General features: G+C 43.6%; 4 protein-coding genes across 4 annotated transcripts; 3 read left to right on the forward strand and 1 right to left on the reverse strand.

Moving 5' to 3' along the window:
- Positions 1 to 24,473: 24,473 nt before the first annotated feature.
- Positions 24,474 to 45,203, forward strand: PAPOLG (poly(A) polymerase gamma; the record flags this gene model as incomplete). The annotated part of the gene is made up of 23 exons (XM_084202144.1): positions 24,474 to 24,532; positions 26,731 to 26,889; positions 27,005 to 27,071; positions 27,711 to 27,792; positions 27,876 to 27,985; positions 28,561 to 28,614; positions 29,702 to 29,813; positions 30,689 to 30,778; positions 31,368 to 31,506; positions 31,639 to 31,711; positions 31,794 to 31,914; positions 32,240 to 32,324; positions 32,616 to 32,669; positions 34,207 to 34,326; positions 34,586 to 34,695; positions 36,521 to 36,642; positions 36,730 to 36,899; positions 37,806 to 37,894; positions 37,972 to 38,210; positions 39,075 to 39,146; positions 39,740 to 39,793; positions 40,564 to 40,658; positions 45,122 to 45,203. 23 exons carry the CDS (start codon positions 24,474 to 24,476, stop codon positions 45,201 to 45,203), a joined length of 2,358 nt encoding a protein of 785 aa, XP_084058270.1.
- Positions 45,204 to 58,102: 12,899 nt separating this feature from the next.
- REL (REL proto-oncogene, NF-kB subunit) lies at positions 58,103 to 85,542 on the forward strand. Its single transcript, XM_084202055.1, has 10 exons — positions 58,103 to 58,199; positions 62,991 to 63,133; positions 65,724 to 65,872; positions 69,785 to 69,876; positions 79,764 to 79,904; positions 82,754 to 82,858; positions 83,091 to 83,303; positions 83,630 to 83,698; positions 83,798 to 83,872; positions 84,211 to 85,542. Exons 1-10 carry the CDS (start codon positions 58,193 to 58,195, stop codon positions 84,867 to 84,869), a joined length of 1,653 nt encoding a protein of 550 aa, XP_084058181.1. The 5' UTR covers positions 58,103 to 58,192; the 3' UTR covers positions 84,870 to 85,542.
- Positions 85,543 to 85,680: 138 nt separating this feature from the next.
- PUS10 (pseudouridine synthase 10) lies at positions 85,681 to 110,276 on the reverse strand. The gene is made up of 17 exons (XM_084203200.1): positions 110,146 to 110,276; positions 108,939 to 109,205; positions 107,790 to 107,876; positions 103,597 to 103,631; positions 103,044 to 103,155; positions 101,704 to 101,765; positions 99,191 to 99,236; positions 96,966 to 97,030; positions 96,456 to 96,541; positions 94,237 to 94,362; positions 93,373 to 93,429; positions 92,388 to 92,464; positions 92,254 to 92,309; positions 92,010 to 92,127; positions 90,771 to 90,913; positions 89,424 to 89,523; positions 85,681 to 89,174 (listed from the first exon to the last, which is right to left on the reverse strand). The coding sequence occupies exons 1-17, from the start codon at positions 110,269 to 110,271 to the stop codon at positions 89,136 to 89,138; spliced, it is 1,602 nt and encodes a 533-aa protein (XP_084059326.1). The 5' UTR covers positions 110,272 to 110,276; the 3' UTR covers positions 85,681 to 89,135.
- A 1,587-nt stretch (positions 110,277 to 111,863) lies between these two features.
- Positions 111,864 to 118,594, forward strand: PEX13 (peroxisomal biogenesis factor 13). Its single transcript, XM_084201721.1, has 4 exons — positions 111,864 to 112,007; positions 113,955 to 114,652; positions 115,098 to 115,223; positions 115,461 to 118,594. Exons 1-4 carry the CDS (start codon positions 111,940 to 111,942, stop codon positions 115,757 to 115,759), a joined length of 1,191 nt encoding a protein of 396 aa, XP_084057847.1. The 5' UTR covers positions 111,864 to 111,939; the 3' UTR covers positions 115,760 to 118,594.
- The last annotated feature ends 5,151 nt before the right edge of the window (positions 118,595 to 123,745 follow it).

The raw sequence follows: 123,745 nt of genomic DNA on the forward strand, positions 1-123,745 counted from the left end.
AGCAACACAAAACCCAGCAGTAGATTTCTTGTGAGGTTGGATTGGGTGCCAGGGAAAGTAGGGCAAAATATTCCATTAGATTTCACTTTCACAATTCCAGGGCTATTTATCTTTGAGAAATGTAATAATTTACACAAATGTATGAAGATGTCCACCTGTTTGTTTTAGAACTCCCTTACCTAAATATTTCAACTACATATACAAACAAATGCTATGTGGGGTTACAGGATCTTCAGACCCACAAGGAGAAGGACAGTAGTCAAAGTGTTTACATGAATTGAACAAAGGGTCAAAAAAAAAAAAAAGGCAATTTCATTTCAAATACATCTAGGGCTTTCTCATTAGGCCATGAAACTCACAGGTATTAATCATGAAAATAAATGTTCCTTGCCCCTAGGTGCAACACAGTTCTTACACAAGAGAAATGACCAATACAACTCTTTCTCTGATCAAATTACTGAAGATGAAATGAATTTTAAAACAATATCCCGGGTGGATTATGCACTTAGCTACTTAAGAAGAGACTTTGTAAGGACCCCCATTTATTACTTTGAAAAGCCAAGCTAGTTGCTGCCAATAATTAAGGCACAGTCTTGTTCACATCTCACCTTAAAGGCTTTGGAGCTGAAGAGCCTATGGATAACAGCCAGCTGCCCTACTGTACCTCACAATTTGGTTTGCAAAGTTTTGAAACAGAAGAAAAACCAGATAAAGTAGATGGTGTTATTCATCAGCACTTTATTATGGGGACCTGTCACAGGAAAACACCTAATATTTCATATACTGCCTTTAAAAAAAAAATGATGAACAAATCCTATACATGTGTACTCACCTATACATTATATGTAATCTCACAAAAATAATAATAGAAAAATCACTGAAAGGCAGATGTTCAAAGAGCACTAGACCCACAATTTAATAGGATTTCACTTAGGCTGGGCTTCTCACGAGTATTAAATGGAGGGTGTGATGTATGTTTGCAGGATTAGGGCTCATGGGCTGATTGCCAGACCTACACCACAGCTCCTCTAGGGTGCATGCAGGCAGTGCCCCACACACTGCACCCAGCCCCAGCAGCTCCTGCACCCAGACAAGGCTTTTGTGCTGCTCAGCTACCTCTGGGGCCGTTCCCTTTACTCCACTTTGCCAGCCCAGCACACTGAAAAAAATCCAACAACCACAACTCACATTCTAGAAATGTCAGGGATTTGGTTATAAACCTTGACAGGGGCAGCCAGTTAAGAAAAAAGGGTATCTTCTCTATTTGAGCTCTTCAAGTCTTAGTCAATGGAACCTCATTTTGTTTAGGACAGGTTTTCAAGCTTTCCTTCACAAAACAAGAGGTAGAAAGTGTAGAACAAAAGCTCTGATTTTCAGAAAACTCACTGAACTTCAGTATGAAAAAAACCCAGACCAACAAAAACCCCACGCATGGCTGGAAATAAGATCATGAGCAAAAGCACTACTGTTCTTTAACTCAGAGTTCAGCTCTATGCCATTTCCAGCCCCTCCCAGCACTGCTCCTGGCCTGCCTTTCTCCTCACCGTGTTGTACATCCCTGACCTCCTCCCTGCACTTAGACTGGCAGTTGTCAAATCCCACAGTAAGGCATCCTAGGATGAGTTCAGCTGTCAATAGGAAAGCTTTTCTGCAGGCTGAGGTTCCTTAATCTGCTTACCTTAGCATGAGACAAACTCCTGTGCCAGAGTACAGGAGGCAGGGGGGAACTTCAACAGCACAAACTAGAGGGGCTTCAACTGGTCTAGAATCACAATTGCATTTAGCTACAGCCCAGCAAATCCAAAGCCACCAGAACTCAGGTGTCCAGCAGAGTAATTATCCACCTAGAATAATTTTTTTCAGTTTCTGAGGGGTGTAGAGCCAAGCTCCTCTTTCAGACATGCCAGTGTAAATCAACAGCAGAGTCCATGACAGCAGCAATCTGTTCAGATCTACCTCAGAGTAATTGACAATAGCTTTTGGCACGGCTGACAAATTCAAGTGGGACAGGGTTTAAAACCACAGCTGAAGTTCCTACTGCAAGTGTTGCTACATGAACTTCTGAGTAATTACATCACCTCAGTAATTACAACAACTTATGTTTTAATTCAAGCCCATCTCAATTAAGTGGCAATTCTGTGGTAACATCATTAATACCCAACAACCAAGTCAATAGTTCCCCACTGTCCACATAGCAAAGCCACAAGCTAAGCAGCGTTGGGTGAGCGCAGAGCTTTGACAGAAGATTTTCAGGGCACTGAGAACCTGATCCGTTTTTCCCAGAAATCTTCAATCTATTCTTTTAGAACCCTGACCCAGGCAAAGCACTGCAGGAGCCATAACCAAGTTCAGTAGGTGGCTCTTCCCTGGACAGAAGTGGCAGCATGACACCAAGAAACTCTCAGAGCAAGAGGTATCGCTGGGGATATTCAGCTGGGCTTCCAAGTGGTATCAAAGCTTCATAAGTAACAGCAATACAAAAACTATAGAAATTCACAGGGCATTTCAGAGTTGGATAATTCAGGCAAGTTCCAGTTTGAGGAATTAAGATTGTACTGATTGCAATAACCCCTAACTAAATGTGTTTCACCCTGGTCTGAAGCATGGTAGAGCCTCACAGCATCACTAACCAGCTGCATGTTTGACTGTTGGGTGATATAATCAATCTACCCCATTTTTAGACTGTTACAAGATTAAAAAGCATTGTATTAATGAAGAAGTTCTCACTTAGAAGGAGCAGTGGTGACAGCACAGAGGGGAATGTTTGTGTGTGGTCTTCTCATCAACTTTTCCTCAACATTTAAAACAAGGCAAGCTTAAAATTAAAAGAGTAAAGAGGAAAGGACGGGGGAGCTACAACACTGAAGCGTTCCAAATAAAAGGAAAAAATGGAAAATGGTGCCAAAAGGAGTACATGAAATTAAACAGTGAACTACTATAGACAATCTGTAAGAGAAACTATATGACGATCTACAGAATAATTAGTTCCAAAGTTAATTCATATGCTTATACAGCACTAAAATATAAAGTGGCTATTCCTGAGGGTTTTCCATTTTTGTTAACTTTTTAACTAAGGACAGAAATTTTAAAGGCACATTAAAATTATCATCTATCACTAAATTACATATTATACAAATGTAAATGTGATCACACCACACTTACATTCTTATAACAATAAACTATTCTGTTTTCTTCCCCCTGACATTTACAAAATTCATTTGGAGGAGTAGGATATACCTTACAGAGATTAGTGATAAATCATGTATTTTTAATGAATATCAATAGGAGAAACCCCAGGACATAACCCACCATCTAATTTGATTAAACTGTGCTTAAGGCAACACCACCTCTCTGGCTGGGGAATAGCACTATAATGACTTTGTGAGCATTATTGCAGGCTGTTTTAATGATTTAATGAACTGACTCTATATTTAGTTCAATAGCCTTAAAATGATTAGTGTTTAAGAAAAATTAGCTCACTTTGATCTGATTCTATTTGATAGTAAGTTTAAATAACCTAACCCTTCAAAACACAGTGGAGAAAAATTCCTAGAATCACAGCCAGCTAACTGCTAGAAAACATTATGGCAATCATTAATAACAGTTCATTTATGTTTAGCTACAGCATATGGAATGACACGCTCATCCCCCAAGATGGGACACAGCAGCATATATTAAGTTGTATTATATTATTTTTTGCTGGTTTTTAATGTGAAAAATAAACCAAGGAAAAAAAATCCCCTCCTGTATGCTCATGTCATGCAAAAAATTTTTCCTTCATCAATGGTACCACTTAAGAATTTTAGCTTGTGGGTCCAGAGTATGGGTCTGAGTCATCTAGAGACTGGAAAACTGTGTTGGGATTCTGGAGGCACAAGCTATGCTTGATGGCATTAGTCAGTGCTGGCAAGTGACTTGAAATGCTCAAGCCATGAATGCAACACAGTCACGCTGCTGAGAAAGGGAAACAGAAATGTGCCATCGTGCTAAAAATAACACTTCCAATAGGAAGTTCACAAAATATGGAACCAAATTGGAGCTGATTTTCTGCGAGGCTGAAGGCAGAAACATCCACTCTGCTGGGTTATCTCTGCACTTCACCTGTGCAGACACTGAGATCCTTTTGTGATGCCAGCCATCCCAGGTGCATCACATCAGCCCACTCCCTACACCAAACTGCTAGAAGCAACTCCACAGACGCCCAAAATTATAACCCACTGGGCAAATCCAAAAGCAGGCACCCAATTCAACCAAGAATCAAACCTAGAAATGGAATTTTTTTCAAGAGACAGCCCTAGCAAGGAGATCTTTTGTTACTGGTAACAAACACCAAAGGGGAAATGCCAAGTACAAGCCAAAACTAGAGACTGGTGTAAGATACCCTCAGAGCTCCTGCCACGTTTTTCCACTTTCCTCTTCTAACACTCTAAACATGAACTGGTCCTTGGGTTTTTAGCCTTAAACAGTTCACCTACCCTTTAAAGGGAGTTCCAAATTGACAGGCAGCAAACACCTTCCTCTCCCCAGCAAAGAGGTGCAAATGAATTTGTTGCCAATCCACCCAGTGTAGGAGCCAGCAAGTTGCAACAGAAGCCCAGGAGCTGATCCCATCACCCCAATGAACATTTTCCCCATGTCCCTTCACAACTTGCCTGATCGTGTCCCTTGCAAAGTACAAGAGTTCGATTTGCTCAAAAGCAATTTCTTGGTGGCATTTATCTACATAAAAAAATGTTTGGGTACATCTAGAATGTTCATACTGCTTTTGCTTAAGGTTATTCCTTTGTGTCTCCATCAGGCCAGGCTCCCCTGAGGTTGGCTTTCCAAATTATTTCCTATAATCTGTGCTCCTACAGTATTTTTTCCCAGACCTCTGATTTTTACTGTGTGGGTCACCCTTTATGTTCAGTGAGTACTTTCCAGTGTTTTATGTTTCCTATAGAAAAATCTGAGACCACCATTTTCATTCCAGACTCACAAAACTGGTAAATATCTTTATCACCAATAGAGTTGATTTATAGCAAGACTTGTTTTTTTTTATTCTGCCAACTCTTCCTCAAGCAGAGGACAACTTCTATTTTCCAAGAAATTCCAGCATTTGTAAATTTTTATTACATTCTAATCTAGAACCTAATTTTTATTTTATTGGAATAAAATAATAAATAACATTCTGTGGCAGTGACACTCAGTAGAAGTTTTGTGTCTACCCACATGTTCTACTTTAATATGATTTACCATCAATAAATTATTGTGTAGAAGATAATAGTTATCATTTATGGAAAGTGGTATCTTGGTAAGAGTACAATTACTCGAATTCTGCTTTGAGTTCCAACATGAAACATGTCAAATAGTTCAATAAGGCACACATTGTCCAAATGACACACTCATATTACTAAAGCACTGACAAATTGAGTTAATTTTCCCTTTCTGTCAAAAGCTACGATCAGATTGACACAGTCCCACGGAACACTCCAATTTCCACTAAACTGCATTTTCTAACAGAAAACTGTTCCATTAGAAAAAAAAAAAAAATATCAGCCAGCTCTAATGTGCCTGAAGTCTATGCAATTAAAAAAGTTTCTAAATATAGCTTTAATCATGGCCGACCCCAATCTTCTCAGAAGTCCTTGCCCTCCAGGCCATCCCAAAGGGATGGGAACATCCAGTAACAAGCCAAAAGTCTCATGACAGTGTATTGACCCCATTTGATATTTATCTCTAGCCATTTGTGAGAGCTTCCCATGAGCTTAATTAAGCTCATTCATTTCCACAAATTGTGGCATCCTAGAAAATATCAGACTTTCCTTTGATAGATGAGATTCAGATGTGGAAGTCTTATGGGAGGCAAGGTGTCTCTCAGGCTATTTGACAGAGCAGCTCACGAAACAACTGATCCAATCCCTCCCCTCCACACGGTGGAAGTGGAATGCACATAGGATTGTGCCCTGTCCAATGCAGACCCCAGCAAAGAGCCACTTGCTACAAGCTGGAAAAAACTCCCCACACTGTGGAGAAACAGAACCCTTTAACTAGAGGCAGAATTGCAAAGCCACAAAACAATTTCTGTCCTTCAAGGCAGTATGTAGAAGGAAAAACTCTTGCATCAAGAAGCAAAGATTTGAGGAGCAAACAGGGTGAGTGTTTCTGCACTTGGCATTTGGGTATGGCTTTGAGTGTCACCCTTGTCTTTCCTACATTATATTTTTCCATTTGTGCTATATTTGACTGCCCTCGGGGAATTTGTTTTGTGTAACAAAGCCCATTTGAGGGGACACTGTAACAGCCTTCCACTGTGCAAAAGGCTGCAGCAAAACCTCACTACTTATTCTACACAGATAAGGCAAAATACCAGGTAAAGATAATCAAACATGAACAGAGGAAAGCAGGAAGACTCACTCTTTATCATAATGGTCTTCAAGTGAAGCCAGACAAATTTCTGTCTTGAATAACAGGTAAAATTGATCCCACCTCAGGGCAAAATAATAAGCTAGCAAATCCCTCAGAGTTGCTTCAAGTTGGGATTTTTTTGTTGTTTGGTTGTGAGTTTCTTTAATTTAAGAAAATCCATGATAACTGCAGGCTGGAAAAACTGTACCTTAGTCTCCTGCAAAAACCATTTCTTAATATCAAACCTAAGTAGAAAAAAAATATTTCCCTAACGTAGAAAAACATTTTTTCAAAATGTTTTCATTTATTTCACACTAAAACATTAAATCACGAGGTATAAGCTTAAACTTTGTTGATTATATACTTCTCTCCCACAAGTGTTTTCCTTTACAAAGCTGCTTCAATCAATGTGGTCAGCTGAAGACCAGTGCTAATATAACAGTATTTTCCTTTCCCAAGTGTATTTAAGCCCTTTGTTTACTTTGGAATTTTGGTTCATAATTCCTCTGCTATCCTAATTGCTCCATTTACCTATAACATATGCACACAGAGTCCACAGCAAGGAGTTCAGGCACTCCATGCAAAGGAAGAGCATTTGGTCACCACACTGGTTCCATCATTGCTAATTTTTCCAGCTCATTTAACACCTTTTCTATGGGTTTATGCATACTGAGCACCAGTCTCACCTCAGCTGTGCTGCCACCTTTGCACTACATGCAACGTGAAAAACACATTTTCATCTTGGGGTCCTTCAGTTCATCCAACACCTCAAAGAAAAGCTTTTTTCATATCTGGGTCATGAACCATCTTCTTACTGTAGCACAAATACAGATCTGTTCTCCCCAGTACATGCAAGTTCAGGATTTCCAGTGATTTTGTTCTTCTGAGGTTACAGTGAAATCAATTTACCAAGTTGTATCCCTGAAACAGGACATCACAACAGTGGCACCAAAACCAAAATGATAGCTATGTGAAGTCTCTTTCCCTAAAAGAGTTAAAATTCATTTGTAGCCAAAACAACCTTTTTTCTTTAATGTTTCTTTTTGGACATAACTTACCTGGAAAAGTGTGATGGATGTAAAGCATCCTGGTTGTATACTTTGTTTTTTTATTATTTCACTTGGACAAACTCCAAGTGGCAAGACAACACATTCATGCAGATGAAGGTACTTGAGGAAGCTGCCTAAAAATAGTGTTTAATACATATGGTGGCTAAAAATAGCCACAGAGTCAGCAGGTATTGAACAGCTACAGAAAAGCTCAGCCATAAGGATCTGTTTACACAGATACTTCTGTCCCAAGAATATTAAAAAAAAAAAAAAACAATCACCACACAAAACACATCTGGTTGAGGGGTTTTGGGTTTTTTTTGTTTTTCCAGCTACTAATATATCAAGACACAACATGGGTGTGACAGATAAAACCACTACTGAAGGGGAGGGTGTGAGAAGTAGAGCAAGAGAAGCAAATTTGCTGCTCCATATCTTGGCCCTATACCTACAAAAATAAATGGCTTGTGGACAGCTCACCTCAGGTCAGCAAAGCTTCCTCTATTAAGTAGTTCCAGCTGGTAGGGATTTCCCAATTCCCCACTTACAGGAGTCTCTCAAATTACTTGTTCAAATTCATGCAGATATGGGATTCCAGATAGAGATTTTAGAACAGCAACCAAAACAATATTGTACCACAACACCAAAAAAATCCTAACTTGAGCTGTAGGTGAAATTCCAACAGCAAGATCTCCAGAAAACTACATGCTTCCCACATGAAGCTTTCAGGTATGAGATGCACACAAAGCATAGTCAGAATCTGAAGAAAAGTGAGAGCCAACCTTATTCTGTCAGCACTGACCTATTTTGTTCAGGTCTAACAGCTCAAAAAGCTACAAATTTGGAGAAACCTGGATTGTAAAACCGTAACACTCCTCAATTACTTTTCGCTGGCCAGACAGGCAAACCTGTCATTTGACAACACATCATGATCCAAGACAGCAAACTTTATCACTAGGGGTCATGAGAAAATGGCCACAGGTACAGCTTGCTAACCTTCCCTAGGTAATTTTTCACAGTTATCATCCAAAGAGCGTAGAAGCATAAAAGCCACGTTATCTTGGAGCTGAGATTATTGCAACGTGGGTGAGAGTCCCTATAAAACCACTTACTAAGTAACTGTTGTGTGCTCTTCAACACAGTCAAATCAGTAAAACATCTTCTTGACAGCGTGTCAGGAACAAGACACCTCTCCTCCCAGAGACCAACACATTATTTATCATTCTGCTCTGACTTACCTTTGCTTCCCACCCAGCACTAGCTCCAAAAGCGCTTCCCTGCCTGGTTTCTTAGTACAACATTTGAAGACAAAGCTAAGCCAAGAGTCCCAGAACTTGGTTCACATTTTCCCAAGAATCCATTGGAGTTTTGCTCTTACCTGTAAGTAGATCCTTGATCACAAAATTTTCACTTATGTTTATCTTCTGAAATCAATTGAGCAGTTTCTGTGGGGGAGTTTGAAAAACAAATCAATTTAATTTCTCAATTCCTTTAATAAAGGGTTGTCTTCATAAAGATTTGTGCTACATTCATTGCAGGGACAAACTCAAAGACTGATTTCAGGGCTCCCTGGATTATCCTCTCAAGGATTTTGGTTTTTTCCATCCTCTTTAAATGAAATCAAAGTCTACAGCACAATGGTTTCAAATGAAGGATGTCCAGCAGCCCACGTGGAAATTCCCAGCCAAATTAACATGCAAATCTCGACACTTCTGATGCCAAATTTGAACTCTGTGCAGAATGAAGTTCTAATTTAGTATTGAAACCTCTCATGCTGATTCTTACTTAAACTGAAGTCCATTGTATGGCTGAGAAAAGTTAACCCTTGTATTTCAAAGAGGTATTAAAGAACCAGGCATCTGATGCTTCTTTTGGAAGCGTTTAAAAGCTGAAAAGACCCTTAACCAGTTCATCACTGGCTGAAGTTAAAACAGGAAAGTGTTGGAGTGGTCTGCATTCAGTCTCTTCTAGAACTGGACAGACACAGGACTCATTAATATTATTAAAGGAATCATAATTGTGCCCCTCCTGTGGATCAGCCAGAGCAGTGTTAACATGGGGAACAACTGTCATCCTGACACAGCCTCACCTGCAGTCATTTGAAGAGTGAGTGGCCATGTGCAACACCAAGTTCTCACAAATCCATTTTTTAAACATGAGCTGGGCAGGCTTGGCTTCTAATTGAACCATTTGAGTGGATCAAGCCAGAGCATTACAAAATCCTTTGATTATTTATTTCACGTCCACCCCAGTTGGTTCCCCTCCAGAATTTCAATCCCTGCATTTATGCAACACCTCGTTGCTGTTACACCCTTTTTAGTGCATTGAACTAGCAGAACTTTTAGTTCATTTTCAGGTGCCTGATCAGTTTTCTGCTGGGATTTTGTTTGGTTGGATTTCTCTTCCCCAGCAATTTGAGGAATTTTAGGAAGAATATAAATATTTTGCTGTGTAGTAGTAGTACAATCAAAATAACTTTGATTGCTTGAATTGATCATTGTTAGCAGAACTCCAGGATTTAGAACTCACTCCATGCTATTCCACAAATGATTATTCCAGGCTGATGTATGGCCCTTTACCCTCACAGCCTGTGGCCTTCTTTACTTGATACCTCCCTGCAGTCCCTGCAAACTCCTTCCCTCCTCTGCATTTTGGAATCACGTCTGACTTGCAATTGCAAGTCTTTTGTTTGAGAATATTATTTATTCTCACAAACACATTTTTGGGGTAGCCTACAAGTAATCCATCACCTGATTGCTACTTCATGGCATGTGAAGATCATTTATAGTTGTTTCAGGATTTTTAATAGCTACATATCTTACACTCCCTCACACCTGCGCAAACATACTAATAAACAAAACCACGGCACTTTGTCTTCCAAAAGGACACTAATAATAGATTGCTAATAAAAAATCATAGTAATAACATATCATTTATCTTAGGAGACCTAACTTGCAGTGGAGTAAAACCATGCCCAAAGCACACAACTGGGCATTATGTGAGCCAAAGCAGAATGGCAATCTGCATTTTAAAATCCTGCTGTAGTCAACCCTCAGGAGCTGCGATTGGTGCAAAGTAGTACAAAACAGGTGAAACAGAAGAGCTACACACACACACACAAACAAACAAACACACACACAAACACACACAAACACACACACACAGAGCAATCCTAAAACTGGTCACAGTACATGTAGGGAAAGAATCTCTTTGCAGGCACAATCTCAGAAAACATATTCAGTCACTTAATCAAGGTGCAGATTGACCATCTTGCCAGTTTTCTGTTCACCTTTTAACCTTTTCATTTGCAGAGTGCATTAATGGAAATTCTTTGCTCACTTTTTTTTTTTTTGAGTTGATGATAAGACCAGATAACACTTGGGTTCCTTCCTTACACCTACAACTGCTTTTCTGTCAGAGCTTTGTTCTGTACCTCCAGCTCATTTCAACTTAATCTTTTCCAAATACGCGGGTCCCTGTGAGAGGATGTCTACATTAGCAGTTTAAAGCAGTTTAAAGCGTAACAAACTGGAGTATTTCGTGCACTTAACTCCAAATTAACCTCCCACCCTGGCTAAGCAGAGATATGAGGAGCTCAGAATCAAGTGCTTGGGGCCAGTGTTTTTCTTCCATTGCCAGGAGAAAACTGTCCGTGTAAACACTGGCTGCTCCTGTGCAGCTCAGTGATTGCTTACAAACCTGAGCCAGGAGTATCTGGTAGTGCCTTGCACCCTCTTCCCTCAAGTACAAATGACTGCAGGAGGTGAAAGGTAGCACAGAGAGATCACTGAAGTTTTCTGTTTGTTTAAAAACTGAACTATTTTACAGCTCTCTCTTCAGACACATACTTTTAACCTCCTTGGGGTGCTGGCGCTTTCTGATTCTACCTCTTAGCATGAAAAACATCTTTGTCCCAATCCTAACGCTCCACTACATTTAAATTAGATGCTGAGGTGTGAAAAACAGAATCTTGGTGGAAAAGTAGCTTCTTTTTTAAATACAGTGACTAAAATGTTCTAAAAACTTAGGGCAGAAATAATTTTTATTTGTATTAGCTAGATAAACTGAATTACAAAGAAAATTATTCCTTAGGAAAGAGGGGGAAAAAAGATATCTTCAGATGTGACTTTTTTAATGCAGGTTGTATATTTGCTTTCTTCTAGTTGATTTAGAATATTAAAGGCACAGCATATTAATTGCCATTTACATGAAGACTCTACCTAATCATAAGGATCATAACACTAGAGCAAATAAAGCCACAAGAAATACCTAAGAGGAGAGCAAAATTTGGTTACAAACAGGAATTATCAGTACCAGTTTGAACCTGTTTATTAACAGGTTTAATCCATAAATGCTCAGGCAAACTTCGAAGTAAATATCTTTGATAACATCTCTGAAGCTTAAAACCAAAACCATTCTCTGTTTGCACGGTCAGTCCTGGATTTGCTTTTGTTTCCATGAGCAAGGGCTTCCCAGGCCATCAGTAACTTCTCAGATTCCAGAGCTACTCCCAGAAAGGTTATCCATTAGGATTTGCCCTTTCAAGAGATTTTTAGAAGAATACACAATTTGTTCAACTCTTGCTTGGCAACTCTAGGCATGCCAGAGCACAGATATAGAGAATTATTCTCTGAGAGTTAAATGACAATGGGAGGGGATTTGTATTTCTGGATACAGACAGTGCATGTGTAACTGCAGTGGGCATTTTCCTCAATTAACAAAAGCTTTGGGTAAACCTTAGGTGAAATAGATAAAACCTCTGTCCACAAAGTAAGGGATTAAATTAGTCTGCAAATCACTTCTGATATTTAATATTCCATCTGTTATATTTGCTATGGCTAAAGACTTTCAGCTTGAGCAATTTCTACTATTCCTAAATGACAGGTCTAACTACACACTTATTTGATGACTTATTTTTCATTTGTCTGAAAAAGCAAGAATGCCCCCTTTTGACAATTCCATATATTTCCCCTTTGAGGCCAGGAGAGGGAGCAGTAGCTTGTATTTTTCCCCAGGAAAATCAACACTCTGGACACCAAGTATTGTATTCAGTTCCCTGCAGACAACGATCCCTTGTCTTTGTTCATTATTTTTATAAAAATCACAAAGAAATTTTTTGGGGGGGGGGGGGGGGGGGAGGTGGGTGAGGCAGACAAAACACACTTTGAGAGAAGAACACCTGCCAGAAGGAAGTTTCAGATGAGACCTACACCCTCTGTAAAAGCTAAATCTCTTACACTTTGATGGATGGAAAGCTCTGCAGGTGTCTGCACAGGTTAATCTGGGCAAGCTCTGAGCTCGCTTGCCCTGCTGAAGGTACAGCACAAATCCAGATCACCTGCCATCATGTAACTGAGCAGAGGCTGGCCAAAACGTGATATTAAGGTCAATTAAAAATAGATCCTGATATTCTTCTGCCTCTAGTTATTCAAATTCTAATAAAAAACACAAAATACATATTTCTCTAGATTCCCACCAAAAATCTCAAGGCTTTTGTACTGATGCTGACAGAAAGCAAAGAGTGTTTGAAAGCACTTTAGCTTCAAGTTCATCTGCAATGAAACCTGAAACACGAATTGAAATTCTTCCAAGATCCTGAAAAATTCACCACCTGATCTTAAACAATTTAAATTCCTGTGTTGGGAAGTCAGTCTGAGCTCTCTAGACAGACAGTGGCAAATGACGTGGTCTTCCAAAAGGTGACTCAGAGGAGGAAGAAAAAACCCACAAAACAAAAAACTTACTTGTGTATTTTCCAGCTCTTCCAGAGGACCCTTATTTCAGCCTGAAAAACAAAAGGGAAAAAGTCCACAAATGAAATCATACAATGTATCAAGCAAGGCATTTCCAAGAGAAACACATAACAGGGTAGGAGGCACCAGGCAGGTCCCAGTTTAGGGTTTCCCTCGGCCACATCCCGGGCAGCAGAGCTGGAAGCAGCACAGCTGCTCTGCCTTGCACCAGGGACTGTCTCCCCTGACCTCGGGGACTGCCTGAGGGACGGACAGGCTTAGAGAGAGATCAGACAGACACCTGCAGAGAGCAGTGCCAGCCTCAGCCTCTCACCGAGAGGCAGCGCTGACTTAAGGGTGCTGCATTTGCACTCTTGGGGGATATCAGATTGTTTTGTTGGTGCTCAAGCAAGAGGCACATCCCTGCACCTGTGTGATCCTGGAAAACTGAGCTGAGCACACTTTTCTTGATCTTCACTCCATACAATAATCATGAACTGAAGCTGCAGCCTGTTTCAGAGACAGATGCTCTTAAGGTATTTAATTAACAATACACAACAGTCCTGACAACTGCAAGATGTCTTATTCAGCTGAAAAAGCACAAGAGCTAAGCCAGCAGCATGGAATGACATGGGGAGAAATCTCAGGTCAAATCTGGGAGAAAAATTTTTACCTGACCCAATAAGAAGTTAAAAAAAAATTAAAACAAAATTAACTCACAGCTGTCAAAGCATGAATATCAAAAAGCTTGCTGTACTCCTGAAAAATAGAAATATCTCTCTCTCTCTCTCTCTCATGAAAGAATGAATCTTTCTGCATCAGTGAAAAATAATTGGACTGATTTCAAATTCCAGGTTTCACACCATTGGTTAATTTTCCTCTAATAGCACTGAGCTACTGGGTTTAAAGTGCTTACTGGGGTCACTATGGCTTGTCACAGTCCAGCAACCATATTTTCCAATATTTCCATATTGCATGGATATGTAGCCACATATCTCCTATTAAAGCTAAATCATCTTAAATAAAAGAATCCTTGTGTGTCTAACTACCCCTGCAGCTCCTTGAGAAATTTTAAGAAACTCCATTCATGTTTATATTCTCTCTTTGGTGAAGTAGTAGAGAGAGGAGTCATCATTCTCAAGCAATATTGCTTACAAGCTAAGTTTGGATCAGATTTGCCATTGGATCAGCGGCATTCACCAACAGCAGGGGCCTTACCCATGTAAAAATTGCAGTTTTCACACAAGTGCTTGAGGTGGCTGCAATTAAACCATGCAAGTTTGGTTATGCATGCAGATATTCTCCAGCCCATCCTTTTCCAGTAAAAAGATCTACAAAACCAGCAACGTGAAAATAAGAAAATGTTTGTAAAGCATGGTATTGAATATACTGTTTAGGAACAGCCACTCTGAACACCTTGTGCCTTGTCACTCTATTTACTTCAGTGTGATACAACTTAGCACATATTAAAGTTTTTAAACTCCCTTTTGCTCCGTGGATTCCTTCACAAACATTCTGAAGCATGTTACCTACAAGAGGGAGTGTTCAAAAATAAAGATCCCCTTACAACAAAAGCACCACCAAGGAAGTCTTTCTCATTGCTCCATCTGTTGCTTTTCCTTGCCATTTAACAAAAACTAAAAGGACAGCAACAAGTTTTCTATCAGAATTGGAAGAATTCTGGTAGTTCAGGTTCAGGATGTACTCCTTCCACCTGATTTTGGCTCCATATCAAATTCTGTTCAAATCTAAGAAGGATGCTCACTTTCTTAGTGACTTGCACACTTACCTTTAAAGTTACAGATTTAAAGTGGCTTTTCCTCTTCCTGTATTATACAAATTTTTTTAGTTGTCTCCATAGCAGTAAGTATTGTTTCCACTGCTGTTAAGTGTTACCAAAAGTTTTGTGTTCTTTAAGTGGAAAAGAAATGCAGTTGGGTTTTATTCCAATTTTATAAAACAGGGCAAAGAAAATAATTCTCTGGAAGATTCAGAAAATTGTTTTACATTGCTTCAGCCTTTTCTTCTCAACTCCAAGGACATTCACCACTACACTCCTCTGACCACCTTTTTCATTATTAAGCAGCCTCATAAGGATATTACTCTGATTTAGAGAATGTTTTACTGGAAGCAAGTTCCAAAGAGCCTCTTTCCTCCTACATTCAATGTGTTAAGCATTCACTATCAGCTCTGGGATTTACTGAGAACTCAGCAAAGTCTGTTCTCATTCTCCATCAAAGATTAGAAAATTTAGGTGTTTCTATAGTTACAAAGAACTAGTTTCTGGAAAGCCCTTTATCAGGAATGAACTCTGCCTCACTGAAATGAGATTCTCCTTACTGTTATTTTAAAAATTCTCAAGATCACCTAGCCAGTATTAAAGGGATTCCACTAGTGGCTATGCAACCAGCTTTTGCTATGCTCTGGTTCTCTCCCAGGAAACTGAAGGCTTTTATCTGTTGCCAGCTAAGAAATATCCACTAGACTGAAAATCCACTGTATACTTTTTGGGAAGCGGCAGGGCTGAAGGTAAAAGCTGAACAGCACTGAGGTTTCTTTTCTAATCTGTTTCAAGTTCTGCACTCTTGGATGCTGTTAATTATAGTACAGTATGAAACTAGCAATATTAAAACCTATTTATTCTCAGTCTAAGTAGTTGAAGGTAATTAATACTTTTATCTTCCTACGTGCTTCATTGATGGGGCACATGAAAGGATAAATGAAATGAATCCACATATAGTTTAAAGAAAAAAAAAATCAATTTACAAAGTTACAGTCCCAGGAAAGAGGCAGGGCAGTCTATGCATGTGTCTTGCTTAGTGAAAAACACAGATTTCTGAATGAGTAAAAAAAACCATCAAGATGCTGAGCTGCAGGGTAACAGTTCCAGATCTGTGTCTGCTACTGCTTTAGAGCCAGCTTTAAGCAGAGACCTTCACCCAGAATTTACATTCTGCCTCACACTATTACAAGATAACAAGATTTACACAGTGTAGTTACAAATCAAGTATTTGGCAAGTAGCTCCTTCCACAGCCATGACTAACTAGGGGTGGAGAACACGTACCATAAACACCTGAACACTTCAACACTTTATTTATGCCTCAAAAAACTAATTTTACTTCCTGATTTTTGCCTCAGGAATTTGTGGGCATTGAAGGAAATCCTAAAGCAAAACCAGACAACTCAGACACAGTTGCACTCATGAGGATGCCACGTTGAGGATGATTCTCACACAGCAAGATTGCTGTGATTTCATTGCTAGGCACTCTGAGCTTCAGAGCTCAGCCCTTCCCTTATCATGCTCCTCACTCACAGCAGAGTCCACTTCACACACTATGAAACATGCAGAAGGGTCATACACTAAATAAAAACCCCTGCAGAATCCTTAATTTTCTACTTAAGTATTAAGATGATGACTCCAAAAAGGGCAGCTTTAACAGCAGCTCACTGCTTTCTAGAAACATTGCAACTAATTGTACTTATCCAGGCACAGAGCATATCCAGTGCTCTTATCCACATGCATTACACAACAGCACACAGAAATATTAAGAACCTGCTGGTCATCTGTTGGGGAAGGAATCAGCAGCTTAACAAAAAAAAGATACTTGCACAGATGTGAACTACCTGGAAAATTCACAAAATTCACATGAAACCACTTGTTCCCTCCACTTTTCCAAAGGCTGTTATGGAACATTTCTTCCCCCTGCCAAGTTTTCAGCAATCGACATGGCACACTGTTTTTGTGGCTATGTTGATGCGACCAAAATGGTTTTATTTATCAAGATGTGTCTTGCACAAGTTAGCATTATTTCTTAAATACCTGGAATAATTAAATACTCCTGTGCAAAATAGCAAAGAACACCTAGAGACTTCTACTTAAAGAGTGAACTCTGCCATCCCAGAAAGGAGTTACTGTACCTGGCTAGCATCTATTAAATAAGGGCTCCCCAGGGAAAACACAGTGCTTCAAAGATGGAAAACTACTCTGGCAACAAACTTCTAGCGAATCAATTTTCAATAATCTCAGAAAACAATAATCCCATGTATTGGAAGTCTTTACAGCATTCTTCCCCATGAACAATTCTTCTTTATTCCACTGCTTCAAACAGCAAGCAAAAAAAAAAAGGAAACTTTCAGACTAAAATGAAATTTGTCAATAGAAAAAGGACCAAACATACATTATTTAGGAGAAACCAGGCAGATGAAAGTACAATAAAGACAGTGGGGGGGCTTATTTGGACAATTGCCATTTTGTTCTTTGCATACAGCATAAAGAAAACCAAAACCAGGAGTGATTTTTATTTATCCCAAGTAGGAACCCTTTGTATTTCAGTAGAATCAATGCACCCAAGAATGAACCCTGGATTCAGGAGCAACGTCTCAGCATCTCACCCACACACTGGAATGCCCATCCCAGCACTGTATTCCTGAGGCAGACTTTGGACTGCCTCATTTAAAAGCAGCTGTCATGAACATCACACACATCTAATCCGCTGTTCACTTGCTTTTCTCTTGCTTTCTATTCTCTCACTCATTTTTTACCTGTAGCTAAGACAATACATAATATATTAAAAAATTAAAATTTTAAAATTTTAAAATTCGTTAATTTTTAAAAATGTGTTAACAAATAGAACTTCTCAGGAAACACTTGCATATTTGTATGTAGTATTGATTTTGTTCTATGTCTGTTTGCCAGTCATCAAGGCAGAAGTAATTGAATATGCATATCCAGTTGCACACACACGCAGATAGGTAAGAAGTCCTAATGGATACTCACATAAACTACATAATTGCAGCAACTTTGCTCTGTAATGTTCCTCTTGCTTTTTCCTAATTTTTTCAGCCCATTACTTGTCACTCTCCTCTGCTTCATCTCCTCTTCTTTTTCAGTTAACTTTCGTTTATTTAAAGACTTATAAGAAAGCATCGCTTCCATGCTTAGCTTGCACATAAATTCCCTGACTAAACAACTGTTCCAAAAGAAACTATTATCAATTATCTATGGTTTACTTCATCAACTACAACAAAGAAAGCCTGTGAACAATGCACCAGACGGGATACGAGTGCCAAAATCACAAAATCCTCTAAAAGAAGCTGAGCCCTACTTATGCCTTCTTTTCCTGTTTCTGCATGAAGTTGAACAGAACACCATCAGATATAAAAAGGTGAGGGGAAAAAAACCTTTCAACAGAGTTTTACTGCAAGGTTAATGGATATGAAAATTTCTCCCCACTCGCACATACAATTGAGGTGTTACTGTAATTATCAGTATCCATTCCCCTCTTTAAAGTTTCCCTGCAAGCAGCAATCAGAATTATATACGATCTCTGCATGAAACTAATGAATTCATGACAAAGAAGACTCCTCAACATGATAAGAGATGGTGTGTCAGGGGTATTAGCACCAGGCTTTAATGCTCAAAAACAGGCTCACAGCCACGCTCACACTATAATGGAACTGGAACAGCACCAGTGTCACACACCAGCAGCTGCCCAAGGACTTGTGTCCCCATCAGAGGAGTAAAGAAAAATGCAAAGATTAAACAGGTTTGTTCTCTTCCTAGATCAAGAAAATTAAAAAAAAACCACTTGTCTGCTCTCCATGTAAAGCTTTTCATATTCATCTGTAGAAACTTCTGTTCATGTCAGAGAAAATACTTTTTCAACAATAACAAGTTACACCTCTTCAGTACCCCATAAAACAAATATTACCCGCAAAATGAAGGCAGTTTGCTGAAGGAAAAACTACAAGAGCCATACCCTGTTATATTTGGGCAATACCTTCCTGGCAACTATTTCTGACCCAGGAGATTTTCTGAACCCATACCACCACCTCAGATTTTTTGTTATAAAGGGTAATCTTAAATTACCTTTGCACTCAAATTACCTTTTCACTCAATTTTCCTCCCCAAATGGAAGCACATTAAAGGAAAACTGAAAGGGCAAGAAATTTTATGGACATAATAGCTTTGGAGGGTACCAGAGCTCAAATCAAATCTTTACAGAACCACAACACCCAGGCTCTCTGTAGGACATCCAAACACTTCACCACACAAGGTTTCCCCTAAGAGTGAAACCCCAAGGAACAGAAGAAACCTACAATCCCCTGTGCCAAATGCCATCATCCCTAGACCTTGTTAAGCAGATTTTGCTCATACTTAGGCATCACAGGTTCCATCCACACTCCCCCATAAATGGGTATCCCAAACACACAGTCCCCACAAGTGATGCATGCTGCTGGAATTAAAAAATTACTGTTCCATGGGCAAAAGTGAGTGAAGAAGAAAGGGAGATGGTGGATTTGGACTTGGTTGTAACAAAAACACAGCTTAGGAAACAGCTGGAAAAGCAAAAAATCCTGAACACCCTCTGCTATCATCCTACCAGTTCCCAGACATTTAAAGCCTTACCCCACTATCAGATGGCAGAACAGCAGCATCCTTTGGATGACTGGCTCAGGTAATCAAAGCAGAAAACAGCCAGAAATGCTACTGCCAAGTGATTAGAAGAGAGCTGGTTGTAAATTTAAACACCCCTTTGATTCATTAATCTCCAGCAGCTAAAGACAAACCTAAAGCGAAATTACCGTGATTGTAAACCGAGCACTCCTGTCCTGTGGCTATTTTTCGGCCTGCTGAGAGAGAATGAGCTGATCAAAGACAGACACTTCAGTGAGATTAGCGCTGCTTCAGCGAGCTCACAGTTAGCTCCCATTAACTAACCTGTTTAGGAGCGGCTAACACCGGCATTAATCTCGGCTTCAATTGGGAGCCAGACCGGGAGTGACCCGTCCATCTCCTGGTGACAATGGCACCTGCCCTGCCAGCCTCTGCAGGTCCAGCCAGCCTCCTGCTCCTGATGGACAGAGAAGGGCGCCGGGAATTCCACATCAAAACTTCCCTGGGAAAGCAAAGCAGAGGTTCCATTTTGCTGGCTGATCACCAGGGGCAGGTGGAAATCCCACCGAGTGACTGCAGTGAAGCGAAGGCTCCCTGGGGATGGCCCGTGTGAGGAGCTCACAACCATTAGGGAAAGCCAGCCTGGAACAGTACAGTCCAAAAAGGATGCCCTCCAAGGCAAGCTTGGTGTTTCAGCAGCACCCAGGACTGCCTTCAAATAGAAAATGCTCTGTGCATTTACAATTCTCAGCAGCTTGTAAGGTTACAACTCTACAGAATTACAGCCCCTCGGTAAATTGATGAAATTGAAAAAATAAAGAAAAAATCCTTCAGCCATCACTTATTTAAATCCATCCAAAATCTGTCTTCAGCAACCCCACCTTCTGCTGTTCCAGTGTTATCCCTCAACATAGATCTTCCACGTGATAGATTAGTGAATCCTGGGAACATTTATTACAAAATGCAGCTTTCTAGAATTGAATTTCATATTTTAGCTGATATTCATCAGAGCCTAAATGTATATATACAAATTATTGCTGATAAAAATCTCTCTAGTGAAATATCGCACATTACACAGATAAGATCCTCTGCACAAATACAGAGTTTGAATAAACTATTTTTTTTCTGATAAATTTCTGTGATGTGGACAATATTTTAATACCACACAAATATTTTCTCTGCAGCAGTCTCCCTCTCAGGCATATTTCACATGTTGAAGCAGAGAGTCAGGTGCAGTAGCTAGTACATAACTTCTCATGCATAAACCCCAAATTTCTTCAAAGCTGCCTTAAAAAAATAAATCTGTTTAGGCTCATTCATTTTTAATCATTAAAATTTTATAGTGTTTAAATGCGATAATCACAAAGCACTTTATCAAATAAAATAGCAATGGGCAATTAGATCACTTGGGATAGAGAAAAACAGTTTTTAAAGAGGGAAAAATGGACAAAGTTGCCACTTCCCACAGAAAAGGGACAGGCACTTACAAGCAAAATTCCCTGTGGAACACAGGGTGGCAACTGAACAGACCCAAGTGGAAAAGGGGTAAGAAACAACAGCAGCAAGATCATAAGGAATATACAGACAATTTCTTTTATCCAGGAACAAGTAGGCTGTCAAACTTCACAAGTCTATCAAACACATGGTCTCCCACGAGTGCTTTATAAACCACATCACACTAACATCATTAACTCCACAGATTAGACTAAAATCATGTGTACAGACTCTGACATGTGAAATGCAAAGCCTAGGTGTTTACAAAGCACCTTTCCATAACTCAGGAATAGCCTCTAACAGATTGAAAGTACTCAGCTCTCACCTCATTTTTACCACAGAGAAGGAAGGATATTGACTCCTTGACAACACAGCAGCAATTCAAAAACTAAAACAAACCCAAACATCCCCCCCCACACTTCACATCAGTCTCAAGCTAATGCTATATGCATGACACTAAGAAAGAACCCCAGCTACAATATTTAATTAGTTTTTAGCCATTTCTATAACCCAGGCCCTTCACAAGAGTTAACACATCCAGCAAAGGGAAGCACTACCTTGAAACAACCTGTCCTCAAACTCTACACGCACTGGAACACGACATGGTTCAGTCACTGCCACAGATAAAACTGTGGCAGTTTTGAGGGCAGAATACACAGAATACAGTGCAAACAAATAACTAAGAGTAACTAACGCTAGACTAAATTAATGGCAGACAACAGGAGACTCTTATTTCCTGTTAAAAAAAACCAAACCCAAACGACTCGCAGAAGAGCTAACCCCGTCACCTCACATAACACAACTTTTAGTAAACTAATTTTACTAAACACAAATTTTAGTAAATGAAAATTCATAAACTCCCTAACAATAAAAACCCAATTTTCATCATTTTTCTCAGCACTGCCCCTTTTCCAGAAAAATCATTTTATGTGTGAAGCCAAGCTCTAGCCACCCTAAGAGCTCACCTGACTATTGTGCTCCAACTTTAACACTTTCTGCTTCTCAAACACCTCCTGCCTTTCTGTTTATTAGCTGAGCATCGAAGATGGTTAAGCTTGATTAGTTTTCACTTCCATTTAACATTAGTTGTGCCTGAAGAAAAACTTTTGTGCTTGATGAGCTGCTATTTTTTTTTTCCTAAATGTTCCGGGTGATTTAAAAGAAAGTATCACTTCTCCATTAAAATCCTCCCATCACATCGGTGGGCAAGCAAAGCTCCTATTGAGGTACTGCAGCACGCAGCAGAAACAGGTTTCAGGTTTAAAAAAATTAAACTTGGGTAATTGGCCTTGTAAATCAGGAAAAATAAAGGCAGGTGTTTTCCTCACACTAAGTAGGGATATGAAACTGAGAGAAAAGGAAACAAAAAAAGCAGCAAACAAGTTTTCCTGACTGTGGAATCACAGTGTTGTTGTGAGGACCATAAAATATTAAAGAATACCCTAATGGATTTCTGAGAATAAAAAGTTCTTGGCTAGAGGTTCAACAAAAGCTCTCAATAAATTTGCTTGGTTTTTTTTTTTTTTTTTCACCAGTATAACTCCTTGCAGAAGCATCAATCCTATCAGAATGAAATTTTAGCACAAACACTACCATGCAAATGTTCAGTAGATAAAATAATTTTCAACTCCCCAGTAAGTTATTTGAGTAGGGTAGGTAAGACAATCCGGCTAAAGGTACATTTGTTTTGCTAATTCATTAAAATTTCAGGACAAAAGTTAAGTTTGTGTTTCTTCAAAGCATCTTGCAAGACAATGTGTACTTTACCTCAAAAAAGATGTTACAGACAACTCAGAAAAGTACAGAAATAATGTACTTTTCTGATAATATGAAAAAAGGCTGTGACGTGACCGAACATTGGGGCAGCAGGAAGCAAAAGTTTTTCCAAAGATCTTTTCAACTGAAACATTATGCTTTTGTTTTTTTGACTTTTTGCAGACTTGATTGTGAGTGGGGAATTGTCATCTAAATGCCGTATTCTCAGCGTAGTTTGGCTGATTTAATGCTCACTTTGTAACACGCTGCATTGGCCCAGAATTATTAGAGAAAAGATGGGGCAGGGCTATTCACAAGACCTTGTAGTGACAGAAGGGGGAATGGGTTCTGGCTGGAAGAGGGTAGGTTTTGATTAAATACCAGGGAAAAAATCTTCCCTGTGAGGGTGGTGTGGCTGCCCCTGGATCCCTGGAAGTACCCAAGGCCAGGATGGACATGGGCTGGGAGCAGCCGGGGATAATGGGAAGTGCGGAATTGGATGATCTTCGAGGTGCTTTCCAACCCAAACCACTCCGTGTTTCTGTGACCATTATATATGGTGCTGACGTTGTGGTGGGCACTGTTTGCTGACATTGGCAACGTGTGTTAAACCCTACCGATACCAGCCTGTGTCAAGGGACGCCGGGCTTGCACTTACTGGGTGAGAATAAACTCCTACAAGAGCGATCCTTGAGGTTTTTTTTCACCCGTCCTCTCTAGAAGGGGACGCCAGGAGCCTAATTCGAGAGAGATTCCCCTTCTTTTTTCACCCCCTCTTTCTTGAAGGGGATGGCAGGAGCAGGAGCATCCTGAGGGAGGGAGGGTGCGATGCCGCGCTGCCTCATGCGGGGGACTAGGCCGGCCTCGGCGGGTCTGTCAGTGCCGCAGGGCAGGAATATCCTGCTCGGGGCAGGAATATCCTGCTCGGGGCAGGAATATCCTCCTCGGGGCAGGAATATCCTCCTCGGGGCAGGAATAATCTGCTCGGGGCAGGAATATCCTCCTCGGGGCAGGAATATCCTCCTCGGGGCAGGAATATCCTCCTCGGGGCAGGCCCACGGTGGCCCAGCAGCGCTCAGGGACCCGGCCGCGGCCCGCAGGGACGGCGGGGGCGCCGTGAGGGGACGCGGCCCGCGGCAGCCGCCAGGGGGCGCCGCGCGGGCGGGCGGGCGGGCGGCGCGGGGGCCGCCGGGAAGGGGGCGGCGGTGCAGAAGGGCGGGAAGCGCGGGCGGCGGCGCGGGCTGTGCGCGCGCGCCATGAAGGAGACGCGCGGGTGAGGCGGCGGCGCCTTCCCGCCCTGCCCTGAGGGGACAGCGCCGGGCCGGGGGAGGGGGGACACCCGCCGGAGCCGCCCCGCGAAGGGGCCCCGGCGGGCCGCGGGGGCCTCGCCCGAGGGGAGGAATTCCCGGTTGAAATAAATGGTGGAGTGCGGGTGGCGGGGCTGCCTCGCCCGGGTCTCACCGCGTGTGGCGGCGACGCCGTCGCCAAGCAACGGCAATGGCCGGCGAGGAACGGCGGTAACGGGGCTGCGCCGTGCTCTGGGGCTGCGCGTCCTGCGGAGCCCTGCGGAGGAGAGGAGTGGCTGCCCGAGCCGCGGGGACGGGCACGGGCACGGGCAGAGCTGAGCCGGCAGCAGCCGCCCGCGGGCTCCGCGCAGCATGAGCTGGTGCGGCAGCGGTGAAGGGTGGAGTTGGGCTCCCTTCGATGAAGGTCCCAGGTGGTGGGGATTTTCCTCCTTCCTTGTTTTCCCTGGGCTCTGCTGGTGGTTCTGGTGGCTCAGGAGCCGGGCTCTGGTGGTTCTGCCCCGCGGCGGTGGCTGAAGGCCTGTGCCACAGAGTGCGACCCTACCCCGGACCCTGGGCGTGTGGGGAGACACGCCCGGCGGCTCGGGGAGCTGTAAATAAGGGACAAAACCCGGAATAAATCCCTTTAGGATGGTTGTTTTTTTGTGTAAAAGTGTGGTTTACCAGAACAGACACGCATTGGAGGTTTTTGCTGTGGTGCACAGGTTGTTACAAGGTTTGGCAAAATATTAAAGTGCAGCAGGATTCTGGTTTAAAGAGGAGGCTGGTGGGTGAATGGGTAGTGTGCCGTGGGTGTTAGGATCCCCAAGATCCCTTAATTATGTGCTTATATGCTTGAGAGAGCAAGGTAGGACTTCATTTATTTCTTATTCCAAAAGGGGCAACAAATTCTTTAAAGTTTCACTCAGTGAAACTTTCCAGGTGCTGCTTCCCTCACCTCTTAAGTTGTGAGGTCAAACTATCAGTAATATCTGTAAGCAACTGAGAAATATCTGCTGTTGACTGGAGGAATTTTATATGAATAATATTTAATTAAAAGTAAACATATTTGATGCTAATAATATTAGGTTTATCTAATTGATACTGTGCTTTACGTCAATCTCCAATTGCATTATCTGCAGGCAGAATGAGGCAATGAAAGGCAGGTGGTGCCTTTTTGTACCTTGGAAACATCTTAAATGCTGGTGTAGTCTAAATCCTGTTCTTGTTCTGTGCAAACTTTATGAAGTGCGAGTTATACAATGCAAGCAATGCATAAAACATGGGAGCAGTTGCTGCTGTAGGTGTTTTAATTTAGTTGTAATGCACAGCAATTAAGTACAGGCTTTCCTCCTGTATTTGTTATGAAAATGATATCATAGGAAGGAAAATATTCATTATGAATATTTTTATTTATGAAGTGGAAATTGTCAATGTCTATAAACAAGGTAAATTAGGTCAAGACCTAGTTAGGCTTGTAAATAAACAGCTTTTCTGACTGGGGACACCAGTTGATAGCATGATAGCACTACTCCTAATACCTGCCCCCCCCCAGCTTTTTGGAAAGCACAGAGGAGAAAGTTTGAAAGACAGGCTTAGAGAGGGAGGTGGGGGGGGGGGAGGGAAAAACCCTATGTGACTAGAAGCTCTGTGTGTAATTGCATAAAGATACTTAAAGAGAGGGAAATCTCTTCAAGAGAGGGAGTAAAGGCAAGAATTAGAAATAGGGATCTGGGCAATAACCTGTCTCTTTAAAAATCAAGTGGTGAGGCTTGCCTTTGAGCATCCCCTAATCTTGTTCCAGCCAGAATGGGCTCAGGTACCTTAAATAGGTATCAATATCTCTTGCCTAACCAGCTGATCTTTGAAGGTGTACATATGTGAAGGAGGGAAATATCCTGCTTAAATAATGGCACAATTAATCCATTGAACCTTAGGGTCTGGACCCTGAGGAGCATGATGAGACCTTTTGGGGTGTCTCCCCTTTTGGTGCTGGTGTTTCTGTAGAGATGCACTAAGCACCATTTTTACCTCCAGTCCCACTCCTTTCTCTCTTCCTGGTTTCAGCTAGCAGTGCAAAATAAGGTGCTTTTTCTCCATTTCTCCCTTTCTAAAGCAAGGGGTAGTAATACACCAAATTTATTGCATCAACTCTGTTTAACAGACGTCTATGCTTTTCCAATCATCTATAATGCCCTTCCTGAATCAGTAGAAGCCTTACAAAAACGTTCAATTAAAAGATGTTGAATTGTCTTGTTTGGTGATAGCAGGAAACCATTTGGAATATCCTGAAATTGAAACTGAAGTGTCCAAAACTTGTGCTGTCCATAGGGTTGTCCTTGGTGGGTTTCAGACCTTTTCCCAGTGATCAGTTCTATGGGCTGGAGCAATGCAAATAAATTGTGTTAAGATGGCAGCATCTTGGATGGTTTCTTACATCCATAAATGCCTTCTTTGTAAAGTAGTTGTGACTTCTGTGTGAAGTCAAGTGTTCTAAAAATGATAAGCAAGAATTTTTCCTCCTTTCAACATTGGGTGAAAGGGCAGAAATGGATTTGTAAAGTGTAAGCTTAAGGGTGTTTTCCAATAAGATTTTCTTCTTCTATGTGCTCATTCCCGTATTTTCTCTCAGTACTTCCAGGCAGCAGAACCAGCCTCAAGGGCACTATGGACTTACCTCTCCAATTAGCTTGGCCCCTCCTAGTGACAAAGACCACATCCATACTCAGAAGCTGATTGAAGCAATGAAGCCATTTGGGGTGTTTGAGGATCAGGAAGAACTCTATCACAGGTACAACAAGGCTAAAATTTGTTAACCTCTTGGGGTTTTTTTTGGTTTGTTGGTTTTGATTTTTTAAATTCTTGAAATTTTTCTTAAGAAAACTTAGCATGAGTTTTCTTTACAGGACAACTGTTCTTGGAAAACTGAACAATTTTGTCAGAGAATGGATTTCAGAGCTTGCTGAAAGCAAGGTAAGAATTTTTTTGTTTTGTTTTTGTCAAAACAGCTGAAGCCTTTTAATTTAAAGGCTAGGCTACTGGGATCTGTGTTAAAGTTCAGCTTTTAACTTCTTAAATATCAAGTAGAGCTGTAGTAACTGCCACTGAAATAAGTTGTGAAAGATATTTCAAGATCAAAATCTCACAGTCTTTGGGGGACTGAATGAATTCCTGCATTGGCTCAATCAGTTGACTCGTAGCTGTTAACAAAGCCAAACAAGGCATTGTGGAGGAGAAAGATGCTAGAATTGGCACTAATCTTGCCCCAGAGAGCCTACAGCACTCAGTCTAGCTTGAAATTATGATTCTAGACATGCCCTTTGAATGGCTCTTAGGTTGTCTTAATTTATGTGCCTCTGCTGCAGGGAAGTCTAATAATAGGTCTTAATTTGTGTAATTAATAGAAGTCTGCTACATCACCTATAATCTTTTTTTGGAGTTGCAAGCTCAACTTATTTCAGGAAAACAGAATCAAAACCTAGTAAACTAAAATGTAAGGGAGTGAGAAGACATTGCTCATACAGGCTGTTACAGTTTTTCTGAATAACTTACATGCAAGTTAAACTGGCACAGAGGATAATGTGCATCTTAAACTTTGTCTTCTACCCACAGAATCTTCCCCCTTCAATAACAGAACAAGTTGGTGGCAAAATATTTACATTTGGCTCCTACAGACTTGGAGTACACACCAAAGGTAGGACTTTCAGTGCCTGGCCATAGCTCTGATGTTGGAAAGTGGCTTCCAACAGTAACAGGAGCAATGGAATCTCTCTGCAGGTTCGGACATCGACGCCCTTTGTGTTGCTCCCAGTCATGTGGAAAGATCAGATTTTTTTCAGTCGTTCTTTGAAAAGCTGAAGAATCAAGAGGAAGTAAAAAACCTGAGAGTGAGTAAACTCTCTGCTTGATAGGTTGTGTAAATTTTACAGTAAGAATATTAGTGTTAAAGACTTGCCTTGGTAGTGAATCTCTTACAAGCCAAAATTAAATCAGTTTTGAGTACCCTCCAATATACTGCTTTATGCAGCATGAAAATGTTGCTGTGCAGCCCTTGGCTCCTTTCCCCAGTGAGCACATCACAAAAGAGTTTTTGTGCTCCCTCTCCTTTCCCTGTGTTTTGGGAATGAGTCAGCTGTATCAAAAAGCAAGGCTGTCCCTGGAAGCTGTGTTTTCACCTTGGCTGTAGGAAGGGCTTACAGCCACTGATACTGATGGCTTGTTGTGCACTGTTTGTTACAGTACGTGATCAGTCTCTCAATCTCTTGCCTAAATAAGAACTTTTAATAAAATCTAGTGTTGGTACCCTAAGAGTGCTAAGAGAGAGTTATTAGCACTTTGTGTTTGGAAGGAACTCAGTCTTTGTACTGAGTAGTTCAGTGTAAATTCTGTATTTTATCATAGCATAGGAAAAACTTTAAAGTAGCAAAAGGATGTCTTATTAGAAATATCCTCTCCTTCACAGGCCATTGAGGATGCATATGTACCCGTTATCAAATTTGAGTTTGATGGCATTGAGGTAAGAATTTTAATTTTTATTTGGGTTTTTTTCACCTTTAAGTGAGATTTGTTTTTCTTGCTTTGGAGTGGGATAACTTTTTCAGGGTTTTATGATCCTGCTGGTTTATGAGTTTATCGGTACATTGCAGCATATTTAGGGAACAGTAATTAAACAGCCAGACCACAACCTATCCCAGAAAAGTAAAATGGGATCTTCTAGGAAAATAAACCTTTAGCTCGCCTGGCAAGCGTGGGAACATGAGTGACATCTTTTTTTACAGCCGTGGTGCAGACCAGGGTAGCCTGCTTGTGTGGCATTTATCTCCCAAGGATGTGCGGAGTGGGAGTAGAGGCAGTGTCCTTGCTGACTCCCCTGAGCTCTGACAAGAACTCCTTTTCTGCAGGGAGTGTTTCTGTTGTGCTTCCCTGCACAAATCTCCTGATGTTCTGCTGCAAATCAAAAATGAAGTCCCTGTGAGACAAACAACGTGGAAAATGAAAAGCAAAGCTACTCACTGGACTCCTGCCTCTGTTTGTCAGCTGCAGGAATCCTTCTATCTGGAATACATTTCATGTAGAGAATAAATACCCACTTGCTGTAATACCTAAGCAAGTTACTGCTTGGTAATTACTATCATGAAGATACTTATTCAAGGACCTCTTTGTGGCCTTTGTCTGGTACAGACATTCACAGAATAATTTCCTTGCCTCAGGTTATACTAAAAAACAGATGCTTAAGGCCTTATAGCATTAAGAAAATGCTTTCTCGTTTGTTGGAGTATAGTTGAGGTGATTTTAATTTGTCTTAATTTTATGGTTAATTAAAAATTTCCTTTTTAGTAGGAGTTCTAAGTTTAGAGTAATCTTTCCAGCTTTCAAAAATAAAAAAATTTCCTTTCCTGAGCTTAAAAAAAAAGACGTGATTTTGTAAACAAATAGGGAACTTAGAGCAATTTTCTTGTTTTCTGGCAAATAAATATTTATCTGTGGTCACCTAATTGTAAATATAAACGTTAACCACGTGAATGACCAAGTGTCCCTCACTAGTGTCCTGTTTGCAAGCAGTGCTGCATTCTAAGTCATGTTTGACCCTTTTTCTCTTGAAGATTGACCTCGTGTTTGCAAAGCTCTCTTTGCCAACGGTTTCTGACGATCTTGATCTCAGGGATGACTCGTGCCTCAAAAGCCTGGATATAAGATGCATCCGGAGCCTGAATGGTGAGCATGTTCTGCACACCTTTGTAAAGACATTTAAATTGGCATAGAGTGCACATTGCACAACCCACGTTTCTGTACAAGATGCAGAAACTGATCTCCAGGGTGCTTGAGTTCTGAGGAGGTGACCAGTGAGCCTAAATTTAGGTATTTCAAGGAGTTGTGTGTTTACATAGACTTGTCTCATGTTTGTTTGATTGGTTTGTGAGCAGGTGCTCCAGCTTGCCCCAGAAATTCAGATGACTAAGTAGGGCACTTGATAAGAATGTATGAAGGATCAACAAGGTCGTTCATAAAAAAAAAAAAGTAATTAAAATACCTGAAGTCTGACTTGCTCGATGTTTAGCACCAATGGTTTAATGGTTGCTGGCTGTCAAAAGAAACCTAGCTTCTGGAATCACAGAATATTTAGGGTTGGAAGGGACCTCTGGAGATCATCCAGTCCAACCCCCCAGCTAAGGCACGGTCACCTGGAGCAGCTGACCCAGGAATGTGTCCAGGTGAGTTTTGAATCCCTCCAGACAGGGACATTTCACAATCTCCCGTGGCAACCCATTCCAGTGCTCTGCCAACCTGTGATATAAAGTTCTTCTTCAGGCTGAGGTGGAGCTTCCTGGATTGTAGTTTGTGGCCAAAACTTCCTGTGGAGAGGCTTTATTTAAAATTTGGTACTTGTAGTGTAAACAAAGCTGCTGAGGGCACCGGTTACCTAAAGTGATGCTGAAGGTTATGTGCAATCGATAATTTAATACAAAGCGAGTAATCCAGACCTGTTTTCCTAGACTTGAACCATAAGCTGTAAGCTGTTGATCCCGTGTAGGAACACCTGACTTGTGCCTGTTGCTGGGAACTCCTGTGCTTCACCTTTTGTCTCGCAGGCAGCAGGGTTACAGATGAAATACTGCGCCTGGTGCCCAACCTGGAGAACTTCCGCCTCACGCTCCGTGCAGTTAAACTGTGGGCAAAACGTGAGTGCCAGGGTGGCTTGTGACCTTTAAACCTTTCAGAGGCACCTCATGCTCGCTGTTGGATGTACCTCAGCTTTGGATTGCTGTGTAAATGACTGTTGTTGTATTAAAATCCTTTCAGTTTAGGTTCATGGTCTGTCCATGTGGTAAATTCCATGTGTTTTTTTAGTGGAGGTGGTGTTCAGAGAAGAGGGGAATGCTTACCAGACACTGCTGCATGGCTTATCAGGCACCTGATAAGAATTGCTAAAAAAATGATAAAAATTCCTAATTAAGTGTAAAAGGAAAAGAAAGTCCCATTTGCCCACGTGGCTAGAGCAAGTACTAGAAGAATGGCAGCACCTTTCTCTTAAGGGGAATTGAAGTGAAGCAGTAGGTGTTAGCAGCACAAGCAAGTTTCACAGTAGCGATATTTTGGGATGTGGTGTTGTACTGATTCTTTTTCTCATCCCTGGACCAGCAATTTGGCCTCGCTGCACTGCAAAAATAAATGACACGGAGGCTGAAATGTATTAAGTAACCTATAGATTGTGCAGCTGGTGCTGCAAATTTGAAAGACCACAGACTAACTGTGTGGTATCCGTTCCAGGACGTGGTGTTTACTCCAACATCATGGGATTTCTTGGTGGAGTCTCCTGGGCCATGCTGGTAGCAAGAATATGTCAACTCTACCCAAATGCTTTGGCCTCTACTCTCGTTAACAAGTTCTTCTTGATTTTTTCAAAATGGTAAAAGCTGTTTATTTTAATTTGCATAAAGAAGTAGCACTTATAATTATTTATGTCAAGATGTACATTGACAGCATCCCATGCGGAATTGCAGGGTTTAAAATGGACACTTCACTGTTTTTTCTTCTACAGGGATTGGCCGAAGCCAGTATTGCTGAAACGACTTGAAGAGAGCTTTCTTAATTTACCAGTCTGGGACCCTAGGGTAGGTGGCCATTGCAATCAGAAGCATTAGAAGTTTGTTCTGCCCTAAGCTGGTGCTGAACAGAGCTGCTGTACCCTCGCAGGTGAACCCATCGGACCGGTACCACGTGATGCCCATCATCACCCCGGCCTACCCACAGCAGAATTCCACCTACAACGTGTCTGTGTCAACACGAGCAGTCATGGTGGAGGAGTTCCAACGTGGTAAAGTACATTCTGTGCTTGTTCAAGTCTCATTCTTGCTCCCTGTGTCAGCTGAATTAGTTTTGTTCAGTGAGGTGTTCTAGGTTTAAGATTTCTCTGGGAAATACTGCCCATTGCAGGCAATAAGGGACCAGTTTTCCAATAAGCTGTTGTGGGACCTGCATTTTGTCAGGGGAATTCCTGCTTTTTTTCCTTCTGTCAGTTACTGTTACAATTTCCTAAACTTTGTCACAGTAATCTTTAAAAAATAGTCATAAGATTTTTTAAAGATTTTTTCCAAGAGATTTTTAAAAAATAGTGATAAGATTTTCAACCATATTTGTAGGTCTTGAAGTTACAGATGAGATTCTCAAAGGAAAATCAGACTGGTCAAAGCTCTTTGAACCACTGAACTTCTTTCAGAAGTACAAGTATGTATGAAATCTGTTGTCTGAACTTGAAGTTATTTACTTAGTGGTTAGCATGATGAGTTTTAACTTGGGGTCTAAATAGAAAATTGGATTGATGTGTTTCAGTTTAGGGCTTTTTAAAGAAACTGGAAGTAGTCATAGAAATTTTGGTCCGTATAAGCATAGGGAAGATAGGAGAATCTGTCTTATGCCACTCACAGCATTTTTCCTACCAAGAAGAAAAATCATCTGATGTTTAGAATGTAGAATAAAATCTCAAGCTAGTGTACTCATTTGCCTTTCTTCTTCTAGACATTACATTGTGCTGACAGCCAGTGCCTTTACAGAAGAGCATCACCTAAACTGGTAAGTGCTGCTTCAAATGTGGGTCTAGTGCAAATCTGAAACTCAATTCGATGTTGCACCATATATTTGTAAATTGTATTAACAAATAAAGTTGGTAACTATGTATCTAGGCATGGAATACACCCCCTTCCCACCCTGCTTTGAAGACCACTGTTCCAGAGCCTTACACTTCTTTTCATAGAGAGTTTTACTGTAATATGTAAGGACTAGATTGCACTGGTGTGTAGTCAGCCTGTTCCAGACCTACTTTTCCTCAATGAGAGGAGATTTGCCAATAATTACTTATTTAACCCATGTGAATGTGCTGAGTCACTGTGAATTTTGAAATAAGGGGAAATGGTGTGGAATTAAGACACTGTAATGTGTGTTTATTGACTTTCCAGTGGGTTTCTTTGTTAAGAAATTAGTGCTTTGCTTGCTTTGCTCAAGTAAGGAAGCAAAACACCTCTGTAAGACACCCATTCTGAGGGCACTTACTTTGAAATAAAAGTTTGGCTTGTGCCTTAAGTCAAATAATTCTTGTGCCATCTCTAAAAGATAGCTTAATGTTTAAAAAGAGTTTTAATAGGTAATACCTTTTATCTGAGCTTTCTGAAACAGTCACCTAAAAATCTTATCAGCTGCAGCTTGGTATCAGTCACAGTTGTGTGCAACAAAGGTGTATGGGCAGAGGGTCAAATCATTTTTAATATGAAAGGTTCTTGAGTGAACAAAGCTTATTGTACCTCACAATAAAGACAAGGGAAATTCTGGCTGTGGTAAGAGCTGATTTTTTTTTTTTTTTTCAGTGACAGAAATAGAGGCAAATTTTCCAGTTTTGCAGCTTGGGGAAAATGATAAGCAGAAGAAAACTTGCTTCAGTCAATTATAAGGAACAGTTTAGTTCACCAATTCTTGAGTGGATTTGGAAATAGATAACATATCTGTTATCCATCAACATAAGATGTTTTTGAAGAACATGCATATTTGTGACTGCTTTTAAAGTTAACAGAGTTTTAGGCAGAAGGATGAAATGCAAGTACTTTATTGAAATTAAAGCCCTTGTGGTCATGATTCATTTCCTAGGGAAGTGTTGACTAGATGATTTGTTTATTACAAAAACTATTTTTGCATTTTCACTGATCAATCTGCAAGAAGAATTGCATCTTTACTTGGGTATAACTGAACAGCTGTGCTTGAGCCTTTTCAAAACCACTGTTCTCCTTGATCCCTGTGGCAAAAAGGAGTTTTGCTGCACCCCAGAGGTGCTGGGATCTGCTCCTTGTTATTTTCATCATAGGATACAGGTGGGAGTGTTGGATCTGAACTGTTCAGAGTACATCTGAAACTTACTTGTCTCTGTGTTTAGAAACAAAAGCACAAATGTCACTGGGAACATCTCAAATTCCAGTGCGTGTATGTGATATAAAGATCTAGTGCCTGCTCGGCTGTATGAAACTTGGTCCTTGTTGATTGGTCAACACTGTGTTACAAAAAGGCATCTAACTGATGAGCTGGAAACAGTTAAAAATGAATAAAATACCTCTTGTTTTATTAGGATTGGCCTCGTCGAGTCTAAAATCCGTGTGCTGGTTGGAAACTTGGAAAGGAATGAATTTATAACTATTGCACACGTGCAGCCACAGTCTTTCCCTGGCAATGAAGTTCTCTATAAACAGTGAGTTGTTTTACTTTTCTGAAGTACACATTGGCCAAATTGTATTTTCATTCCCCTCAGTTCATTAATGAGAGAGGGTCAGTATGTCTCTGGCAGGGTCCTGAGCACATAAATCTTTTTAAAGAAGGGAGCAGCTCATGGAGAAGTGCTCTGAGATATTAAGTCTGGGCTGGCTCTAAACTGAACAACTGAAATGTACCAGAATCCAAACGACTGGTATCTGTGCCCAACTCAGGTTTGTGAATCTGTCTCTTTTTAGGAGTGGATATGTATCAATGTGGTTTCTTGGGCTTGTGTTTAAGAAAGCAGAAAGTGCAGTTAAGACTAACGTTGATCTAACGCATGGGATACAGTCATTCACAGATACAGGTAAGGCTCTCTTGTTGCTTTACACTTGTAGAGTGTCATTCTTTTTATTCCAGGAGAAGTTGCTTCACAAAGTACTTCCTTTTGTTATTAGATATCCCTGTAGATAGCAACATATCAAAGATTAGCTTCAAAAACTCATTGTGTTGACACTTTGTCCAAGTAAGGCCATCTTAAAGCAGAAGTGTGTTACAGTCATACACCGTGTACCGTGTGTGAAATAAGTCCTCACAGAAATGCATTTCTTGTAGGGGGCAGTCAGCTGTGAAGCCCAGGGATGCCCATTTGCTGGGGTAGCTAGACTTGTCAAACAGTAGTGAGCTGCTGAGCTTTGGAAGTGGGAAGTGACTGTGTTAGGCTCTGAAATGAGTTGTTGATGCCTGTTGATGGTATTTTTCCAAGACAGTTTGTGTATAATATGATCCTAGAACTGTGGAAGTTGCTGGGTTGTCACATAGTAATTACCTGCAGTCTTGCATATCAATTTTCATGTTCATAGTCTTTTAGTCCTTTTGATAGGTGTAGAAAGAAATTGATTTTGGAAGTGTTGTTAGATAATGCTAGAATAATAAGGAAATTAGGCTAATCTTCTGAATGATGGGTGTTTGGACAAAGAGTTCTAAACAGTGAAATCCTGTAAATGTTCGTTGGAGTTTATGCATAGCACCAGCATGACTTCTGTGTTGTTTTGCTCAGATGACATGAGTAAAAGCAGCAAAACCCGACCTCCTTCACAGCTTGTGCTTGGGATGTGAGAGAAGCGCAGAAAAATGCATCAAAACTCTCATCTGAGTTACAAGCCAGACAGGGTGATTTCCTCAGACTTGCACTGTTATCTGTATTTGCATGTTACATCCAGTGGCTCTACATTTCAGTGGCAAATATGAATTTTGTTAATGAGATTTATGTGCTGCTGAGAGGCCAGAACTAATGGTAAATCCGCTGTCCACAAACGTTGTTGGTGTGGCTGTGTGCTTTTACTTTAGTGAAGCACAGCCTGTGGTATGTGCTGGGTGTGGGGTGTGAATCCAGAGAGAACTGAACAGAAAAGCTGTTCCTTGAGAGGTGGGAAATCCTTTGGCACATGTGGGGAGGACCAGTAGTTCTGTGCTAGAGAGCTGTTACCATGTACCTTGACTTTGAGAGAATAATTTTAGAGGGCAAAGATTAGTTTCAAGTTGAGGAGCTGAAGAATAGAAGGCTCAGTTTGGAGGGCTTTTGTTCAGTGAACTTTATTTCCCTTTTACATACAAACTATTGAATTTCATTTGAAGGAACTGCCCATCCTGGTGTGTGTGCTCATCTCTGTGCTTTTATTTTGCTTCTGGTCTCCTGTGGAAGGCCTTTGGATTGCATATCCTTGCTTTGATTCCCACTCTGTGTATCTGTAAGCTGACTTTCCAGTTATGCTCCAGTGATAGGCCAGTTAGATAAGCTTATCTAAATGTGACTTAACTCTGTAATAACTGTTGTGCTGCTATAAGCTTTGCCAGTTGCATAAAAGGCTGTGTTTGCAGGCAGTTGAGAAAAACCTGTTTAAATTGTAGTGAGTCTCTTAAGTCAGATGTCCCTAAAATCCAGTCTGGCTTTCTCGGACAGATAGAATTTAAAAATGCAAATTTGAACTTACACAGCTGTTGTGGCTGGGCTGTAGTGAATGTGGAATGGGCATCACAGGTCACAGTCACCTTCTTGTGATGATGGGAGTGCTTGGGCAGTGTTCTGTGTTAACTTAAGCTGGGAACTCTTCATTTGGGCTGGCAGACGTGTTTCTAAAGAAACCAAATATAACTGACCCACTGAGCTCCAATGCTGTTTTTGATGTCAGTTTACAGGCAGGCCAGTGCCCTCAACATCCTAAAGGAAGGTATGAAGATTGAGGCAACTTATGTGAAGAGAAAGCAACTCCATTATTTTTTGCCAGCAGGAACCTTACAGAAAAGAAAGAAGGTATAATAAAAATTCAGCGCTTCTGGTAATTTTTAATAAAAGCTTTAATGATTACTTGAAGACTTTATTTTTTAACTGTCGTTTCAGCAAAGGGTGTCAGATATTAGTCAAAATAATAGTGGACTTCAGTGCAAAAGGTCTTCTTTAGGTGAAAGCTGTTCGGATGGTTCCAAAGACAGAGATTCCAGAACACCCTCTAATTCCTCTTCGTTAAATAAGATATCTAAGTTGGACATCTCTACAGCAGAGACAGAAAGGTTAGTGCCGTAACCTTGGAACTGTGGAGAAGCTGCTTTTGACTGACTCACACTGTAAATGAGTCTAGGATTTCTAGTTTGGATCTATGTGGATCATAAGCATTTGGAGGGCTCTAAGAGCTTCAGGAACAAAGCTGGAATCTCCATTGGGCATATGGTAGGAGACCAGGTTAAAAGGAATCCTTGAAAAAATCTAAATAATATCCATGAACATGTAGGAATGGAGAACATGACACCAGGGAAATTATTTAGTCTTGAATGTAAATCTTCACAGGTTAGTGGGTAACTTGAAGCTGGAGTATTTTATGTGTGAGTGTTCTTTCTAACAAAAAGTACTGTTAATGCCAAGTAGATTGAGTTCTAATGACATACTGATTTTGGTGTCAGAAACACCAGAGCTGCTGCTGACTTAGTGGAGTGGTATGAGAACTCAGGCAGTAAAGTGTCTGTCACTTCCTGGGAACTCTGTTTATCCCTAAGCACAGGAAGAATATGTAATCTTGAGAGTAATTGCCCAATCCTACCAAATGTGTGATACCTGCTCTGTTCAGAATGTTTGATACTGTAGGAGTCACATGAAAAAAAAAACCAACCAAAAAATTGTGTGGACATACAGGTAGAACAGAACAGTGGTTCAAAGCAGCACAGTGTGCTGGGTGGACTGATCTGGGAAAATATATCAGCACATAAAGACTCAGTAAAGAAAATGCTTGAGTTTAACTCTGCAGTCTGAAATCCAGCAAAATGATGGTCTGTTGCTACATTGCCTGGGAGGTTGTGTTGTTTAACAGAGCTCTGACAAGGGGCTAAGGAGGTCGATGTTTGTCTTGCATGCACTTTCTGGAAATGACATATACAGTATCTTACAAACTAGCATTTTATAACTCAAGTGTTTGACTTTTATAGAAATGTTGAATGTCAGAGTTGTAGTGGTGCCAACAGTGTAGCTGAGCCATCCACGTCTAAGGGACTTTGCATTCCTGTGACTGACCCAAGTATGTATTTGAAGTGGTAGGTGGAATGTAGTTTTTAATTTCGTGGCCAAACTCTAAAAGCCAGGTGTCTCCTACAGAAATGGAGGCTACAGTTGCACTAAGAACATCGGGACCTCCCATTGGTTGCACCATTCCAGGATATAACACGGTTTGTCAACTCAGAACGTGTTTTGTGCAAGAGCAGCATAAATTAAGTGGGACTCTAATCACGGATCCTAAGAGTGCTTCACCTAAGCAGCATTATTCACCAAGCTCTAAAGTATCTCGTCCACCTACAGCGGGAGAATGCCCCCAAAAAGCCATAGATGGAGAAAAGGCAAGAAGGGGGGGCTAGCCCGAGGAGGGTTGAAAGCAGTATTGATTACTGATGTAGAACAAGCTAAATAACTGGAAACAAATGCATTTGTACATCCCCAAAGGATTTGGGAATCTGAATTTACATTCTAGTTGTACTGCAATGTAAGCATAATGAGTATGATGTATAACTATTAAGATATTTTCAAGATCTGGCACTTAATGACTGCTTCTCATCAGGTTCCAAGGTGTCTAAATACTGCTGTACTTACTGTAGTGACCAATTGCTGAATGAACTGTCTCATCTGGAAGCAGTTCTTAATTCAGAAAAAACTATCTCCAAATGAAGAAGATATGAATCTTATGACTGTAAAAGTATGAGCTAATCTGTTTCTGGCAGATGCTTTTTGAGTGCCTGTTGATAGTTCTGCTGCTTTAGAAATCAGCAGCCTACTTGATAGTCATTACTTCTGAAATGATAGTGTGGAGTTTCTTGTTAAATCTTGGGTTGTGGAACTTCTAGATTAGTATTTATTTGTTTTATTCCTATGTGTAAATATCCTTAAGTAGCTGTTCTTGGAGCTCGACCTCTGATTTGAGGCACAAGCAAAGAACAACCAGAGAAAGAACCCTCAGCTTTGACACTTAAAAAGAATCATCTTGTAGAACTGTAATCTAGTACTGAATATTGCAAGTACAGGCTTCAAGGCTTGGGTAGTAGGGCTTTTTCAGGGGCTTGAAATTCCTCTGGGGTAATGGTGGACTTGTATAAATATTCTTTTAGGAATGGCCCCTAATACATTTAATGTGTTGACTGGAAGCTGTACCCAAATGAGAAAATTTTAGCACAGCAATTATTTTGAGTCTGTGTATTTTGTTCCCCCAGCTAAACGTGTGGGACTCGGATTTCACAGAAAGTGGATACCCTCAAGATGGGAGGAAGAGAGCTACAAAAAATGTAATTTTTAAGTGATTTTACTCAGTGGACTAACTGAAAAGCTCAATAGTTTAGTGATTAGACTGCCTCACATAAATTCTCTGCATGTTTACTGATGGAAACAAAAATACACTTTTTAGTTTAGCTTATTTCAGTCCTCATTCCCCAAATATTACACTTGTATGTCTTGTCTTTTAAATGTTACTGTTAGTTGATTTGGTAGTGTCTAAATCATTTCCGTGTTTGAAATAATATTGGATTTTCTTTTTAAAACTATTTGATTCACTGATGTAAATTAAAACTGCTGTAAAGACTAAATCCTTTGGCCTGTCAGAGGGAAGATAAAGAGCTTTGCTACTCATGGTGCTTGTTACTGAGGCATAAACTCTTGAGGGCACACCCTCAAATAAAGATGAGATCTTGTTGGTGAGGGTTGAAATACCTGAACCACTGTCTGTGTGGTTTTAGGGCTTCAGGATACCTAAACCCACACCCCATGGGGTGGAGGTTGTTAATGCATGTATGATTTTAAGGTATCCTCGCTGCCAGAACTTGCTGCCTCTCAGTCAGGAAACTGGCAATACTGCCTAACAAATCCCTTCTGGCTTTTTTAGGGTGTCCTTGATGGAAAATCCATGCAGATTCCAGTGATCACATCAAGATCACAGGTATTTATTGTGCATTTGTGTTCATAGGTAAAGCAGAGCCAGTGTTTCCATTACATGTACAAAGATTTATGTGCCATTAAACTCAGTGGTTTGAAGATTAGTAGGGTTTTGCCTGTTGTGCTTCCAACAAATTAAGTTAACTGAGCAATGACCTTCACAAAAGCCAAAGTTTCCAAGTTTTGAACTTGGCAAACCACATTTCCGTGCCCTCAGACACTGAGTTTGTGTCCTGGTTTGGTTTTCTTGTACTGTTATCTGTACTGTATACTGATTTCTGTGATGAGACTGGGAAGCTTTGAAGTCTGTAGGTGACTAACTGCTCTGTGTCATGTAGAATGTTGTGAAATTGAGGGCTGTAAGACTGGAAGTGATCCAGACAGTAGAGACTCTGTTTTCCTGATCCATGGATCTGAGGAAAATCTTCCTTTACTGTGCTGTTGAGCAACTCACAGCTAATTTCCCCCCATCAGGGATATACTGCCCTCAGCTCATGCAAGAAAAGAATTGTGCAGAGGGGAAAATGCTCTTCCTCTGGATATGGTGGTAATTAAATAAGTGGTGTGGTTAAAAAAAAAAGCTTCTCTGAAAATGGGTTTGGGCCATACAGGTTTGGTATATAAGCAATCTTACACAAAGAATGTTGTATTCAGCTAGGAAGGGGTTTATCTGCTGCTACTTCTGAATTCATGAATTTAAAATTAATTCAATAATTAATTAAAAATTCCTTCTTTCCTTTTTTTTTTCCTGTGGCATCTGTTTGTGTGTTACAGAGGCTTTCCAGTAAAGAACTGCCAGATTCTTCATCTCCTGTTCCAACAAATAGCATTCGTATTATTAAAAGATCCATCAAACTTACCCTTAATGGGTAAGTGGTTGATCTTCAGGTGAAGAGGATAATCACTTGTTACCAGTCCTTATTCTGAATGTGTGTTGTAGTTACTAACATAGAAGGTTACTGTGGCCCTCCTGTAACTGACCAGCTAAAATCATGGTCTGATTTTTATACTGCTGTTAGATGCTTGCTTCCTTTTGAACTACTCTTTGCATGTGCTTGTAACAATTATCTTTAGGAGTTTTTAAAAAGTGTAAATTGTCACCAGCTGAAACAGCTACAAAAGCCAACCAGTCCTGTGCCTTGGATTCAGAATGTATATATACCACCAGGGTTAATTAGTTGCTGCAACCACATTCTGGTTTTGAGTGTGTACGAGCGTGCTTGTATTCCTTTGTGCTTGCCTAATTCATGTGCATGCATTGTTCTTCTCTCCAATTATTTTCCCATTTGGCACACCATGCACTCCTGTGCTTCTCTCACAATGGTGCTCAGCTTCCTTGGCTCGCAGCTTCCCCCTGCCTTGCACAGCCATGCACTGCACAGGTACTGCCTCCCATGGAGGCCCCTAAATGAGTTCAGGATTGAAGGAAATGCAGCAGAGGATGCTACCAGGGTATGGAGATTAGACAGACGTGTCCCGTGCTGTGTTATCTGATACTTTTCTTTGTCTCAAGGCTGCTCCAGCATGAGACTTGAGAGGTTTTTTTGTGTCACTGGGTAGTAAAGCCCGGCTCTGAACACACAGCCAAGATGCGCTGAAACATTGCAACAGCTGTGGCTGTCCTGACACTACTGCCCACCTGCAAGCAGAAAGAGGTTTCAGATAAACCCTGAAAGCTGTTCTACATGCTTACATGAAAACCTGTTGTAGTCTTGAGTCTGGTTCTGTAAACTGATAACACTGCTTACCCAGATAAGGGCATTAGGGGTTTTGGGGGGTGGGGAGAAATTCTGATTATATGAAACAAGTATTATGCTATTTCTCTATTGTAATTTCTTTATCATTTGGTGGTTTCATAAGTGAACTTGTAAGTTGTTTTTCCAGAGTATTTTTGTATGTACTGTAAAAAACTATCTTCAAAGTGAAATTTAAAATCTTTAGTCTCTCTTTTCTTTATTTTTTTTTTAGTGCAGATGGGATCTGTTTAAAAAAATCTAAACAACTAAACCAACTGTAAAGGGATGGGAGGAAGGCAGTGCCAGAAAAAAGCGTTCTACAAAATTTTAATGTCATAGAATCATTTAGGTTGGAAAAATCCTTTAGGTTAGAGTCCAGTGTAAACCTAACACTGCCAAATCTGCCACTAAACTGCCATGCCAGAGTAAATCTGAAGAGACCAGGAACACTGCTTTGCTTTCCTGCTTCTTGTAGATCTGGAGTTTGACTTAATGCCCTCTGCATTGTGCAGTTTGCAAACTGCATGACTCACCCCAAGTCCCAGTTTGATACGTGGACAAAGATAGCCCTGAATTGTTTTAAAATGAGTTGCTTGTCTTAAAGAGGAAATCTGAGCTCTAAACATCTTAAGTGTCCACCTTAGTGATGAGACTGAAGTACTGTGAGGAAATAAGAGGTGGTATCTATCTTGTCGTGTCTTAACTCCTTAGCAGTCCCTCTGCTGCCAGTATCCCAGACCCTTGGAGAAAGCATGGCTACATTTATCACAATCTACTTGTTTTTTTTCCTTATTCTCTGGTTTCCAGCTTGTTTCAAGTGCAATTTATTCCTTAGAAATCGACTTTAGTGGGTTTGAGGCCTTGTTCTTCCTTCTACCCTCCAAAACCCCCAAAACTTAGACTGCAAGGCTTTGATTTGGGTTAAAGTTAAGAAACAGTACCCTTATTACTTAAGTAGCTTTTAGCAGAACTACACCTTTGGTTTATAAAATGGTTGCCTCCTTTTTGTGACCTGTTCTAAAACAGTGGCACTCAAACATTGTCACTTCTGTGTACCAGTTACAGTAGGTATACAACTTCAGCACCTGTGTAAATACAAATCTATCATGAATCTGAAAGAAACCAAAGCTGAAGTAGGTGATAAGATAAACAGCAAAAGGAATATGGGAAGTGTTTTGTAGTAGACTACAGTCCTGTAATATTCCCATGCTTTTATATTCTTCCACATGAGTGTTCCAAGACTGTTTAAGGGATGATTTTCTCATAGGCTCTATGTCAGCACATGCACTTATGCAACTATTCTCAAACTAAAGTAAGCTAGCTATGGATATACCTTTACACAGACCATTTTATTTTGCTCTTGCTTTGTGCTTATCTTCTAATTGCTCTTTATAAATTATTTTTTTATTTTCTTCCTCACTCTTAGGGTTTTAAGAAGAATGTTCAGGGTTTTGAGAAGAGCATTCAGGAAGAATTTAGGTTACTAGTTTCTCAGACTTGATCCATTGGTGAATTACACGTCTTATCTTAATGCGTCTTGACATATAACGATGTCAAGTAAGATGTTAAGTGACGTCAGTGTTCTGGAGTTTCCCTGGAAGCTGCAGAAGTTTGATGCTGCCCCAGGACTCTGCAGATTAGAATTCAGCTGTTTGTAAATAAAGTTCAAACTTACTCAACTTCGGTGTTCTCCTCTGTTAAAGTGATTGGAAGGGAAGTTACTCCTGTGTGAGGGAAGCTCTTTGGTATCAGACTTCCTCCAAACGTTGTTCTTTTCTCTCTGCTTTCTTAGCTGGTTGCTGGGTGTCTGGATTGAGCATGGGTCCCTCATCTCAGTCTCTTCCAAGAGGAGCAGCTTGGCATTGAAATTGTGTCTGGTCAGTAACTGAGCAAGAAGTTTCCTTGCAGGAGTTAACATCTGTGGTTTTACTCATTAGGTACAAGCAAAGAAGCACTTAATGTGAAGTCACCTACATTTTGGCTGTAGCAATTTTCCTGTAGGAAGTGAGAGAAAGTACTTACTTTTTGCCTTAAGGAGGAAAAGCAAAGAGGAAAAAAGGTATCTTGAAATTTATTAAACTTGGTTGTGGGAGAGAGGGGGCTTACTAACCCTGTCTTATGTTACACCGAGTGACATAAGCTGTTGAGCCTAAAAAGACCAGCAAAAACTCCTGGCTGTATTTTAGCAATTACCTCATCACACTTCTTATAAAGAGTGTGATCCTCTGCGTTATTCCAGTAAGTGAAGAGCCGTGCTCGGCGGCTGCAGGCGAAGGGCTCATGCCCAGCCCAGCCGGCTGCTGCCTTCTCCCTCGCTCCCTGCACGTTCCGCGGGCTGCTGCGGGGGCTGCCCGCCCGGTGTGTCCTTTCCCGGGTTCGCAGGGGAGCCGTGTTTCCTGCCCCGGGGGCGGGCGGGGTCCGGGCTGCGTGTGCGGTGACAGTGCCGCGTGTGGCCGCCGCGCAGCGTCACTGCTGCCGCCTGCGGGGACGCTGCAGCCCCCTGCTCTGCCTGCCCTGCGGGCTAGGTAGTGCCCGGGGGCGGTGGTGGGTGCTCCTTGCTGCCTGCATCGCGTTGGTCACCGTGGGCTGTCCCATGCATCAGGGCTTCTCCATCCATCATCTACCCTGGGGTACCGCACCCTGAGCGTGGCCCAATCACCTTGGGTGATTGTGGGAGGATCTTGACAAAGCAGTAGCCTGGGAACTGATTTTCTCTTATTCTGGAAAATACAGCCGGTTAAACTCTCAGCTCTCTGATCTTCAAAAAATTCGTATGGACTGCTCCTCCTTGGGCAGTTCCGCTTTCCTGGAAAGATACTGTCTGAATCCTCCTGCTGTCTTTTCCCAACCTTGTTTCTTATTCTCACCTCATCTTTTTTTTTATTCCTTCTGATCTCAGACTCTTGCCTGTTTTCCTTTTCTCTCTCGATGATTCCCATTTCCCTCTTGCACCTGAGTCCCTCTTTCTGAAATTGACCTGGGTAATGCATTATTCGGTAGTAATAAGTAAAACTCCCATGAGTCCTGAAACTAGAGGAGAGAACCTGCCCTGTTTCAGTTTCAGCCTGGCAATCAGCTGCCTACTGTGGGCACCATCCACCTCACTCTCTGCATGTCTGTGCTGAAAATTTTGGCAACTAAAAGCAAGTCTGGCAAACATATGCTAGGTCAATCTTTTCCAAGGAAGAGCAAAAAATCCCAGTAGTGACACCAGCACGGCCTCCTTTCTAAATTTCATGTCCTTGTTTCTGAAATGCAAAGGAGTTTCTTAAAAGTTTAAGAATTCTTTGAATATAGTTAAAGCATTTGTTCCCCATGGTCGTTCGTAGAAAAATGACTGAGTCATATTTGTTCTGTTTTTCCTAAAAGATCGTGTCAAGGGGCACTGTATGCAGTCATGTGAAGAAAAGGTGTTGGCAAACTGGGAGTGACTGAAAATGTGGCCTTAAAATAGGAAGTATTGACTAGCCATAACCAACAATGTGTGTTGATGATAATATGATAAAAATAAAAGGTTGTAGCAAGTAGGTACTAAAGCTAGAACATGCTAGAAGTTCTTTTATCCCTGCAGTTTTAATTCTGCTCTGTTTTTCCAGTGTGGTCACTTGGCCAGAACAGAAGGTTTTGCCACCTACTCTGAGTGCATGCATGCAAGGAAGAAAAGCTGAGGTTTTGTGAATCACTTGATGTGTAATTCTTGGCTAAATGCCTTCAGCACTGCTCTGGAACGATGTTTGTTGTGATTTTTGTTAGATTGTTTTTCTTCTTTTTATTTATTTGACACTGAATTTTCATTTTATTATGTACAGCCTTAAGCAGAAAGGCAGAAACCTATCATAATGAGCAATCCAACAGAGATTTCTAATAACTAAGCTAAAGAAATACCAGCTATTTTACACTTCTGCATTTTCTGCTCTCTCAAATGAAACGGGCATTAGGCTGTCAGGAAACTGAAAGCTGGTGCTGGTTCTGAATTGTATTTCTGAAAGTAAAGTCTTTGTTTCTTGCATGACTTGGAACTGGTCATTACATTCACTTTTGGTTTTGTCTAGATGGTACAGCATATGTTAATTTTCTCCACTCATTTTGAATGTTTTTACAGGTCTTTAATTCTGTATGTTTTTTGCTATGCAGGATAACATGTTGGGAGGGTCTGTAAAGAAACCTGGCATAGCTTTTGTTCAAAGCATTTACCAAATTTGCCAAATTATAAACAACTGGAAAGTCATGGAAACAGTATCTTCTGTAGAGTGATTGCTTGCAGTAATTTAGTTACAACCAAATGAGACAAAAATATGCCTCTGGGAATCGTATTTTGAGGAAAATGACCGTGCTGCAAGCAGTGAAGTACTAGCAATGAGAAGGCCAGGGAATCCCCTGTTTCTGTTCCTCTGCTCACCCACTAAATAAATCCTGCCTTACACCAAATGGTAAATTGTGCAAGTACAGAGATGTTCACTCTTCTGTAATTCAGGGTAAATGTTTGGTACGTGCCTGTAAAATTATCAATCAGTTTGCTAAATACTATTCCTCTTCCAGAAATGAGTCATCCAGCAGCATGTTAATTTTCTCTCCCATTCATACACGTTGCGACTTCAAATGGGGAAAATTCAGTAAAGGTAATATCTCACTTTTCCCTAGACTCTGGCTATTTAAAGTTGGTTTGAGCTCACCTTTCAGTAACAAGTAAGCTGAGGTGGATTGTCCAGCAGCCCAGCTGTGGAGCTCCAGCAGAGGTTTGTATGTTCAAACTCAAATCTTGTGTTCAACCTTAAAGGTCACCCCAGGCTGTGATGTCAGTGGGGAAACCCTACTGCACTTTTGTTTGTCCTCGTGCAAAGGTCTAAAAACGTCAAACAAAAGCAAAGCCATTACTCAGAAAAGTTTAAGGCTAGAGAATAGAAACTAACCACAGCAACACCACATTATTTCATCAGCTCCTTCTTGTATGAGAACTTCAATCTGTTCTCAGTCACTGTTCCTTTAGCTTAGATTGTTTTGGTTTTCAACTACTTCTTAAGATGTTTTGTTGACAAACATGGGATAATCCATTTGTTAAGCAATGGATACCACTAGCACCAATGTTTAAGATGACTTCTTATCCAAAATAATTGGACAGAGTGCTCACCAGAAGCTCCTTATTTGTATTGTTTTGGAATTAAGTATCGTGTATTTTTTTCCAAGGCTTTCCTTCTGCTTTAACAGACCAACCTAAGGTGTAGAGATTAACCATTTATCAAGGGCCAGATAGAAATTTTGTGGCTAAGACTGGAAACTGAAGCCAAGTTCCTGAATGTGAGACCCTTTTTCTTTAGTCAGGTTGTCTGTGCCCACAGTGGGGATTCCCAGTACACAACTTACTGGATCTGCCTGAGGTCTCTTTTAAAGGTTCTGTATTTCTAGAGACTACTGACACCAGCTATTGAATTTTAACCCACTCTTTACATGATAGCCCGCTTTTATTTCTTGTGCTTTTTTTATAAGCTTGCAAATTAAACAACTTTTCCTTTCAGACTATCTTCCTAACAACAACAATTTAAAAAATCACAAATTTGTTTCCTGCTTATTTTAGTTTCTCCGTAAAAAAAGTCTCACTAAGAATTTTAGCACAACCCACAGTGCCACAGGACTGCCAGATGCAAATTAACACCTTATTAAATACTCATAGGTAAGTTCTTATGTCCTAATATTGTGGGGGTGAGTGAGAGTGGTGAGGAGAAATCCAAATACTTCTTGATAGTAAAAGTGTAAAAATAAAATAGTGTGACTTATTTTCTAAGGAGCATCTCCAGAAAAGGAATGGATGCTAAGTGTACATATTTATTTAAAAACAGTATTAATGTTGCATGTGTGAACAGGTATATTGCTATGTGTTTCTGAAAGACTGGCAGACTTTAAGCAAGTTTCTGGAATCACATCTCCCTTACAATACTTCAATACTTACATGAATGTTCTGTTTTTAGGGCCATGGACTTTTATCACTCAAAATTCCAGTCAAGTCAAGTGGAATCATTTTCTGAAAGTGAGGTGTGTGTTTGCGTTCTTGACTCTTAACTGTTGTGTTTTGCTGTGAATGTGTTGTTGCCTGACCCCAAATTTAATAAACTTATTCCTGGAATCAAAACTTGTCCAGTGCAGTGAACGTGCACAATGAGCACCAAGACTGTGCTATTGTTTCATGAGTTTCTTAAAGCCCCCCAAATAAAGCTGGAAAAGCGCTCAGTTGAGAGAAGCTGACGTACCCCTTCCCTCTTCCAGCTTTAAGAGTGTGAATTTTCTGAAATTCCCAAATAATGCTGTTGGGCAGTCTCTGCTTGAGCATGTTATGAGCCAAGATGGAGCTTCTCTTGTAAAGGGAACCACAGAGAGCTGTGGCTCCCCTCCATCTTCCTGAGCGCAGGCCAGGAGTTTATGAAGATACCAAACATCTGTTCCCAGAGCAGTGCTGTGCATGTGGTGGTGGTGGGGAGCTCTGGGTTGGAAGACAGCCAATAACTTTTGCAAAAGTTGAAAGAATGGTGGGTTAGAGGCTTGTGAAGGGGAGGATATTGCAAAAGAGAAGTGGACAGGGTTGGTAGAGCATAAAATGGCTGTTAAGGAGAGGAAAAACACCCTTTAGTAACTATAATTAAGCAGCAGCTACTTTGCTATGTATTGTTTTTATAAATCACAATCAGTTGGGGTTTTATAATTATAGGAGGTTCTTGCTGCCACCTTTCTGCCCAGCACACTTGAGTCCCTCTCTTCTTTCCTGGCTGGAGAGTTCTGCTTCATCAGCTGCAGTGAATGGACTGCCTGTATAGGTAAGGAGCCAAACACTGGTAAAGGGAGCAAAAAGAACACCATGTTTATTTATCCCTGGTTTTTGTTATTTCAAATTAATTACAGGGGTGTTTATGAGGCAGGGTTGTTGACCACACAAATATAGGCTGTTCATAATGCATATAGTCTGGGAAAGACTGTAATTGTTTTGCTAAATGTAATTTATTCTGTGGTTCCATTCAGCTATAGATTTAATTTTATTTTTCCATTCTTCTTCTAGGGGCATTGGTAAACATTCTTCTAAGCAGGGATGGTAATGATGAGACAGTAATTGTCTGAGTAAATTATCCAAGTGGCCACCTTTCTTTTTTTTTAACTTCCTACATTTCTGGTGTCCTCTGGCATCAGAACAGAAGTATATGCTAGTCCTAGGCTATGTAAATTAAAAGTTCTGTCTGCAGTGCAATTAAAAACATGTCAGGTCACATGGTTTCCACTTGACCAGTTACAGCAGTGCTGTTTTGCAAATAAGGTTTTAACCGTGTTGCAAGTGTGAAGTCCTGAACTGACCAAGTCTGTAGTAACTGGGTCACCTGCCAGAGTTTTTTGTGATGTAGGTCATGGGAATATTTGCAGAAGCAAAAGTGCTGTAATTGCATAGCTGTACCAGTATTTATGTTGACATTGAAACTTAAAGATGCATATTCAGGAGGCAGAAACAGTACCATGTGTAATTAAGATATGTAAAAGAAAGAGAAATTCTAATTTAAAAAAAAAAATCCAGCGGCTAAACATGGATTTTTGAATTAATGTCATTATTTCAGATCTGTTTCCTAATGGGGTTTTTGCACCCCAAGAGCACAGACATTGCCCACTGTAGGGCAAAGAGAATTAGGAGCAGTAACATAAGAGAGCTCAGGAGCCCCAAAAATAAATCAGTGCATCACATTTGAGGGGTGGGTTTCTGTGGAGCTGAGGAGCTGTAGCCTTAGACCACCCTGCTGTGCTGTGGAGACAGGATGAAAGATCTCCCCCCAGATTGTCCCAAAGCCCTGGCAGTTTCAAAATAACCAAGTGAAAATGGTGAAAAAGGGTAGCACCAGTAATTGCCAAGACAGCATCTGTCATGGAATGGAATGCTGTCTTGGAAAGGAACATCAAGATCATCCAGTTCAACCCTTCTTGGCAAAAGCACAATCTAGACAAGATGGCCCAGTGCCCTTTCCAGCTGAATCTCAGAAGTGTTTAGCACTGGGGAAAAGAAAGCTGGAATGAAAGAAGTTAAGGAAAGGTGGAATTTAAGCTTTACTTGAAGCAGCAGCAGCTTTTTCCTGGGCGGGTAGTCTCACTTGGTGGGGCTGGTAAGTTTGAAAGACTTGGGGCAGTGAAAGTACCCATATGTGAATCAGGTCTCCCTACCAATCTCACAATTGCACCAGTCTCTCTGCAGGCTGTTTATAGGGGGTGTGGAGCATAATGAATACTAATTAAGTGTGGTAGCCAGTTTTACTTTAGGCAAGTGTCTCTGCTATTACCATGTCTGAATCTCCTGGAATCAGCCAGCTACAGAATTCACTTCTCTACAGCATCCATGCCTTTGGGAACAGATTTGGTTTCTCTCTTACTGAACTATGAGTCTCTACTATCTCTAAAACTTTGATGTGGTATTAAATCTGGATTAGTTAACTCTCAGGATTTTGCTTTTACAGGATAAGAGAAGGTGGTAAGAAAAACTGAAATAGCTGTTTTCTTTTTAAAAAGTAACAAACTTCTTTAGACCTATAGATTTGGCTTTTTATCTGTTTTTTTTTTAAGCAAATGATTATGTAGATGGAAAGAACAGCTTTTCAAATTCAGTGGGAACGTTGGTCTCAGTTGAATTTCAGTTACCCAGATGGTTATTTATGCAGGTTTCCTTTTAATGGGAACTCAGGAAAAGGCACAGTCAGCTCTCTTTGGCTCCTTTTCTTGGAGATGAGATCTGAAGATAGTGCACAGAGGCTAAAGCTCTGCACTTTGCACATGTAAATCTTGACCCTGTTGTCTGGGAGAAGCAGTAAGCCAGGAGTACAGGAGCAGTGGGGGAAGCAGGGTTCTTGTGCCCAGTGAGGAAATGGCATTTGTCACCACGAGGGGACATTTTATGGAGCCACCACAAAGCCGAGGGTGTTACTCACATCACTGAGACAATGGCATCAAGCCCTGGAGGGACAAGCTGCTGGACAAGCAGGAGTCAAGCTAGTGGGGCAGTAATCAGAGACTTTATTCCAAACGCCCTCCATTCCTTACTTTCTACTCTTTTGGGACTGGAGGAGGCCATAATGCTTACCTTAGAATCCCTGGGGCTGGTGCAGTGGAGGTTTAGGTGGCAGGTACCTGTCTCAGCCTGTGGGAACAGAGAACTGAGCAGGCTGACTTTCAGCACTGCTGACTTGACTTGCAGCCCAGGGTCTCGTTGGAGACTGATCAGAAGTGGAGCTGGGACATCTGTGACTTCAATAATTTGGGTTTTTTACATCTGCCTGTTGAGAAACCTTTCCATGAAGCAGTTGCCTTTTCTTTATATTCAGCTTTATATATGACATTAACCTTCATTAAACTCTGGCCCTTGTCCTAGTTAATCATTCTGGCCACTGGCTGCTCTCTGTCAGCTCTTTCTTGGGTTAGTCCTTCTCCTTCCTCTGGTTCCTGCATGTACTTGCCAAAAGCAGCTTGTGGTGTCTGTTGTGTTTCCATTCATCAGGCTGTGTCTAGAGCTGTTATTTCCACTGCACAGAGCAAAAAAATCAGTTCAGTTCCTTTTAAATTTTTTTTATTTGTATTGCACAAGAGATCTCTTGAAGAAGTAGTCTTCTTCTTGGCTTGTTCTTTTTAATTAAAAAAAATTCAGATTGATATGTGTATTCTTTACCTGCACACAGTGAGTAAGGTACATGGAGTATTTTTTTCAGGCATCTGAAAATATTCTGAGTCTCATGGTGCCTGACACATTTACTATACCTAAGGCTCAGTATTTCAGATTGAAAACACAGAGGCTGTTGTTTGGATTTCATCTGTTTTCAACAATATTAAGGCTCACAAGTGAAAATCCTGTGCAGGTGAATGAGTATTTATAAAACTCGTTGTATGAGAGGTTAACCACAACATTGATTACAAAAGCGACGTCACACTTTCCCCAAATGTCCTTAAAGCAAAATTGACAAGTCATGTAGCAACTGCCAAATGAACAAGACAATTAAACAGCAGAACTCATCACTGTTCTGGGTGAGAAATCAAGGGCTTTCAACCCTGTCATTCAGAAAGCCCGGACTAATAATGGTAGCTTTACTAAGATACAAGCCTCGTGAGTAATTCTACATTATTTTGTTGCAGGATGGCAGCAGGCTGGATGCACAGGCACAGACAGCAGCAGGGTGAGCAGCCTGCTTGTGGCTTACTCCGAGTTTATTGTGGCCAACTCCTGCCAGTAAGGCTTTGCATGCTGAGGTGGCACCTGTGACACACAGCCCCGGGCAATCTGTAAGAAAGGGCTCATGCAGGGCCAGATAAGGCGTGTAGTGGCTAATTTACCAACGGCAGGCTTGCTTTGCATATGTAGGAGGACTTGATGTGTCAACTTGTCCCAGAAGGTGTTATGTGTTTACCTTTGGCCTGAAGAATGGTGTCACTTTCTGTCGTTCCTGGGTGTAATCCTTTAACTGCTCAAATCAGACCTGCAGGAGTCATTGGGCTAGAGGGTGAGAATTAAGGTGATTAAGAGGAGCTGTATCTGGTGGGGCTGTACTGAAACGAGGCACCTTCTTCATCTCTTTAAGGTGGCCTTGTCACTCTCTGCAGCCCCCTGAAAGCAGGTTGTGGCTGGGTGGGGGTCGGGCTCTTCTCCCAAGCAAGCAGCGATAGGACAGGAGGACACAGTTTTAGCAGCACCAGGGGATGTTTGTGTTGGGCATTATGAAGAATTTCTTCACTGGAAGGGTGATTAGATACTGAATTCGGCTTCTGAGGGAAGTGGTGGTGGGTTCACCAACCCTGGAGGTGTTCAAGGAAAGACTGCATGTGGCACTCACTGCTGGTGTCTGCTTGATGACCTAACGTTCAGTCAAAGATTGGATTCTGATCTCAAAGGTCTTTTCCAGCCTAATTCATTCTGATTACTGGCTGAGGATGCAGTCTTCTGAGATTCCTGAAGCTCAAGGTGATGTTAAGTAGCTTAAACTCCTTGTGAGCCCTGAGGAAAAAGGGAAGTCCTGTATTAAAAACCTGGATGAATGATTGTTATCCTCTCTCGTGGATCCAGTGCATGATAACTGGCTGGTGTGTGCTGGAGTTCTGGGGAGCAGCAGAATTACTTTAGGCATACATTGCCTGCATATTTTTATGCAGTTTTCATTAAAAACTAAGGTACTCTAACAGCTTGAGCTCATCTCTTCCTTAGAAGTCCTCTCCCACTGCATCAGTGAATCCTGACTGTGGCACAAGGAAGGAGTTTGCACTTTTAGTGACTACTTCAGAGGTCACTAATCAGCTTCACTGTAATGGGAAGCTTTTGTGTAGCACAGTGGAAAATGAAAACACTCCTCCATCTTTTTCTTTGCCTGCCAACAAACATTTAAATTTTTCTCTGTTAAATAACCCAACTCCCAAACTGTGGTATGTGTTTATAGCACTGGGATGAGTAGAAGGGAATAGGAAATGCTTGAGAGGGCTGGGGGAGAGAGTGCCTGAGGAGTTCTGCTCTGAGTGCTAACTCTGGAAAGGAAGAGTGTGAATTAGACATTTCAGGGAGGTTTATCAATTTCTCAGGCTAAAAATACAGTGTTGTGCTACAGTTCCATGACGTTAGCACTCTGTCAGGAAGCAGGCACCTCTGCCCAAATTTGTCTTCCAGAAACTTGTTCTGGCCTTGGTGCTACCACATTCCTTCCTGCTGGCAGCATCATTTCTGTGATTGTACATGGAACTGGCTCCAGCAGAAAAACTGAGCCAGCAGAAAAAAACCCAATAATCTTGTTTCCTCCAGGTTACTGTTATGCATGCTCCTGTGTCTCCAAAGGAGTGCTTGGAACAGTGTAGGAATGCACAGGAGTGAGTTACCTGGATAGATGGAGACAGAGGGAACACTCTGACAAAAGAATCTGTCAAGGGGACGCTTTTTCTGGCACTACCCCAGCGTTCATTTAACTATCATTGTTTTGTGCTTGGCACTTTCATGTATTGAGCTGTTCATCCCCTGAAGAAGTTGCATCATGAGTGAATAAGGCAGAAGTGTGGGAGCAAGGAAGTATCTTCTCTGATTTTTATTGGGGAAATTGAGGCTTAGAGAATTAAACAACTTGCCTAAGAGTAGAAAGGCGGACTTGCCAAGAGCCAAATTCCAGTCTCCTGAATCACAGCCTTGTGCCTTATCCACAAGACCTACCTTTCTCTATTAGCATTTCCTTCTCTCCACCCTATTTTGAGGGAGGCACAGTAGCATTGTTCTAATGTCAAACAAACTCGAAGTGTGGTACGGGAACACTTCCAGCAGAGTGACTTGAACAACCTTTGAGTTTATCATTAATCTGGAAGCCGTGAGTTTTTTGAGACCGGCTTCTGCATTGGAGCGTTCCTCAGGACCTGTAACCACAAAAGCTTTAACCACCAAAAGGTCTGACAGTGTTTAAGTAAGATGCCTTTGAGATTAAAAAACATACTTCTAACAGCAAAAAGTTTCTTAAGGCACAGAGGAGTGGAAATTTCTAATCTGGCTGTAGGTGAGGCTTGAGATAGAGTGGACAAGAAAACAGGACTTAACTTTGTTCCTTGAGGAGAGAAGAGAATGATTTTATTAATACTATTCTTGCTCCTAGCAATGTACCTTATTAGGAGAGCCATATGCTGAAAGTACCGTAGTGTCTGCTTAACCAGGCCAGTGACAAGGGTCTTATCTTTGATCGAAGTCAGATAGCTGGGAACAGGAAATAAAGACTTAATGGTTTGCCTGTGCTGCTCTCCTGTCACAGCCAGCTGCATTGGGCAATGCCTGTGCTAAGCACCACTGAAGAGCCATCGTCCTAGGCTTGACAAATACCATGTCAAACACTCAGTCCTTTGCTGTAGGAGGTTTTAGTGCTGGCTTTTTATCCCTCCACTCCAGCCTTGCTTGCCCCATGATGCTCCCTGCCAGAACAGGGAGCTTTACTCTTTGTAGCAATGTAGGCGTTAACCGTGCTAGAGCAGCAGCCAGTGAAAAGCAGGAGGGTAGGACTTGTCTTTGGACTTGATAACTGGAGAGAAATGGAATCTTAAAACACTTGCTTTAACTGGAAGACAGGAAGTGTAGCACTGGATCAGACTGGCCTAAGAATTCTGGTATCTCGCCTCTGGCTATAGCCAAAGTCAGCTGACAAAAATAATAGTGAAGCACCTGGCTTTTGTTATGCAATGCTGCAGGAGGGGAATTCCGTCCTGTTTTTTGCGGAGATCTGCATATACCCAAAGCTATGACATGTTCTTACACTTCGTGGCAGCTGCTGACGAGGTTTCTGTGATTGCCAAAGCGGTACTGCAGTCCTCTAGTTCACCTCACTCTCCCGGGATAATCCCTGGGCCAGGGATTCCGATGGCAGCAGAGCAGAGTTGTATACAGGGCAGTCAGGAATAGAGGAATATCCTCATGCTTGCACAGCTTTGAGTGAGGCCTCTTCATTTCCTTAGGTTTTTGCCTGTTTCTTGGGAAGGCTTCTTGGTTTTCACAGAATGTTTTATAAAAACAGCAATACTGGTCTTAGACTAAAAGTTCCTTTTGTCCCACTGTTGTGCTTTCCCCTGGCCATTGGCTTATGGCTACTGCTAGGGAAAAACCATTAAGAAAACATCTCCTTTTCATGCTGTCCCTCGTCCAATCACTTTGTTCAGGACCCTCCTGAGCCAGATCTAGTCTGTGTATTCTGATGATGGGAGCTCATGGATTTTACACAGTGCAACTCTTCACATGGTTGGTTGTTTACCACAAGTCGTTTTCTTTTGAAGGAAGAGAGAAAAAGCTTTTGGGATGCTATAAGAAGTGCAATCCATTAGTATTTTTTCTTTAAAATAATATCAAGGAGCAGCTTGTACCAAAGACCCTGCTGTGTATGTGAGATACCACCCCAATTTCAAACGTGCAATCTTAAGGATTATCTTTGAGCAGCCTGTTCCTGCAAGCCCTAAGAGGTAGAGTTCAAAAGAGCTGGGGAAAAGTAGGGAATGTTTACTATGTTTTAGTCATAACACAGTATTTGTATTGCCTGGAATACTGCCCTTAATTTCACATCAATTTAGATTGTGTACCCTACAGTAACACTTTCCTTCTGAAGAAATCAGTGGATACTTCTGTTTTGAGCCACAGTCTCCCTGGCCTGTGCTTACTCAGTACTGTCATGAGCTGGAGAAATAGGTGGGAACAGGGATATAAACTGTATTTAGGGAAGCAACTAAATTAATTCTTTCTGAGATGTTACAGTTTTTACTATCAGAGATTTGGAAAACCAGCCTGAACATAAGTAAGGGAAAGTATTTAGTTTACCTTTACATCCAAATTCAAAGCTCACATCTACAGCTTCGGCTATCCCTCAGGAATTGCTCCCCTTTCCTTTTAAAAATCCTGTCCTGTGATCTGCAGGGATGCCCTCAAAATGGGAGCGTTTCTCTGGCTGTTCAGCCCTGTGAATAAAGATTTGTACTAAACTTTCCCCACCAGGTGATCAGTTTAAAGACTGAAGTATCTTCTAGTACGAGGTGTTGATGAGCTGATGGTTTGGATGGGGCATTTAGCAGAGGGAATTCAGGTTGTGCACTGTTCCTGTTTGCTGCGTTTGTTTTAGAGCAGCACAATTTCATTTGTGGTCTCTTTGTCAGTTTGTGCTTTGTGTGTTTGTGTAGGTAAAGTCTAAGTTTGATTTAAAATATTAGACCTGCTTTACTGTACGTTATCAATCAGAGGGGATCCAAGAAATCCCTGAAGATGTAAAAGTCTAGTCTGAATGTCTTATGCTTTTAAGGCATTGCTGGTTTATATCTTTTGTGTTGTTTTGTTTTGCTTTTTTGTGGGAAAGAAAATAAGAAATTACATTCTTCTGGCAAGAAACTAACCCACAGCAATAGAATTATTTTATTATAGCATCTGAATAATGTAGTTTTTCTTCTCTTCAATCATCTAAGGCTAATGTCACATAAATTTTGATTATCCTGTGTTCTCCCTAGGATTTTTCTACTCCAATTTCAGTTATAAGTTTGACAGGGGTGCAACAATCCTACCATGTGACAAACCATGAATCTTTAATAAAGAAAATTTGGCTTGTGGGGTGGAGAAAGATAATTTTTCTTTATAGGAAATATAAGGATAGTTGAGCCAAAACTAAGGTTATAAAGAAAAGTCTTGTTGAGGTGGACTACAGGGCAGGAAGAATAATAAGCATTTGGCAGCCTCTTCTGCTTAGTTACATGGATTGGTGTATGAATTTGCAGATTTTAGAACAGTATTTTCAGCTGTGCTTTATTTCTGTACATCCCAATAACCTTAGCTTTAGAAATAGGATAGTGGGGGGAAAAAAGCAAAAACCTGTCAGTTTTGTACCTCACTTGAGTGTTCTTTCAGGCTTTTCTTGTTGTTTTGTTAATCTTTCTTTTTCAGGGATACTAATTGATTTAACTGCATTTTCACACAGGACACTTTATTCCCCTCCCAGATGAAAGATTTAAGAAAAAAAATTTAAATTTTATTGTTAACTGAGCAGTCTTACACCACAGCTAGGTGTGGCCTTCCTGTTCCTCTTTTTTCAGGTGTTTTTTTGATTTGCCCCCAGATTTGTTTGTTTGTTACTGACCTCTCCACCTGATCCAAACATGGGGCTGTTCCCAGTGTGCAACTCCTTGGCTTCACCCTGCTGTGTCAGGGCCAAGCTGTGAGATGCAGGATCTGGGATGCTCCAAAGGTTTGGTAGTTTTAGAGTTGATCACTGTGACTGAATGGGCTTGTTGGTGATTATTTCTTACCTTACCTGCAGTCTTGGTCTGTCCCTAGTATGTACAGCCTATTAATTGAATCAGAGGGGGCTGGCAGGGGCATTCAAAGCCGGTCTCCTTCTGACCCCCTGCTTTGGGCAGGAACATTTTCCCCTAGACCAGGCTGCTCCAAGCTCCATCCAGCCTGGCCCAGAACACTTCCAAGGAGGGGGCATCCCCAGCTTCTCTGGCTAGGCTTGTTCCACTGCCTCACCACCCTCACAGTAAAGAATTCCTTATCAGGATCTAATGTAACCCTGCCCTCTGCCAGTTTAAAGCCATTCCTCCTCGCCCTGTCGCTACAGGCCTTGGTAAAAGTCTATCCTTGTCCACCTTATGAACCCCATGAGGGGCTTGGGTAGGCGCTGGAAGGCTGCAGTACGGTCTTGCCCGGAGCTTTCCCTTCCCTGGGCTGACCACCAGGCTCCATGCAACCGAGAAAAAGATGGGTAAGGAGAGCGCTTGGTCTCTGGAGGCTGGCGGAGCAGGAGGGCGGGGGTGTCGGGGCGATGCCCTCGGAATGAAGCAGGCTCTCGCTGTACCTGCCCTGCTCTGGAATCAGAGGAGCCGAACTTTTTCTTTCGTACTTTTGGCTAGCGGGCAGGGCAGGACCGGAGCACAGACTCGTGCCGGCTCTCCCCTCGCAGCTCCATCCCGGAGCGGTTCTGCCGGTGCCGCTGCCGGCGGGGCGGGCTGGGGGCGGGCGGGGGGCGGCCCCGCACCGCCCCGCACTCAGCGCGCACGTCCGCCCGCCCGCCCCACGGGAAATTCCCCCTGAAAAGGGCGGCGAGCCCGGCAGCCGCGGCCGTCCGTGTGTCCCTGCGAGCTGTGCGGGCCCGGGCCGGAGCCCCGCGGCGAGAGGCCGGAGCGGAGCTGTCAGCATGGCCGGTGAGCAGCGGCGGGGCTGGGCGGGGGGCGCGGGCGGCCGCCCCGGGGCTCCGAGCGCTCCCCGCCCGCCCTCGCTGGGCGCGTCGGGTGTTTGCTCTGCGAGGCCGAACCGGCGTTTCGGATGAGGTCTTACGGGGCAGTTCCATTTCAAATGGATCTCTTAGGTCTGAAAATTGTGGGGTTGGGAGCGTTTAGGTGTTAAATAAGCGCGCGGGTCCCGGTCTGGGATGGAGACAACGGGCTGGAGATTGGGTCGTGCTCATCGGGATCCCGTTCACATCGGAACTCGGCTGTGAGAATGCAAATGAATGAGAAATAGCGATGGCACAAATGCAAAGTAATGCAGATAAGGGATCGTGCTTTGAGTAATTACAACAAAATGCACAATTAAGTTTCTAGAGGCTAAATTAAACCGAGTTTGTCATCGTTTCGGGAGGCGTCTCTCTGGTATCTTTCTTAGGGTTAAAAAAAGCCCCTAAATTTAAAACTTGGCTATACTAATTAGAATAGTATCTATTGGCAAAGCTGCTTTTCAGAACATGAATGTGTGTTCTGTTCCCACTTAGCAAGGTATGAACTTTCACTCCTGATAAATATATAGGTGTGCTGTCTACGCGGAGAGACAACAGCTGGGCTTGTGCTTTAAACGTTATGATGTATTTTAAAGTCGCAACAATGAAGCCGGAGAGAGCAGTTTCGGGTTTTGTTTTTTTTTTTTTCTTCGTGTCTTTATGTATTTTCAGTGTAATTAGGAACCAGATAAGGAATTTTTTCAGCGGGGGAAGTTTATAACTTCCTGGTACTAGTTAGCTTTTGTCGGTTTTTTTTTTTTTCTTCTTTTAGTTGCCGTTTTGTAATGTAACACGATAGTAAAGAGGAAGTTCGTGAGCGTTGTTCGGTCTCTGTAAGAATTTGTGCAGTTTATGGAGCCGTAGGTAGATTACTGCTTTTTCAAATCAAATCGTGTTATGTTTCCAGTTGCTTAAATTGGGTGGGGTGTGCTGTGACAAAGCTTTCGCCATCCTCCCGCTTTGCCTGAGGTGTTGCAGAAGGTTACTAGTGGATAGATTCTTGCTTTTTAGAAATGACAGACTTCTGCCACCAGGGATTTGTTCAGAGCGGTGACATCAGAGCTCAAGAGCGATGCTTCTCCCATCTGTGTCTCACTGCAGTCACCTCGGGCCGGAGGGTTTCGGGCGATACTTTCGCATCTTCCACAAAGACCCACAGCTGCTCTGCTTTCACACGCAGGTGTTGGTGGAGAGTCTGTTCACCGGGCACTCCTGTCCCTGCAAGACAATGACAAATTGGGCAGTTCCTCCAGAGCCTGCTTGTTTGGAGCAAAGGAACCCTTGATCGGGTTGTCACTTTGCTTGGTGGCAGTGTGTCACACTTCCCTCGTGGCACAGGCTGTGTCAAACTTCAAACTCTCACAGGTTTCTTGTCATGGAGAGGTCTGGTGGAAGTCTGTTCCGAGTTTTAGGGATTGTCCTTTTGTTCCTCTTTGTATTGCTCAAAATGTGAGAATAAAACACCCTTCCATTCTTGAATGAGCAAAACTGGCTGAGCTTTCACAGCTGTCACTACTTCTACCTCTTTTCCTTGTATATATAACTGGGACACTTGATCTCCTATATTCTCTTCAAACTTACTCAGTGTTGTATTCAGGGCACGAGGGGGGAAAAAGCAATTCAATAACAAAAAGAATGGCAGGCAGGTTATAATGTGTAGCACAATGTTTCTATTGCTAGCATGTGTATAGGCAATTAGAATTAATTACAAAGACAAATTAAACTCTTAAGAACTTAGATGAAGGTTTAGCTAGATTTTTTTCTTTTCTTCCATTTCAAATGGTTTATGGAGTAGTTGTGGGCAGGCAGGTAATAAATAGGAATAGCTGTGTGTTTCTCCTCTAGAATTAGTGAGAGTTTGGGTTTTGGTGTGTCTCACGTTTGTTTGACACACAAAGTGAGACGTGAGGAGGGCCGGTCTGTAGTGACTGTGTGGGAGCTAACAGATCTCTGTGTGAGAGCAGATTGTGACATAGTTAAGCTGTGCCACTTCACAAGCACATTGCTGATTTACAGAAATACGGAACACCGGACACTTGGCTGCAGAGTGCTGGTAATACCTCTCGCAAACACTTCTCTTTCCTCTCTGCACAAAGCATGATGACACTGATAATCACAGCAGAGATGATAACGTGATTCTTGAATAGAGAGAGAGGCAACCGAGACAAAATGAAGTTTAATGTTTAATCTCTGGAGGCTGCTGCGTCACCGAGCTTTGCTTTCCCACAAACACACCTGCTGCTGAGCGGTGGGTTTACCTTCAATGACATTTGTTTCAACCACAGCCCTGTAAAGATCACTGAGCCCAGAGCCTTAAAATACAGGGCTCTAGAGAGGTGAGAAAATAGCCCTCTCAAGCAGAGTGTTGCTAGAACGTGAAGGGAAATTGTTGGTTAAAGCAGCAAGTGATTGCTCTCTTGTAGTGAGCTGCGAGGCTCTGGCTGGTTCTGACAAATACACCATGTCTGTGGGTGTCCTGCTTGTCTGCTTAGCAGCTATGTAAGCATGAGAATCTCCCAGATTAGTGCCAGATTAGGAGGCACTTTGCTGTAATGTGGTCATTTTAACTTGTAACGCAGATTTTTCATTTAGTATATGGATACGTGTCTGTATTTGTGCTGATGGATGCAGTAGCACTGAAGTAAGTTGACGTGTGGAAGTTGAAATAGCTGTACACAGATGCATGAGCATGGTTTTGTGAGAAGCCCAGACTTCTCCTGTCTCTGAAACCAGCTTTACGTCATTTCTAGGCTTTTTTGTTATCAATGCCTGCCTTCCCCTTCCCTTTTGCTTGTTTTCCAGAAAGAGAAAATATGCAAAGCTCATCTAAAGGAGAGTTAGGTAAAAAGCTGGGAGTATCTAGAAAAGGGACCATCCCCCTGAGGAGCTGCACCTAGACTAGTGGCTGATGTGTATTTAATGTGACAGCTCATGGCTGGTGATCAGAAAGTTATTTAAAAATCTACCTGATGGGAGGTGATCAGTTTAGAAACTGCATTTTGACTGACTGCTGGAAAGCTCTGTAAAGAGTCCTGAACAACAGTTCCCAAAGGTTCTGACCCCAAACACTGTCTCAAGTGGAAGTGCATTGTGCTTGTGGAGGTTTTGCAGAGACTCCAGTTGCTGAAGACCATAAGAGCTGCTCTCACATGGTGGAGGATGCAGTCCACCCCTGCTTGTAGGTGTGTGACAGATAAATGTGCATTCAGGTCAGACTGAGGTGATGTCTCACATCTCGTTCTTTCCATCTGTCCCTTCTCTGCTGCTCTTGATTACTTTATCTCTTAGGTTATAATATTTTCCTACTTTGGGTATGAACTGCTGCAGCATTGGAAATCTTTTGCGATCACCAAATCCCAGGCATAAAGTTCAAGCTTTGCGTTGGCAGAGGTGCCCAAACCATTGTAGGAGCAGCAAAAGAGAAGCCTTTATTATGGAGTTAGGGTTGGAATCCACCTCTTTGCCAAAACCTGCGTGCTGTGGATTCACAGGCAGCACAGACCTTGGGCAAAAGGAAGTAGGGGTTCTTTTACCCTTTCAGCACTTTCAATATATTTAATAACTGTTTTGCTTATTATGTTGAAGTCCAAGCACCTTTTTTCAGTGCTGTGCCACAGGATATTGTCTGTCCTGTTTGTTTGTGATGCTCAGCCTTGCTTGAGGAGGATGCTATTATATGAAGATGACAGAGAGCTCAGTAGACATTTCCATAAGCTACGTTCTTCTGATTGTGTAGCACTGTGATGATTCAGCTTCAACAATATTTACTTAGCCTCTTTTGTTTGTTTTTCACATGCCATCCCACTGTTGTCACTGTTTGATTGACTGTCCTGTTTGATGTTCTCAGTGAGATATATGAAATAGCTTGTTGCTGTCTGGCAATAAAACATCACTTGAAAAGTACTTAGGCTCTTGCTAAGTTAATGTCTTTCTAACCTCCCCCCCTCCATTTAAGAGTTTTGCTGTCCCTTATTCTCAGCTATCACTCTATGTTTCCTGAAAACCTCCCTTCTGACAACTGCCCAATAGCTTTTCTGAGTTGTCATTGTCTGGGGAGATACTGCAACTAGAAACCAGCCCCACAGGAGATGGGCAGCTCAAAGTGTAGAATTCAGTACGAGCAATCAGGTATTTTTTGAGCTCACAGTGATAGTATTCCACCCAGTAGGAGCGTGGGGTTTTTTTGCATAATTTGAATAGTTTCTGCTGCACTGTGATAGAAACTAAATGAATGAATTCTGAGCAAACATCTTCCCTTTTGGAGGATGCTTAAGAGGACACAGCAGTTGACAGTACCAGTGCTTGGAGAGGACAGCCATTCTTAAAACTGTATCATTCCTAAAAATGTTGGATACTGATTTGAGAAATCCCAAACAATGATTTGGGTTTTGTTGTACAAAACCTTCTTTCATCAGACACGTCTTCTATGATGGGTAAAAGAAGCTAAGTTCTAGATGAGATGGAGGGAAGGGTGTCTTTTTTTGCTAATTGCTTCCATGGCATTGATACTGTGGATGTTTCATCCAAACCTGTTCTCTTCCCTTGTGCCCCACCTTCAACATGTGCATGTACCCAAAAATAAAGAGTGGATTTCTTGATAGGGTAGACCAAGTGGAAAGATGGTAATGTAAATCAAAAGTCTAGAAATTCTAATTCCTGCATCTTCTGCTGCTTTTTAAGCTCTACTGTGTTCTAACATTGAAATTATTTTATTTTGAAGGTGGCCCTGAGCCCTACATTGAAATATTTGAGCAACCCAGGCAAAGGGGCATGCGTTTCAGATACAAATGTGAGGGAAGATCAGCAGGCAGCATTCCAGGAGAACACAGTACTGAGAACAACAAGACCTTCCCTTCCATCCAGGTAAATACTGCTTTTATCCAGGAATTAGCAGTGCCTGCGTTACCGTGGTGCTCGTAGCTATGTGTTGGACTCTGCACAGTAAATACAATGCTTTTCATCTCACCTTCTGGGATTCTTTCCTTGGCATGCAAATGGAGCTGCAGCAGAGTGGGAAAAGAGTTACTTGCTCCTGGTCACGAAAAGATTTGGTTTCCAGAAGGAGGAGAAGGGGCAGAGGTGGTTTACAAAGTGCTGCTAGAGGGGCCGCCGTGAAGACTCCAGGTCTGGGAGCCATCCATTAGCAGCTTTCTCTGTGTGCACGTTTGCTCTGCTTTCCTAGTTAGGTGACGTGGGTTTGGTTTTAAGGTTTGGACTGCAGCACGAATTTTGGGAGAGAGTTGAAGGAATTTGCCTACAAAATGTGGAAAGGCTTTGAAACGTTGCTGGGCACAACATGAAAGAAGGCGCTTTGTACGAGTGAACAATCACCCGTGATGGGGAGAATGGGCTCTGCAAAAGACACCAGCCTGAAGTGTGTGAAGGCAGAACTTCAAAATGAGCTCAGAAGGGGGAGGTGTACCCTCAGAGCATCTGCAGGCATGATGAGTGGGGTGGTTGCACCATGGATGGGTTGGGAAGTTCAGAGTGGAGGGATTCAGAGGAGCCCTGAGAGCTGTGACCGAAGCAGGGACAAAAAAAGAGATGGCAGAGCTGGAATGGAACCACTTGGGCAGTAGCTTTCATAGGCTGGACAAAGGAGAGACCCTAAACAGGTAGGGTAAGAGAAGATAATTTCTGATCCCCTTTATGTTTAAGTTGCCAGTGTTTCCTTGATTTCTTTCAGTTTGTCAGAGCTGAGGTTAGAGGAGAAAGCTCAAATTTAAATGGGAAGTGAAGAGCACTTTCCATCTTCCTGCCCAGGAAGAGGCTGTGTATCTGTGTTTGCAGAGTGTGCCAGCATTAAAAAAAATAATGGGCAGCCCAAAATGGAGTCTCTGGAATCACAGCAGGACATTAACAGATACAGAAGATGTGAAATGTGAGAAATATGAGATGGTTTATGCTGAGGCAAAAAAGCTTTTTAAGAGGGAGGATTTGAGAAGGAGAGTGTTGGCAGTCATGTGTTGAGCAGCAGAGTGAGTCTCTATTGCATAAAAGCAACTGTGGAAGCTGGTCCAGCCCTGGAGCCAGAATTAGTAAGGGAAGAAGCAAAGGGTTCCCTTTGACTATCACAGTGCCAGATTTGGTTAGGGAATGCAGGAAATGGAGATGGTGCCAGACTCATTTTTTCAGCACCCTGCCAATTGAACAAGGAACTGTGTGGGCTGTTGGCAAGGGTAGAGGCTTGCACAGACTCCCAGCCTAAGTCTGTGTCAGGGCACAAGCTGAATGGGCTGAATCAAGCCTTGATTCTTCTTTCCTTAGGCTGTGCTGCAGATGAAGGCCAGGCAGAACCCAGAGGGGAGGTGGGACATGGGTATGTGACCGTGCAAGCCTGGCCAAGTTTGTTCTTTTGAAAGGTGACTATTGATGACAGAGCTGATTGTGCTGATAGCAGGTGATTTCTAGGTGGATTCCTGCCTCCCTGAAGCCCGTGGGAGGCTTTAGTGCTGATTAGGTTCCAGGGGAGTCCCCTCTAGAGATGGAAATGTGAAGAGAGGGGACAGGAAGAGATTAAATTGCATGGTGTGGTTATGAAGATGAACATCAAGGGGGAAATGGAGAATCAAAAGCAGCTAGGTCAGGCTTCACATTCATGGAGCTGGGTGTAAAATGAGGGAGAAATGATGTAATGGTTGAAGAAAGTGAAGGAGCAGTGGAAGTATCATTTTAAGGGTAAAAAGTTAGAGTGGCTTGTGTGAAGACTGAATGGAGCCAAATTGGAGACTGATGCAAGCAGATGATGACAGGCAAAAGAGCACAGTTCAAGTTAAAGATTTGAAGTGTTGACTAAAATGGATACATGGTGGATCTTTGGAGTCTCAGGAGGAGGGAAGGAGAGGGACTGTTACTTATAGGGCAGGGGAAGTGGAGGAGGAAAGCTCACCTCTGCACAAACATGTGCCTGAGTAAGTCTTGTATTTGCTTTCAAGCTTTTATGTGTCAAACAATTTAGGCCAAACTATTTTTCCTCCTTTTTTTTTTCCTTTTACACTCCCCCACACTTGGTGACTTCACTGGTAGCCATCAGCTTGAGGTTGCTTTCATGCAGCTGAGAAAGGAGCATTGAACTGGCTGATGACTGCTGTGAGAGCTCTGGTAGGAGCTTGAGACTTTGGTGCTGCCCAGCTTGAGTGTAATATTGAGGACTCATCTGAGAATTAGCTGGGAAAAACCCAACAACTTCAGGGGGGATTGCTGTATCTGCTAAGATCCTCTTTCGCTACTTAGTGTTCCTTGCACAGGTAGTATCCTCATCCCTGAGGCTTTAGGAGTTTTTTTTTCCTGAAATCTTTGGAGGCAGACTTGTTCTTCAGGCAGCAGTTCTGTATGGTCCCCTGTGTAGCTCTGGTGTTTCTTCCACAGAGCATTTCAGGATAAAATTGATTTTCTGTAACTGCTGGGGGCCGATACCTAAAACCTTGAAAATACCCCACATATTTTTTTGTAGATTCTGAACTATTTTGGAAAAATCAAAATAAGAACTACGTTGGTAACGAAGAATGAGCCCTACAAGCCACACCCCCATGATCTGGTTGGAAAAGACTGCAGAGATGGCTACTATGAAGCTGAGTTCGGGCCAGAACGGCGAGTCCTGTCGTGAGTAATGGTGTTGCTTGGGAGTCTGATTAATTGTGCCAGTGATTTGCTAATCTTGTGTTTTAAAACTCATATTAATGATTAAAAGAGCAATTACCGTGCTGTCTTTGCTGTAGTTTACTAATCCATCCTGGGGAACGTCCCTTGGAAGTATTTCCTTCTCTTTTTGATACTACACGTGTGCTTTTTCTTTCCTGTCACCCTTTTCTTTCCTTCAACCATTCTCCCAATGTCTCTCTTCTTTTCCTTTCTCCCATTTACTTTTTTTAGCCTTGTTCATTAATACATCTTGATCTTGAGCATGACTCTTTCCTACATGTACAAATGATGAGTAATAGAAAGGGTAGCAGCATTAGAATTTGTACTTCGTGGTGATGAGGGAAGTTCACACCTTCCATGGAGATTATATTTGGACTTTCTGGAGAAAGTTTGTAGTGGCTGAGTATCGTGTAACCTAGAAGACAGTGATGGTGACACATCTAGAAATGTTAGTAGCTGTCAGTGTTGTTGCTTGTTGTTTGGGTTGGGGTTTTTGACTGAAGATACAGATTCTGCTCAGGCTCAGCTCTGAAGAGTAAGTGTGCCAGGGAAGGATCTGCAGAGAGGAAAACTCAGGATGTGTACAAGACATTTCTCAGTGCTGTTAAGACTATCTGAAATCACATGGAGTGATTATTGCTGGAGAGGGGCATTTAGAACTGGCAAGCTGTTTGTGGTTCACAGTTTGCAATGTAGGAAATAGGGAAGTAGGCTATTGCTTTGGGGTAAGCATAACTGAGCTGGGAAGAAAATCAGGTGAATATTTCAGTGTATAAGTAGCTCTTACACACAGTTCTCAGGCCAATGGGATTCTCTTGGTGTTGGTGAAATTACTCCATGTTTACGTGGGTTTAGTCAGTAGGACACTATTAAAGGAGAGAGCTGAAGACACATCTGTTTTGAAGGTAGTGATTTATTTCACTGATGGTGTAATAAACAGTGGAGATGCTTCTTCAGCATCCAGCCCAGGCTGAAGGGATCAGGGGTGGGATCAGCATCCAGCCCAGGTTGAAGGGATCAGGGGTGGGATCAGCATCCAGCCCAGGCTGAAGGGATCAGGGATGGGATCAGCATCCAGCCCAGGCTGAAGGGATCAGATCAGCATCCAATCCAGGCTCACAGGATCAGAGATGTGCTGCAGCATGTTCCGGTGGCACGGGGCACGCCGGCTTGCAAATATCCTAAACTCCAACATGACCCTGCACCTTCCTCTGACCATCCATTCACCAGCTTCCCCTTGGTCTTCTCAGATCAAGGTTCCTCAGCAAAGGTCAAAGGAAGTCTGCTGTTCTGGCCCATCCCACTTCCTCCCCTTAGCTCTGTGCCTGCTGATCCAAAGCAGAAAAGCCTGATTGCTTAACACCTTTTGTGGCCCCGTGTTCCCATCACTGAGTGCAGGATTGCTGAGGATTGCTTCTCCTCTTGGCATTTGGTTGCACAAGGTTCAGTGTGGAGGCACAGGCGAGCCTGTTAGAGAGTCCATTGCAGGATGTCATGCCAAGAAGCACTGGGATGCTCTGCAAATATTTATTTGCAGATTGGGATTTCATCTCCATTATATGGTTGCATCAAATCCTGTCCTTTGGCATAATGCCATGCCTCTGTTTCACTTCAAGCACCGGTGCTTGTTTGCTCCATCCATCAATTCTTCTCAATATTTTTAGGATATGAGCCTCTCAGTTACCTACAGAATAGTAAGTGGGCTGCTTTCATTTTATTGATAATGTGAAACTGTGAGCTTTGTGTTTGACATTGGAGGTCCTGATGGGAGGAGGCTTGACACATTCCCTTTGAAATGTTTCCAGCATCGGTACACTCATTTTTTTTTAACAAATCATTGGTTGCTTTAAGATGAAAGAACAGTATGATCCATAATTGGATCTGGATGTTTAAAGTCATTTTCCTTTTTGTGGCTGGTGACTCAACCTTCACATTCTTCTCTTCGTGTCCGTGTTGGAGAGAAGCCTCATCCAGTATTAGTGAGCAGAGATGTTCTCTGTCAATAGTGTTTCTGGCTCTTTACTCTTGCTGAGCATCCCAAATTGAGCAAAAAATCCTTTTTTTTTTCCTCAGTAGAAGTGGAATTATTAATCACAGATTTCGGGCTGCTCTGAGTAATTACTCTGCTTTCTGCTGTTCGAAGTTCCCCGTGTTTTAAAGTTCCCAAGCATTTTGTTCTGCCTGTGGTATAATGATCTTTGTACTGCTGCCCAAACTTGATCAGAGCCCTCCCTGGCCGAGACATCAAGGCAAGGGTATGAAAGCCAGAGCTTGTGGGGCTGCCTGTGTACTCAGATTTTTTTACTTCCTAGTTTCTTCTCTTTGCAAGGATGATATCATAGTTTTCTTAGCTGTTTTTAATTTTTTTTTTCTCTCTCTCTTCCTACTTCTCCCTCTCTCTTCTCGTTATCTCACTTGCTTCCTGTCAGCGCCCATCGATGTGAAACCCCAGAGCCCTGCTGGGGCTCTCAGCAGTTCCTCCTCTGCCCCAGCTCTGCCTAGGCATGGCCAAACACACTTTCACTGTGACAGCACAGCCTTTGACAACATTGATAATCTCTTCAGGCTGCTGAAAAGCCTCCTGTCCACCAGAGGCTTCCTTTGGGGCTGTAATGAGGAATTGCCCCTGTTTGTGGACTTTGAGGTGTGCTTCAAACAATCTGTGGAATAGAGTGAGAGGGGGGAAATCATGTGTGCTGTGATCCAGCCCTAAAGAAAGTGCTTCCTCCAGGAGCAGGTGGAAATGGGATTGCTCATCAAGGTGCAGTCCCAGTCTGAGTGTCAGTAGCCAGGACAGGAAGGCAAGGTGCTTTAGTGAATGATGAGATGCTGCTGTGTTTTATTTTCCCTTAGGTCATGCCATGTTCAGTTTGCAAAGGAAGCCTGTGCCTTCCTCTGGTGAGCAGAGGTTCTGGAAGTGGAGCCTGATGGCTGAGGGTTTGGGAACCTCTGAACAGTGTGTTGGCCACAGACAGGGGAGTTTGGGGACATTAAACTAAACATCATGCTAGGATAAGCTTGTTCAGAAGTGTACAAGCACTCTTGGCAGGAACAAGGACTATCTTTAGGTGCAGTAAGATGCTCTTTGCTGAAGCAAAGAAGGTTTGGGGAGTTTCAAAGGAAGGGAAATGGCTGGGACTTCTGGAGAAAGATGCCTGGCACAACCCATTTTCAGAGCTTATTATAACATCATGAAACACAGATTATTTCTCTTTTTTTTTTCTTTTTTTTTTTTTAACTTCCTGCTTTACATCCACTCAGCTTTGATGATGTCATGGTTTTTCCATGTGGGAAAGAGTCAGCCTGCCTGGGACTCCCCCCACCTCCTGCATCAGGGTGACCTGCACTTTATGCAAATCAGGAGGAGCTGAGCTCTTCAGAACTTTTCCATAACTATGTGAGATTTAAAAACTTGTTTTGACCTGTTAAAAAAACCCCTTAATAATAGTGTTTAAGATTTACATTCCCTGATAAAAGCAGGAGAGCAAATCCTTTAACTAATGCAAATTACCAGGTTTATTGATTACAAAAATGATTGTCATTATAAATCACCCAAGACTGACTATCTAACTTTTTAATCGCTGTAGATTTACTGCAGAGTAATAAATTTTAATATAGAAATATATATTTTTAAGAGTGTAAATGATTTAGAGTTTTGTTTTAAGGTCTTTTTGCTTCTTTTTGCTTTGTGTGTGCCCTTACTTTAGGAAAAGCAGCATCTCTGCTCTTCAGATCTTGTACACCCTTCTCAAAAGAAGTTTTTTTTTCATTTCTTACATTGGATATTATCACACTAGTCAACATGAATATTTTATTTAATAGTCTACACTGAAGATGTTATTAGTTGCTGAAATCTTGCCACATATGCTTCAGTTTTCAGAACCTGGGCATTCAGTGTGTGAAGAAGAAAGACCTGAAGGAATCAATTTCTTTACGAATCTCAAAGAAAATTAACCCTTTCAATGGTGAGTGGAAATCAGCTGGTTCTCTTGGCAGGGTGATGGGGTTTTGTTTGTCCTGTCCTGCCTTTCCTGTTGGGTTGGAGCTTTGTTTTCTTCTCCAAAAAATCTCTTTCTGAGAAGCAGTCTTCTCCTTCTGTGTCCCTCCCAGTCTTTCTTCCCAGTCATCACATGATGAATCTATTTGGATAGTTGCCCTTTTTCTTTTTATATTGACTTTTTGTAATTCCCAGCAGCAGTCTGAGTTGCTGCTTGGACAGAAGGAGTGGGATAGCAGCAGAAACCTTTCCTGGAAGCTTCTACAAGTATCTTGGGAGTTGGATTTCCCCAGTTTTGGCAGTGATGAGAGTAAAAGACTGAAGTAGCATAACTCTGCAACAACTTAAGCCAGTACAAATCTCACTTTCCACTTTCTCATCTCTTCTCTTGCTGTGTCTCTTGTGGCTAGGTCAGGGGGCTGACAGCCCCCTGGGAACTGCCCCTCACTTGATTTCACAGCATGGGGAGCTCAGAAAGCCAGAGCAGGCTTGCAGTGTCAAGGCTGGGTCGGGCAGGGCTTGGAGCAGCCCAGGCTGGTGGGAGGTGTCCCTGCCCATGGCTGGGGTTGGAACAAGATGATCTTTCGAGTCCCTTCCACCCCAAACCATCCTGTGGTTGGGCTCATCAAGGTCAGAGGCAGGGCCTGCTGCTGCTCAACCACACCTGTGAAGGGTTGCCCACAGGGTTTTGTTTGATGTGACTGATCTGTGGGCTGCTCTCAGGAGGAGTCATCCTGCTCTTCCCTCCATCCCTGCTCACACTCCCACCACTTTCCTCACACCACCACACACAGGGGCTGCGTGGCCCCACAGCGAGTTGCTCCAGTGGAAAACCAACCTGAAAGCAAAAAATAAAAAAAGGAGAGTGGTTTCCCTTCAGATCAACTTGCTAAACCAACTCCCCTCACAGCCATTTAACTGCCAAGCTCTCTGCACAGAGGGGGTGGGGAACACACTGCAAAATTTTTTGGCCAATTGCAGTGGGACCAACACATGCAGAATTCAGGCACAACTGGGGGGAATGAAATTAAAAGCATAAATACCCCCAAATTATTAGCTAAGCAATGTCAATGTAGTCATATATTTCTCTAAGTGTATTTCCTAAGCAGGAGCTTGGAGATTCTCCAGACACTTCAGTGGGTTTTCTAATACCCACAGAAATCTTTACTATATTCAGGTAAGATCCTTAATGGAGGGTCAAGAGCTGGATTTCTGGGGACTTTAAAAAATACATGTCCCTGAATTGGAACAAAAAGGAGGATGCTGAATTTATAACAGAATAAGAAATGTCTTAGATATTTTTCTTCATTTCAGAGCAGCTGTTTGGCATCAGGCTGATGGCCCTGATGACCCATCTGAGCAATTACCCTAGTTATGATTATGGATGCACACAGTATTTTGGCAAGAGTTTAGTTCATCAGCACAATTTAAACAGTTCAGGGTTTGAATTATGTCGACTTGACTCAGCCAGCTCTACCTTGATTTCAAACAATAAAAGGGGAACTTTTCTTTAGAAGGAAGTAGATTTTTAAAGTTGTTGACACTGAACTCCACATCCACTAATAAATTTTGGGCGATTACAGAAAGTTGTGCTCGGTAGCATCTGGGCAGATCCTGGGCTGCTTCCCACCAGTCCAGCAGTGGAGGAGGCCCCTTTGCTGCCCTGGCAGCAGGGGAGAGCCTGCCTGGGTGACACACAGGGCAGCAGCCTGCTCTGGGCAGGGGCTGTGCTGAGAAGGGGCCGCTGGCAATCCCCAGCTGCGTCACTGCCCTTCGGCGCATGTTAACGTGTCAGCACAAAGCAGAGCCACTTGGGAGCGGCCTCCAGGGCAGTCCCACGCTGAGCAGAGCCTAGAAAAGCCTGGGACCAAGGTCTAATAAAACAGGATTCGTGACAGGAATGTTTTGACGTGTTTATTTAGTTGATCAGAACAGGGTTTTGCGAGCAGCAATCACTGCAAATGCTCGCTGCTTGACAAGGTTGAGAGTTTTATGTATGGATTTAGTTTGTTTTTTAAGGTCAGAGGAGTGTTGGTGCATTTTCCAGGATTGTGCAGGCTGTGCTGAATCCATCCTTCATTGTGCTTCACCTCTGTGTCTTCAGAGAGGCATCTGACTTGCCTGTTTAGAGACATTCTGGAGCAGGTCGCAAGTTGATGTTACTCATTTCTTGTGTGACATCATCAAAGAAACTTCATGGAAAACGAGCCTTCAGGGTGCTTGTGGGCTGGTAGGCTTTTCTTTTTTCTTCCCCACTTTCTTCTGGAACAAGCATTCCCTGTCCTGAGCCTCCTTTTGGGGAAGAGAGGTTGAGTATTGACCCTAAACAACTGATGCCTACCGCGGAATCCCTGGGTGATCGGAACTTGTTTGCAGATCGCTGCCGTGTGCCCAGCTGGAGGTGATCGGAGTCACTCTGCCAGTGCACCTGTAAGGCTGTCTGCCTGTGAATTCCCAGTGTGGGCTGGCAGCATTTGTCCCCTGTGAAGTTCAGCACAGGCTGTAGGAGCTGTGTGCATAGGATGGATGACTTGCAATCAAGTTGCTCCTCTTGTGTTAGCTTTGTTTGAGAGACAGGGAATTGCTGTTTCCACACCGCGGTTGTGATCCGTGGTGTTCCCAAAACACGTGCCATATATTTTTGTCCTCTAACAATCTCAAGAATTCTAGAAATCCCTTCTGTCTCTCATCTCTGAGCACTCCAGGGAAATGGGGCACAGTGTCAGCCTAACATGCAGCTGGGACTCCTTGGCATGGTGGTGGTGGTGATGATGATGATACAAATAGCGCAGCATCGAAGGAGCAGAGTTACTCCTCCAGTGGAGCTGGTCCATGTCTGCTTTCTATGGTGTTTGTTTTCTTTAGGAGCTGTTGAGTTGTGCCATATCCTTGTCTTCCCATGCACTGTCTGATGTACAGCCAACTCAAATTAAAAGAAGAGCCAGTTTTCAGTTAAGAGCTTTTGTGAGTGGGTGTGACTTGACATAGAGACAACAATTGAGTTAATAACAACTGGAGTTAATTGTCAATGAGGAAAAGCCCTAAATGTTTTCTTTAAATTATGGAAAAACTGTACTCAGTGCAGTGTTACAGAGGAATGACCTTTTTCTAGCACGAAAACCCCGGACTTGTCTTGGAGTGAGAATCCCCAAATTCCAGGCAGTTTTTATCAGCGGGGATAACCTGGCTCTCCCTGGAGCTTGCCACAGGCTTAATCTTTCTGCTCCTTTGCAGCTGCTTGCGCTTAGGAGCGTGCAGTTCATTTTTAGGTTCTCCCTGCAGCCCACACCTCAACACGTCTGCTGTGCCTCCGCAGCATTTCCTTTGCAGTTTCCCCTTTCCGCCCGTCGGCGGCTGACCCCGCGCTCGTCACCGCCGGTGCCGTGACACCACCCGGTGCCGTGACACCACTCAGTGCGTGACGCCCCCGCCGCGCTCGCCTCTGCCCATGCCCGCCCCTCTCCGTGGCTTCCATGAGAAACCCCCTCTCTGCAGCCTGATATTTTCTGAAAAATCCTTTCCTTAGGATTTTTTCTCCTGAGAAGCTGAGAGGCCTCGGGAACAAAAGGTAAACAATGATTCTCTGCTGCTGTGGCATGCAACAGGTGCATCTTTGATTGGTCTTATCTGGTTGTTTCTCATTAATGGCCAGTCACAGTCCAGCTGGCTCAGACTGTCTTGGTCAGTCACAAACCTTTGTTATCATTCTTTTTCTATTCTTAGCCAGCCTTCTGATGAAATCCTTTCTTCTATTCTTTTAGTATAGTTTTAGTATAATATATATATCATAATAAATCAAGCCTTCTGAAACACAGAGTCAACATTCTCATCTCTTCCCTCATCCTGCGACCCCTGTGATCACCGTCACACCTCTCCTCTGGTGCTGCTCTCCTGTGGCATCCCCAGGATCCCCCTCTCTACCTGTGCCAGCTCCATAGGGAGTTTTATGGAGTTTCATGGATTCCATGAGCAGCTCTTGGCAATGGGGATGGGTTGAAGTGTCTGCTGTAATGATCTCCTTGGACATCACCTTTGAGCTTCTTTTCTTGTATTAAAACAAATGTGCAGCCCCCCTGTTACATCCTGAAGTGTAAAATCTTGGTAGCACAGAGCAAACCCCACTCAAGGGAAGCTGCGTGTCCTGGTCGGGGCATGGCCCTAGCTTAGCTTAGCTTTGGGCAGCCCTTTGTTCCTCTGGTCTGGTGCAAATGCTCCCTTCTGCTCCTTCCAAAATGCATGTGTTAATAGAAAGGACAGACCCCTTTCAAATGGCTTAAAAAGGAAAATTACCAGGTACCAAGACAAATATGCTGACTTCTTTATTTTTTTATGGTAGAAACAGAAATTGCTAAAGAAAGGTATCAGGAATGTACAGAGGCTGATGGACACACTTGTTTAAATCTGTTCCAACTTTACCTTTTTCACATTGAACTTAAAACAGGAAAAGAAGCCAGAGAAACATTGCCTAGGCAAAACAAGTGCTGAATTTTGAAAGTGTAATTTGTATTTCCAGTTCTTCCCTTGGCCAGGCCATTCTCCTCCCCTGCATTTCTTTCTTCTGTAAACCAGGGAAATGTATCCACAGAAGTTTGGGTGTTTGCTGGCTGTTGAATGGTGTCTGAATTTTAGTTGTTTGCACTCACCAACTCACTGACATTTTGCTTTTGAAAAATGGGTGCTGCTGATGCGCTTTCTGTTTCAATGTACAGGTAAGAGTTTCTCGTTTTTTCTGCAGAATTGATTGAAAATTACTTTTTTGTGGATCTCAGTGGAATAAAACAGGTGTGGGTGTATCGGGAGAAGAAACACAGTGCTGCCACAGTCCTTCCCTCCCCTTGTTCCCAGCTTCACCAGGACTCTTCATCAGGGACTGTAGTGATAGGACCAGGAGAAATGGGTTCAAACAGAGTGGAATTTAGGTTGGATGTGCAAAGGAAATCCTTTAATGGTGCTGGGGCCCTGGCTCAGGTTGCCCGAAGAATCTGGGCACCAAGAGGGACCTGTGGCTTGCAGCCCCTTTCCCTGCCTGGTTGAGCCTGGTGTAAATCAGCAGCAGCTCTGGAGGAAGCCCTGCTTCCACCGATTCCCTTGCGCCAGGGCTGCCTGTCGTGGGAACCAGCTGGCTGAAAACAAGCCTTTTACTCTTCCCTTCTGGCAAGATAGTTCTGAGCCAGACCAGTTCCTTGATCTGATTCACCACATGAGAGCTAAGCCAGCCTGAGCAGTGCTGGAAAGGTTGGGCAGAGCCACCTTTTGCAGCAAAACCTCTGGCATGGACCGAGTTAGACTGCCCGGTCGGTATCAGGGCCAAGGGGGGTATCTTTGTACTCCAGGAGCAAAACCCTGGAGGCAAACCACTTCTGTGTCATCCCTTAAATGAAACTGAGCTCCCAGCATATCCCTAAATTAAAAACCCTCATCTGCGTAAGAGAGAAACAACTCATGATGATTATTAATGATGTGTGTTCCCCACACATGTGGGGAGCGATGTGTGATGATTATTAATGATGTGTGATCTCTGGGCTGTTTTAACTGGTGGAAGGTCATTCTCTTTGACATCTCATGTGGCTCCTGTGCCCCTGCAGCCCCTCAGTGACGCGGGCAGGTCACAGGATGTCCCTTTGCAGGGTGAGCTGTGCTCTCCACAGAGCCCCCTCTCTGGCTGTGTCACACCACATTGCCCTCAAGTTTCCATGCAGGTTAAGCTGAGATGCCTCCAGCTCTGCCCACTCTAGAAGGGTGACATCATTAGCTGGGTGATGGGCTCAGTGTGAGGGATCTGCTGTTTGATAGGTGTCACATTAGCAGTCAAAAAACCAAACCCTTGATCGTTTCTCTTCGGTGTTCAGAACACACTTTCACTTTCCCTGAAGCATCACCTGATGAGTGAACATCAGAGCCCTTAACCCCCCATTATTTAATCATATAAATGGCATTTTATTGGCCCTGCTGGATGTTGAAAGCTATTGAAATACTAAAAAAAACCCCCAAAACTATAATTAGAAATTAATAAACAGGAGGCCTGACATTACCAGCATCTTTAATTTTGTGTCCAAAACTTGGACTTGGACATTGGTGTGTTGAACCCAGAAAGTCTCCAGTTTTATATTACAGATGCAAATCCAGCAGGTTCTCAGTGGAATTCAGTGGAATCCCTGCAGAGCATCTCTGGATTTTAGAGACAAAAATCTTGGAGACAGGGACAGCCCAAACCTGATGCCTGGGAGCTGCCTGGATCAGCCAGCTCAGGTTGGAAGGAGTTCACAGTTCAGCTCACGTGGGGTGTTTTGCCCACACTGGGACTGTGTTGGGCCCTTTCCACCTTAGCAGACAATGGATTAGGGAATTATTTCCAAGATAATTATTTAGTAAAGCTGAGGAACCAGCATTTTGTTAGAAGAGTTGTGACCAGATCTATAATGAAATTTTTTACTGGTTATTGTAGTGCCTTTTACAGATGAACAGCAAATCCACCCTGGGTTTGACCGTAACTCCAGGTACTCCTTTTGCAGTTCTCTTGCCAGAATCTTGGTGAGCAGGGTTGGATTTCTTTTACCATGGTGCTGCTGGTATTTTTATGACTTTTTTTGGTATCATAGTCCATACTTACCTTAGAATTTTAGGGTTTTGTAAAATATTATTTTAATTTCTGTGAGTTACTTCTGAAAGCTCCTTGTAAAGCTTACAAATAGTCCTCCATGTGTTCCTGTGTGCAGAGGTAACTTCAGTTAAAGGGTTTCTGCCAGGTTAAGGCTATTTTTTGTCATTAGACTGGGCCATCACAGGAATATACCCAGGCTTTTGGTTGGGCTCCAGCTCTTTCAGCTGGATCCAGATGAAGACACTAAGGTGTGGTACCACACAGCGAGCAGCAGTCAGAAGAGGAAGTTGAACCCTTGCCAAAACCAGAGAACTTCTTCCCTTTTTGTTTTTTTTTGTTCTTGTGTTGTGTTGGAGCCTTTTTTCACCACACCTGTGCCCCCAAGGTGCCGCATGGGATGACGTTTTTCCTTCCCACCCGTGATGCCCCCGCTTTCAGTCCTGAGCTTGCAGGGCTTGCTGGAGTGGCTGCTCCTCCTCTCCAGCACATAGCGTTCCCAAAATCTTCGACAGCGTTTCCTAACTCTAATGACTTCAGGTTTGTCAGGTTTAACCCCTCTGCTGTCCTTCTGCACAGAGGCTGGTGGAATAGGATGGGATGACATGACCATCCTCCACCCGGCCGCGCTCCGGGTGTCGCTCGGGGTGTTTGTCTGCCGCGGCTTTGTTTGCTTTTAATATTCCCAAGGTGTCAGCCAGCATCCATTCCAAGCCAGTGGCTGCTCTCAAATGGACTTCAGAGGGAGCAGGATTAGATGTTTGTTATAAATAACAGCATTTTGTTTTGTTTGGATGATTGTCTTGTTTTGAAATCGGTGAAAGCTGTGCGCTTCTTCATCTGCACATGGAATCTGGTGTCTCTCTTTTTTGAAGCGTGTCATCACAAGATGGAGTTGCAGCTGTCTTGTTCTCCTTTTCTTGCACTGTTATGTTCTTCTCATAGGGTTAAAAATAGCCCAAGAGGAATCACTCTTGACTGAACGCTTCCTCTTTCGAACGCCAGATTTTTAAAGATTCGATTAAATGGTTTATGTAAACATGCAAATCAGGAGCAGTGGCTTTTGCTGCAATAGAATGAGCTGTACACAGTGATTCTGTCCCTTGCCATTCCTGGCACACCACTCCCGTGTCAGGTGTCAGACAGATTTATTGGGAATTTGCGCAAGTTTGTAGCAGAGGAAATGACATCATTTGAACATTAGCATTGCTAATTTTCTCCATATCTAGAGTATTTTTGCTTTTATAGAGAACTCTTAGGCTTCAGTCTGCTGTTACACGTTTCTGAGGAAGAGTCACATTTCCCAGAGGAAGGCCCAGAGCGGGACTGAGGCTCCTTTAGCATGAGAGAGGGCCTTGGTTGCACAACCACAATGTCCTCACTTTGGATTCAGGGTCAGGAGCCAGATCCAGATTTCGTGCTCAGCTTCCATCCACAGACAGCTTACTCAGGCAGAGGTATGGAATCTGTGTGCATGGTTTAATTGTGCAGAGGTTTGAGGTTTGAGCACCCCTTGGCTCTCTGCAGGGACCCACATGGTCACCAGTGGCTAACAGGAACGTGAGCCCTGGTGTCAGGGTGTCAGGGCATGGATTAGAGTTGCTCTCCTGATGGCCCTTCTGCAAGGTGCCCTTTGGAAAGTGCACTTTTCCTTCTGTGTTCTCTGAATCAGGCTGTACCCAGAGGCAGCTGGGCTGTAAGTCAGCCAAGTCCAGGTCGGGCTGAGGAGCTGTCTGTTCCAAACCCGCTTCCTAAAGATCCTCTTTCAGTTTGCAGGTGAGCTAATGAAGGGCATTAAAGCATGAAACTTTGTGTGTCTGGTGACACAGCCAGCACCGACCTGCAAAGTGCTCACAGGCAGGACTCCCCTGGGCCTCAGCACTTCTGAAGCTCACACAGTTGTGCCTGAGTTTTGTACTCGCTGCTGTATTTGCCTTGAAATATTGCAGATCACAGGCTTGTAAAGGGGAAAGGTGACTTGATTTCCCTTTGCACTTGAGACCAGGAGAAATTGATATTCAGAGCACCAGAAGGACTCAGAATGCCCAGTGGAAAGTATTCTGAGCTCATCACACTTACAATTTCACACTTATCAAAAGGTAAAAGGAAGAAGCCACTCAAGTGGGCATTGTGGAATCCCACTCGTGGCAGGGTGGAGACCTGAGCCAGTGATAAATGCTAAAGGTCAGAGCAGGCAATCTAATCAGTACAGCGTGGTCCCCAGGCTGCTTATCACAGGCATGTTTAATCTTCTGCTCTTGCAAGAGCCCTTTGAAAGGGAGGGGAGGAGAGTGGAGAGCTGGTGATCTGGTGGCTTGGCACATGTTGGCTTTGGGTAACTGCTGAACTGCTGCTGGGAGGGGTTTGGGGAGACAGAAACACTTGCAATTATTTTAATTATCAGTACTTCTATGTAAGTGAAATTAAGCCAGTTTCTCATTTTTACTAGCATTGAATGCCAGCATAATGGTTTAGTGTCACACCTTAAAGGAAAGTGTGGAATTCAGAGGGGGCTGCTCTTCCCAGAATTGTCCATTAAGCTGGGAATACATGAAGTGTTCAGTAATGATACCCCAGGCCCTGTGTCTTGTAATTAAAATAAGGAGTGAACAAAATTGAAATGCTGAGTTTGGGTTATGCATTGCTGGGCTTTACACTGGGAGGAATATGCAAGGAAATGGATCCTTTCCAGCAAGGCTTTCCTTCTTGTGCCACGAATCTGTATCCCAATGGCTCCACTGATCCCTGCTCTGAAAGGTCCAGCTGTGACACTGCTGGTGGTGGGATGGAGAGGTGGTTTCTGTTGTTTCATCTTCATTCTTGCCCCAGGAATTGCCTTCTGCGTCTTCTTCCATCTCAGTTTCTAGAGGAAAATAATGATACCATGTAGCCAAAGAAAGTCTTTATTGGGATCCTAGGATCCCTTTGGACCAAAATATTTCTCTTGGGCAACAACATTAATTTTGTAAATTTTATCACGCACAAAGAAGAATAAAAAATTCCTTTTAAGCTATAGCTACATGAAGCTGTTGTGGCAGGCAAGGTGAGGAGCCCAGGCACAAGACACAGCTGGAGAGCTTGGACAGCTGGACCTTGTTGTGTGCAGGGAAGGCATTAAAGGCTTTGGTATGGTGTGTTGTGAGCAAGGGATTAATTCATGCAGCCCCTGTCCAGCTGGGCAGCTCCATCTCCTCATCCCCAGTCTGGTGAATTGGTGCTGGTTGTGTGCCTGACCCTGGGCGCTGTCTGTCCCTCAGTGCCCGAGGAGCAGCTGCACAACATCGACGAGTACGACCTCAACGTGGTGCGGCTCTGCTTCCAGGCCTTCCTGCCCGACGAGCACGGCAGCTACACCATAGCCCTGCCTCCTCTCATCTCCAACCCCATCTACGACAACAGTGAGTACCACTCAGCCAAGGGGCTCTCTCTGCTTTCCCCTTCTGTGTTTCTCTTCAGTTTGGGATGGGCAATGCCAGCTTCCTGAGGCATGTGCCAGCTCTGGGTGGCTTCTGTGGCTTGGGACTGTCAGGTGCGTGAGTGTCCATGGCGAGTCACAGTGGGCATGCATTCAGGTGTGATGCCAGGGTGAAATGTTGGCCAGCCAGAGTGAGGATTGTCCATGGCATTCCTGGACTCACACCCGGGTGTTTTTCCAGCCCTTGTTCGCACACAGCAGCAGTGATTGCGAGGAAAGGCCCAGCCTGATGTGCCAAGTGATTAAGGTGATAGTAGTGAGATGGGTGGCTGCCTCAAGGCTGATCTGCTTTCCAAGAGTCCTCTGGAGCCTGTCTGTGCCCTTAGGGAGCCTTGCCTTTGCCTTGTGAGGGCTCTGGAATGGGACCTGCAAGAGAGGTTTATGCCAGTGGGAAACTGTCTGAAGGCCTTTTGTGTCCTGGTTGATGGCTGTTTCACTGTACAGGTGGGTAATAGAGGAGTCCTTGGTCATGCTCCAGGAGGGGGCAGAAGTATGTGACACTCATTCTTGGCACTGTTTTCCACATTCCACAAAACTGGACATCCCTAGGGCATCAGCAGCTGAGGATTTTAGCCCCTGGTGTTGCTGGACTTCTCTCTGGGAGCAGAGTAGCAAAAGAGCTCTTAATCCTGAGAAAGTTTCCTGCAGTGTTTTTAATTTCTGCATGAGTGTTTCCATGCTAAATATTTGACATCCTCATTTTAGCAGAAAGTACTGAATAAAATGAGATCTGCATTTCCTGAAGTTAGGATTGTGTTGATGTGGGCACAAACCATTGTCAATATGCTGAGTATGAACTCAGATGGCTCTGATATAATTAGAGTCCCCTCCAGAACGATCTAGAAGCTGGAACTGCGAGCGTTGTGTCACTGAGAACCCTTGCACTGAAATAATCAGGGCTGAGATAAAAAACTGATGCACCAGATCTTCACCTCTGCCTCAGCTGCCATTTAGAAATGTGCCAAATCATGATTACTCCTGGTGGGCTGACGTCAGTGCTGTGGGTGTCTGTGGGCAGCACTGCAGCACACAGAGCTGGGGGAGGCAGGGGCAGTGCTGGGTGTCTGAGCAGCACTGCAGCTCAGAGCCCTCCCTGTAGCAGCCCTGTAAATAAACCCCAGCACGCACCCTAAAGAACAGCCCTGGGTTTCACATCCCTGTCGCTTTTAGAAGTGTCTGCCTGCTTAGAGCTGCTCTGTCCTACAGGCAGGGTGTGCCCTCAGGGGACAGGGAATGCAGGCTGGGCATCCCTGGGATCTGAGCCTCCACAGAGGCTCTTTCCAGAGAAGTGTGGCTGTACCAGGGCAGGGAGGTCCTGGCACAGGCTGCCCAGAGAAGCTGTGGCTGCCCCATCCCTGGAAGAGTCCAAGGTCAGGCTGGATGGGGCTCTGAGCAACCTGGGATAGTGGGAGGTGTCCCTGCCCGTGGCAGGGGAGTTGGAAATGGGTGATCTTTAAGGCCCCTTCCAACCCAGACCACTCCTTGATTCTCTGCTATTGAGTGCCATTCAAGCACACAGAAGTGAAACATTGGTAAAATCAGGCTTTTCCTCACAATTCTTAATTTACCCTTCCTGTGAAAAGTGTGCTGTGACGCTGTCAGTCACATGGCCCTGTGCTGTTTCTGGGTTTGTTTGGTTTCCCCTCCCTTGAAGGGCTCTGATTCATTCAGCAAATGAAGTGGTGTGTGTCATGTAGTACATGGGGCTGAGCTCCCACTTAGAATAATGACAGTAGGAACTGCAGATAGGAACTACATAATTGGGGACAGGTGAGAGGTTACCAGGAACTCTGCTCTAGCTGTAGTTTAGCTGTACTTGGGTAGGAATTGATTCAAACTGAGAGTCTAAAGCAGATTGGTTTGGTTTGGTTTGGTTTTTGTTGGTTTGTTTGTTTTGAGGTTGATACCATGAGCTTTGATTTTTGTGTTTCTTCTCTGTGTCTGGAATGGGGAGCCTGTGGTGGTGGAGCCTCATGGAGGATCAGTTTCATGGTGTCAGAGCAGCACCAGCTGGATCATTCCAGACATTTTAAATATGTTTGGAGCTGCTGCTCCAGAATGGAGCCAGACACCACCAGGCAGAGTGTGGCTCCATCCCACTGGAGTCACCCATAGCCATGAGATTGTTTGTAATGCAGTGTGCAGCCTTCAGGGGGGCTAATTCATGGTGAGGGGCGGCTCTGCATCCCCGGCTGTCCTGAGGGCTGTTCTTGTACAGCCACAGCCTGGAATTGGAAGTCTGAGTGGTTTGGGGTGAACCTGCTGCCCTTGGTGAAGGTGTGAAATTATGGAGCTGCTCCTGGACACCTGCAGAGGGGAACAGAGGAGAGGCTGGATGGCCAAGTAGCTCTGAGAATAGAACTACAGCCGGATCCTCAGAGAGGGGAATTCTCCTGACTTGCTGGCCCAGCTCTTTCCAGAGAAGTGTGACTGTACCAGGTAATGTCACCCGCAGAACTGCTTTGAATTCTGCAGCTTGAAGGGCAGTGGGGCTGAGCACAACCACCTCAGTGGGGGAAGTATTTTGGACTGCTCTACAATAGTCAGGGCGTGGGTGGCACAGCAGTGCTGCTGTCTTGTGTTTGGAGATAAGCTGTAGGATCCTGGAATATCAGACCCTGCTGCTGAATTTCCTGTACGGAGGAAATTGCTTTGTGTGGATTTCAGGGTGTCACACTCCTCCTCCATGTGCCTGATCTCCCAGCACCTCCTATCCAACAGTGACAAGGCCACAGTAATTCTAGGTCATTAAATCTTCCTGTTTGCTTCCAGGAGCTCCCAACACTGCAGAATTGAGAATTTGTCGTGTGAACAAGAACTGTGGAAGCGTCAAAGGAGGAGACGAAATATTTCTGCTGTGTGACAAAGTTCAGAAAGGTAGCCTGGACTAGGTTTTCTCTCTCCCTTTTTCCCAAATGGACACATTCCATTTTTCTGCTGGGGGGCTGAAACCCTACAGCATACACCTCAGAGTGGTTTGGGTTTGGAGCTGGGTGGAACAGCTTCCCGGTTCGTGGGATCTCAGCTCCTCACTTTGCTCCCCCTTTTTTTTCTGCTGCAAGTTCTCAGTTTCCAGCTTGACAAGCATCTTCTCTTTCTCCTGGCCTAGATGATATAGAAGTCAGGTTTGTCCTGGACAACTGGGAGGCCAAGGGTTCCTTCTCCCAGGCCGACGTTCACCGCCAGGTCGCCATCGTGTTCCGGACGCCGCCGTTCCTCAGGGACATCTCTGAGCCCGTCACGGTGAAGATGCAGCTGCGGAGGCCCTCGGACCAGGAAGTCAGTGAGCCCATGGATTTCAGATACCTGCCAGATGAAAAGGGTATGGTTCCAACCACCAGATGTGCTTCTGAACAGCCATGGTCAATGTAGGACTCGTGGTAGTGGCCTGATTAATAGGAAATCCGCAGCGTTGCTTTGGCAAAGTAGAATTTGGGGTTTGAAAGTTACAGCAGTCAGTTCATTCCCTCTTTCAGTGAAATGACCAGAATTACTGCTGGCTAACCCTGGCATGGTTTGTTAGTGCTGCCATGCCTGCAATGCTTTCCTTTAAGTAATTCCTAGTACAACTTGGTGCCCCTAGGGAGTTCCTTTAGGCCTTCCTTAAAGAGAAATCCAGCACTTTCCCTTCCACTCCCTTCTCTGCAGATCCATATGGCAACAAAGCAAAAAGGCAGAGATCAACATTGGCTTGGCAGAAGCTCATACAGGACTGTGGTAAGGAAAACATTTGTCTTTTTCTTGTTTGAGTGACCTTACATTTAGATGGAGCTGTTCCCTGTAAATGCTGCACACTCATGTTGTGTTCCATCACAGGGTCCAACACGATGGAGAGGGCCAAGGTATCCCCATTCCCAGTGGTCACTCCTGAAGGGAAGGCAATTAAGAAAGGTAGGTTTTTGCCTGCAGTCTGATGGTGGTTTAAACAGATAGTGCCCTCTCTTTGCTTCAAATTCTAATCCCTTGAGGGTTTCTTCCTGCAAGACAGTGATGCTTCTGACTGTACAGACTTCAAGCTATCAGTTCTTTGTGTCACCCTCAGGATGGGCCATAGAGGGGTGAGGGAAGCAGCTCTCTTGCTGCTGCCCAGAACTCTGGGGTCCATCCTGGACAGCAGTGAAGCAGGTAGACAGTGGAAATACCCGTGCAATCTTGCTGTCTTTCCTTTGCCTTTTACTGCTTGTAATTTGAAAAAAAAAAAAACCTAAAAAGCGGCATTCTCTCCGTAGAACCAAACATGTTTCCCTCCACGCTGATGATGTCCCCGGGGTTAGGAGCCCTGTCCAACACGAGCCAGCTGTACCCCAGCTGCTCGCAGCCGGCGGCGGGGCCGGGCAAGCAGGACGTGCTGTCCTCCCCGTTCTGGATGCTCGGCTCCCACCCGCACAGCAGCTTCTCCTGCGAGCCCCAGGGCGGCGCCTCCCTCCCGGCCTTCCCCGACGGAGCCCTGGCCTGGCCCGACGAGAAGGATTCGAGCTTCTTCCGGACCTTCGGCAGCACGAACGGGCTGGGAGCCGTGGTGCTGCCGGGCCCCGAGCTGCAGAACCTGCCCGGCGGCGGCGGCGCCTCCGGCGTGCTGGGCATGGACACGGACGACATGAGCTGCGGCAGCATCAGCCTGGAGAAGTTCAGCGCCGTGCTGGGCGCGGGCAGCCAGCGGCAGCAGCTGCAGCTGCCCCCGGCCGGGGCGGGCGCCGCCGCTTTCCCCACCGCGCAGCCCGGCCTGGCCGAGCCCAGCTACGGCTTCATGGACGCGGAGGTGCTGGGCGAGCCCAGGCTGAGCAGCGGGCAGCAGGACGGGCAGTTCTACGACAGCGACGCTGTGCACACCGAGGAGCTCTACCAGTCCTTCCCCTTCGATAACATCCTACAGAGCTATCACCCGTGAGCCGGCTGCCTACAGCTGCCCGGGTGCTGCTGCGTGGAGAGGAGGAATTTACCCTTCTGGAGTCCCTGCTTTCTCTTTCAGAATGTTGCTGTGCAAGTTTCAGGATATAACTTAAAGGTTATTTATTGCAGCCCACAGTGGTGCCTGTAAAGAGGGAGGTGGGAGTAGGGTTTGGGGTTTCTGTACCTTAAAGTATCTTGTAGATGTGTTTTTGTGCTGTCGGAAGTGGGAACTGTTAACACTTAAAGCTTCCTTACCTTTGGGGACTGTTAAAGCTGGCATCTTCAGAAGGGTTAAAATTTCAAGTACTTCACAGGGTTGAAGTTGTTTTGAAATAGCCATTTTTGCTATAGAAATAAAATTTAAATTTTGATAGGACAGAAATTAGGAAAAAAACCCTGCACGTGAGCACTCTAATTCAGTCTCGTCTAATGAATGGCACCTGAGTTCTGCTCAACTTACTTGAAAGGTTTGGGTTTTTAACCCCCTTTCTATAAATATTCTCCTAAAATGAGAACATGTATTGATTTTCCACGCTGTCACCACACTCTGTTTGCTTTGAAGGCAAATTTACTCGTAAATTTTTTTTAATGACTATGTCATTGTTAGATATATTTAAAAAGACCGGAAGGTTTGAGTTTTTAAATAGTCCAGCTCTGTTGTAAAGGAAATCACTGCACAGGACAAGGAACAGAAAGTGAGGACTTGTCTGCACATCAGCCAGACTGCACGATTTCACTGCCATGCCCCTGTAGCTTTAGGAACGAAGTTGATATCGCTCTGCAGCTTGCCTGTGTGTGTGTGTGTGTAGCTACCATGTGAGTGAGACTTGGAAAGGCAGGGATCTCTGGAGCCAAAGTATCTACTTACTCTTTTCCTCAGGTATCCTGGCAGTTTCCTGCTATGCAAGTGACTGCTTCAAAGAAGGCTCAGATCCTGCCTCCCCAGCACCAACCCCTCCCAGGAGGGCAAAGCCAGAGGCTGCCTCGGTGCAGCCTCACCTCTATTAACAACTTTTAAAGCCATTTCAGTCTGTACTAATTAAAACCACTCCTCTGTCCTCTGTATCAGGAACCAGAACTTCTTCCCACCCACTTGATTCCCAGTCTTCGCTCTTAGCCTGAGCAGGAGCTGTTCCTGACACCTCCAGCTGGAGGTACCTGGCTGGGTAAGACACTCTGGCCTTGGCAACTTTATTATACTGTTATTTTTTTAAGAAGCAACACAGAGAAATGTCTGAGTATTTCTTAAGGGACACGGCTGCTCTTTAGGGCAGGCCAGGTCCCCGTTGTCACCTTTTGGTGATGTAAAATTGCACTATGAGCACAACAACAAAAAGAAAGCAACAACACGTCCTCAACCCGCCCCCCAAATCAAACAAGCCATTTGAGATGCAGAGTTGTGCACAAGGAAAGGTGCTCCAGAACGCCTCTGTGGCTTTCAGGAAAGCAGGGATGCCTTCCCTGCAGGAACCCATTGCATTGGGAGCACCCCGGTGCTGCTGCTGGAATTCCATCAGTCAGGTGAACTTTGGAAACTGCTTCCCCTGACTCCAGGTGCACAACAAACTGAAAACTGTTTAAAGCAGTTTTCCCTCACTTTTGCACCTCTCCTCCACACTTCTAAGCAATAGAAAGACCAAAGAAATACACAGAAAGTTTGAATTGTGTTGTTTATTCAGTTCTATTTTTTTTGAAGTTCTCAGTTTTAAGTATATTAAATGTAAACATTTTGCTCACTTCATAGAAAGCTCTTTGTAGTACAATTTGTTTTTACTGTATAATTAAATATTTTCAAAGTTCTGTTTTCCTTTGTAAACGAGTTGGTTTGGTAATTAAAAAAAACTGGTTATACCAAGTGCTCAGCTTCTGCAGCCTCCTCGGCTCCGTGACGTCCCTCACCACGGGAAGGCAGGGAAAAGGGACAAGGTAGGTTCTTGGTTGCTTATCCTGGGGTTTTTTGGGGTATTTTCTGCTCCCTGTTGCTGGTGGCCACTATAAAACCTCAGGCATGTGAGGGCTGATCTGCCTGAGCAGGTTTTGTGGCAGAGCTGTTGGGTTTTTAGGCAGAGGGGACAAGGGCACAGATGCTTTTGGCTGAGCTGTGCTGCCAGTTCAGCTCTCTCCAGGCCCAGCTGAGCTGATTCAAAACCAAAATGCAGGGGGGAGGCATTAGAGGTGTCCAGCTGGGAAAATACAAGATAAAATCTGGCTCTCACCAAACACCCAGTTTGAGCACTCACAGAAATACTCTTAAAAATCAGCTGAAGGCCCAAGTACAACGTGAATATTATTGCTGCAATATTCAGTATGGGATGGTTGCAAAACTGGACTGGAAACAAAGTTCAGACCCCCAGATTACATTATTACATTTCTCAGTTTCATTTTTGCCCCTGATTGGTGCCCAGGAGCTGCCTCAAGAGCTCAGGGGTATTTGCATATCAACTTCCACTTTCCCCGTTTGGATACTTCAGATTTACCATAAAAATAAACAGCCTGGGAGTTTTGGGAAGAGCTCTCTGCCTTGCCCAGAGAAGAGCTCAGGGTCTGAGGGTCATGCATCCTTGTTAATCCTGGATTCTGCCTGGGATCCCCACGTGCAGCAGGAGCTGCACAGGGAAGAGCCTTGTGCGTCCTTGGCACTACTGCAGCAGCCCTTTCTCCCTCCCCCTTCTGGCTCCATTTCCCCTTGGAGCAGCTCTTCCCATGCCTGTTGTGTCCAGACAGCACAGTCTTGTTTACATTTGTTTCTTTCCCTTGTAGATGATGGAATTTATAAATCGTATTTCGTCTCACTGTGAGTTTTAAGAAATCACACAGATAGGGAATTCCCTTTTGTTTTCTGAATTCAGTTTCTTTAGTTTTCCATCATTAATGACATTTCCTTCCTGGCTGCAGATTATTATCTGAGAACTACTCATGGAATGTGTTGCTCATAAGAGCTTTAATATTAAAACCAAAAATAGTATTTCTGTCTGAATCAAATGTTTGTGTTAGAAAACCAGGAGTTTTTCTGAATTACTTATGTTACAGACACAAGTTGTGACAGCCCAGCACAGGCAGAGCCTTAAAGGAGCTCCTTAAAAATGTATTTATTAACGCTTTTAGAGCCTCCAGCTCAAGCTCTCATGGAGCTGCTCTAGGATCACTGAATTCAAGGGAAGACATCCCAGTCATCCTCCCTGTCCCCAGACAGTGGCTTGTCTTGGCAAATGTTACCCAAAATATTAAAGAGCTCTGAAATTCCAAACCTTAATTTCTTGTTGATAGTTTAACTCTCTTCTGGGAAGCACCTCCCTAATGGATTAACATGATACTGGTATAAAAAATGACTTCCTAAAGACATTGGTGGTGCTTAGTAGGAAACATTTAAAATAACCAAAGGAAACCTCAGAGCTTCCCTATTCCAGTGCCTAGGCTGTGTTCAACTCTTCCAGGCATCCATCCAAGGTGAGGTACAAGAAAAAATGTATTATGCTGCTAAATCCCAGCTTTTTATCTCTCTCTTGATACCAGCACCCTGTGGTACCTCCTGTTTCTGCCTGCATGTTGACATTCTTGGTATTCCTGTTTTTCTTCAGATTCCCATCAGCCACCATTGCCAGGAGTTCCCAGTCTTTTTGTATATTGTGACTCACTGGGGAATTCCTACTCCTCAAAAGGTCTGAGGAGGCCTCACCTCTTGTTTCTAGGAAGCATCCCCAATGTTTTTAAATGAGAAAAACTTGGTTTAAAGTGCAAAGTTTTCCTCTGAATTTTTTTTCCCTTTGAAAAGCACTCTGAGAGACAAATCTGCTTATCCCTACTGCCACTGACCAAAAAAAAAGCAGTGTCTCAGGGAAACTGGCTGCAGGCACTGTCCTGCTGGCTGCAGTCTCCCTGGCTCTTGGATTTCCTGCATGAACTGCTCAGAAAAAGTTAGGAGTGGGTTTCAGGTAACTCAGTGTTACCTGCATCCACACAAGGAAAGCTGCAGTATCCAACAGAAAAAGAGTTTAAAATAAAACCTGGCTTGGTGGAGGGTTAGAGACACTGGCTCCCCGAAATCCTTTTATGTACAGAAGAAATAAAAGTAAGGCTAGAGATTGAAGCAACACCACCTGGTCCTGAGTGTGTAAAGTGGTGCCCAAGGGTATCCTTTGGCAGATCAACATGATCCCAGTGTTCCAGGGACACCCTTGGCACCCAGGCTGGAACAGATCCTGCACAGTGTCTGGTCACCAGCTGCTGCCAGGGAGCTGCTGCTTCCTCATCCCAGCTCCAGAAGTTAATCAGCCAGGGTTGGAGGCCAGTCAACATCAACAGACTAGAAAAGCAGAGGGGGAAAAAAAGGCAGCAGAGTTGGTGTTTTACAGATACCAAGAGAATCACAACTCCTTTTGCTACTACCTGGCAGCATCACTCTCTGTTGGGCTGCATTTACAAAGGGGAGTAGCAGTAGGAATGCATCCTGTGATAAGGAATGTTGATCCACTTAGAGCAATTCCATGGAAAGCATCTCACCAGGGCAAGTCCCTTAGTAATTTCCAGGAAAGACAAACAGCAACCAACTTACTTCTACATCCAGCTCCAGGATGTCAGCAGTTCTGTTCAGGAGGGACCCAATGTTGGGCTTCGTTCTCCCGAAGTCTCCGTGCACAAACTCTTTAATGTAGCTGGAAAACACTGGCTAAGGAGAGGTGGATTCCACACCAAAGAAATCAAAAGGGGGGGAAAAAGTGCTTTTCCTACTCCTAAGTAACTTCTTAGTTAATATCCTGTTGAGCCCATACCTTTCTTTAGGAGAGCACCTAATTCCTGGCTTCTGACTCTGGTGCCAATCCAGAGTGAGACCTTTATTTTGTTTCATTGCAAACTGAGTAGTGACTTTGGGACAAGACTGTAACTTGTAAGTAGCTGTGATCTCCAGTCTGCACTGAAGTGCATGAAATATTGTGGAAAAGGTAATTTTTGGAGGCAAAAAGTTTTCAGTTAAATTAGAAAAAGCTGAAGTGTTTTTTAACCAGCACAATTTTATATCTGTCACATACTTAATGAAAACTTAATAATGCACAATTGTGACCTAAAAGAAAATATTGTGCAGAAACACAACTGCAGGAGAGCAGGGGTTTCAAAACACCACAGCCACCCAATCAGGGAACTTCCCCTTATGTTGAGGAAGATCAACCAGGAAAGCCTTATAAACTTGATTGGCTGGCAAAAGATTTTGAGAATATGGAACTATAAGCGAGATTGAAATGAAAGCAAGCTTTGAGATGCCTCAGTTACTGAACAACTGGGAAACAATGGTGTGGCTGGCTGAAGGTAATCCTCCTTTGATGGAACAACACCCTCTGCATGCAGACAGTCCAAGGGTCAGAGCAGACCCTACTAGCTTGGCAGAAGGGGCCCAAAGAGGAGTTTTTAGGGTTTAAAATAGAACACAGTGTGGTAATGTAATGATTCTTATAGGCTGTATGTAAATGCTGTAGGATTTGTATCTTGGACTAGACTGGTTGGTGAGAATTGGAATATTCAACACAGATTTATGGTATTGTTACAGGAACCTCACTCTCATATCCTCTCTTTTACTCTCTCATCCTCTTTACCACACTCTTGCCTTCTCTCTCTTTACCACTCTCTCTACTCCTCTTGGGCCTGCTCTGAGCTGGCAGCTCCCAGCAGCTCCCTGCACCCAGGCCCTTTGCAATAAACCTCAAGTTCCAGGACCTGGCTTCAGAGATCTCTGCTCTCCGTTCGTCCTGACGGTCCTGCCTCCGTCACTCCCAGCCCCTTATCCCAGTCAGTCCCCCCATCACTCCCACCCCCTTATCCCAGTCAGTCCCCACATCACTCCCACCCCCTTATCCCAGTCAGCCCCCCCATCACTCCCAGCCCCTTATCCCGTCAGTGCCCAGGATACGTGCCCGCCTGGCTGCGCAGGCGCAGGCGGAAGTGGTGCTGGTCGATGTACTCGCACCTCATGCTGTGGATGAGCCGGCAGCGCACGGCCAGTGGCCGCCGGTGCAGCACCCGCAGGGGCGTCTTCTGCTCCAGCCTCAGCTCCTGGTGCCAGGAGGGACCAAAAACGTGAGGAAGGAAATGTGCAAAGGCTGCCTGGATTGTAGGAAGTGTGTGCGGTGTTAACCTGTGCCATCTCTTTTATCTTGTGCTCTGGCACTTGGGTAATCTCAAGGCAAGATCGGTTTTATCCAAGTTTATCAAAGGAAAAAGGACAGCCCTCTCAGAGGCCAGAGGAGGCCTCACATGAACACAAACTAATGGAATCACAAATACAGAGGAATAACCTTGAAATCTCCATAGCCCTTTGCTGGAATGACTCCAGGATTTAGCAGCTCGCTCAGAGCCTCAGGGCAATCAGAAAAAAAAAAATAAATCCCACCCACAAAATGCTTTGTCTATACTACAGCCAACCCCCTAGAAATAAAAGTGAGGGGGGAAAATGAGATTAGATCTCAGAACAGTCTTTTCAAAAGTTCATTCCCAACTCCCTTTCCCCAAGGAGAGGGAGCAGTTTGAAAGGCAACTTCTCAGGAGCAAGGGAAGCTAAAGGAAGAACTTCCCAATAGCTGCACAGCCTGAGCTGTAATGGCTTTGAGAATGAGCTCATGGGCAAGTCCTATAGGAAATGGTGCAACACACCAAAAACTGAACCCACTTCTCCATCAGGCCAACATCTGGAGAAAGTTCTCATTCTGCACATGCTGAGCTTTCCTGAGGCCTCTTTGCACTCTGACATAGACATTTCCACCTCCAAAGTGCTGCAGCTGTGGGAGAATGGCGTTAGAGCAGAACAAAAGAGCTTTTCTGCTCCTTTCACTTACACAGGACATAATTAAGATAACAAAGGGGTGGAGATGTTCTCCTCTCCCAGGATTTGGTCACCTGGAAGGTGAACATTGCACAAGGATTTGTGATCTCTGCTGACAGCCAACCCCCATGTCCTGCTGGGGTGACTGGTGAAGGAAGGAAGGGGGGTATGCAAGTCCCTATAGCAAGAGAAACCCTGATTATAAAAAACAAGAACAGAACAAAAACCAAGCAGAGAGCAAGAGACAGGCCCATGGATGGCCCATATTTAACCCTTCCCTAGGGCACCAGGACAGGTACTATTAAAATGAGCAACAAGAGCTCCTGCTACCTTGATATCATCTAGAAACGCGATGTCCTCTCTCTGTATTGCTTTGTCTGTCCATATCAAGGCACTGTAGGTCTTGGTCTTCTCCTCCTCACCTTCCTTCATACGACCAATTGCCTCTCTAAACAAAAGAAATTAATTACTCACTTAACAGAAGCATAATTATACAAGGCTGTGAGAGCAAGAACCCTTCCCAGCTCCCCGAGTGCCGCTTTGAAATCCCTCGCCGGCGACGATAAGCACTGACCTGGTGACAAGCTGCAAGTCCCGAACCTGTATTTTGTCTGAAGAGTCATTAATTGCCTGTGATGTTTAAAGAAAGCAATCAGTTAGCAGAGCTGCTGGGCTGGAGAGGCAGCACGTGCTCCACACGTGATTTACCTGCTGCAGCCTCTTCATGTCCTCGGTGGTGAAATGGATCCTGCGGGGATTCACCAGCTCCATCGCAAAGGGCCTTCCTGGCAAGGGGCACAGAAAGAAAACACAGGAACATCTTGTTCTAAATGAATGCTGCACTCACACAGCAAGGCTGCAAGGTGTGAAGACTGTCTGCTGCTGCACAAACAGGGAGAGGACCGGCAGGCGGAGGGACGGAGCATCAGATGCAAGGGAAGAAACGAGGGACTTTTTTTGGCTACTAAACCCCAGTATCAGCAATAAGTGCAAATTATGACTTCCCAGAAGACATCTTGTACAAGTCTGTGCTAATTAAAAAATAAAATAAGAAAAAAAGCTAATTAGCTTATTTTCTGTCACCTACAGCAATGCCCAGGTGCACGGCAATGTTAAATCCCACTCCCTCAGCTCAACATCTGTTGCCAGAGTTGTAACTCTGTGCTCGGGGCCAGGACAATCCCCAGCACAAGCCATGCCAAGAATCACACTACAGATCAGACAGCTACTGAAACACAGATTTGTTCATTTTACGTTTTCTTTCCCTCCTCCCTTGGCTACAGCAGCTCCAGTGTGTTGGAAAGCAGCTGACCTTTAGAAAGGACTCAAGTTCAAAACGAAAACAATTCCCTCATGCAGTCACAGTGAGGGAATTAGAAGGATCCAGCAGAAAACAAGAGAGGAATCAGTTTGACATAAATGGCTTAAAAGCAGGGAGTGAATAAAATAAAATACTTTTAACTAACTATGCCTTCCCCTGCAGCCAAGGCCACTGCAAAAGGGCTCCTGTTTCCAGCTGGTTTTATGAAGCTGTTGGACCCTGGGAATAAAAATCTAAATTTCACTAAAATGCTTCTGAGATAAAATTCCAAAGCATGCCTGGTCACACACTTGGCATTCAGCAGGATCTGTCAGAGGAGCTCCACACACCCATTTCATCTCAGTGTTTCACAAGGGGTTTCCCAAGCCTTACCATTGCCTAGTGTCCTTACATCCACATCTTCTCTTCCAGAGGAACTAAAATTAAAGCCTGTAACAGATTTGAACAGGGCAGGTGAGCTTTTATTTTACATTTGTAATTCTCTCTACAGCTTTTAAAACGTGAAATATTTCCTTTCTAAACTTGTTTGCAAAATCTACTTTATAAACTGGAGCCTGCACTTCACAAACTGTAGGAATTCCTATTTATTCCCAAGTTTCCTGAAGAGTTCTCCCAATTCCTTGTCCCAGATGAGACTGCTACAGCCAGACTAATTTATCCACTGGGAGGAGAAGAGGAGGAAGTAGCAGGGGTTTTTCCAAACTACTATTTAATGCAGGTTTTCCTTGGACCTTCTGTGTCTCTAATTCCACATCTGTTAGATGACAAATGATGGGCAGTGATTATTTCATCTGGACAATCCCTGGATGAGCATTTAGCTTGTGGAACTTTAAGCACTGAGGAAAATAAATTAATTGAGGTCAGAAACATGAGGGGCACAAAAGCCAGGCAGAGCCCATGAAATGCCTGTGGCAAAAACCTTCTTGGTACAAGTCATTCCATGAATTACTAACTGTTAAGAAGTTTGGTTAAGCAAAAACACTACCACATGAAACCATCATATCTGCATCATCAGATCCACTGAGGAGCTGCTTTAGCAGGATAAAAGGAGCTAATTACTCCCAGATCACAGCTAAATAAAGTTTACAAGCTGTAACTTGGAAGGAAACAAGAGGGATAAAGAAACATCTTTTTTTTTTCCATTATACTCCCATATTAAGTGGATAGCTACCAAGTAAAAAAATCTTCTAGCAGTGATGAAAAATATGTATGGCAGGGGATCTCCTGAAGACTTACTGTCTGCCTTGAATTCTGCCATCAGATGCTCTGAAATTAATTCTTCCACTGAAGATTCCAGCTTCCTCTCCCCATCAATAATCCAGGGAGTCTGAGGTAAATTCCTGGAATATTTGTTGTATCTTCCTGTAAAAGACAACCGTGGTACTTCTAACCATTCCACAGCCATGAGTGAAAGCTGCACTCTTGCCCAGCACATTTCACTTCCATGGGAGCTTTGTGCAAATAAACTGACAGCTCCAGATTGTTTTATGGCAGGAGCATGACACCAGCCCCGTGGGTGACACGTGGCTGTGTCCAGGGAAGGGGCAGTAGCCAGGATGGACACCTAGGGTGGACTTGCAGAGCCCCTGGCTGCAGTCCTGCCTCCAGCTACCACCCTCCTGTGTGAAATAACCCAGGCTCCAAGCAAGTTCCACCAGTGCCTGAAGGCTTCAGAAAAGAAAGGCAAACTAAAATGCTTTGGCTCACTGCAAGGAGTGAAAAGTCCCCATAATAAAGGAGGAGGAACAGCAGGAGTCTTGAGAAGGTGCCATGTAAAGAGACTGGCATCTTTGGATGGTCCCAGCGATGTCTGGGTGGCACCTCCAGGGCAGGCCATAACAAAAGAACAAGCCTAACATGGATGACCAATATGAGCTTTTTTATGGACAGGTTTGATAAGAACTGAAAATATTCCCAAAGCAAGGAAATAATTCATAAAGGCCAAGGAACAACCCCCTGCTTAAACTGCTTTCAACCTGAAACCTTGCAAAGAGAAAAGCAAAGGAACTCAGAGTAGCTCTTGCATTGCCCAGGGCCTCTGACATCGCAGGGGTTTGGGGTTTCCTATCATATTTTCCTATCTCAAACAATGTTTCCTTTTAGCAGTTCGAGCAGCAGAAAAAGCCACACAAACAAATGGGGAAACTGAGTAACAGCTTCACAGGGGCAAATAATGAAAGTAGGATGACTCATCATTCAGATACGGCAGCCTCACACTGCTAAATTCTCTTTCCATAAAGCAGAAAAAGGAAAATTAGGCCAGAATTAGGTTTGCTTTTTTTTTCTTTTCTCTCAGCTCCCCATTCTAATAATTTTAACTTTTGATCTGAACAAGAGTAGGTTTAAAAAAACAGAAGGTGTTTCTTGGTTTGACAACCCCATAATCCTTAGAGAAGGTTGAGGTGTAAACACTAAAGGTAAGGTCAAGAGGACAATGTTGTGCTTACAAATTAAGATCCCATCTCATTTATTAAAAGCAAAATATCTGCACTGTACTCAATAAATTCTATTCTGGATTTAGTTCTTCAAAAATTAAACGCCTGCCCGGATTGTGGTTTTTTTGTTGGAGCAAAATATAAACTACAAATGACAAGCCCAGTATTAAATGACAGGCAGAAAGCAAACCCTCTGTTTTGTTCTTCATACTGTTGAATTCTAAAAAAAACCTAGCCAATAAAGCAACTTAAAATAAAGCAGTGTGTTTGGAAAAGCCTAAAAGGAACTGGGTATCTTGGATTCACAAAAGTGTTGTACATCTAACTGTCTAATCAGAAATCAAAAATAAGGAATGGTCACCTGTAGAACATCACCTACCTTGCCATTCCCTTTCACACTTTTTAATTTTCCATTCTTTATATTCAGGATTTTTATCATCACAGTACGTTGAATTTAAATTAAAGGTTGGGTTCTTTTTAGCAAAAATCAGTTTGCATGTATTTAAATAAGTTGTTCATACAAAGGACAAGGAGAATGGCAGATACTCTGGCAGGCAGAGGATAAAAAAGTTCAATCATCTCAACTCAGGGATGCTGCACTACCTGAGTTGCTGCTGCACTACCTGTCTCACCCAAACCTTTATAAATCCCATTAAGATTTGCAGTTTTGGATGGGATAATAAGCAGAGAAATCCAGATGGTGAAAACCTCTGAATCCAAATCAAAACCCAAGGGAGTGAACAGCACTGCTGGGAGCCTGCTGGTGTGGAGGTGCCTTTCTCAAACTCTTATTCTGAGGGGATCTGTAATTTCTAACTTTTGACAAAATAATATCTTCAGCAGAGGTCAAATAAAATTTCTTCCCCTTTCAAAGCACTCTTGGACAGAGCTGGGTTTGTTTTTTTGCTCCTTACACTTCATTACAGGAATGAACAAACAGCAAGAATCCTCTGGGTCTCAGGGCAGTGTTACAAAGTTCTCTTCAAGACAACACAGCAGCAAAGAAATGGATCACTTTACCAGCCACAAAAACTGCACCATTATTGCACTGAATTTCCAGAGCATCACAGAGGTTCTTTGGTGAACTTGGGGGACATGGAAAATGCCTGTGTTAAGAAGGAAAGCAGAGTAAAGCATTATCACTGCCAGAACATGATGGAGCATCACCAGAGCAGTAAAAAGTGCCTATTTTTGGCTTCCCACTGCGTGTGATTTTTTACCATATTAACAGCACTTGGTGTTTTCTTAAAACTCAACTCCTAACATTTTGGAAATATGGGAATATTTCTTGTAAAGGGAAGCTAACCTTACAAACTCTAAAATTCAAAATCATCCTTTTAATTAAAAGATCAGGAGTGATCTTCTATTGCCAGAAAGAAAACATGTTTTAAGCAGTAAACCAACAGAATTGAAACAATCAAAAGTTCTTTTAAAGCCACCCTGCCACTACATACCCACTGGATATTTTCCTCCCCTCCCTAATTCTATATAAAAGCACAGTACTAAGAAATAGTTTCAGTATTTACTTACTTGAGAAAATCCTCTTCTTTTATCCTCTCCAGGGCTTTTATAACTGCCATTCTGGTGAAAACAGACTGCACAGTGAAATAAAAAAATGAGTCAAGAACTAAGAAAAGCAAGGAAAGGATATGCCCCAGGAAGAAAAAAAGCACTGAAACTTAAAAACTTACACTGTGCAGCTCTGTCACTGCTCACTTGGGAGCCCAGGTCCAAATTGCCAAAACAGTTTAAAAGCAGAATCCTAAATCCATGAACAGAAACCTAAACCTGCTTCTTTTTCAGGAGTTAAATATACCCAAGCCCAGCTTTGATGTCAGTGAGAGCAGGCAGGTAGCTCTGCTGAAGATAAGCCTGTTGAGTAGGAATCTGTGTCTGAAGTTCAAAAATGGATTGATTTTCAGAACTGAGGGCTCTGAGCAGTGGGGCTGGGCAGTGCTCCTGCAGCTCCCCACTCCCAAGCTGCAGCAAAGCAGCAATGCAGGAGCAAAGCAGTGCAGCAGGAGCAGACTGCCAAGCTCTGGGGTAACTGCAGTGGGAATTCACATTGCTGGGACAGGAGAACAAGTGTTGAAACAGCTGAGGTGCAATCCTGCTCAGGAAGGCTGAGCACAGCAGAAGGTCGCTAAATGAACCTTCTAACCAAGCATGGTCAGGTCTTGTAATCCACCTGGGATGGAGCCTGCTCCACTCTGAGGCTCCTCAGGTGAAATGTTTTTTCTTGTGCTTCCTCTGAACTTCTCATTTCAACCCATTCCTGCTGTGCCTCCACCCTCCACCACGCTCTGTGCAGACCAGCTGGCTCCCTGCTCTCAGCAATCTCTTTTGGCACCAGGAGGAGATTCAATGGATCCTCCCCAAAGCCTTCTCCAACAACCTGGAAGAAGCCCAGATTCCTCAGCCTCCCCTGCCAGGCATGTGCTCCAGCCCTGGGACTGCCCTGAGGGCTCTCTGCTGGACTTCCAGGTTAATGGTGTCCTTTTGCAAACTGGGGATTTAGGAAAACAAACAAACAAACAAACAAAAAAACCCTGGTTGACTGTTTAGGACAATTCAAGTCTCAGCTCTGGAGAGTTCCTGGGTGTCTCCAGGAAAGCTGCTCTTTCTCCTTCTAAGCATAAATCAGAGAAAATAGCACTTCCCTTCCTCCTAGAACAGATGAGCAGGAAAGCCCTGAAAGCAGCAGCAGGTTTAAATAACTATCTACACAGACAGCACAGACATTTTCCCTCAGAAGCCAGTTTTTACACCACTTCTCTGATTAACACAGCCCTTGAAGCCCAGCTTCTTTGTGAGGACAAACCTCTGACAGCTCTTCAGAGCTGGTATTTTTCTTTAGATTCCCCTACATTTTGTTGCCTGTGTGGATTTAACAGCCAGGCCCTGCTGCTTTAGCTCCTTATGTGGGATTTCCCCCCTTTTAAAGGACAGCAATGCAGCAAGCAGTGAGTTATAACAATACAACTCTCTAAAAAAGAGTGGTGCTTATTGGTCAGGTGGAGTAGAGTCAGCAGAATTCCTGGGCCAGGCTCTGCCTCTGCCAAACGTTGGCAGACTCTTCACCAGAAAGAATCAAAGGCCTTGCAATGGCCTCTGACAGGAGTTACTTTTCTCCCTCTGATCACACCAACTGCCCCACTTGTATCAGCTTCCCTCTGACTGGCTTTTTATCCTTGTGTGTCCCCTTTTCCATCAGTGGCTGTGAGCATGCTCAGGGTCTGCAGCAAGTGGCAAGGTCCCTTTTCTTTCCCCCCTCCTCCAGAGGCAGGCAGGATAAAACCATCCTGCATGTATCCTGGCTTTCACTGAGATCAGAGCACATGAAAACTGCAGTGTGATCATCTCCCTTTTGGCTGCCGAGTCTCATCTTCACAACGTGACTTATCTGAACTGCTTCACCCACAGAGAGCTTGAGGATCATCTTTTATGCCACTTTTAATGCATGACAATCAAATTCCTAGATCTTAAGGGAGGTATTTACAGAGAACCTTCCTAAAATGATGGCCTTTGGACAGCCTGGAAAGAGAACGACCTAAACAAAAGCACCGAGCTCTTGGTTTTCCTAAGCTGAGAATTGTGAATAAAGGAGACAACTTTATTTCACACAATTGAAAACCAGAGAGCTTTTTGATGAAGGAAAAGCAGACACTGAGCACTGACTGAATACCCAGGTAAGTTGTAGGCTACTGCTGTGAGATTCTGAATGCCAGAGCAGAAATACAATGATGAGATCTTACCTGTTTGTTCTTCGCTGGTTTGAAACAGTCTGGGCAGGCTGTGGCTCTAAACACAGAAATGAGAATTAGCTGCTCCTCTTACAGAGAAAGAAATAGACTCACAAGCACAGCATGTAAATGGTTTTTGTACACATGCATCCAGTGTCTCACTTCCACAGCTTAGCTCAGAGCAGATTTTCAAACTCCTTTTATCCTAAACCATGAATGGTGCAGGATGTGCATTGCTTGATCCAGGGAAATCATGGACAAAGCTCTGCTCTTCTGCTCTGACCAACACTGTGTCTCAGATTTGAGATGGGATGGAAAAGCACACAAGTGTAGCTTTCAGTCCTTTCCAATCCTTCTCAGTAAAGGTCATGATTAGCACTTTAAGTTCTAGGCAAGATCCACTGGCACCCTGGAATCTGTACTCGCCGCTCTTAGACAACGCTCACCAGAAACCTGAGATTCAAACTGTCCCTTCTGGAGAGGAAAATTCAATTTCCCACTGAAAAAGTAACCCCAGGTGCTCACCACGAGCTGTGCTTTGCCTGTTTGAAAGGAAACTATTGGCTGTTTCACGAAAGTGAAAGCCCAGTCAGTGAAACAAACACTTTTTCTGAGCAGTGTAGAGGAAGCTGCTGTTCCTATTAGTGCATTTCTGTGTATGCAGGCAGAGATGATTTCTGGATTTCTGTGTATGCAGGCAGAGATATTTCTGGCCTCCAACCCAAGGTATCATGCCTTGCTGGTGCTTTTCAACACCTCTGTAACTCCCTCAGGTTTTGCTGTTTCTATACAAACAACTGGCCAGTCTGTGACCCAAAGCAATGCAAACTCCCTCTGCCAAAATTTCAGTACCACCTCACCCTCAGCTATGAACTGACAAGTGCCAATTCCATCTTCCACGTCACACCATGGGTCCTTTAGCACACCCACCTCCACACAACTGTGGAAGAACAGGTGAGAAACTGCAGGTGCCATGCTTGGAAATCCAGTCCAGAAGCACACCTGGAGTTCTCCAGGTCGAGACAAAGTCCTTCCACAGAAACCATGACTGTCACTACTACTGTGATAGTTCCCAGATTCACCAGATTTACATGAAAACCAAAGCCCTGCCTCAGAATGTGCCCAGAGCCAGCCACTCACACAGGCAGAATGCCTTGGCACCTCAGGAACTACTGTGTAATTAAATTAGGTGATGTGCTGCTACTTCAGAAAGTGTCTCAAGCCTTAATTGCTGTTTAAGTGTGCTACAAAGAGGAGGCAAATAAAGGGATATTGTCAGGTCACATGGAATAAACCTGAGTAATTGGAAAGTGGAATGGAACTTCATTACAGCTTTCACCTCTACAGCTGCTCTGCTTGGAGCACTAACACTGGCACCATAACATGTTCAACAGCAAAATTCCTGAAATGCCAGGAAGAAAGGATGGAAGGATGAGCAGAAAATACCAGTGAAGAGGTTTCAGAGGAGGGAAGCAAAAATAAATAAATTAAAACAAAAGAGTGCAGGATGCAGAAACACTTCAGTTCTTTACAGAATTGCAGCAACCATTATTTAGAACAGTGGTTTGGCCCTACAATTTTCTCTCTCTCTTTTGCCCAGTCTTGAAGAAGCTGGAAAGGAAAGTTGTTCAGCAAACACTGGTAATAGTTGTTCCTAATACTGGTTCCTTCCCAAACTTCCATTCCCTCATCCCCCGCCTCAAGACAAGCAAAAGATGCAGCTGTGGAAAACCAAGAAGGTGGTGGATTGAGCACTCAAAGATCACAAAGTGCCAGAAGAGAAACCAGGAAATAAATGGAGGCTGCAAGAGAGATCTGCAGTCTCAAGAAATGAATTCCCACTTCAACAGAGACGTCCCTGCTGAGCCTCCTTCCATGCTAAGATTTCACTTGCAATAGGTGCAAATTAACTGAGTGAAACTTTAGGTTTTCCAGGAAGCATCAACAAACAGGAAGAGTGACCCCAATTTTCCAGAATATACTACAGCTAGATTTTGAGAAATCAGATTAAATGGCAGCTAAATTCACAGAAATGTTTTGCTTCTTTGTGTACAGCAGGTGCCCTACTGGGCCGGGCCAGGGGCTGTGTGCAGTGGCCAGGGAATTTCTGTGTTTTCATCAACCAGCTACACTGGATTAATTCACTTCAAAGCCTTTCCTCCTGTCCATGTATCCTACAGGAGCAGGAAAACTTAGGCATGACCTCAAAAGATTTCCCCGCCTGCAATTACATTTTCAAATTTTAAAAGGGAATACAGGGAATGACTTTGGGGAGGGCTGAAATCGAAGAACTTATCTGAATGCTCTCCTTCCAGTTCAAATCAGAATTCCAGATGATTTTTTTTATTAGCAGAATTAACCAGAGATGGTTTAACTTCAAGCTCTTCACATGGATATGAGGAAATCTAGATGCAGGCCACATTCTAGTTTATAAACACTGCATATTGTCCTCTGTAACAAATCCAAACCAACAATGTTGCACAACATTTAGATAAAGATCTTTTGCTACATGTAGAAAAACTTACAGGAAATGGCACTCCTCGTCTGTTTCTGGGTGAGCAAAGACCACGCTAACTTCAAACAAACTCTGATTTAAAAAAAAAAAAAAGAAAAAAGAACAAAGAGGAGGTAAGAGCTTTTTAAACAACCAGGGAGGATATTCTCAAGCACCCATACTGCAGTTGTAGGAAACAGCAGAGACAAAAGAGAGCATAACCCATTCATTTATGTTTAAAGACATTACAAGGTGTGCCAGAGCAGCATTTGCCTTTCTGAAGTCACCAAGGATGACGTGAGAGCACTTCAGAGCCACGAGTGACCTGCCCTGGTGGCACCCTGCACAGGGCTGAGCAGGGGCAGCCAAGGCTCAAAGCCTATTACAAACCCCAGAGCCCTCCCAGGAGGGCAATAAAGATAAAAACCCTGCAGTAGTCACCCCTGGAAGATTTTGTCAGGGGTTCCTTTGCAGTGCCTGCATGGCCTTGGGGCACAGAAAGGCAAAAGTCCTGGTGGATTGACAGCTAGCCCAGGAACTCCAGTGCAATCTCAATTCTTCCCCCAATTCCCTCTCTGGCCTTGGGCAAACAACACTCATTACTTCTGGTACTCAGATAGCAGAACACCTCAGGAGGGCTATTGAAAAGGTTGGCTAATATTCAAGGGCCTTGTAGATAAAGGGCACTAAAAACACAACTTTTGTGCTACAGGGATGGCTGGAGTGGCTCCTGCCTAAGTGGTGAGGAGCTTTTGCTCCCTTGGTGTGTAGGAAGTTTGCTTCTTCCTGGATCACCTTCAGAGTAACTGAGTGGGTTTTTTCCTCACTAAGACAAAAGGGATGCTTTCAATTAGCACTCCTGGGAAAACACAGCCTGTAATTATTGTGGAAGCTGACAAATCAACATGAAGACTAAGTGAATCTAGTCCTGGGGTCAGTGCTATGGCTGGTGACAAGTAAAGCCTACAGCTGCAGAAAATTTACATTCAGGACAATTCAAGGTGCTGCTGGATTTGGCAACACCTGATTGCCATGTTCAACCAATGCCCTTCAGAAAGATTTAAAGGATATTAATCAGAACCTGCAAGTTGAAAACAGTTTGAAAAAAACCCTGTTTCTACTGCCTATTTTGGATATTGCAGGTCCCAACAAGCCCATTTCTAGTGCTCATTGGAGTGAACAAGGACCAGTCTTTGCTCTTCCCTACAGTGAATTTAGGAGACTCTCATCTTGTTTCTCTCTTCATAAGGTAAAAAGGATACATTTCTATTTCCCCACCACGTGCATAAGTGTATAAATATACACATACAAACCCATATGAAAAAAGAGTGAAGAAACAGAGACAAAAGTGTTCTGTTATTTATACAAGACCTTTCCATCAGCAGGAACACCCAACTCTTCTGACAGCTGGGGATGAATAATCCACTTGTAAGCTTCCTTCAGCTGAACAATGTCATCCTTTGCCAAGGGAAGGCCCAGATTTCTGAATCACAAAGAAAGAATAACTTGCACAGGGGTCTGTCAAAAATAGATACACGACATACAATATTTCAAGAGGAACTTTAGCAGCTACTGCCAAGTAAAATGGATTTTTTTTCTGTGCACTGAGGAAACTGATGCCAGAACTTGCTGGGAGATCAGAAGTTGTGAGAGTCTTTCCAGAGGCTGCCCAGAGGAAAGCTGAGGAAGGGAGAGATGCATTTCAAACCACTTGCTTGGGAACTTAGAGAGCAAAAGAGAGAAGAAACCCCAAGTGAGGTCATACCAGGTAAAAAAGAAAAAACAAAACACACAAACCCCAATTGCCACCTTATTCTTTGTAAGCATCAGATAAATGGGACTATAAATCAACATTAATGTAGAGAAATGGTGTCTGTATGAAGAGCTCTTGTCAGACAGACAGACAGCAAAAGCAATGGCTCACCTCATCTGCTGCTTCACCCCCAGCCAAGCAGCACGCTGCAGGTCCCAGCCATGCCCAGGGAAAAGAGAGGAAAAAACAAAAGCAAGTGAAATTAAGGCTCAGAACTCCCAACAATCTGAGAGACCCTTTGCAAAGGGAGAAGTGTTTTTAAAATTCCCGACAAAAAAATGTATCAGGAATTTAGCTTTTGCTTCAGAAGTGGAAAGATGGAATTGCTGTGAGTTTTTATTTCTAAGACATCACTTTGCTCTTCACATCAAATCCTATTTCTAAGACATCACTTTGTTCTTCACATCAAATCCTATCTGGGTTAAAAAAAAAAAGAGGCATCATTGAACACTTTGAAACTTGCTATTAATATTGTAACTACAAAAAGACTCTAAGTCATCAGTTATCTTCCATGCAGAAATAAAAAAAAAGTGTCTAAATGAATGGGATATGAAAGCTGATTGACATAAATGAATAAAACTCCAAATTCAGCTATCATCCATTATAAAAAAAGGGAATTAAAAATATATTTGGTCTTACTTGGTAATCACAGAATTGCACCCAACACAGTTTAGGTAAATAGGCTAAATATGGAAAAGGGGAGGAACAGAAGGAATAATTCTAGAAATCAGAGGGAACTTTTAGTACAAATGCTTGATTTCACTAACAATTAGTAAAAAGAGAGAAACTCCCCTCAGAACTTCCTACAATGCAGAACAAGAACAGTTTCAGTTCTCCTCTGCTCAAAAAATACACCAGGACTGGCAGGAAAGTGCTTAACTAATTCAGCCTGTGTCACCCTCCTCACTGAAGACAAACTCCAAAAATCAAGTTGATTTGAATCCACCGCAATGAAAGAGTTTTCAGTCTGTAGGCTGCAGGCTTTTAAACCCCTTCCCCACCTTTTACTTTTCATGTACTTAAAGAATAACCCCCCCAAACTCTGCTGAAAGAATCACTGCGCATTGTCAAGGAAATAATTGTGAGGAAGAGATTTGAAAACAGCTCTCCAACTTCAGGATCACATGGATATCAGAAGGAACCACAGCACAGATGCCTTTTCCATGCTGATAAGGAACCCAATCAACAAAATAAATCTATTATCCCTCATTTGGTACACCTAAAAGAATGAGGGAACCCTAAAAACAGTGCTGGAATTTAAGAGGGAAGAGGGATGGTGGAGAGAGGACACAAACTTTGCTAGATCCATGTTACACAAACCCCCACACTGCTGAACAAAACAAATGCAGTTGTAGTGATGAAATGCCGTTTGCTCAAATCCACTGTGATTCATTATCCTGCATTTGAAGACAGTGTGAGTAAGGCTGCTTCACTTGAAGCATACTGTAATCCTGTTTGCATAATAACCCAGATAAAATCATAAATAAAAATAGCTTCAATTGAAATTCCTTGAACGTAGCTCTGAACTACAGGATGTGACAACCACACAACTGGGCCTAGGAAGCTGCATTTGACAAATGCCAATTTACAAAGAAACCTCTCTCGTGCCTTGATTTAGAGCACTTGCAGGTTTGGGGTATTTGGGACTCAGGGAGAGGCTCATCACACTCCTCTTCCCTGTTTTCTTGGGATAAAACTACAAAATAGACAAAACTTCTGCATGGGAGTAGCTGTGCTAAAATGAGAGCACAGGTCAAATTTCATCTCCTCTCTCTCTTGACTTCCAAGTTGAAAGAGAATTAAAGAAATTACTTTTCCCCTTCAATTAAGGAGAAACAATAGATGAGGGTACAAGCAAGAACAGAAGCCAAAAGATCCCAAATTCCAAATCACATCCAACCACCAAGCCAGCCAAAGCCCTGCACTCCCTCCCAGCTGAACATGGAGCAGGGGATCAGATCCCTCTACTCCCTAATTACTTCATGTTTGTGAAGTGGTTTGAAAATGAAAAATGCTCATTACAGAGTTGGAGCCTGCAGGGCAATGCTCAGCAGCAAACACATCTCTGGCCCACAGCAGCCCAGGCACTGTATGGATTAGGAGCTGCAGGATATGATCCTGGTGCTATCTGAGGGAGCACAGTGGCAACAGCTGAAATACCAGGTGCAATCCCAGCCCCAGCATTGCTTCAGTGCATTAGCAAAGAGCTTGGAGATGGGGAATTCCAGGATGAGGCACAGGCAGCCCTGCAGGGAGCAATGAGTACAGATGTTATTTGCATCAATGTCCTTGCAGCAAGCACCAGGATGATGGATCAGGACTGAGAGCACAGGCAGAGCCAGCAGCCACCCTTCTGAAGGGCACCACTCACCTCACATCCTAATAGAGCTGTCTGACAGAAACCTGGGACTCCTGCATTTATGATTTATTTCAATCAAATCTCCTGCTTGTGGAAGGAGGCAATTGCTTCCTTGCATCACAGATACAAATACTATGCAAATGCAGATTTTATGTCCTGCTCTTCTCCAGCTCCCCTCGTACATTTTAGACTTGGCAGGATGACAAGTGTCATCATTAAATGGGATGAAGGTAACACTGAGAGGCAGTTTCTGATGATTTTATTTTTTTTTTGTTAAAAAGATGATGGAGAAAATCTCTGTGTCACACCAGAGGGCAGTGGGAGAGAGGCTGCCTTTGGGTGTTCTTTGATGACAGGATTCCACACGTTCTTGTATGCAGCAGGTCAAAGAATTAAAAGCAGAATTTTTTAACAAATTGCCTCTTTTCAGCACAAAGCATGTCAAGATATTCTGATATCTGATTTTGGTATTTTCAGACATTTTTACATTCTGTGTTGCTGCTTTTCTGTGGCTGTAAAACAGGTTCTCACCTATTTTTTTTTTAAGTGATAAACTTAAAAAGGAGGTAAAAAAAGCTCCATGATTTTTAAAGTTCTTCCTCCACCATCACCCCTTTTCACCCCTGCAGCTGGAGCAAGCAGCTGCTTTAGCATTTGACCAGACTGGAGGGATGGAGTAGAAGGGACAGCAAGAACTTCTTAATCCTTAGCCAAACCCAAAGTGCCTCCAAAGGGAACAGACCCAGTTCTGGAGCTTCCTACTCACTCCTTTCACTCCATCTATTCATTTGTGGGCCCACGGAACAGCTCTGACTCCCCTGGCTGTCCCCAGCACTGCTGCTTTGCTGGAGCAGGAGCCCAGGCAGCGAGGACATCCCTGAGCTGAACTGCAATGCAACACCACCCTCTACCGAGGCCTCCTGCAAACATCAGGTGCTGCATCACCTCAGCTCACACCGGGCTTAAAGCTGGACTAAAACTCACTAAAGTCTGACCTATGTTTGGGGTTTGCCAGAGCATCACAACTATCCCAATACTCACCTAGTCTGAAAGGGCTTTTGACAGACCTCATCTCTTGGAGGCATCAAAACCCAAAGTGGGAATCAGGGTGGTTCAGCCAGCCAGAAAGGACAAAGCAAGCACACCAACTATGCCAAATTTAGGATGGGAAGTAGAGAATCTCATGTTGCAGAGGATTTAGGAGTGGAATATTTGTTGGCTGTGACAGTGGCACTTGCCCAAGATGCCACAGCTAACAGCACAAATCAGCACCACACGTGCAGCAGATTATTTACCAAACTCTGTGGGGGCAGAAGAGACCTCACCACAGCTCTACACAGAAATCCAACACCTTGGAATCTGCTCTTCTTTCTGCCTTGTTCACTGCATCTGCCACCACATCTCAGCCACTGCAGGCATCTCCTGCACAGATTTACGTGCTGCCTTCTAAAACACCATTTTTGCATCACTTTTAGAACAGTACATATCAGAAAGCAGAGGAAGATTCAAAATACCTCACAACCAAGTGTATTTTCCCATCATTTAAAATGCTGAACACTTCAAGAGTTCATCCTCAAATTGCCTCATTTGCATTTTGAACTACCAGTTATCCTTTATCCCAGAAAAGGAACCAGATGGGTGGCTCTGAGAAGATCCACAAAGCAGGGCTGGATCTGCACCAAAGGGAACAATTCACTGAAGGTTTCACAAACTCCTTTAGGTCTGCAGATGGAAGGTAACTCCTGGGCTAACTGAAAACTGAAGCGACTCAGACCCTTTGTTAAATACAATAATGCTCACCCAGAAGGAAGGGGAGAGCAGACTTCATTTCCAGCATGGGCTTTTGGGTTTTTTTAAAACAATAACAATTAAAAATCAAACCACCTCCAGCTCATACATTCCACATATGTACTTAACGATTTAAGTTATTATTTAAATTACTTACCTCCCTGACAGACAGCTGTGGGGGTAGTGACACAGAAAATACAAAACTGGTGAACTGGTAGTCAGCAGAATGAACTTTTTGGCACACCTGTAAGAGAAGGAGCTTAATATGAAACCACAGCAATGGGACTGAGCTGATAATTTTTGTTCTAGAATAATCACAGTGAATTCATGTTATCACACACTCAGAGAAATGCCCAACATACAAACCAGAGTAATCACTAACAACTTTATTGAAACACGAGCTTTTCTGTCCTGTTAAAAAAAGTTACTAATCACCAGTATCCTTGGTGCTATGGAACAACCCAAGTCACTCTTTCAAGGCCAGGACCAATTGTATATTGAAATTTTAGGTGAAATCAGCATCTCGGAGAAGGAAATTCCTGTATCAAATAAGTAGGTTTTGTGGTGCTTTGGCCTGTGCTGTCAGATTTTCTACTGCTACTGAAGAGAGTAGCTCTGAAACAAATCTCAGCAGTGGATTCTGTAAAAAGATACATATTCTGCCCATGGAAACAAAAAAGAAACAATTATGTTCTGCAGCAACAGAAACTATGTATTATGCTTTCTGTCTAGTCCCATTTTTTTTACATTCCCGCTATTAAATCAAATCCTTTTCTATCAAAACTCTGTTAAATATCTCAGATGCCAGTGTGAGTTTTCTAGATGATATTTCAGCTAGAAATATCTAGCTGATATTGCTCACATGAGCAGCACAATTGCTCAGAGATGGCATTTGCAAGGCTCTGTGCCCACATTCTCTCCTAACTCACATTTTCTCTGTTATCCACAATCTGCAGCATCACCAAAACATTTTCTTGCCCTGTGGTACTTCATAAAGACAGGTTCATGCTGTTATTAGAAACGTGGTTCAGAGAGCAGCACTTGATGACTCCCCATTTTTCTGTCACATAAAAAGTGAAGAGTTCCTCAGCACTCCACTGAGGTTTTCCCTGAAAGCAGCTGACCCTCAGGCCATCTCCTAAATCCATGTAACCACATAGCTGTTAGTCCTTTTCTTAGGAAAGTGTGCTCCCTGCAGTCATTCCATTGCACCTGCACTGCTATTTTTAAAAAAGGGCCACTGGGACAAAGCCTGGGCAAAATTTGGTGCCACCACAGAAGCAAAACCAAAAGGTGAAGAATGTACCTTTTTAACAAAGTCAGCCTCGCAGAACTCCTGGAGAATTCCCAAACACACATTGCAAACCCTGCCAGCAGAGCTCTGCAGGGCAGTGCTGCCACTGGCAGCTGAGGGAAGCTGTGGGATGGCCCCGTTGTGGTTCAGCTCATTGGCACCTTCCTCCTCGTGCTCCAGCCTGAGCCTCTTACAAGGTGGGTCAGCCACATCCAAACACACTGTGTCCACCTTCTCCTGGCTGTTCTTCAGAAATTCCTGCAGATCCTTCAGCAGATCCTGACACAAACAGAAGAAACACAGCCTGGTTGTTTGCTCCTCTTTAACAAACACCATTCCACAGGGCAGTACTGTTCCACTTGAGGCTCAGTGGATGTCATTAACAAAAATATGAATTTATGCCCAAAGACATCTTTAAGACACAGTTCAACAGCTCCAAGCTGCATTTCTCTTAGAAAAAAAATTTCCAGAGAAAATATTGCTGAATAGACTTGTTTTTCATCCAAGAATGAAAATGTTTTCCAGACCTGGCTTGCAGAAGCATTTTTATTTTTGCCCCACTATTCTATAAAAAGAGACATTTAGTACTTTCTTGTCATTTAGATTATGTTAGAATTTAATTCCTTCAACTCAACAGGAAGAGAGATGGCCATTATAATAAAAAGAAAAGAGGGCAGACACAGGTGGGGGTGAAATTGCTTTGTATCAGGAGAGAAGCCTTCAAAAATGTACAGTTACCTGCACATCTCTGGTTCCTGGAAGGATGAGAGACAAGACACAGTTCAGGAAAAGGATTCATTAAAGGTTTTCAGTAAGGAAGACAGCAGTTACTGCGTTGTTGCAACTCAGAGGAAAAGCAGAGATGGGGTAGAAAAGGTAGAGATGCAAGAGGATAAAAAACCAGCACAATGAATGACCACTCCTCAATTGTTAAAAAATGGAAAAAAGGCGGGGAAGAAAGATGTTAAAAATGTATTGTGGAGAGTGTAAACTTGAGCAAAGGTAAAACAATCAAGACAGACACCAGCAGACACAAAGCATAGAGACAGGAGGTTAGAGCAAGCTAAGAAGGATTTCTCTGATTTATCCTCAACCTTCGCCCTGCAATTCTCCAGTTGCATCCCCCTACCAAATCTGCAATTTCACCTAAATTTCCTTCCCAGGAAGGAAGGAGCAGAGTTTGACATAACTCCTTTTCCTTTCAGGCCAAAGCACAAACCTGGAGTGGGTGTCTGTAGAGCAGCTGTGAGCCCACAGAGCAGAACCTGAGAACACATCGTGGGCACGTGCCGGCGTCGAGCAAGAGCTGCACCACTGCTCTGTCCTTCTCTGCCAGGGGAGACATGCTGGGCAGACCTGCAATCCAGCACACAGAGGTAAGAGGAAAAGCTTAGAACAAAGCAAGTACTCAGCTGAGACTTCACTGCACCACGTTTAGAGTAACTGGGATTTTTGTTGGCCTCTAGAGAAAATCTGGGATGCTCGTTTGTTTTACATCACAGGCACAAGAGAAGTGGAAGACCAACCCCAAAAGATCACTGGCTGGAAGAAAAGCTTCTGGATTTCTTAGGTTTTTCCTAGAAAACCTGAACTGAGTTCTGACAAGGAAATGCTGAGCTTTTGCCCAGTTTTATCTTGGATAAAGTACGACAGGCTAATTTTTACTGAAATGAAGGAGGGTGGAGCTAAGACATATGAAGGGAAATTTAAAATGGGAATTCCTCCTCAAATTGCAGTGACTAAAGAATCAGTGTGTTAAAATCACAGGGAGAAAAAAAAAGATTTAGAAGACAAATAAAATTCATAAAATAAAGATTTATTTCCCTTCTCATGTTTTTGTGAGAAATCTCATAATGCTTTTTTTTTTTTTTTTAATATAATGGCTAATTTGGTTTCCTGTCATTCTCTCTGCCCAGAACGTTAAAAGACTGTATTTGTTTTTGGGGTTTTTTTTGGCCAAAATGTTGTGAACCCAGCATTTTTTTGGAAGAAGAGAAAATCCCAGTGAAGTGCTCACCCTTACTGGACATCAAGGAAATTTCAGGAGGCACATAAGGATAACCACAATTGTTCAGACCAAAGGTTTAACGAGTCCATTGTGGGAATAAATTCAGCAAGGAGTTCCCCAGCACTAATGAACCACCTGATTTTGCTTTGGGCTTAGCTCCTGTAAGCAACACTTGATACCCTCCTAGCTCTTGTGTCCCAGGAGATGGGATTTATCCATGTTCTCCATGCCAGCCACAGTCACACCTGCAATGCCCCATCGTGCTCAGGAGTGCCCTGCACAGGAATCCTGCAGCATGGAAAAGTGATTAATTCCATGAATTTCTTTAGTCCCTTTAGGCTTTGGATGCTTCAGGGTAAGCTGTAAAAAGCAAGGGCTGCCTGGGAAACTTCAAAGCTGCTTTTAAAGGGAAAGAACAAACACACACAAACACGCTTTCAGGTAATTGCGACCTCAATTCACCTCCATGCGAGGTGAATTATATAAACTCATACTGTCACTGCGAGGGTAAATGTGACAATCAATCAATCAATCAATATTGCTGACACTCGGGGGCAGCCTGAGGGGAGGGATCGCGGCCCCGCTCCGGCCCAGCACCTCAGGGCGGAGCTCAAAGCCCCTCATCTCTGAGGGGACGGGGGCACAGGAACCCCGTTCCGGCTCCGTTCCAGCTCCGTTCCCATTCCCGTTCCCGCTCCCATTCCTATTCCCATTCCCGTTCCCGCTCCCATTCCTATTCCCATTCCCATTCCCGCTCCCGTCCCGCTCACCCCTCGCTCGGCGGCCCGCGGAGCCGGCACAGGCCCGCTCAGCAGAGCGGCAGAGCGCATCGCTCGACCGGCGCGGAGGGGCGCCGCGCCCGCAGGGCGGCTGGCGGAGTAGCTCGGCGCTCCCGCGTGGCGCCTGCCGGTGGGCGGGGCCGAGCGAGGCCGAGCCCGAACCGAGCGGGGCCGAAGCGGAGCCGAGCGGGGCCGAAGAGGAGCCGAGCGGGGCTGAGGGGGCGCGATGGCGGCGACGCCGCCGCCCAAGCCCTGGGAGTCGCGGCGGCTGCCGGGCACTGCGACCGCCTTCCAGTGAGTGCGGGCGTCCCTCCCCGGGTGTCCCCGCCGCGGAGGCCGTGGCGGTTCGCCCCCTCGGGCCGGCCGGGCCCGCTCCCCTGGGGCGGGCTCAAAGGTCGGGCCCGGCCGGGGCTGCGCCGCGCCGTGAGGGGCTTGTGCCGGGCGGCGAGGAGCGGGCTCGGCGTGAGGGGCTTCGAGCTCAAACCCCGCTGGGGCAGAGGGGAGCTGCGTGTGCGGTGTGGGGAGGGGAAAGCCGTGTTGTCATCGAAGGGTAGAGTGAGTTCACAGTCCATTCCTGGGAGGATTAAAAGTCCTTTCCTGGGGGCACTCGCCGCCCTTTCCTGGCGGCATTCGCAGTCCTTTCCTGGGGCTGTGCAGCTCTGTGAGCTCCCGAGCCTCTGCAGGCCGGGGGGAGCTGCGTGTCAGCCCCAGGAGTTGGAAGAGATCCCTGTGTGTTGTCAGTCCCGTGTGTGTGTTCCCGGCTTCTGGGAGCTCTCCCGGAAAACCCAACCTGCTTGTGGAGAAGGATGCGCAGAAAGGGCTTGTGAACTCCTTCTTTTTTATGGGAAGCCAAGGAAGGCTCGCTCGGTGGCTGAATACTCGTTTTTCTCTTGGTGCTGGTGATTGCAGTTGGAGAAGCTGAAACTGGGCAAAAGGTTGGCGCAGCCGTAAACATTGAGCAGAAACTTCGCCGTGCTCTCTGCAGCTTGCTGAGCCAGCAGTTTGGTAGTGTTGGTTTTTCATTCTGGGTTTATTTACCCCATTTTAAACGGCTTCAAGCAGCTTTGAAGTGGGCTGTCCCAAGTTGTGTAAAGGACAGAGGACTGTAGTGTGATTTACTGAGTTATAGTAGCTCTGTTTGCTGGGGTAATAACTTATATTCCCTCCTGTTCTCGACTGCTGAGAGAGTTACAGTCTGTGACGGAAAAAGCAGCCCTGTAAAGATACAAATATTATTCATTGCTGTGGAAACCTGTAAGTTTTGCTGAGAGGAAGCTGTTCCCTACCTTGTATGGAAATAGTAAAGCAAGCAGCAGCAGCTCCATACCAATTCCAGTTTGACTTCCCTCTTTTTTTTTCTGGACTGCAGAAGTGGAAGTTGTGGGTCAGGGCAGTAAGCATGGGGAATAAAATGTTTGACTTTTAGGCTGCTAACATGTGAATGAAACACATATATTTTTATTGAACTGGCAGAAGTTGGGCAAAAAGCTCCTTGACAGAATTCAAATGCCAGTCAAGTACTTCCAGAGTTTTATTCCAAAGGGCACTGATAAAATGATTTAAACTTATGAGCATGCAAAGGAGAAGAAAAATTACTAAATTAAGACCTCTCTCTGCCAACACTTCTCAGTAGTAGATTTAACCCCTTGACAATCTGCGCACAGGTAATCAGGTAGTTTGGGTAGAGAGGGAAATTGGGGACCCCAAAGCCCTTGCACATATTGTTGCATAATTGCTTGGGTTCCCAGTTAGGTCATGCCATCCTTTAAGAGTGGATTCAGAGGAGCTCTCAAGCTTTCTTCCTGCTGTATCATTAGCTCATTGTGGAGAAGAGCTGGGAACAAGGGTTGGAAATGAAACTTTCAGATTGGAAAGTTCATAAAAGTTTGTGTTAGGGGCTTTCATGTGCAGAAGAATGACGTGGGTGTTAGAGCAGCAGGTGTGATGGCTCTGGGTTGTGTACTTCATGGGTTGGAACATTAAATGCACAATAAGTAATGTTTACATTCCAGTTCCATGTTTACACTGGATAACTGATTTTGGGGGATTTATCCCCCTGAAGGATCTGTGTTTCCTGTCCAGATCTTTTACTTCCAGCAAACACTGGAACTGTTCAACGTACTGAATGTTGGGCTCCCAGGTTCCCTGTCCCCGCACTGCTGAAACTCTCTGGTGTTTGGAGTTAGTGGAAAGGAAAACCTAAACTCTGGGTGCTGATCTTGGTTTCCTGAATTTGTTTAGGTCTGCTGACTTGGGTGACAACCTGCTGAGCAGGCCCGGCCAGCCCACGGTGGCACGAATCCCCCCGCCCATTTTGCCGAGACCATCCCAGCAGACGGCGAGCAGCAGCCTGAGCGCTTTCAGGCCAGCCTACAGCAGCTCCTTTTCCCCAGGCTATGGCTCCTATGGCACCTCATTCTATGGCAGCTACAGTCCCTACAGCTATGGCTACGGGGGGCTGGGCTATAACCGCTTCTGTGCCGAGAGCATTCCCCCCAGCAGGTTTGTGCAGCAGGCCGAGGAGAGCAGCAGAGGCGCCTTCCAGTCCATCGAGAGCATCGTGCACGCCTTCGCCTCCGTCAGCATGATGATGGATGCCACCTTCTCCGCTGTCTACAACAGCTTCAGGGCCGTGCTGGATGTGGCCAACCACTTCTCCCGCCTCAAAATCCACTTCACCAAGGTGTTCTCAGCTTTTGCTCTAGTGAGAACTATAAGGTACCTCTACCAGCGCCTGCAGCGCCTGCTGGGTCTGCGGCAGAGCTGCGACAACGAGGATCTGTGGGCTGAGAGTGAGGGCAAAGTCGCTCGTGCTGGCCTTGAAGACAAGGTGGCCAACTCTGCGAAATCCTGGCCCATTTTCTTGTTCTTTGCTGTTATATTGGGAGGCCCTTACCTGATTTGGAAGCTGCTTTCTACATACAGTGAGGAAGAAACAGGTAAAGATGACCTGCAGCACCAGAGAAGTGCAGTGTGTATTGTTCCTTTTATTGTTGCCTGTATAGTGATTAGTCTCATACTACAGCAACAGTAATTAATAGATGCTGGGGCACAGTTCTGAATTTTAGGCATGTGATGCAAGTGACAGCCTGCTTAAGTAACCTGCTGTTAAGATGTGGTTTCCTGCTGAAGCTTTCTGTGATTCCAGAATCATGTTTCCTCTCACCTTCTGGCTCCTTCCTATTAGATGTGGTAGTTTGGGTTGGGTGGGACGAGTGTTGGTTGGATTTGCTCCCAAATCTTGCTTTTCACGTTACTTCTGTCACTTCTCTATTGGAAAAGTTTTAGCAAGGAAGCTGAAGTGTTTTCTTCATTTTCCTTTGAAAAACACGCCAAACTTTGTAACTCAAAGCAGATAAACTTGTGGTTTTTGTTTGAAAACAGTGTCTAGTAACTGGGCGAGTGGAGAAGATGACCATGTAGTTGGAAGAGCAGAATATGATTTCAGTGCTCTCTCAGAAGAAGAAATTTCTTTCCGTGCTGGTGACATGCTAAGATTAGCACCCAAAGGTAAACTTTTGATTTTCTGTTTATTTTATCATCACATGTGAAGGAAGTTATAGTGCAAGAGTCTGAAAATGGAAACAAAAAAGCCCCCAAACGACCTTATTTGACCAAATTCCTCATCCACACTGACTTTTACTCCCCGTGAAGCAATTATTGCATTCTAATAAAACTTCCAGAGTAGATTTGTTCAGTTCTGTTGGATTGTCCTGTGCCTTGATGCGTTTGCATTCTCTTCTTCAGAACAACAACCCAAGATCCGTGGTTGGCTCCTGGCAAGTTACGATGGCCAAACAACAGGACTTGTGCCAGCTAATTACATCAAAATCCTGGGCAAAAGAAGAGGTAGGAGAACAGTGGACCTGGAAAGGATTGCAGAGCAGAGGCCAGCCTTTCCCAGCACAGCTGTCAGAGGAGCCCCTGCTGCAGTGACTTTGGAGGAGCAGGAGGCAGCTTTTGAAACTGTTTTTGCTGGAAGCAGCAAAGTTCCTGTGGCGTCATCGGACTCCGCTGTGGCTGGAGGAGAGAAGCAGGAGCTCTGATACACTTTGATCAACAAAGCATCTGAACTGTGCTTTATTGATACCACTTAGGGCTTGTTGAAAATCTGGTTTGTAGTGGAGCACTGGTGGGTCTGTACCAGTTTTTGCTGCTACTGGCTGGTGAAGGGATGAAGAAATGATTGCTCAAATTTGTGGTATTTATTTTTGACTCACCTAAGGCTGCACGTCAGTGATTCTATCCACCCACCTGGCAGTGACTCTGAGATCTTGAGATAGGAGAAGTGAGGCATTCATAAAAAAGCAAACAAAAGAAAAAAATAGGGACTGCCATTCTTGCTTAGGAGACAAATTAACACCCATTCTTCGTAGGAGTCTCAAGCCTCTTCAACAGATGTGCAAAGGGAAGATTGATTTCTGTAAGGTGCCCTCCAGAGCATCACCCTCAGAACCATAAAGGAGTAACAGCACGTTGTCTCCCCCTAAAAGGAGGGAGAGCTGCAGGAGATGCACACAATGGAATAGTTAGAAGGTTTAAGTTGCTTTTCATAAGTAGGGTTCATAAAGAACTTAGCTCTCAGGAAAAAAGGGACTTGGGAGGAAGGGAGGAGAAATAGAGTTTACAAAGTGAGAGCAGTGAGGCATCACCAGTAGTTCCAAGCAGTTTATTAAAAAGACATGTTTTGTTTATTAAAAGGACATTGGAATAAAGGATATTCTGCAGTCAGGCACTCATTAGTTGTTACTCCCTTAATAGCTTTGCATCACTTTTAGCCATTTGGTGATGTAGCCTGCTAGCTGCCTATCTATCAGCTACCATCTGCGTCTCAGCTTATTTCTGTCCTTTATTGATTTTATATGAGTGTCAAAAAATCTCTCCTGTGTTTTTGAGCAGTAGGAAAGCCTTGAATTGGGGGAAGCTGAAATTAATTGGAGCATCAAAGGAAAAGTAACATTTCTTGCTTAATTGTGTCAGTTAGAGAGGGTCTTGGAGTTGGACAAACTTTTCACGCTGCCTTTCAGGTGGTAAATTTTGCATCTGCCCATAAAATTTTAGGGCTCCAGTTTCTCAAAAGCCATAAAAATATTAAGACTGTTCAAAGTATTTTCTTCATAGGGGTGTTTGAGAATTCTGTCTTGAAATACTGTTTTGGTTTTTTGTTAAATGAAGCAAAGATAATTAAAACTCTTTTTTTTTTCCTTGTAGTATGGATGTATAACATGTTGAACTTCTGAAGGTTACATCAGTGGATTAAATAACTAAGTTTGTCTTAATCATTAAAATAGCTGTTTTATTTTCAAGTTTCTTGAAAATATAAGTAGGGCACAGGCCTTTTCTTAATTGATTGAGCAGTTTCAGTTTGACCATTCCTACAGGGATCTTCAACACCCATTATGTGTTAGCAAAGCTTTCAGTATTTATATTTTAATGGCATTTGTTGGCCTTGGTTCTTAGAAGCCTGTTCAACACAACAAAACTGAAAAAAGGAGCACAATTTTATTGAGGTAGAGTGGATGAAAAGACAAATATTATGCTGGAACCTCAATTTGAAAGTAATCTCTGAATGCCTGTTGTTAATAAATAGAACATGAATTTATGTGGTTGTGCTCAGGTATTGGGAGATGGTGATTAGAATAATTTATAGTAAATTGTTAGATTTTCAAGTGCAGATATAAAGGAAAAAATAGTTAAAGGGCAAATGAAAACCTTGAGGTTTAAAACAGAACATGTTCTCAAGACATTGCCCTGTGTACCAGAAAATTATCTGCATTTGAAAATTATATCTGTTGTTGAAATGAAAATAGAAAAAAAAATCTGAAATTTAAAATGCAGAGAAACAGAAGGGCGAGGGGTGTATCATGTGTACAGTTCTGTGTGCAGAGTGTGTCCCTGGAGGGAATTCATTTACTGTTCTGAGATGTAATTAATGGACTGTCAGCCTCTCCTGTCAGTGAAAGATTTCAATCAGAGGAAGGGTCTACAATACAAAATAAATAAACCCCAATTTTTTTTAAGAGCATCCATTCAGGTAGAATTTTTGGCTTTCTGGCTGTTTTAGTTTTTGGTTTTTTCTGTTTTCTGGCTCAGAACAAGTTTAGAAGAGAATGCCATGATGCTTGTTGGAATGTTTTAAGTCTTATTTTTAGAAAGATAAGTTTAACTTCACTTCCAGGTCATACTATTTTGACAGTTCTTTTAGTAGAAAGGTTATTCTTACCTGAGTTGTCTTTATATTTGTTTGACTTAGCCTACACTGTCATCATTGTATCTCCTAAATCTCAACAAGAATTTTGATCCTTTCAATCTTGCAATTACCTTAATTGGAAAAGGAGGCTCTGAGGAATTGAAGTCATTCATTTAACTCACAATTAATTGTATTGATTGCAGAAGGGTATTAAAGTTCATTGAAGTGAAATATACACCACAATTTACTGTCTGTTTCTGTCCACGTGGCAGGCTACAGAAAAAAGGCCTAAGTGAGCACTGAGTGGAAAGGAAGGCTGGTGGACAGGCTGCTCCAGACTTGCACAGCTTTAGGAAGGGGAGAAGACCAAAAGGAGCAGGTGTGGCTGCATCAGGAGAGCCTAGAAGAGGAGATCAGACAAGAGAGGTGGTTGACATACTGTTTAACCTAATCATTTAGGCAAGCAGCTCTTATTTTGACTTATAAGTTACCTTTATTTACTTAGAAGTTGCCTTATTTAACTTATAAGTTTATTTTACTCTTCTGAATTATTTATATACCTGTAGCAGAGCTAGAAGTCTGTAACAGAGCTTTGCCATCTGTTTATATAAGATATTAGTTTATTCTTGAATCTTACTGATACTGTTTAGTAGATCAACCATTTTCTGCTTGGATATGTGAGCTACTGACAAATGCCACTGCTGAGTGGTTCTCAGGGTGCAAACGGAGCACGGCATGCACAGGGTCAAAGCTTTGTTCAGCTTTCTGAAAAATCAATTTAAAATCCTCTGTTTGACTAGTAGAAATAAATTGGCCACTTTGCACAGGCTGAAAACTCTTCCTTGTGTGGAATTAGACTCCATCTGGGATATTCTTCTGACTTGGTGAAATTTGCTGCTGAGGTAAATAGAAAGCAAATGCAGTTTCTTACACATCTCTGTTGGCAATGAAAACCTTCCAGAAGAGGTGCAGACTTGGAAAGCAGCACAGGGATTTCTTGATAAACCAGTGTAGAAATGCTCTCGTGTGCAATCAGAGCAGAACTGCACTTGTTTTACAAAACATAACACAAGAAGTGATGTTCTCATGTAACTCCTTCCAGATGTTTATCCGTGCAGGTGTGGCCTGAGTGTTGAGATTGGTGAACATTTTTGGGCTGTAAAGGCAGGTGGCAATTGTGTGTGTCCACAGGTGGTGAGACTCACCCTTTCCTCTTCTCCTCATATCTTGGACTGGCTCCTTTGCAGCACAGTTTGAAGCAGCTTTGGGCTGATAAATCTGTCCCCTGGCTTCTGTGGCCACATGGAGCTCAAATCTCTCCTTGGAACAATTGCACTGGTGTAACTGGTTTGACTGGTAACAGAGGCATGATGTCAGTGCAGGGCACCCCTGGCTCCTTCTTACCTGCTTTGAGCAATTCCCTGAATTTCACAACAGTCACAAAACCATCAGACTCCAGCAGATGACAGGGATTATTTATGCTGTCAGAATATAAACACAGCCTTGTGTTTTTAGAAATGAAAAATACAGAGGCAGCTCTGCTACCTCTGAATTATTGTAACTGATCTAGCACAGTCTCTAGAACAGCACGGGTAAAATTTAAGATAATGGGGTTTTTTTGTTTATTCTCAAATACTGATAATGTTTTTCTTACTTTAAAAAAATAAACAGGAGGGGAATGACTTCTGCCTAATAGCACAGACTAATGAAAAAACCATGTTCCACTTCTCTGACATACCATCAAGTTTCCATTCATTGTGGAATAACTGGATGTCATCATAATGCAGCAATATTCCAGCATTAGTTTATTCTGTGGGTGGTATGAAACCAGTGGGTTTTGCTTTCCCTGAGACCTGAGGGAAGCTTTCAGACTGACTTAGAGAATTCAGATTTCAGATACTTCTCTAGATTAGTGGAATATTTTTTTCCTGAATTTTTGTGTGCTTTTTTTTTTTTTTGCATTCTCTGTTCTCACTGCTTTATTCCAGAGCTCACAAGTGGGGTTTTTTGAAAGAAAATTATTAATATCCCTGATTTTTGTAAAATTACCGCAAAGGGAAGGATTGATATGTGGGAAATGGATATCTGAGCTGGTTTTTATCGGGCACTGGTGGCTTCCCACAGGAAGTAATTTAAAAATGCTTGGGAATACTTGAGACAGCAGTAGACACGCAGAAGGAATCAAGCTGCGTGGGTGAAATAGCAGGGTTGGGACCGTGTGAGCCTGTGCAGAGTAACTCTGGTGAGCCGCTCCCAGTGCTGGGGCTGTTCTGTGCAGTTAGCAACAATTTCAGTGTTCTGCTGCTGTCTTTTGTGTTAACAGTGTATCAAGTGTTTGCATCGCTGAAAGCCTGGGAAAGGCTGGGGCTCCTTCTCTGTGGCGGGAGCGCGGAGTGCATTAACACATTGCTGCTTAATTAATTAGCTGTGTTACGTCTCGAGCCGGACTCTCGTGTCCGAGGCAGTGTCCGGTGCTTTGTTTCGGCGGGCGGCACGAACTCCCCTGGCCGGGCTTTTCCTTCCCCGCGGGGTTCCGGCGGGCGGGAGCGCTGCGGTGAGCTGGGGCTGCGGGAAGCGGAGCCACCGCCGCGGGCTCCGCTCGGAAACCACCGGAGGGAGCGGGGCGCCGTGACGTCACGCGCGGCACTGAGCGCCGTGCGTACGTCACTCTGACCGGAGCCGGGCCGCGTCACTTGTGCGAAGCGCGCCGTGACGTCACCGTGACGCCGCGCGGGGCGGGGCGTTGCCGGGGAGACCGGACGCCGCGCGCGGGGCGGGAGGGGGCGCCACCACCGCCGCCGCTGCACTGCGGCAAGGCGGGGCCGCCGCGCGCCCGGGGCGGGAGCGCTCCGCGCCGCCCCATTGGCTGTGCTTGGCGCGAGGGGGCGGGGCCTCCGCGCCCGCCCCGCTCCCATTGGCGGGGGCCGCCCCCCCTCAGGGCGCTCCCGCCCCTCCCCTGAGGGCGGGGCCGGGCGGCGCCGGCAGATGAGGGCGCGGCGGGTGCGGACGGGGCGCCCGCGGGTCCCGCTCGTCCTGCGGCGGAGCCGAGCCCCCGTCCCGCCGCTGACCCCCGGATCGTCCCAGGGAGGAGCCCTCCTGCACGTCCCTTCCCGTCTCGCTGGCCCCGCGCCTGGGAACCGCCAGGTAAACCCGGGAGGGGTCCCGGTGGAGAGCGCCCGGGGGGCCGTCGGGGTCCCCGCTCTGAGATTGCTGCACTTGTAGATCGCCTGAGACGGGTTTTTATATCTTTAATTTAAACGCTCTGTAATTTTTAACGTTGGCTGGTACGCGGGCAAGCAGCAAAGTTGCTGTTGTTCCTGTCCGCCGCCTCATTCTGCACCATCACTTCCTTGCTGAGGATGGAAACCTCTGCCCATCCCACCATCTTCACCTTCCCTCACGCTCTGCCCGTGCGAGGGGCAGCAATTCTTCCTTTCTGCATTAATGACTTGCTTTAAAGCATAAAAAAGTCAAATCAGATTGTGTGTTTCCATAAGGAATTAACTCTTGGGAATCCTTTGCACCACTTGATTGATAATTCTGAGTACTAAGAGGAATTTCTGTTCTCACCTATCTTTCTATGCTGGGCGTCTCAAGTGAGTCGGTTGGAGTTAAATAATTTGGAAACTTTGTTTTCCTCCAATTTTCATAGTTGAGGAAAGGGTTAACCTGAGCTTTCCTTGCAGTAACAGAGTGGAGAGAATCTGTCGAAGTTGCTTTTTCTCTTAAGAATATGATTTCTTACAGGCTTTATGTTGTTGCTTTTCGAGAGTTCTTGCATGAGACAGAATCTTGCATGTATCTTTATATTTCCAACCCAGCAGGATTTCCTAAAGGACAAAAAGGCAAATATTGAATGTCATGTATAAAGCTGCAAAGTGGAGTCCCGTGCTCTTTCCAGAATATAAATAAAAATACTTCTGTATGCCTGTAATTAAGTCTCCTCCTTCATTTGTCTTTGCAGTAATAAGCATATACAGAACTGTATTTTAATGTGCAGAATAAGCAAGTAAAGAAACCTGTATGAGAGACAAAGACTTGATTCTCTCTGAACATGTCATCACGTTTAGAGCACCTGTCATCCCTTCATGCTCGGGCTGCTTCATGGTCCACAGGGTTGATGTGTAGTAAACTTGTAACCACTGAAGCACTCAGAATTTTCCCCTGTAAATTACATTCTCCATTCTTTTGCAAAAACAAAAACAAAAAAGTTTTCCTCCTTTCTTCCTTTCTTTCCTTGATTGCCCAGTGTAATCATCCCGTAGCACTCACCCTCAAAATGGTGATTTATGGAATATTGACATTGCTGGTAATTCTACTCACATTAAGCCTATTTTATGGTGGGAAACCAAGGGATTATAGTACTCCATCATTTACTTATCTCATCCAAACATATTTTTAAACCAGCTGCTCCATGTGTACGAGCTAGCACAAGAAGTGAGCCCTGTGTTTCATAACCACTGGGCTTTGCCACTGGTGCTGACCTGCTCTGCCTGGGTTATTTCTCCTGCTGACAGCAGAAACAGGAGATGTTCAGGGCTGGGATGGGATTGGTACTGACATCTGTCTGCACACTGACAGAGAGAAGTCTGCACCACGGAATCACCACAGTGACACTGCCTCAAAGTGCTCTCAGGGATAAGGACACAGGCACTGATCCACTTTTACCTGACTGTGGTATCTCTTTCACTTGGAATTCTGGGCTTGTGGAACCTCTGAGGACTTTTTTCTTTTAAACCTGGCTATTTGGCATATTTTACAGCAGATTCCATCTAGACAAAATTGCTGAAATGGTATGAAATTTTCTACAGGACTTGTCCTCTGTTTTGTGGCTTTTTTTCTTTCTTATTTAATCTCATGACTGTGGAAAACCAAAGAATTCTCTTTGTATGTTCTGGGTTTTTTTCCTTCTGAGTTAATTCAGCTGCTCTTCAGAGAGGATGAAAGCTTACAGTTACCTCTGCTGTGATTTCTGTTTCTACCAACAAAGCAAGCAGAAAAAAGGTCTGAAACAACTTCTAGAGGGAGTAAAACCAGGGCTATTTTGTGTATTTTAAGCATCTTTTCTTTTAGAAAGGTCTTTTCTTTTAGAAAGAGGGTGGTGCAAAACAAACATCTCTGTATGCTATGCTTTTAGTAACAAGTTATCAGGTATTATCTAGGTGTATTTTCTCTCAAATTCTTTATAATTCTTGCTTTATAACTAAAAAAATTGTGTATGGCTTTTAAGTTCTGTTACTAAGTGTTTCTATTCTGAGCTCTTTGGCTGTGTTTTACTTGAACATGAAACTCTTAATTAATGCCCACAGTTCTTCCCCAGCAGAAACTAAATCACTACTTTGAACTTTTACTCTGTTCCCTGGTGCTATACATAAAATCCACTTGGAAAAAGAAAAAAAAAACCAAACTAAATGTAATCCTGTTTTAAAAAGTGCTTTCTGCTGTCCTTATATGCTTTGTTCCGATGTTCTACTTAAAGCTGAGGAATAAGAGGTTTTTGGAGCTGCTCATCCTGGCTCATAAGCAGTTGGGATTGTCAGGTGTTGGGGATGAGAGTTGAAGGAGATTCAGGTGTGGTCTCCTGGCTCCGGAGTGTTGGTGGCCCTTAAATTGGTATCCTGGCTTGGCTTCTGAGTAATGGCAGTCAGGTGTGCTGAGCAGATGGGCAGAGCCAGAGGAGGGCAGAGCCGAGAGGGGAAGGTTTGTGGGAACAGGCAGAAGTATTTGAACGTGCGTAAATTTGGATTAAAATGCTCCTCTCTAACTTTGGTTGTTTATTCCGAGATTTTGGAAGCCTTTCTCTTGTGTTAGAGGCCTCAGAGGTGTGATTTGCCCTCTGGAA

This window comes from Fringilla coelebs (genome assembly GCF_963513975.1).
Source record: "Fringilla coelebs genome assembly, chromosome: 3".
In the NCBI taxonomy this organism is placed as follows: Eukaryota; Metazoa; Chordata; class Aves; order Passeriformes; family Fringillidae; genus Fringilla; species Fringilla coelebs.

What these genes read in the sequence shown, in the direction of transcription:
- REL (XM_084202055.1), top strand. An exon ending in GAAAATTAACCCTTTCAATG is followed by an intron (nt 69,877 to 79,763) that starts GTGAGTGGAAAT and finishes TCTGTCCCTCAG; the next exon opens with TGCCCGAGGAGCAGCTGCAC. An exon ending in GTGTGACAAAGTTCAGAAAG is followed by an intron (nt 82,859 to 83,090) that starts GTAGCCTGGACT and finishes CTCCTGGCCTAG; the next exon opens with ATGATATAGAAGTCAGGTTT.
- PUS10 (XM_084203200.1), bottom strand. Translation starts at nt 110,271, where the DNA reads ATGTCTCCCCTGGCAGAGAAGGACAGAGCAGTGGTGCAGCTCTTGCTC. An exon ending in ACATGAAGAGGCTGCAGCAG is followed by an intron (nt 92,310 to 92,387) that starts GTAAATCACGTG and finishes TAAACATCACAG; the next exon opens with GCAATTAATGACTCTTCAGA. An exon ending in TCCTGGAGCTGGATGTAGAA is followed by an intron (nt 89,175 to 89,423) that starts GTAAGTTGGTTG and finishes CTGCTTTTCTAG; the next exon opens with TCTGTTGATGTTGACTGGCC.
- PEX13 (XM_084201721.1), top strand. Translation starts at nt 111,940, where the DNA reads ATGGCGGCGACGCCGCCGCCCAAGCCCTGGGAGTCGCGGCGGCTGCCG. An exon ending in ATACAGTGAGGAAGAAACAG is followed by an intron (nt 114,653 to 115,097) that starts GTAAAGATGACC and finishes GTTTGAAAACAG; the next exon opens with TGTCTAGTAACTGGGCGAGT. An exon ending in GCTAAGATTAGCACCCAAAG is followed by an intron (nt 115,224 to 115,460) that starts GTAAACTTTTGA and finishes TCTCTTCTTCAG; the next exon opens with AACAACAACCCAAGATCCGT.